Raw genomic sequence first — 124,220 nt, forward strand, 5'->3', positions numbered from 1 at the left:
ATTTTATATTTTTGAATATATTTCATGTATAGTTACTAGACCCAATAAGTGAAAGAAAAAATTATAAATAAAGACTCCTCAATATGTAAAATTGTGTTTTGGGATTCTAAATTTGAAAAATAGCAAATAAGGATCGGATTCTACTTTTGCAAATATAAAATATAGGTGAAATGTCTAAAATGCCCTTAGCGAAATTGTGATTTGGTCTACTGAAATTGTCATTCGTTAAAGTGAGCTAGTCATTTCCCATAGTTAACTTGTCATTTGGCATATCCTTAGTCAAGTAGTGATTTGGTCCACTAAAGTTGTCATTTCTTAAAGTGAATTTGTTATTTCTCATAGGCAACTTGTCATTTGGCTGAGGGGTATTTCAGACATTTCACCACGATTTCATATTTACAAAAGTGAAGTCGGATCCTTATTTGCTATTTTTCATATTGAGAGTTTCAAATCTTAATTTTATATATTAAGGGGTCTTTATTTGTAATTTTTCCTAAGTGAAATTCATATATAAACTTGCATCGTATTATCGGGCCAACGAGTCTTGCGGCAAATGTGGGGCCCAGTTGGACATCAGTGGACAGGCCCGAATCAATCTTTGAATTTCTTCTCCAGCTCAATTTAGCCGGAGTTGGATCAAGTCGAGCCAGATTCACCAGTTGCAACGACTGACTAGTCAACCAAACTTATTGTGACAATTTGAATATTGTTGGCCAAAAAAACAAGACAATTTGAATATTAGAATTTTCAACGACCCACTTCGTCAAGGTCAAAAAAAAAAAAAACGACCCACTTCTTGGGCATAGAAAATTCTTGCCGGCCTGACTTAATCTTGCTTTTTCTTACACGATCTTAATTATGGCCTCGTATTAAATATACAGTATAAAAGTATTAAGCTCTCAAGCATTCTTGTTCTCTTGGAAAGTCCAGAAGGAAGGTTCGGGAAAGAAGGCTCTCACTTGTCAGTTGGGATATTCGCAGGACGATGATTAAAAGAGTGTTTGGATAAAGCCAATTCATGATTTAGAGAATAATTTCTGAAGAATAGATTTTGAAAAAAAACAGATTTTATAAAGAAGTGATTCTGAGAAGTAAGAGTGTTTCTGAAGAATGCGAAGTGGAAGTAGAATCATGATTTTTGCTTGTTTGGTACCATGGAACCCGCTTCTTCAGGGAACCCGCTTCCATAAAAAATGATGGAACTCAGTTCCATGCCCACCTCGGGGAACTGACTACACTTCCATGGAACCTATTTTATTTTCCCTTTTTACCCTTGAAGCTTTCAGCCGAACAACCTTTGAGATTCCACTTTCAAGGTTCCCCGGCGACAACCTTCATCCGCGACGGCAATGGTGAGGTAACAACATTCACTCGCGGTGGCTACGACCTTCACCTATGACGGTAACGATGCTCATTCGCGACGGTAACGGTGCTCATTCGCGGCAACCTCCAAGCTTCCAAGTACTTTGATTTTGATTTTAAATCAGAGACGGATGCAATGAGAAGAAACTTCCAAGTACTTCGATTTCAATTTCATTCTCGGATAGGTGACGACATTCATTTGCGACGCCAACAATCGGTTGGCGGGATTTTTTTTCTTGCCTGAGTTGAAATTAGATCTAGTTGCGGAGGTCTGGAAATGGTTGTTTCCGGTTCAGGTTCAGCTTGGACCGTGGAAAAATTTTATCATTATCTTCGTTGATTGAACTGGAAAGCGCAAGGAAGAAGAAGAGTATTTTTTTTATTCTAGTATCTGATTTCCTTTTCTATTGCTTGATTTGGTTTGATTTCTTGTTTATGGGGTTCAGTTTCTTGTAATCATCCTCCATTGCCGCCGGGGGTTATGGAGGTTGGCGGCGGTTCCTGGGGCTTAGCTGTTTTGGGTGAAGGCTTTTCTTTCTTTTGACAGGGGCATATTAGTCATTTCATTTTTAGAATTAATAGATTAATTAAAAATTATATCATGCTTGGTCACACCAACCACACTTTTAATCTCACTTCCACTTCCATCAAAAACTCTTCTATTGAAGAATGGGACACTACGAATTCATTATTCTTATTTAGTAAAAATACCAACCAGAATTATCCTTAGTAAAAAGATTCAAGTTTTTGAACCAGTAATTATTTATCTGCAGAATGCACATATACCCACCACGAAACATTGTGGCCCAAAAAAGGAGAGTATATTTTCCTCTCCCATGCCCAATTTTACCCACCAGTACTATCCTTCATATTCCGCATTCGCCTGTCACTATCCAATGCCGATAGACGAGCGGCAGCTTTTGTAGAACCTCAATGGAGCTTACTCTCACAAGATATAATCCAAAGCAATTTGTAGAAAAGGGTAAAAAGAATAATAATAATAAAAAAAAAAAAATGGCCAATCAGACAGCATTCCGATTCTCATTATGAAATCAATTCATGGCTCATGTCTGGAAATAATTGTCTTAACCGCTAAGTCCTGCTAAGATAAATGGATCCATTTACCAATGCCCATAGAGCAAATTACAATGAAAAAAGTATATCCATCGAATACCCACGGATCATTCTTAAAGATATCAAGATTGATGGCTTTCAAATCTACAACCTTTTGATAATTGGTCCTTTCAAGAATTTATAACATTGGTCACTTCTCTTGGCTCCGTCCCGTTCTCCTAGAAGGCAATTTATCCATGTCGATAATGGAGCAGACGTTGGACGTGTTATTATTGTGATAGCAACTTCGAGTCACATGCCACTATTTTAACCCTTCCAATGTTCTCCTGGCATTCGTCACTCTTGAACAAAACATCTTGCAAAATGAAGGTCCAAACATTGTCGCAGAATCTGTACGTATGTAGATGTCCCTGTGATTAAAGAGAAAGTGAAAACAGTTCAATTCTGACAATGCCTACATAAGGGCAGTAATAGTATTAATGGAGGTGAGAAGGAGACGTATATTCATAACTAACATGACATACGAAGACACCAGCTGCACATGAAATTATGGAAAAATAAATAGCAGAACAAAATTATAGTAGAATTCTCTGCTGAGGCAACCAGACACAATGAATTTAGGGGGAAGGAGTGAAAAATCTGTTAAATGATTCAAATCAGAGTGGTTTAAGAATCGCTGCAGCTGAACAAACTAGAACATCAAATGTAGATAAGCAGTTTGTTCAATTAAATATTATTTTGACGTGAATTCATAGGGTCAGAAAATAGGGGGGCCAAATCATGATTGAAACCATAAATTTGCAGTGTTTTCGGTCCTAGTAAGCTACTGTAAGGCAGGCAGTCAACAATAATAGGGTCAAGAAAGAATTGGGTGGCAAATTCAAATGATAGTGTCCCAATTGCTCTAAACTGAGGATTCACATGGTCCAACCCAAAATATTAAGACTCAATGTTACTAAAAATATGCCTTGAACCAATGTAACTGAAAATCGTGAGATCAGACGAAGAAGATAAACTTTCTAATATGAATTCCATTCTCGTCTATCTAGACTGGAACGACCAGAATAATATTTAACTACAAGATAAATAATTCTTATGCAGATAGACGGCTAGATAGGTTTTTAGTAGTCACTGCTTCACATTTTGGCTATCTCTGCAACTTATCGTTCTTATTAGTGTTTTCTTTATCTATGATAACAAAGAAAAATGGAGAATAAAAGAGGTATGCAGAAGCCATTGTGAGTTGAAACAATGGATCTTCACCATTATCAAAGTTTTCCTTTCTACAGAAGTATAGATGATAAAATAAAATAGAGTTCTACTATGACTTTTTTTCCAATGTTAGGTTCAAAAGGCAAACCAAAGGAACTAAATCAACTTGAGATAGAAAAAAGAATCAGACAATCTGGGAACTATTCTAGTTTGTTTCCTTCTCTCCTATGCCTTGCTTGCAAGCTTCAATCTGAGGATTTCAATCTTGTAAGCCAAATGTCATCCCATCTACCTATGCAGCTTACTCAAGAGCACAGACACAACCTCTTCATTCAATGGGCATCTCCACAAAGGAAAAAGAGTGAAGTTATGAATGTGCTCATAACTTTACTCTTAAAAGCTTAGGCATGACAATTTCTAACTTGTCCTATGTCGGGCACATAGCTATTGATCCATTTTTAGTACTCCAAACTATGTAACTTTATTATAGTGAAATTTTAGTTTTAGATTATATTTGGTACAAGTCGGGTACCTCCAACATCTAGACAAAACCCTAGCTCTGAATTTTAGTGATTTGAAATTAAACCATACTTAACAACAATAATGTAACTCTAATATTCTATAGTATTAAACTGGCTTAATTAAATTACAGAGGCTTAAACCTTGATGGAAAACTAGATCATTATTTTGGATGATTTTTTATGTTACAATATACATTATCAATTTGTCAAAGATTAGTAACCAGCCACCGCAATACAATTGGGTGAAGCAAACAAAGAATCTCAGAAAAATACTGGAGAAGGAATCTGTGTGACCGGGGGGAAGAAAAAAAAGAATAATTTCTTTGAGGGTGCAGAAAAATATCAACAAAAACTCCCACAATATCACACTCCATCGATTGTATACTTCTAATTTCAACTGGCAATGACGGGGCTGCCTACGGCGAATCGTGCTCATATCGAGGCCTTAAAATAATTTTAATGAAGTGCATTACTCAAAGGCCACAACAGAGAATGAGAAAAAAGGCCATTACCTTAATGGAGACCTTACTCTTGACTTGCGTTTCCAGAGCTTCAGTCATAGACTAGCAAATGGTATACCGTAACATCAATAGTCATATCAGGCCAAGAAAATAAAAGTTCATGGATGGCTCGAGGATAAAAGTGAGGAAGATAGACAACCAAATCTATCCCCGTAATAAAATCACCTTATCGAACTGGACAAGAACCTGAATAGCAAGCTCAGGACTGAGAGTACCGTTCTGAACCATCTCGTCAAGAGTCTCGGTAAGAAATATACCAATCGTCGACTTTCTGTACAGTTCGAATGTTGCCATTTTTGCACGCCAAACAAGATCTGTATCGGTGACAAATACTGAATGGATCAGATTACAATTATATATAGATGTTATAACCAGAATACGAAGAAACTTGTGTCTAAAATTTTTTTGGGGGGGGGGGGGTGCTGCAGTAGAGTTCGAATAAGGGATAGACGAATAATGAATGACAGTGATCAGAAATCGTATTACGAATCGAGTGGCAGCGTATAAAGCAGCTCTCTTCCTCGCTTATGTGCCTGCTTATTCTGGTTTCAATGTTTGGTTCGATGGGCGGAGCCGAAGAGGAGCGAAGAATTTAGGGCTTTTATACCCTAGAATTTGGAGCGGGAGGCATATATAGTGGAAGGTTGCCAACATGTGTAATGACCGCTATATCCTCATGTGATGAAAACTAATAATTGTCTTGTTTCATTTTTAAGTTGGCTTTTACGATTTAAAAAGTTGTGATTAGGTTTTATAATTTAATTAATTTTATCTCCAATTTACTTATTATATTTACTCAATAATGTTCATCATATGCAAGTTAATTCTTCTTGGTAAGTTGTGCATGTTAGTTTTATTTTAATATTTACTCATTCACACTTTCATCGCCTTCTGTCATCATAAGTTTTTTGGAATGTTTGAGTGAAAACTAAACTATAGTTTTAAAATAATCTTAAGGTATACAAAATAAGTATATGAGAGTAGTTTTATCTCGACTTACATAAAAATACTTTTTAAAAATGGTTTTTGAAAAAACTAAACATTCACATATTTGAAATATAAAAGAAGTATGTAGGTATGTGTATTTACAAAATTTAATAAATAATTTTGGAATGCGGGTCAAAAAAATAAATAATTTTGGAATTTTTTAAGATTTGGTGAAGATATTTTAAACATCAACAATTCAATTCAAATTTTAAGTGATAGAAAGTAATAAGAAAACAAAAATAAAAATAAAATCAGACAATGATGAAAATATAATATGGCGCACTTTAAGATTTGTTTTAAAGTATTGATGTTTACTAAGCATATCTAATTAATTAAATTCAAAGGGTGATGAAGTTTGCTTCTTTTATCATATGCATTGAGTTTACTCAAATAAGTTTGTAAATTGGTATTTTTCGGGGAAAATGATAATTGTTGGAGACCTAAAACATAAACTGTGAATTTTTTAAATTATACCTACAAATTACTTGGAGGTAGTGAGGCGCCTCTTATTGTCGGCCAACACTCCGGCAAACTGGTCAGATAATTGGTAATAAGACCAAAAAAAAAAAAGGGCTGGATACTAATAATAATAATAATAAATTATTATTATTATTATTATTATTATTAATTAAAAAAAAGTATACCTACAAATTTGTCACGTTAGGTGATATAAGCAATTTTGACCGCTGTTGAAGAGGTTTTGAGAATTATCCTTGATTATAGATTGGGAGCTAATTGCTGCTTTTGTAATGAGCTTTTGAAACTGAATTATGTGTGTTTTGACTTCTTAGGATTGTAATTTAGATTCTATTGTCGAATCTGAACCATTAGGTGCTGTTGCACTTTCACGGAGCATCTGAAATTTGTCGAGTGTTTTTTTTTTTTTTGGGTGGAGTGGGGGATTAAGTACGAGCTTCAGCAATTATTGTAGCGTGCGATTTATTTGAAAGGATTGGTTCGAGCATTGCGAACTCGAAACTTGGGCATGGATGTCGAGGGCGCTGAAAAGCCTGGCCATAATAATGCATTGTAAAAACCCCCCACGCATGGCTCATTATAATCGGTGACCATGATGTTTAGTGTAAGCAACCATGATTCTGGTTCTTGGTTTAATTTGATTGTATTTTTTGCACTGCATATGCATTAGAATAATGGAAATGATTGTCTTCTCTGTGACGTGATGTTCAAGTCATTGATGTACTGTTGACCGAATTAATTTGTACTCGTATTTCTTGTGGTCGTGTGCTAACCCAAAATTATATTACCTCCGATTTTTAATATAAAAACTGATTAATTAATTTAAGTAAATTAAAAAAAACTAATTAAATTAGTTACTTATAATAAATAGGTACTCCTCCGGTCCTTAATATAAGACCCATTTAACTAATTTGATTAGATTAAGGAAGTTAGGTAAGTTAATTAATTATAAGAAAAGTGACACATTTTTCCTAAAATATCATAATCATCTTTTTTAATACCCCTCTCCCTCTTCTATTTGATTATGGTTGAGGGAGTATCTATAGGGGTAATTTAGAAAAAATTGATAAATATGAGAAATGGGTTTTATATTTAGGACCAAAACCAACTTAAGAATTGGGTCCTATATTAAGAACCGGAGGAGTATTATTTTTTCCCAAATGTCCTTATTAATCAAGTATACTGACTAGAATTATCATTATTATAAAAACTACCTTAGAAAAAAATAGATAAATATGAGAGACAAAATAGATTAAAGTCTTATATTTAAGATCAAAATAAAAATCAAATGAGCTCTTATATTAAAGACCGGAGATGATATAATATTACTTTTTAAGTATATTAAGAAAACTGGTTAAATTAGTTATTTATAATGAATAGATGTTGTCTTTCCTAAAATGTCTCTGCTAATCAAGTACATTCGCTAGAATTACTATTATTACAAGAACTGTCTTGGGAAAAAATAGATAAATATGAGAGATAAAATGGATTAGAATCTAATATTTAGAGCTAAAATAAAAATCAAATAAACTCTTATATTAAGAATCGGAGGCAACCGCGATATAACGGCAATGAGTTGTTCAAATAGAGCAGCAAAATATATCTCACCCAAAAAAGTAGCATAATATATCTCGTCAGCTGACTTCTGTTGCAGACGAATAAATTATAAATGTTTAAGGCCGATTTACATTTGAACCTGTGTCCTGTCTACCTCTAATTCACATCACTTTGCTCAGTCTTCTTCTGGAAGAACAGAGATCCTAACAAGACAGCAATGCTAGTGATTGCTATTGTGAAAAGAAGACGCCTTCTTGAGAAGTTGTTCCGCTGCCTTCTTCTAGCACCATCCTCTCTTTCAGCTGCCCTCGCGTCCCTAAAAATTAGAAGCACACGGTTCAATGATACAGAAAGGAGAAACCACTTCTATGAATATGAAAAAGGATAACTGCCTAAGTTAATATACCCTAACATGAAAAGACCAACGAGGGAGTAACTTTGACGGCAGTCACGTGTAATGCAAGAGATTTAAATAAACCGCAACAAGGAAAATTTTATTCGTAAAGTTAGGGCGAGAAATCACCTTCAAGAAATTTAAATGTCCTCATACCATGACTAAATTATAAAGAGGATTATATACATTATCCATCTTCAGCCAATACAAGCTCAGATTGTCAGATACCAATTAATTCGTTGGGCAAGAAGCCCAACCTCCCAATGTATAACATTTCTTCACTTCTCTACCATAAAAGCATATCTTTTTTTGATAGGCCCTAAAAGCATATCTTAGCACTCAGCCAAATTAAAAAATAACTACAGCAGCAATAGGCAATTGCACTATTAATAAGGAAATGACTCCATCCAGCTCGAAGGCAGAAAGTTTGTGAGGTGAACAGAACTCCAACAGAGTGAGCATTTTCTATATACATGCATCGGAAAACCATTGAGAAAAAGGAGGGGGTGGCTTGTAAGTCTCCAGAAAGCAAAAACCCCCACATGAGCATACTTGAGCAGACGCAAATCCAAAAACATTTTTAAAAAAAAGCATCATTTTACACACGAAAAATAGCTAAAAGAAGATAACATAAAACCAAAAAGAAGATACAAAGAAGAGGTTTCCCGTAAGTTTCAAATATAAATTGACGTGACTATGATGCAACTACAATAAATTGATTATACTTTACCTTGAAGATCCTACAGTAGCAGTATGATCTGGGATGCCATTGCAGCTAGCTTCATGGTTGTATCTTTCTCGTAGTCTGACATATTTGTTACAAAGGTGACAGAGTTCTGTTCGATTCCCACAGAATTCCTGAAGGATGAAAACACCACACTGAAATAAGAGCCATAGCGCATGCTAAAATAGGATGTTCCTGATTCAGATGTCCTTGATAAAACTACCTGATGCTCATCCAGATCAATCGCTGGTAATGGGAACTCGCAAAATTCACAAGTAACAATTCTTTGAGGGCAATTTTCACCTTTATGGACATCTAAAATATCACGGTCCATCGTCTCACTGCACATTGAACAGGTGACCTGCAAATAAAGTTCAACAAAACAACAATAAGTGAATTGACCATCTAAATTCAAGAACTGTTATATTATGCTGGGAGGCCTTAGCGAGCTCCCCAACTAGTTCTTATTTTCCTCCATTTGATAGGCATGTCCGTTCCAAGCCCTAACCATAAAAGCTTCGGTCTCAAAATGAATCCAAACATATCTACAAAATATCTGGTCTCTAGATTTCAAATTGGCCGTATAATAAAAGCTTAGATATCAAATTTTTGGATTTCTTTATCATCCCATGCCTTAGACCTTACAATAAAATCTCAGATAGACACCTCCAGTAGCCCTTAATTAAGCCCTTGACGTAAAATCTCAGATATTAAAAATTTGCTTTCTTACATGTTCCTGGCTCAGCCACTGCCACCGACTACAAGAGAATAATTTCAACTATCAACCAAATACCTTACAACCCATTTATGTTTCCCTGTTCAGCACCAGTTAAAATTAGATGCCATAAAACTGAGTACCAACACCAAAATGTGAAACCCGAACCTATGGACTAAAGCACAAATTCACTAACCAAGCTGCAAATAAACTAAAAGAAATTAAATAACTTCTCGTCCAACAAATTACTTGTTTGGTTACCACAGCGTCGTCAACCAGCATATGGAACAACCATTCTCAGAAAATTATATTTCAAATATTTGATTGGATTTGCAAAATGAAACCAAGCACTTAGCTGCACCTTAACTGGCTTGGTAGGACTGAATTTTCCAGGCCCAGAGGCCACGCAAGAAGAAGTATGGAACCAAATAAAACCTTTATCTAAACAAACAAGAGTTTTAAAATCCATCACACCTGTACCTTTTTTGAGCTTGCTCACAATCGAATATGCAATAAAATACCTAGAGGCAGAGCTAGAACTCAAGTATGAGTTGAGCCGAGATTGAAAGTTCATATAAATTTTGGGAGAGTTGGAAACGTATAACACCAATATGATATAAAGAAAAAATTGAAAAGTCGGGGGGCATGGCCCCAGCAAGTACATTCTCCATCAAGGGCCAAAACCACTTACCACATCTAGTAAAACTCAATCCAACGCCTAACTAGCAAGTCAGTGTCCCAAAAACATCATGTTTAGAATCACTAGATGTCACACCACCGAACTTTCCAATAATGATAACCTTGCCTTCCCCTATAACTCCTAAGTTTACAAGGAAGACATGCACATATTCCACTATTCCAGTTTCATAAAATCTTCTAGAGCACCGTCCGACGAGCTCTTTGCCCCTGATCATAAAAAACAATCCCCAAAAGAAAAAATGGAAAGCAAGACCAAATAGTACATACCGGAGCATGGGTGCTTATGTAGTGATCCTTAGCATTTTTTTTGGGAACCATCTCACCGCAAACCTCGCATTTTTCAAGGTTCCGGGAGCAATGAGCATAATGCAAATCAATATTTGCTGCAGGGATAGATCGGTTGCTGTAAAACATTAAAATATGAATGATTACAAGTTTCTTAAGGACCGGGCATTAAAAAAGTAGCTACATTTTAATGCAGTCGGTTCTGTTCAAGATGAACCAAATATCACACTATTTTTCAGAAATATGCACTGACCGTGCTTAATTAGACTAATAAATGCATATCAGAATATATTTTGATGGCATGAAGCTGTTTTACGAGTCATGCGGTCGCAATTGCCTAAATACTTAGTCGTTCTAAAGACCATTCTTGACTCAGACAGATTCACTGCCTCAATTATGAATGATTATCTCAATTTCCCATGAGCTTCAGGGATTTTTTAGCTTATGTAAGTCAAGAACGAAGCAAGCATGCCCGCTTCAAAAATTTCAGGAAAGCGTGAGTCTAATGGAAGGTTAACCATAATCATTCCAAAATCCATAAAGTGAAAAGCGCAGTGTTTACCAGTGACTACAAATATTAGTGGCTTCATCGGAGACAGCTGCCATGTTGGAAAAGCGAAATAAACAAGAAAAAGGTCGTTCGGCGATCAAATCTTCAGGAAGCAGGAAACAGAGGTTAGATTTGAAAAATAACGACGCACTTAGAAAATCTGAAAATTGAAAGAGATCATCAAAGATAAAGATTCAAATAATACCGGCAATCGAAGAGTTTGGATTCCTGGTGTCCGCTGAGAACTACTTATGAAACAAGTGGGAAGAGCTTTGATTCCTGCGGTTGAACGATGTTTGTTGGGGAGACTTTATTACGCTCCCGGCCATCTAAATTGATGATTGAATGTTGCTGTTTTCTCCACGGGCCTTGAAGGCGGAGGAGCCGACATAATTGGGCCTATATAAGACCGGGATGAGCTTGGATCGGACGCTATTGTAATTTGGGCCCTCATTTAACGCCAACTCACCCAGCCATTCGTTAGGTGGGGTTCTCTTATTTTCCTTTTTATGTTACTATACGGGAAAAATCCCAAAAAACATACCTCTTAAATTGTAAAACTTCAAATTAGTTTGGTTTACTGTATCTTAATAGTAATTGAATATACTTGAAAAGTAAATGATAACAAATTTTTATAGTAATGTTTAATATGAGATTTTAAAATTCAAGAGGTATTTTTTTAGATTTTTCCTATGATGATTATCATTGTCTCAATATGGAATATAAAAATTGTAACATGTCGAATCATTCATAGTCTGTAAATAACACATTCATTTTTCAGATTTCGGGTTATATATAAGGCCCACTTTCGTTTATTAGGAAAAGCTGACTCCACTCTCTCTCTTTTTTTAATTTTGCCAAAAATTATTTAGGACTTGTCTGTTTTTTTTTCTTCTCAAAAGCCGACAGCTGTAGCAAGTAGCTGCAACGTCGGACTGAGACCCCCCCAAAAAAAAACCATATATATAACTTTTAGCCTTTATGGTTTTTGTCAGTTGTTGACTTAGTTATTAAATTACTACTATAATTTAGTGAAACTCAATCTTTATAATTCATGGAGTAAGGGAGTTATAAGAATTGAATTGTATTAAGTGAAAAAATTTCAGAAACTGAGCTATTTTAAATCAAAGCTCATGAAATAAATTGATAATTAAGAAATTAGGGACCAAAAAGCTATATTTTCGACAAAATTAAGGGGCGCTAATCCATGCATTTATACATCCAATGATACATAAACTGTGAGTAGTGTTTTAAAATATTTAACCTTTTTTGGGTTGCATGTTTGATTATTTTGTGGCGTAATATTCAAATTTCTTTAATTTCAAAATTAGCAAGTCACATTAGATATTTTTGTCATTTTTCTCTTGCAATACACGTGACGGTCTAGTTAATCTTAGTAATGAAGACTAAAAATGGGACGGAACACGAATCTAACCCGATGAGCACTTAGATCATCTCGTCCCCACATACACACACGTGGCATTTCACTCTTTATTTAAAAATAAAAAATAAAAGCATCATTTTATTCCTGATCGACTTGTCTATAGGAAGATCTGTGTACTGTTGGCCAACAGAAAGGTCATCTCATTATATTATACTCCTCATGTCCTTAATATAAGATCTAATTGTTGAGCAATTTTGATCCTAAATGTAAAACCTATTTTTCATATTTATCAAATTTTTCTAAATTACCCTTATAAATACTTTATCAATCATAATCAAGTAGAAGAGAGAAAAATGATATTAAGAAATATGATTATGGTGTCTTAGAAAAAAACATATCATATTTATTATAATTAATTGACTTACCTAACTTTCTTAATCAGACTAATTAAATAGGTCTTATATTAAGGACTGAAAGAGTACTACCTCCAATACAATACTTACTACTACCTTGGATCCTAGATATGAAAAGTAGTTGTTGGAGATTTAAATTTGCTCCTAAATAAAAATTCTCAATCCATTTTATTTTCTAAATTGATAATATTTTTTTCAAAATATCTCTGTTGATTGTAAAAAGTTTTCATTAATGGATAATTCTAATATACATGATTAAATAATATAATTTAGAAAAGTCAAAACACATTTTGTTATGAATAAGAATATTAGTTAATCATGTGCATTAAAATGGAAACCATTTGATATATGTAATCATCATGGGGACTACTTTAGGAAAAATAAATAAATAAATTATAAATATAAGAGACAAAGTAGACAATGGTATGCTATTTGGGACCGAAGTAAATTTTCAACTAACTCTTATATTAAGAATTAGAGGCAATAATATATGTATGTATAGATATATGAAAAAGGTCACTGTTATTTTTTTTTTAATTTTTCCCCAATTGTCTTGATTATGTTTCTGGCCAACTGTAAAACACCAATGATGTCAATCATATATACTCCTCTGGTTCTTAATATAAGACCCAATTCTTGAGTTGGTTTTGATCCTAAATATAAGACTCATTTCTCATATTTATCAATTTTCTCTAAATTACCCCTATAAATATTTCCTCAACCATAATCAAGTAGAAGAGGGAGATGAGGTATTAAGAAGGATGATTATGGTATTTTAGAAAAAATATCTCACTTTTTTTATAATTAACTAAATTACCTAACTTTCTTAATCTAATCAAATTAGTTAAATGGGTCTTATATTAAGGACCGGAAGAGTACTATCTCTGGGTCCTTAATATAAGAGCTCATTTAAATTTTATTTTGATCCTGAATATAAGACCTTAATCCACTTTGTCTCTCATATTTATTTATTTTTTCTCAAGATAGTTCTTGTAATAATGGTAGTTGTAACTAATATACTTGATTAGCAAAGATATTTTAAGAAAGACAACGCATATTTATTACAAATAACTAACCTAACTAATTTTTTTTAATCTACTCAAATTAGTCAACTAATCTTTACATTAAGCACCAGATGAAGTATAATTGTTAACTTAAAATGGGAATTTTCTTTCTCTTGACTTTAGGATATCAATGGGGTAAACAGTATATATCTTGCTTGGAGAGATTAACGAATAAAAAAGACCGCATATATATTATCAACCCAACACGCATATATACACGTTCTTTCTTTGTGATTATTATAGGATTTAATAGGATGCTAATTTTCTGTTCATCAGATGCGGCTATTTATCATCCCCTTCTAATTATGGAAGCTGGAAGGTTTCAGTCACAACGCGATCGAGAGGGTCCTGTCCAGATGTTTGCCACTGGGATATTGGTTTCACAACTCAGCAGTCATCACGAGCAGAACAGAGAAGAATCATATCATCCTGCTCACGAAAGGGACATATCACGATTGGTTAATCTTCACGTGGGCATCACGTGGCATCAGTCAATCAACGCACAGATAAACAGATATAAACATGTATATATCTGTATGTGTATAGAGAGAGAGAGAGAGAGCGACGCATTTTTTGGAGAAATAAACATGCATGCAGGTGCAGGTGTTGGCAGCATACAGGCGTTTACTTGTTTATATTAAGCATATATATGCGATCCAACTAATATTAGATTTTTCTAAGGGCCATCAAAATTGGTGAGAAACTGCCACTGTGTAGGGCTTTGTTTTTAATTTGAATGCCTATGTTTGATGGGGAATAATTAAAGAACATAACAGAAACAAAGCCGTGAATGAGAAATTAAGAGGGAGAGATAACCTGGTTCATAGACACAGCGTCAGTGAAATTAGGGCTAAGCATAACAAGGGGTTTTGTCAAGAGGTGGCTAGGAAAAATTTATTATTTAAAAAAGGATAAATAAAAAAAAACGAACTACTTCATTTACTGGGGATCCTCTTGTTTGAGGGGATTTTGGTTTTGGCATGATCATTAGATCGGCTCAACATTTTTTTTAGGAGGACTGGGCCATATAATTTCAATCATGCTTTGATTGCATTGTAAAAAATGAATATAAGAAAAGATATATAATGTTGTGTGCGTGTGGATATATACATTGGCAAGTTGTTGGACTGGTTGAGACGGGTTACTGGCTTTTCCCTTGAAACGCTCCTCTTTTTATCTTATTTCTGCATTTAATATCTGTTATTTCTGATCCTTAATATAAAATTTCATTTAATTTTTATTTTAATCCTAAATATAATACCATAATTTATTTTATCTCTCATATTTATATATATTTTTTCAAGATAGTTCTTCTAATAAAGGTAATTCTAGTCAATATACTTAACTACTAAGGATATTTTAGGAAAGACAATACATATCTATTACAAATAACTAACTTAACTTATTTATTTAATTTTTTTAATTTAATTAACTAACTTTTATAATTAGAATCAGAGGTAGAATTATTCAATGAAGCCACTTTTTATTTGCACCCAAATTCATCGCAGCACCATTTGTTCAGCGAGATATGATGGCAATGATATCATTTTACCGGACAAACAAAAAAGGAGGTAGTAATTTATGTTTTTAAGAAAATATCATCAGATGTTTGCTTCAGGCCAAAAAAAAAAATCAGATGTTTGCGACAAACGTGAGATTCTTTCATAAATATTCAAATGGATTTACCGAATTTATATATCTTCCTGATTTGTGAAGCATTCCCACGCAACGATGATAAGACAGATATTCATGGGGTCGCGGTTTGAGAAAATATGATCCAATAATGATGTGACAGGCTCATCTTACCCAAGATTCGATATTTCTGGTGGGTTCGGGGTGATCAGAAATCAGAGTAGTTGTTTTCCTGAGCTCAGTGCCAACAGTGCAAGAACCACTTTTGTCAGCGAAAATGGACTGTGTCAGAATCAAAATTGAGATTCCTGAAATAGTTATTAATAAATTATCTAATCTTAGATATAAAACTTATTTTATAATATAAACTGAAAAGAATACTAGTTGATTTTTAGAGCTGAAAGAAGCACTAGTTAATTTTTATCAATAAAAAGAATCACGTGACCTCACAAAAGGAAGAAAAAGAAAAAAGGGCAAAAAGAGAAAGGAAAGAGGACGAATCAGATGCTCTGGCAGCCACAAAGCGGCGAAGGGCTCGGTCACCGATTTCCTGATTTGGAAACCTTAAAGAAACAGAAAAAAGGAAATCTGAAATAACTTTCTGATACCTCATTTTCAATTCCCACGTAAAATAGTGACGCGTGTCCTCATCGCTTCATCGTACTTCGGGTGGTGGAACTCGGCGAGTTTATGCCCATAGTCTCGAGTGGATGGGGCCGTGAGGCGGGGTCCATTAAGCGTGACACGCATGACTCCCCCATCCCAGATAACCTTCAGGATCCGCTAATAATTGTGTTCGTGTTAGTGCTCGGATTTAATATTAATCTCCCACACCAATAATGGTTGTTGATGGCTTTTGATAAAATAGTCTCTTAATCGCGTTCTTTTTAGTGATGATTTGACCTAAATTACGGTGCCTCTCGCATGCGGATCGGAGATGGATTTGGACATTACGAAGTAAGAAAACATGTTCAGTGAGAGATTCATAATTAAATAGACCTCCTATGTATATATACTCCTCCATCTAAATATAAAGCTTTTTTTATAATATAAATTTACACTATAAAACAGATCTTATATTTAACACCGAAGGAATATATTTTATTAATTACGTGTGCATCATTTCATTAATTTTAGCAAGTGGTAAATATAACTAAATGTATTTTTTCCACCTTGTACTAAAATTACGGGGTGAAATGGATTGTGGTGAATTGCAAAGAGCATGATGAAGTTTATTTGAAAAGCCTGTGTACAAATTAAATCTTGAGGCCTTCTATTTCATTTGAATGGCCTCACTTTATTCTGTGTATTTAAAATGATGTAAACTCGCCGTTTAGGCTATTTTGATTACCTTAATATATATCTGATTCATTTGAATTTAATTTTCTTCTAACTTCAAAACTATTTCTTTTTTCAAATGAAATTATGGTTCGTGTCATGAGTATATATCACAGGGTAAATCTCATGAAACTGTGAATAAATCATGGTCATTTGAGTCTATCTATTTGAACAGGATTGTTGTGATGGTTTTATTGTTGCGTTGGGCTTATGGCTAGACTGGTATGTTTTAGGTCTCACTGGGATCCTAGTTTATTTTATTAACATACACACATGTTATTAATTTGTTTGATTCTTTTGATTAAACATCATAGATTGTTATTTCTTTGAGTGCAAATTTGTTTTTCCTACTATAATCAGTACTTCAGATACGATTTTAAAACCTTTATGCTGCATAACCACAACTTTAATTCGTTTTTTCATTGGTTGAAAAACTACTTTAATTTTTTTTCTTGGTTCAAAACTACTTTAATTCCTTACTGATGTAATAAAATGTCTTCGATAGCGTTTATCTTAGGTTTTTGAAAAGTAGGGTGTTACATGCCTCACTCAAAAATAGCGAACAAGGTGAAGGAAGGAAGATTTACCTCGGCCGCGATTAATCGGAAACAAGGAATCGCCTTTAGTGTTAGGGTATGAATTAAAAAGTAAATAAAAAGGGCGTATCGGTTCAGAAACTGATTGGGCCACGTGGCCCCGTCCTCGTAACAATCTGGGTTTTTTTTTTAAATTCTACGCGCCGATGAGCGCGTTCACTCTCACCAGCCTAAGCGGGGTCAATTAGACACTTTCCTTATATGGCTCCTGCTGATTCAGTACGGTTTTGAAACATCGGTCTGTCTCTTATAATCGAAGCGTTCATCGCCAGTAAGCTCTTTCTTCTCACATCTTCCTTTTCTTTTTTCCGTTTCTTTGCATTTTTTCTCTCTCTAGATTCTCACTGTTCTTCTCGGAAAATAAATCTGGTTATCATTATCTTCTTTCCTTTATCTTTTTCTTTTTTCTTTTTTTAACTTTCCGTTATTTTCTCTTCCGTCCAAAGCTCGGCCAGAATTTTTTGTCATTTCTGTCGGCTGTCCATCGATTTACTTCTTTTGATTTTCACGATCTTCGTTAGACTTTTTCCATAAACTTTTTCTTGTTTGACTAATAGTAGAACAATTTTCTCTTTCCGAAGATCCAGTTAGGGCTAAAAAATATAGGCATGGGGAGAGGGAAGATCGTGATTAGGAGAATCGACAATTCGACGAGCAGGCAGGTAACGTTCTCCAAGCGAAGAAACGGTTTACTGAAGAAGGCGAAGGAGCTCGCAATCCTGTGTGACGCTGAGGTAGGAGTTATGATCTTCTCGAGCACCGGCAGGCTCTACGACTTCGCCAGCACAAGGTGCACGCTAAGTTCTCAGATCTTCCCTCTTTTCTCTTGATCTGTGATTCTGTTCCATTTCACCTTTTTTTTTTGTTCGAATATCACGTTCCATGTGTCTTTCTGTTACTATATGCGACGCTTTTTCCGTCAGTACTATATTTCTGGTTGAAATGGCGTTGATATATTCGTTGCTGAAGATGAGTCATAGTTAAATGCATTCATTTTCTAATCTTCCTATATTGGATATATGCGTGCCGAACGATAGGATAGTTGGTGTTTGATGCCAACTAGAGATAGAAAACTTTGATTCTCTTATTCAGAACCACGCCATGTTATACTGATGAGATTCAGGGTTAGTTTGAACTAAAAGACGCAGGGAGGTTTTAATTAGGATTCCTGCGTCATTTGAGAAGTTGAATAATTGAAATCGAAATCCTTAGAGTGTGGTATTCTTCGTGGAAATGGAAGGGGGTGGGATCTGAGAACCTTTGGCTAGAACAGTTGCTTGTGGCTGGAAACTAATGTAATTTACAGTCATTAATTAGAGGTCTTTGTTCGATCGAGTAGATCCATAATCACACTATATACAAACTAAATAAGGCACGAGATACGTTGTGGCAACTAATTATGTAAATTTTATTAGTACAGGCCGTCAATGGCATTTAACGTGACTAGTTAGTCCAGTTTTTGGTTTGTTGTTGCTCACAAATAGATCTAGACTTCGCGTATATGTACTGTTTTAAGTGATATGGAAGTAAATGGGATGATTTAAAAGATAAAAGCAAGCACGATGGTGTTTTACCGAAGCTTTTATTTTTAGCTTGGGTTTTATTGAAAACTTATTAAAAAGTAAATGTACTTTTAATTTTTCACCAAAGAGATATAGGCACTCATGTGCACAGAAGATAAAAAGATATATAACCGTTTACTTGTTCTAATAACATCTTAATTAAATCAAGCTAATTAACTATATGTAAAAAAAATTATTCACAAAAAATTCAAGTAATTAAAATTAAAGACCAGTGAGGTAAATTTTCTTGAGCAAAACTTAATGGATGTGATACCTTAAAAATAGTGGCCTTAAAAACGATTCACAAAAACACAAGTTAAAGAGGCCAATTCAATCAAGAAGCATATATAGATGATTTTGGCCCGGCATGGATTAGGGTTCATAATATTTCCAGCTAAAATCATTGAGCTGTTCAACATTAAAAACAAATAACGTGTATCATTGATCTGAATAAGTTAATTAATGGGGAAGCCTTTAATTGCTCTTCTTCTACCTAAGTCTATCCTCAAATATTAACCCTCATCTTTTACGTCTTGAATTCTCGCAACAAAAATTAGTCCTTTGTCTCTTGCTTTTTATATCATTATTCATAATATATAGATTTGAATTTTCTACATTCACTACTTATATCAGAGAAGGCGCGCGTATTCAATTTCATCGATCAAAATAATGTTAAGATTCTATTTTTTCTATAGCTTTGAGTGCTTGACAATTTCAAAACTTAATTCACAATGTAATTAAGTTTGGACTTGCAAAAAGACCAAGACCCCTATATTGACTGTCCTCATCAAATCCATTATAGTCTATTGCCTAAGTTATATTAAAAGGGAGTACACAAACTAAACATAATATTCAATTAAAAAAATTGATACAAAGTGTCAACTTTTGTCATTTTAAATTAAAGCGGTACTATGGTAAAATATCCTATGAAATTGATAGTTAACATCAGAAATGCAAGTTTCCTAGCTAGAAAAGGATTATACTTGCACGTTTGTTGGTCTCTCGCTGACTTGAAATTATTTGCTGGGAGCTTCATTTTATCTCGAAACTGAAGTCATAAATATACCAACTATCAGAAACGAAGTAAATATAGATAGCTTCAGGTTCCCTTTCTATAGAAAATAGGAATTCGTGCTTAGAAATTAAAACTGAAAACGAGAACCCTAGTCAATATGGGTTAGATGAGCATCTTCTTTCTTATCTTGCGGCTTTAATAGGTCAGACACTCTTGTCTTAATGTACTGTGATATATTTTGATAATAACTGCAAACGAAAACTGGAAAATTAAGGCTGGAACGAATTCTCTATCCCCATATTCAGATAACCCCAATTTTCATATGAAGTTTATGCAGTAATAACTCTTCTCACATGCCTTTATAAGGAGTATAGAACCCTTTTTTGACAAAAAGGTACAGAAATTGCCTGTTTAAGAATATAATTGGTACGCCATCTTTTACCTTTCCCTAAATGATAGACACCTAGCTACTGTTCTAAAGCACGGAGGGAGGCCATTTTCATGTTCCACCAACGGCTAGGCAATTTTTGTGCCAAACATAGTTTGCTCATATGGATTCCATATCCGAAATGCCCAAGGTTCCTGGTACACTTGGTTTAATTACTAGCGGATGATTAAACTAGTAAACCTCTTTAGTCAAGTTGAGATCATTAGGATGCTTCGATCACTGTATCACACAAATCGATCGGAACACTGGGTTTCGGGATGGACAATATCTCTTGACTCCGGCCGCCATCGATCCTATCACTCATGTCAAGTCTAGTAATAAATATTAGTAGCAAGAAGCAAATAGCTAGCTCGGAAGCCTCTTCCAATTAGGTTTACTCTACACAAAGATGCTAAGTGGTCACTTAAGTTGGGAGGAAGTTACACTTTTGGAAAAATGAATAAATTTTAGTTATTTGGTTACACTTTTGGAACAATGAATAAATTTTAGTTATTTGGTTAATTTATTAATAAAAAATATAATTTTATCAGGGCCGTAATCCTCCCACAATTAGAAAATAATTTATTGAGTAAAACCCATGTAAGTTTTATTCTCCCAATACCAGTTATATATTTTTAAACTTATTCCTAAAAATTATGAAATAAAATTTAACTTAAAAATTATTTTCCTCTTCAAATAAAATATTGGCATAGATTTCTGGAAAATTATTTTAAAAAAACGGAATAAGCATATAGTTATAAATTTTCGGAAAAAACCAACTTCTTGAAAAATATACTTTCTAGGAAGTTATTGTCTTATTGAGAAGTTTGTTAACTTGAGCCAAGCAACCCTGGGATAATAAAAACTACCAGAAAAAAATAGAGAAATTCTATTAGAATCAAGTTTAATTTCAATTAAGTCTATTTGGACTTTCGACAACCAGTCAAATCATAAATTATTTTGTTAAGCAGTCCACCTTAATTCTTTCCGCTGAGAAAGAATTCGACCTCAGGAATTCCCGGGCGAAAAGGTAGAGGAGTCCCTCTGAAGTAATATGGAGACTACGCATAAGTTCATTCTTTCTCGGATATGCCTTGTGCAATAACTCCCCTAGCTAGCTACCTTCGAATGTCTCTTTTTCTCTGCACTCATCTAATAATGAGTTAGGTTCGCTGAATTTCTCAGGTTGCTGTTTTATTGCTTCTGTTTTTCTTCAACCATCAACATCTGCTTCACTCTTGCAGTGTGCATCTCCCTTGAAACTTCTTCTTTGAAGGATATAAAAAAGCATCCTTTCTGTCGCCTTTCTCTTCCTTATAGGCTTAATTGCCAAGTAGTAAAAGATAGGCATCCTCTCCATGACGTCAAAGTACACCTCATCCCAGGATCTTTCAATGGGAAGGGGCACTTTGTATCTCTTTCTCACTGGAGTACTTTGTTATCTTAATCCAACTAAAGAGGTAAGTATCTTTGGTTCTCAATCCTTTGCTCTCCGCTGCCTCTGCCAATGATGTTTTCACAGCTACTACTGTGAATGATTATGTAAAGAACCAAATTCATGATAAGGCATATCTAGTTCATATTCAATATACATGCTAGTTTCATGTGGCTGACCGTTATCTCTCGAGTTTCGTTTATATATCTATGTAAAATTTTTTACCAGTTATTCTTTTTATGGGAAACACAATAATCTAATCTTATAATCAATTGCGATTTAAAATTTAAAATTTAAATTGGTGTAACTCAATCTTTTAAGTATTAACTATTTAATTCATCACATTATAACTCAATTATTGACAAATTAGATTTTTTTTTAAACTGTACAAACCAATGAATTAAACAATTAAAATTTCAGAAGTAGTGTTGCACAAGTTCAACTTCAAGAGCTGAATTATAACCAAATTAAAACTATAGTATTAAATTATTAATTTTTCTTAGATTATATATGATATAATTTATTTTTCAAAATTCATATGATTTCACAAATGAAACTAAAGCCGTTAGAAGATGTGATTCTAAATTAATATTGTTATCGATTTGTGCTTTCGATCACTTGCAGGAATAGAAGTCCTAGTGACAATTGCTCCTTTTTTTCCCCAAAAAACAAAATTAAGGGGTAGAATATTTCTTTTTTAGTTTTTGACTAAGGCATACACTTAATTTTTTAACTTTGTATAATATTTTAATTTTGTCTCTTAACTTTAAAAAATATATATTTAGTTTTTTAACCTTAAAATCGTTAGGTTTAATTGATGATTTTTTTAACAACAATCATGATTATTTTTAAAAATTAAATTTAATATGTTAGTATTTAAAAATATTTTATCAATATTTGATATTTCAATGTTATTATTTTTTGTTAACAATTTTAAGATTAAAGGACTAAAAGTATATTTCAACTTAAGTTTTTAGTAATGGCAATTTACCAAACTTTCCATTTTGATTTTTAAAAAAGTTCTACTGACTTAAATCATGTGTGACATGACATCCAATTTATTTATAAATTATAAAAGGATCGTCTGATTAAAGGAAAATTGTCGTTTGAGGGAATTCTTGTGTGGAACTTAATTATTAGTTACAAAAAATAACAGATTAAATTTAAAGATGGCCTGTTCTGCAGTTAAGGATTAGTTTGTTTAAAATTTTAAAAAATAATTTTAGCTGGTCGAGCAAGGGAGAGTTGGGACTTGGGAGTAGGGGGGAAGTGGGGAAACTTTTTTTAGGCAAATAATCTACTTCTAGCTTATTCCAATCGCTTTTTTCAAGAAATTTTTAAATTGGGGGGGGGGTCATTGACTTAAACTAAAGATAATCATTACCAATTATGCATGGCAGTTTAGGGTGTACTGATGATGCATGAAATCTACTGTGGATCACACCATCGTACTCCCAGACAGAACAAGAAATAGATATAGAACCAACCATAATTTTGAATTTGTTGTAACATAAAAGATGATCTTACTGCTTCTGGTGATGGGTCTAGACCAGTGGAAATGGAGAGGGAAGGTTTAATTTGAACAACTCTGACTCGTATGTCATAAAGAGGGAAGCACAATTGAGTATTTAAAACTAACCCTTGAAAATTCTGCAAGTCCTCACTATAATTCCAAGTTCTCATATCGGCGGTGGAGGAGGGATTTTCTCTCTAAGGCGAAAGGAAAACTACCGTTAAACCATCCCATCCCCTCCCATCTTCAGATTTTCTTTGTTCCCTTCCCTTCCCCTCAATTGCTTTCATAATTCAAAAATATTGGTTTATCACATTTTTACGGTTTCGACTGAAAATTCTGACATTTCGCATGATTTCTTCCAGCATGAAATCAGTAATCGAACGATACGGCAAAACTAAAGAGGAAAATCATCAACTAGGAAGTTCAACTTCTGAAGTGAAGGTATTTCAAGAGTTTGTTTTATCAGTTTTGACATGCAAGATTACTAACACAACACAAATTACACACTTGAGATAAGTTCATGTGTCTTACCTCCTATTTTAGACTCGTTCGTGTGGAATTTCACTCATTTATAACTTGTACGGAAATAGAAATAAGCAAATGCAGATAAAAGGGATCAAGACAAAATGCATATGATCAGATATACATAACTTAATGAGGCGCTTATTTATGATGACAAATAAGTAGTGATAATTTGAGTGAGGGAATAAATTCATAGAGCAGTTGAAAGGCAAGTTCTATTCCATAATAAAAAGGTACTTCCTATGCCAACACCATGTAGTGGCACGTTAGTTGCCTTGGGTGCAACAGGTCGCGGTTTTGATCCGCTCCACGAGCTGCTAATTCAAAAAAAGAAAGTTCCTTCCTATTCCTGGTGTTTCAACTCTGAAAAGAGCAGATATGGGGGGTTTATGGGAAAGCATTAATCACCGATTGCTAGCAATCCCAGAGACAACTCAAAGTTCTTCCCAAAACGCACTTTTTTTTTTTTAACCTTGTTATGTAAATATCAAAGGGGGTATGAGCTAGTTTATCAGTTACGATAGTTATGATTTAGATTTATAAAGGGGCCTAGGACTCTGATTATGTTATGTTGTTCTTTCTTATCAGATTAACCCAATTGGCCAATTCTAAATTTTCTCTGTTTCTCTCTCTCTCTCCCTTCTATCTATCTCGCTCTCCCCTTCCCTCTTCTTACCCTTCTACCTACATCATGCCTCCTCTAGAAATGGAAACAGGATTGATATCGTTGAGAATTAAGAAGGCGGGGAGAGAACAGGAACACTGTGAAACACTTCCATAACTGCTCATGGCTACCGGGTTTCACCATAAGTTTGGGAAGAAGCTATTAATCAACCAATACTCAACTACCACGGCGCATACATCCTATTTGTTGCATACATACATACATACATACATACATATATATATATATATCTGATTAACACAGTTGCTTGCACTGCTAGACATATCGAGAACCATAACATTGTTAATTCCATAGACATTCTGAATGGCTGACACCAGTTCCCTCTTCAAGAATTTCTCTTTAACTTTTCATCTAGTTTCTGGGATAATATGCGGTTTATAGCAATTACCTAGTCTCCAAAGCATCCAAAAAAATTGTCCAATAAGCATCCTCTGCAACATAGAAATCCTGCCACAACCCAGCATACTACATCTTAAGCTTTATGATCCCCAGGGAAAAATAAAAAAAACCTAGCTCAAAACTGATGCCAATGCCAATTTCTAGACATTAAAAAAAAAAAAAAACCTACATAATTTATCTGATCTAAGAAAAACCTCCAATAAAGAAATAGGCCCAATGAGACATCACATAGGGCTACAAGAATGAAGTGGCCGCCACTTTCCAAGTTTCAAACTGACATTGTTCTCCGATTTAGCAAGTTATTTATCATGAGAACCCCACAAAAAATCGTCACTTTTTCTAAAAGGTAGCTTTAAATCAAAAGGGAGAAGAGTCCAGGAAAGACAGAGGAGTATACACTGTAGCATCCCAAAAGAAAGAAAATGAGGACATTCAAATTCTGATAAATGCTGTATATCTTCTAGATTTCCATAGTAAGTAGCAAACTAGCTACAGAAGAGATTGCCTCAAGGCACAGTCATGAAAATGGTCTACCAAGCATCGGTAAAGATAGATCGCTCAGTAACAAGAATTGAATTTATAAATTTAAAAAATGCTTAAATTATGACCCACAAACATTATTCTGCAATCCAAAAAGTTTTATTCATGAAATACCATCTATTTATGAAAGAAAAAATATTTTTACATATTTATCTAGCAAAGAAGAATCATATTGAGGATTTCAAGGGAGGCATCCAAGCATGCAAACTAAACCATTAGACATATAATGTGAAATAAGGTATCTCCCAGTGCTAGTTTATGTTGGTTCATGCATAATTATGCCAAAACAATTCCCTTCTATGCATCATTCAAATCTAATTCTAATAGTTAGCCGAGCATCTGAAGGAAGATGATGCAGTTGCTTCCTCTGATTTTCAATGGGAAATCCTATGGTAAAAGCACTTATCTCTACTGTTTCATTTCCTTTAACATCTAAATGCACCATATCCCCCCCCCCCCAATTTTTTCAGTTTTGGCAAAGGGAGGCAGCAATGTTGAGGCAGCAATTGCAGAACTTGCAAGAGAATCATCGGTATCTTCTTCCCTCTACGTCATAAATATCTTTTTCCTTAAAGATAAGTTTGTAAGTGTTGATGTTAAAAAAGAACATGATAATCCATGTCTTTAAAGGCAGGTTACAATTTTGACCAAGCAAAACAAGAAAAATTAATTCAATGTCACAAGTTGTATTATTATTTGCTTATAAATGCATATGTTCTTGAGGCTGCCTTAATAGTTACAAGAGCAAAGAAGATAAGACATGTTCCACCATCCAATGGAACCAAACACAGATAAGGTTTAATGAACATTTTCTTCAAACTAGAGAGATTCAATGTACTGAATCCCGCAAGTTACATTTTCCTTCAAAAGAAATACCACTTTTCATATGAAAAATGCAATCACAGAATTCACGTCTCACAAGAATATAAAGAGAAGCATGAAATACATTATCTGGCACATGAAGGTTAATAAGACATCATCCCCTGCAGTCAAATTTTTGGAAGGGCAACAGAAAGTGAACTACTATTACTTTCATGGAGTACATAAGTGTGAGGGCATTAATGAGATATTGTTCAAGTCCTTGCTAGATTATATGTATCCCTTGTCTCTAAATTCATGAATAATTTCTCAATCGCCAAAGCAGAAAATTCAAGCATATTTCTTGTATGAATTAGCAGGCAAATAATGGGAGAAGAACTTTCAGGTTTGACTGTCAAGGAATTACAGAGTCTAGAGAGCCAGTTGGAAATTAGCCTTCGAGGTGTCCGTTTAAAAAAGGTTGAGTACTCAGCTTCTGATATTCAATATGGCAAAAATTATAACAACAACTGAAGTACTAACAACATCATTTGACTTATGCAGGATCAACTTTTAATGGAGGAAATACAGGAAATAAACCAAAAGGTCAGTTCCAAAACAAAGGATTACCAGTTCTCCAATTCTTCATTAATTCAAACGTGTTCATTTTCTGCAGGGAAACCTCTTACAGGAAGAAAATGTGGAACTTCGAAAGAAGGTAAACCTAGTTCATCAAGAAAACAAGGAATTAAAAAAGAAGGTAGTGGTTTTAAATTTAAATAGCAAGACAAACTTATAGAATATTAGAAACCTATGATCCAATTTTTAAATCATAATCACTTGTGTGATTTGTGAAGAACTTTAAAAGAGACATTTCACTGATTCAGGTCTATGGAAAAATAGATGGAAATGGAACAGACAGAAACTCAGCTCTCACGGATGGCCTAGGCATAGGAGAGAATTTGCACGTGCCAGTAAATCTCCAGCTTAGTCAACCTCATCAGCAAAACCATGAGCCACCCTCGGGAGGCACAGAGTTGGGGTAAGATCTTAATTATTTGGCTAATAGTTTCATAAAAAATCATGAAACATTATCAGAAATCTTAAAATCACATTCATTGTGATTGCTGCAGCAGATTGCAGCTGCACTGACGCATCTACAGGTGAATTCTGTACATTGATTGCTATCAAGTAAATGGGCTCAGATCTGGGATGTATGCTTTCTGATACTAAAATGCATTACATACACTATAAACCAATTTAAAATTATTTTTAACAAAGTAATTCTAGCATGCTTGTGATAAACAGTGAACAGAGCATTTAATGTAATGTTATGACTAAATAAACCAAGAAATTCTTAGACATTGCACAGATATGAATTGCATTCACGCCTTTTATTGTGTGAAAAATTATTATTGCCACTCAAATGAGGAAAGCTGGCAGAATGAAGGTAGCAGCAAAAAGGAAGCCATTGACTACTCTAGTATAAATTAGTCATTTAAGGGGCACGCCATCCTAGCTTTCTGAAACTCTAATACTATTTTACCGAAGAAAAGAAATTCACCAAGTTTCTAAATGTTCCCAGCTTAAATGTATCAAATGGCTGACAACAGAAAAATGGTATTCCAATTAGTATATCGAAGAATCAGGCTCCAATGACAGCCCAAGTGCAGACAACTTAGAATTATCTAGACCCAGATTTTCAATTGTGAATATAATATCGAGAGTGAATAAATACGTAATAGACCTATGGAAGAATTGAGAACATCTACCTTTATGTTATTAAGAACCAACCATTGGATGGTGCATGGGCTCTAACCCAATAATAATAAATAATTAAACACAGTCGGTCTAAGTCATTTAATTTTCATATCCCTCCCTCACCTCTTTAGCCTTCACCTAAAAGGTGATATGGAGAAAAAGTAGAGCGCTCGAGTGACAAGACAAGAACTAAGGAGAAGAGCATGCCAGACCCACCTACATGCACGTGGTTCAAGATGTATGAAAAGAAATGTGGAACACTTCACAAGTGGCACTATCGTCTGCAATATTAAGGAAGCGAAAACATTTTTCGTATTGTAAGGAAGTGAACGCTTCACAAATAAAACCTGGTTGACAATCTTACAAGCCATGCTGGAGCACAAAATTTTGAGCCTGCCTGAACCGGAAAAACATTTTATCAATAGATTCCTGAGATTAACTATAAACTCGTAGACTAACATTTTGAAAATGGCTAAGCACACCATTTTTCTCATAACCCATTAGGCTTGCTCCTCCCGTTAATCTCCAAATTTGCTCTTCGTAGACATAGTTTGTTAACAGCGCATACCAATCCCAAATGAGTAAATCACGGCATAGGATGAGGATTCATGCAATTTTGATTAAATTAATTGTTTTTTATCTAGCAACTGAATATGCCTTGCAGGTTTAACTATTCACTGTTCAGTCTCGGACTGATGCTAAATACTGCTAGATGAGGAAATAAAAGGCTATAGTTAACAACTAAAATCAAAATTTATAAAAACGGAGGATAATTGAAGTTGGAATCATGATAGAAGGCACACTTTATGAATAATTCTCTTTTAAACCCAACTTTCCAAAAAGGCTCACCTGCATTTTCCAACTCCGAATACCCTACCAATACGTTCCCCACGCTGTCAAGAAGAGACTAAAATTATATCAAAATATATATAACTCCACCATTGCATTTTTTTCCTCATCAAATGAAAAAGGCAATGAACATCGCTTACTTGAAGGCAACTAAAAATAAGCGAGAATGCTATCGCTCACTATGCAAGGTACAAGAGATAAAATATCTAACTAGTCTGTGGATTTTGTACTGAGCCTCCATAAATAGAGATTATTGTGTCAGCTCGTGTAAAACCACAATTCACCGACACAATTCACATCTCAGTGGAAAACAGAAATGGCATCAAGAGATCAGAAAACGTAAGTCCAATTCGGAAGAATAAAGTTTATGTCTACCTAAAAAATTATTCCAACGAACTAAAAGCGTACTTCAGACGGCAATAAACTGGCAAGAGAAAATAGAATGGAAAAACGTAACTAACAAAATAAATAAATAAATAGAATTATACTAAGTTTTTACCTGAGGCCCGAACGACCATGTCTGTCCATGGTGAGTCACTAGTCCTGTGAAGACGATCTCAGGTTAACCTAGACGATATGGAAATATGAACATACAAATGGACGACCCGACAAAGAAAGCATATGAGAATACTCCGACGATTTAGCACCGCAGAAGAAAAATCTTGTATCTTCAAGAAAGCATCTAAATGCAGTACAAATAAAAATCCTACTAAAGCCAGGGGAGTGAAGTCTTCGCAATAAGGTTAATAGTTTTCCCTAGCTTTTTCCTTCTCAGCAACCAAACAGATAAAAAGATGAAAAACGTCTGGCCTTCAAGCTGAAAACCTCCAGTCATACGCATTCCTCAAGAAAATACAGCCATGGAAGATATGAGTAGCTAAGCAGCCATGATTATAGCATAAATGCAGCTTAGAAAAAACCTTGACAGAATATCGAAGCTCTCGCCGAGAAGCAGAGAATAGAAGAAAGATTGAATGAGATCTACTTCCGAGAATTAAAAACAACAGAGCCAGCACCTAGCAAGCATCAAGGTAGAGAAAGCAAGGGGGGAAACGAGGAGTTGAACCGGTGAGAGAAAATATCTGAGCCAACTAGGGATTATTAAAATAAGTACTTGTTGTCCGTTACAAAAATGATGCTTATAGCTTGGAGGTAGTGGCATTCCCCTGAGTCCTCACATCACTTTGGCGCCTTTTTGGTCTATGACTTCTCGTACAGTTAGTTAGTTAATTGAGTATCGGATTCTCCTCGAACTCTTCTTGCTTCTCCAGTCATAATAGTTTTCTCCGTATTGGAATTAGATATTTTCAACTTTTTTAGGAAAGAGATATAGATATGAAGTTGAAAGAAAGTACGCGTTTGGTTATTAATGAGTAACTTAATTAATTAATTTAAGTAGATAGCTGTTAGTTAAATTAGTTAATATGTTATATTTTTTAAAAAAATATTATAGATATTTTTTTTAATTCTCTCCCTTCTTATCCTATTTGATTATTATTAGGTATTCAATAAAATTAATTTGAAAAAAATCAATAAACATATGAAATAGGTATGGTATATAAGATCAATATTGATTCTTTAATTAGGTTTTATATTAAAGATCTAAGGAATAATTTAAAATTTTGGTTGTAAGATGAATTAATGAAAAAAAAATAAAACTAGAAATAATAGAATAAAAATATGAAACCCAACATAACTCATGTTCTTCATTTGACTCGTGATGATTAAATTATAAAAAAAAATACTAATTTTACTTGTAAATATAATAGGACATTTTATATATGCGTAAGGCTTAATACTATTTTTGGCCCTCATACTTTACTCTCATCTGGGTATGAATCATTGAAGTTTTCGGGTGTGGTTTTCGATTCCTTAAGTTTTATCTGTTTGCATCGTTAGTCCTTAAACTATGAAAAGGAGTTGGAGCAGGGTAACGCCGTTTAAGTTGCTAAGGTGTGCTGATGTTAAAAAAATAATAAATTGATATCTTTTAAAAATATTATACAATAAAAGAGGGAATAGAGTAAATAAACATAAAACCATCGAAAAAGAGCCATATTTCCGAGACTGAGCTCACTCGGTGAAGCAGCTGACCTTAACGGGCCTGATGTCGTAGAGGTTGCCCACCACGAGCCAGGGGTGTGGGCTGACGGCAGCCTGAAGCGCAAAAGCTATCAATAATTTGTGGACTCACTTTCAATATCCCGACAGTGTTCATTGGCACGATCGTTTCTCCATGAGCTGCCTCTGTTTTTTTGTTCCAAAAGCAAAGATAGCCATAACTGAATACTCCAACTCTTGCACATTTAAGTGGGAGAAAGCCATTAATCTTTCGTGGTCATTCCTTCATACAGGTAATGGGTGAGTTCTAAGGAAATACAACGAGAATTGATGAATTTATGCCCGTTGGGTCTGGGTTATATATCTCATATAAGAACAAGTGGAGGTGGATGGGAACTGTGTGGGGACTGGAATATATTATCTCTTTGTTAGTCCCTTGTTGGTGGTCCTCCACTTTAGGATCGTATAAATATTAGCACTATTATGTTGCTTATGGTGTTCGAATTTATGGAGAAGAAGTGATTAAAGAGAATGAGAAAATACGTTTGAGTCAGGTTGGGAGGCGCTCATAGGAACTTGCAGCAAGTGCAGGAATAACCGCATTAACATTAGAGGAAGAGTGGCGTTGATGAAGAAGAAATATCTGTTTATTATTTTTTGGCCATGTCAGCTTCCTCCCCAAGCAACCTCGACGGCGTTAAAGCCATTTCGTTAAACTTAAAACAGTGCTCCAAGTCCTTTTTAAAGTCTAGGGATTAAAGTTCCAAACAGACAAAACTTAAAGGACCGAAACTCACCCTTCAAAACTTCAAGGACTAATATCAAATATCAAAATGAGAGTAAAGTTTAAGGCTAAAAATTAATATTAATCCTATGTGTAAATAGAAAGATATAAATACGATTGATTTTTTTGGTCAGAAATGTCAGATCCAAGGCTAGCCGCCTTTTGAATAATAGGATTACCTTCGTATGCTTTTCTCTTCTTATTTATAAAATAAAAAGAGGGGATTTTTACCCCTTAAGGACTATGCCGTGAAAAACCTCCACCTTTTAGATAATGAAGCACCAGTGGCTCATTTTTATACTAGCAGTGGAGCTTGGGACATGAGAAAATGGAACCAGTTTCTTCCAAATTGGGTCCTTGAGAAGATCAAAATGATTCATCCGAGGCAGAACAGAGAAGACAGATTCTTTTGGAGACATTCGGCTGATGGGAACTTTAGTGTAGGATCTGCCTACTGACAAATTTACAGCCAAGTTAACCAAGCTCAGAATGTCGAGTGGCACCACATCTGGAAATGGGAGCTACCTGAGAAAGTAAAATTCTTTATGTGGCAGGCGTATCAAGAGAGATTGCCTACGAACTCCATCAGAGCAATACGTACAAATTCTCCTCTGAATCAATGTCCCTTTGAGTGCAATAGAGTGGAATCTATTATACACACTTTGAGAGATTGTGAGCTTGCTAGAAAAGTTTGGAAGATTTTAATTAACCCTTTATATATATATATATATATATATATATGCTTTCTTTAGTGGTAACATGCAGGATTGGCTGAGGAGAAACGATAGATTTGACATGGGAAACGCAAAGTTTGCAAGGTGACCTTGGAGGAAGGTGTTTGGAACTACATGCTGGCTCATATGGAAAAACCGATGTAAGCAAGCCTTTGAAGGAGCTGCAGAACACCCAAAGGTTATTGCCCAAAGATGCGTACTCCTCTTGCTAGAGGGAGTGGAAAACGGACAGTACCTACACCAAGTGCTGCAAATCTCTGATAGAGCAATCTGTCATTGGGAACTACCACTTACTGGTTACGTAAGAGTTGATGTAGATGGTTCAGTTAAAGAGCAAAACCAGGCAGCATGTGGGGGTGTCCTAAGAGATGACGAAGGGAAATGGATAGTGGGTTTTCAGAAGAACTTGGGATATGCCTCAACGACTGAAGCAAAAGTCATGGCAATATGCAATGGACTACAACTCTGCAAGAGTCTCAAATATGAAAAAGTGAAATTATTCACAGACTCGATTGAAGCTTTTCAATTGGTACTATATGGCTGTGAAGGGACGCATTCGTTGAGAATGGAAATCATGGATATCAAATCCCTTATTTCAAATGGTTGGGACATAGAAATTACGCATGTTTATCGTGAAGCTTTGAAGTGCGTGGATCATCTAGCTAAGAAAGCTCATGGGAACTCTACTGATATGAGACTGTTAACAGGTCCTTCTGACTTTTGTCTGACCCAACTCCATCTTGATTTGGAGAGTGCTATTCGGGAGGCTAACTCCATTAGGTAGATAGTTACCTTTGTACCCTGCTCCAAGCTTATGCTTGCCTTGCTAGTCAAAAAAAAAAAAAGGATTTTTCTTGCTCCTATTTATAAATTATTTTATTATATTTTTAAGATGAATGTACTATTTTGTTATTAATTAATTATAATACAAATAATTATTTTATTTGAAAGATGTATATATTAAATAGAAATAAATTTAAATAATTTTTCTTAATTTATGTGAAATATGTTAAAATTGTCTTATAAATAGGATTAGAAAAATATCGCACAAGGTTTTGTGCTGGAAATCATAAAAATGATGACGTGGATGGACACCTGTCGTCTAGGTAAGTTTCGGCGGGAGACACGTTCATTATTCTCGCAATTTTTTAGTAATCATTAAACGCATGAAAGACCTGTCTCTTTGGCATTGACGGAGGCATGAAGTGCCCGCTCCACCATAATTTTGCAGCCCCCGTGAGCGAAATTGACAGTGAAGGCGGAGAAGCCGAAAGCTGTGACTTCATGAGAGGGTAAAATTTAACAGGAAAAAATGGTGAAATTTCAGGGAGCCAGTCCCTACTTCGTTGCCTTGATGCATTGGCGCTAAAATGATTTTTTTCCCCTTTTAAGGGAAAATGGTCGAAGTGGAAATCGATAGTGTAATGTCATAAAGCGCCCCATTATCTTTGTTATGAATAGATTCGATGACAATAATTCATTAACAGAGGAGGGAAAAAAAAAAAGAAATAGCGGAGCTTAATATAATAAATCGTATATGTGTTTGGCGTCTAAAAAGTTGAAAGTTATAGAATGTCAAAAACGTCTTTGAAATAATTACTTGTTGGAATAATACTGAAATCTGATTACTAGTATTGCGCATATATGAGGGTCCGGAGGCGTTCGCATATCATTATGCTAAACTTTGCCTCAGCAAACGAACGGCGTGGCCTTTTTAATTGACTTATACACAGACACACGGACGGAAAGAATGACCTTTTTAACTTTACGCAAGATGAAGACGATTGAATTCGTGACTCTCTTGTCGAAACTCACGTTGGAATTACTCTCATAAAGTCAATGATTTTCTTGTCTTGCCTGTAATCAAGTTTGATTGCATTTATAATCTTATGTCTTACTACATTCACTTTTAAATATACGAGCTAGTTCATTAATTTAAGCAAATTATGAAAATATGTTAAATTAGTTGTTTGCAATAAATAGATATTATTTTTCTTCAAATATTTTTACCAATTAAGAGTTATTATAATCATAATTATGTAACACATAATCTGTATATTATATTTTTTAGAAAAATAATATCAGGTTACTAAATACATAAAAAAATAAAATTAGAATGTTGGATATATCTAAAAAATTAGGATACAAAATGCGCTTTTACCTTTTTAAATCAATTAAAATAATTGTCCGTAATTGTTTCCATGGGTGGCTATAATATTTTCTTAATATTTATATTTTTCTCGGCCCATTTTGATAATGATTAGTCCTCAAACACTGGACAAGGTTCCAAACTCACGCTTGCCGTCCAAATGATGAGAGATTCACACGCGTTTCGACGGAAAAGATAGAGGCGTCAAAATCGAATTTCCTCTGTGGGGAAGGGAATAACGGGATGACGCGAGAATACTATATATTCCATACTACTTCCTCCAATCATAAATAGAGGAGATAATTAAAAATTATTTAAATTCTAAACATATTACCTCAATTCATTATATCACTTGAAATTATAATTTCTCCTCTAAATTATTTTTAATTCCATATGTTAAAAGATACTCATAACAATGAGAGCAGTGACTAAATAAGATATTTTGAAAAAAATAATATATATTTACCATAAATAATTAAATTAATAATTTTTTTAAGATTTATAAATTAGTTTCCAACTCTAATAATATGATATTTTCCTCTTTTTTTTCCCAATGCTTACAATACTATTAGTTTGTTTTTCTGCACAGGATACAAATAGTTTAGTTCTTTTCAGTGACTGGAAATAGAATACATGGAATATAAAAATAATGCAAGAACACCGAGATCCTGGGATGATTAAATTAATAAATTTCTCCATTTTTTGGGGAATAAATTCTCAATAAAAGATTATAAAAAACTAGATACTATAAAATGTAAATAAATCACAATATAGAACCGTGTCGTGTGTAGTAAAACATCCTCGTGGTCCGTCCTTGGGCATACTACTTTCCGAAGGCTCCAAGAGCTGTGGACTGGTCCCCACAAGAAATAATTTTGAAAGATACAATTCTAACAATCATTCCCCGTCAATAGTGCCTAACTTTTAACACCACAAATATCACTATTCTCTGTAAGAGTCTAATTGGAAGGTAAGTCATATGATCTGTAATTGGAGTTACTAGAAATCATCACACGTGAATCATTTTATTACTGCTTTTGGTCCTAATTATAAAATCTCGTTTGCAATCTACAAATAAGATCTTATAATTAAGACGAAAGATAGTACTTCTCCGGTCCTTATTATAAGACCCAATTTGACTTTTTATTTGGTCCTAATTATAAGACCCAATCCATTTTCTCTCTTATATTTATGCATTTTTTTCCAAGATAAACCTTCTAATAATGATAGTTTTAGCCAATATACTTAATTAGCAAGGATATTTTAGGAATGACAACACTTATTTATTATAAATAACCAACTTAACTTACTTCCTTAATCTCCTCAAATAAGTCAATTGGGTCTTATAATTAGGACCGGAGGAGTATTAAACAGTTGTGCCACGTACGGGGCAAAAAAAAAATCGAATCGGAGTTAGTTACCCTCATATTTATTGGATTAATAAGGCCGCACTGAGTCACCAGACAGTGCCAAATTAAAAGAGCAATATAACACACTTTTTATGGCCCTCTATAATTTTCCCCATACTTTAAACCGTATTTGATTTGTGTATATATACTGAGAATCAACTCCCAGTAATTTGTTTAAGAAAACGAGATTTTTTAGTTTTTTGCTGTTCGTTAATCCAAATTGGTCGGTCATTATATTGTACATAACTAACCTTTTTAACAATTCCAATGGTATTGGTTGCGACTTACGATCAAGAGTTTAAAATTTTAAAAACGAAAGATGAGCTTTTTTTAACCTCAGAAGGAGCTCTGCAACACTTCGGAAATATTCTCTCCTATCTTTTCATAACATAGACTTCATCAGAAGAAAAGGAAAATCACTTTCTATACAAAATCAATTCGGCACGACAAATCAAAGGTCTTTTGACCCTTGTATCATTCTTGAACTTATTTACTGGTCTTTTTCCTCTTCAAACCAAAAAGGCTTTCCTTTTCCTGCATCATCAACACATCACATTTGGCAGCAATGTCTACCACACACTCTAACACCCTCAACAAGAGAGACACGTAGTAATGTGAATAAGAAACACCCCCGACCGCTTTGATACCCAACTTAATTTCGTTCCATGAAGTTCTTCTCAAAGTCATGGAGAAGAGTTCATCTCCTAGAAGCTCAGCTGATGGAGGGTTGCTTTCATGCTGGGGTTGTCTCAAATTTAAGCTTCGGTGGCCAAAACGACATAGTTACAGACCACTTGGCGGGTTTAGGTATGACCCTTTAAGCTATGCTCAGAACTTTGACGAGGGTTGCGTCGACAAGGATGAAGAAACGACACGTCGTGGGTTCTCTGCTAGATTTGCTGACTCCTCAACTAAATCATCTGGGTACAAGTAACTGTGATAAAGCCGATCGAAGTTGAAGGTGAGCTATATATGTAGTCGTCGCTTCATACAACCACGTGATGCATATATGCACGAAGCCCCTGTTTCTAAATGATTTGTATAGACTCAAGCTAATTATATTATTGGTGGTTCTGCAAAAAACAAATTTGAGTTGCAGAACAACAATTATGGTTGATGAGTTAAAATTTGGGGCTTTGGATGTTTGAAACCCACAGACTTTTATCTCGTGTGATTCTCAACCTTCCCTTCAATTTCGTACACAAATCATTACTACGTTTGTTAAAAGGCTGTCGGAAAAGATAGAATTGGATGGTTGCTTGTTTTTCTTTCTGTTCTTCAGACTTCGTAAGCTCTTGGTTTTGTCGAAGAGGAGTCTTTTTGAATGACTTCAATACTACAGTTAACGAGTAGAGGACTTGCTAGAAATTTTGTGCCCTATGAAGAATTAGCAACATAATTACATTTTATTAGCGCCTTCGAATCAATAATTAACTCATAAATCCCAATTCGCGATGTGTACTTCTGATTAGGAGTATTTATATTTGTATGAATATCATTCAATCATCAACTATCAACTATATTCTTAAAAACTTATAATATTCGATTTATTTGAAAATGGGTTTAATGTGATATTATTGGATTTGAATATATTCAATTAATGAGATTTAAATAACATATTGATTGAAATTTGATTATGTATATTGAATTAAATAGTAAACATTATAAATAAATAAAATTTTAATTGGAGGCTCAAATGAAGAAATTATTAATTAATTTTGAATCTGAATAATATCTTAATTGAGATTTAAATATATTGCATTAAATGTGGAGCATCATAATTAAATAGTATATGAATCGGAAGTTTAAATGGAGAAATAAATAAATAATTTTAAATTTTTATCTATTCCTCCTGAATTCTGTACCTCTAATTCAGGTTCTATTTGAAATAATAAAAAAATGATAGAGCTATAATAAATAATACAATTTATTAAAATTTTAAATTTAATTAAATATGCTAATGCACGGAAAAAAAATTTCTAGTTGTAATCTAAACATCTACGTGCTGATTGCCAAGGAAGTATTGTACAGTTCTAATAATCTAATTGCTGCTGCAAACTCATTTAAGTGATGACTTCCAATATCGAGATTGAAGTTGCAGCCAGAAAAATAACAACAGCCAAAAAAAGCTAGTAAAGAAATCCTCAGATTACGCGGGTTAATGCATAGATGAATCAACGTTGATATCCAGAAAGCAGCAAGCACATTAGAAAGCACCCACTCTAGGGGGGAAAGAAATATCTTTTACCTGTATACTACCTCTGGTCCTAATTATAAGAGCCAGTTGACTAATTTGAAGAGATTAAGAAAGTAAATTGAATTAGTTATTTGTTCTAAATAGGTGTTGTCTTTCCTAAAATATCCTTGCTAATCAAGTGTATTGACTAGAACTATAATTATTAGAAGGACTATCTTGAAAAAAATTGAGTAAATATAAAAGACAAGGTAGATTGGGGTCTTATATTTAGGACCAAAATAAATTTAAATAGGATTTTATATTAAGGACCAGAGGTAGTATTTAATAAAATCATAGGAAGTTAGATGATGTGCAATTAGTGAAAAATTTGGCTTCCATATAATTCTATGCTTTTGTTTTTTTTTTTAATAATTCTTTCTCTTACCTTTCACGCGATACATTAGTCACGCTTCGTTTTAGCATTTTTATAATATTGTTCTTTTTTCTGTTATTTATTTTTCAATTCCTTTTTAAATGACTACTCATATTGTATACGGGAACAAATCTAATTAAAAAAAATGAAAGACCGAGGAGTAAGAATTTCATTTGATATGCAGAATTAGTACTTTTAGATTTCAACATATCAAATCTTCTTGATGTGAAAAATTGAAATTAAACATTATATTGAGGAATGAAAACGAGCCAAACCCAGGGAAGTGTCCTATTTAGAAAACTTGCTGCCTATTTTTTCTAGTTTGGGAACCTGGATCTGGTAATTTATCAACGTGTTTGCGTCATTTATTTTATTTTTGTTCAATCGAAGCAAGATGTTCTAAAATATATTCCTCTTAGCCATATAAAAGGTTATTTTGGTTTTATTTATAAATTTTCTATATGAATATACAATTTTATTCTCCATTTATTATTATGTGGAATTATCATATTGTATATTAAATAAAAAAAACTAACTACAAGAAATCTTTGTTCGAATGTACCATTGCTTATAATGAAATTTTTATTTTTGATGACTCGTACATATAAAACCACCTTTCATCGTTGCTTAAAACCGATTAAGATGAGCACCTGCAGTTCATTCCTTTTGGACTGTCTAGATAAAATTTAAATTGTTCAGATTTAATATTTTTAATTAATTATTTTTAAATAACAAAAATCAATTTTTAAAAAATGGTAATTAAAATATTATTTTTATTTTAGATTTTATGCCCATTAAAATGATTATTCAAAAAAAAATTTGGACCACCTAAATCAAATCTGGATGGTTCAGATATTAGTTCCTCCTTTCTCTTGATATTTTCAATGATTTGTTTCACACCTTTTATCAATTAAATGAATGCACTGTTTTTTTCAGAGGCTGTTTGGTATGAGGGATTTGCAAGAAAAGGGAAAAGAGAAAAAAATTAAAAAAAATCAAATTAAAAAAGTGAGGTTTAAAGTTTTTAATTAATGTTTGACCAAAAAAAAAAAGTTTTTAATTAATGGTACCTAGCCAATGGTAACTACCTTTGACATTGTTTTATTTATAATAAAATGACCATCCAAATTGATATGCTTGGTTTCAGCATAAAACACTCGATTGCGTGTTAAAACTCGGACGTTTGCATCATGGACTTTGACACCAAGTGAAAGTTTAGGTGTAATAAACTTTGATACCATTATTTCATTTTAATTCTTTTTACCATCAAATAGAGCTCTCACACCCTTCTACGACTACGACTCCATTTTGCTACGTCGCAGCATATGAATTTAAAAGAAAATATTTCATGCCAATTCAATTTTAACCATTCAATATTCCAATATTTAAATAAAAAATTAAAATAAAATAATATAAATGATAAATATTGTCAATAAAAAATTTGAACGGCCAAACGAAGGAAACAAGATACGTTATAAATTTCAGAGGGAAAAAAAGGACAAGACAGGCTAGTTCAAGCAGAAAACCAACGAAATGGCCTGGTTCAGTTTAATTTAGTGTGTAAACTGGCCTTTCAATCAGCTCGTAATAACTTGAGATAAACCAGTTATAATAATAATAATAAAAAATCAGGCAACTTGCTAGATTAGGCGGGTTGACGGTTGTTTTCTTAACTTCTTTCTTGCCCTTATTGTTGGCTGGAGAAGCCTGTGCTCTGCCTCTGCTCATGGAAGACTAAAGACGGAAGGAAAGGAGGAAGATAATAGAGAGAAAGAAAGAAGGATGAAGCGTGGAGGGAGGACAATGAGAAGGAAAGAGAAATGGGAAGGAGAAAATGAGGTCTTGTGAATTATGACGTGTGTTCAGGGAAAAAATTAAATGAGAAGAGATCAATTGTGTTAGTGTTAAAAGAGGAAAGAGGAAAAAAAACTGATGGAAATGATGGAATGGGAGTGCTCACGTAGGAGAAAGAAGAAAGAGGAAGAGAGCAGAAAGAGGAAAACAATAAAAAAAAAAGGAAAATTTTATTGGATAAAAAAAATTCATATGCATAAATATTTTCTAGGTGAGTGTTCATTAAAAACTATGTATTCTTTTGATAATTAAAATATGAATGTTTTTATACATTTTAATTATTACCAGTTTGATCCTAAGTTGAATTCAATCTAACCCATTAACTCTTAAACTAGTATTTCATCTAGTTCACTAACCGGTCCCCTTTTTTGAGCTTTGATAAATTCAAGATATAAATAAAATAAAAAATATTTAAAATAAAGGAAATGCTGGCATAAAATCACTAAACTCTTCTTATTACTTCCAGACTTTGTAGGATAGCATCTTTAAGCCTAGCAACTTGATAACCACCCCAAATGGCACAAAGCACGTCCCTGCAGTGGAACTGGTGGCTTTGAAGGTGGGAAGGATTTCTAAGAAAAAAAGGTTAATATAAATTTTAGCTCCTTAAATCTGAGTCGATTTTGATATTAGTCCATAAAATTTTAAATGCAAGGTCTTGGTCTTTAGAATTGTGTTCGTTTCAAACTGTTGGTCCTTAGGAGCTTCACATTGTTAATTTTATCTGAGATGGTTTAACACTGTTAAATTAATGATGTTATGCGTACACAGAAGTTGGCACATATGTTGATCTTAGCTAGAAGAAAGCAAAAATGGATTTTTTTAAAAGGCAACAAAGATCCGCCATGAAGCACGCACGAGTTGATTGATAATCCTAGTTCATTATATACATAAGTTACAAATTGATCTAATAGACCGCTTTTATGTATAAAAATTGTAAAGGCATCCAAACACACCATCCTATTGCAACGCATCAAAAGACCTCACTTCCTCAAAAGCTATCGTCTCTACAACCGTCGTTTAGCCGCCGATCGAGATGTCTACCTGTACAGGTATATAGATCGATCCATATACGAGTGTCTTCTTTAATTTCTTTTCTGTTTCATTTCTGTAATGATATAAAAATTATTATAGAGGGGACATAACGTTCTGCAATTTAGAGTAGAAGGAGGAGCAAATAAAGCAAGACGAGAGAAAAGATAAGTGGAATGAGAACAAGGTCACCTCCAAGAAACAGCGAGACCCTCTTCTCTTCCATTATCTTCCCATCCATTTAAATGGCTACTTAATTTTAAAGATATCCATCCACCATTATATATCTGCCTCTGATTTGTGTAATTATTTCACTTAATATGAAGTTAGTACCCTCCAAATTACCATAACAATTGGGTTATCTTTCTCTCAATCCTCACTATCATCGTCTCTACTGAGGCAATCGACTATGTGTTTCTTCTCTTTTGATTCGTGTTAAGCAAACCAAATTACTTCATTATGCCAAAAAACAGAGCAAAAGAGTAAACAAAGCAATTTGAAACAAACATAATTCTAGGACCAAAACTTTGCAGTTGAAATTTGAGGGATCAGTACTAAAGTGGACTCAAATTTAAAGGACAAAAATTTGCATTGACTAAAAAATAATTATAGGCGATTTTAAAACCAAATAAATTCAATATTTTCTGAGCTTCTCCTCGAGATACTAGATTAGAGAAGGGAAATGAGAGGTCATGGATGCCTAACCAAGCATTCAACAATCAAAGAATGAAAAAAGAATGACAAAGCATTCAATTTCAAAAAAAAAGAAAAAAAAAAGAAAAAGACGGGATAAAAAAAAAGGAGAAAACATAAATTATTTATTTTTTAAGATACTAGTATATGGTACTCCTCCGTCTTTGATATAAAACCTATTTAACTAATTTGATTAGATTAAAAAGGTTAGGTAAATTAGTTAATGATAAGAAATATGACATATTTTTCCTAAAACACCAAAATCATTTTTCTTAATACCTTCCCTACCTCTTCTACTTGATTATGGTTGAGAGAGTATCTATAAAAATAATTTAGAAAAAAGTGATAAATATGATAAATAAGTCTTATATTTAAGACTAAAATCAATTGAAAAATTAGATGCTATATTAAAGACTAGAAGAGTATTATATAGAGTATTTATTAACCAAAGACAGACTGTAATAGGTTAGTAGTGAGAAGAAAAAGACGTCATAATAAACAAACAACCACATACGAGATGAACCTCGTGGCCCGATAACAACACGGTGTCGTAATTGTGAGCCCGCAAGTCCACCGTTGATGGTGCTCCATCCGCTTTTCTGTTTGCTGGACCCCGCATCGCCCAAATCAGAGTCACCACCAACCCCTTCCCAACGGTGAGTGGTGACCACCTTAACCAATATACCGCTCTTTTGAGGCCAAGGGTATTGGGGTAGCGAGTGGAAGAAGGAATGACCATGGCGCTTCGCAGACTATCCTCCACCATCAAGAGACCAAGTCTAGCTTTTACTAATGGCGGTTCTGTTTATTACATGGTGACGTGAAATTTTCAATCCCTTTAGATCTACTCCCCACTCGTGATCATCTCCATCACTGAATTCGTTTCCTTTGCTTCCCTTTCATATCCCAATAATCTCTTATGTATTGTTTGGTTACAGTCTTCTTTCCAAAATGCAGCAGCACAAGAAAAAGAAAAAGCTCGTGCAGCCGTAAGCCATTTGTCTCATTTCGTGTGTTCCCGCTCCAGGGAATGATTTTTTTTTTTTTATGTGTATTTCATCTTGATCTTGGGTAACCGAGGGAACGTACCGCAGTGGATAAAGCAGCTCAATGATCCTATTGAAGTTGTGGATCCGGAAGTCACAGACGTAATTGAACTCGAAAAAGCTCGCCAATGGAAGGCATGTAAAACTTAACTTTCTCCCTTTTCTATCCATGTGATGTAACTGAGTGATGATGGATCGGAGCTTGGTTTACAATGGTTTTGTAATTTTTGAGTTAAGGCTCTATGAAATAATCAAACGAAAAACTATATTTTCCTATACTGTCGAATTGGAAAGCTTAGTTCCTTTGAATTTATGTTTGTTTATGGCTTTGAGTATATAGGGATTCGAACTCATACCTTCAGAAAACTTCACGTCATTGTCGGTGATGCAAGCTGTTGGATCGGTCATGACTAATAAATACAGCGAAGGGTATCCCGGTGCCAGATACTATGGAGGAAATGAGTGCGTGCTTCTGCTTATCGATGATCTTCCAAAACATGCGATTTGTAATTTTAAGAAATTCATAGATTGGTATATTGACTTCTAACATATACATTCAGGTATATTGACATGGCAGAATCCTTGTGTCAGAAGCGTGCATTAGGAGCTTTTGGGCTAGATCCCGCGAAATGGGGAGGTACATTCGTCCATGCACATTTAGGGTGCAGTTTGGGTTCTTGCTATTCAGCAGAATGCTATTCTATGTGACAAGGCGTTATCCCAAAGAAATATGACCTATCAATAGATTAATTGCTAGTTTTTTATTCAGAGTCGCATGCAAGTATTATTATTTATTTTAACTACTTGCCTGCGAAAGAGTTTCTCAGTACTTATTGGAGATGAAGGTGTTTAGTGCTTTTATTTTGCTCCTGTCATCCTGGTACCTGAGTCACAAGCACTTATAAAATTATCTCAGTCAAAGGGTATTTCTCGATCAAGCAAGCCATGTACTACATGGTGGTGATTTCTTGAGTATTTCTTTTTCTGGTCAAAAGAAAGTAATTATTCTGCTGTTAACCACGCAAGCTGCAAATGATATTACCTTTTGTATATAGTTTGAACATCTGAAGTACACAACTCATTAGTTTATCTTCGAAGGCTGGAAAGGCTGAATTCTTTTCTTCTTTTCTCTACTCATGAAAAAAAGTAGTATATTCATTCTTCTCCTGATGAACATAGAATTTTGGTCTTTGGGACTAACGTTTATGTCCTTCTCTTCCTAGTAAAATGGTTGTGGAGAAGAATATGTTTTCAAATTCCACCTGCTGATTGTTAGTTTTGAATTGTTGCAGTTGGTCTTTACTAATTTTGCTTTTTCAAATTTGTGTCCGGTATCATGTGAGAATCCTTGTGAAGTTTGTAATTTATGGGATTTTCTCAAGACATTTCTGATTCTATGCAGACACATTTCATGTACGTTACATTACTAGGTCAGTCTTACGTTTTCTTGGAGGTCTTATGTACTTTGTTAACAGTCAATGTGCAGTCATTGTCCGGATCCCCTGCTAATTTCCAAGTTTACACTGCATTATTGAAACCTCACGAGAGAATCATGGCTCTTGATCTTCCCCATGGTGGACATCTGTCTCATGGCTATCAGGTAATAATACTGATTTTCATTATCAGTTATTTTATTGCACCAATTTATGAGCAACTTAGCAACAAGTTTTGAAAGAACAGTGTAGACCTTTACATGCAAAGCTTGAGAAAGAAAATCATGTGCTTATATTTGGCATATGGATTCACCTCAATTAGAAGTAACTTTCTGAAATTTTTCTTCGCTCCTTATATTAGGCACAGGCAAGGAAGAACTTGTATTTTCAGTCTTCTCCAAATTACCCTTTCATGAGAGAACATTTTATGATCTCTGTATAACCAAATCATTCCACCATTCAATCTGAGCCTTGCTAAAATTTTCCTCACTGATTATCTGAATGCTGAACTATCACATTTGGTATTGCCTGTTCTCCAGAGCACAGTGCAACTATCCTACAGTATAATGGCATTCCTAATGCTTTGATAGAATACTTGTGTTTGTATGTGCTGCGTTGATGTCCAGATTCCTCTGTTTCTTTCTGCTTCTGATGTTTGTGTTTTGAAATTTTAGCGATGTATTATACTTATATATGCCTAATGATTTATTTCTGCCTTGCAGACTGACACCAAGAAGATATCAGCTGTATCAGTATTCTTTGAAACAATGCCATACAGATTAGATGAGAGCACTGGCTATATTGATTATGACCAGGTTTAATGGCTCTCGTTTACTGTGGATATTATCATTTAATTAAGAGAGAACTTTCTCCACACTGCGGCTATCTAGTTACTGTTACTGCTATCTTTGCCACTGAGCTGCCCTTTCTGATTTGATATTTAATAATTAATCATTGAACTGTAGGTTGTATAGTTGGTCTAGTTTAATTTCTTTTTATGGTATAAAATTCACGAGGCTTCAATTTCAACTTTTCTCTTTTAATGAATTTTAAATGTTAATTCTTATCAGATGAAAATAGTTTCAATGTGTTGTAATGAACCTCATTATGTATCCCCATGCCAATGTATACTTGCTCAGATCTTTGATGAAACACCTACTTGCTCAGCTATGACTCTGACTCAAATTATTTTGACCTCTCAGTGGCTCAGTGCCCATGGCAATGCATCCATTATTCTTTCTATTCTAAATCATTGCATTAAATTGGGAAAAGAGTTTTGTTTTACAGAGGTTCTACTCTTCCATGCATACTGTTCTCTTATTCTTGTAAGTAATGATTTGAAATGTTTACTACCTTCAGATGGAGAAAAGTGCTGCACTTTTTAGGCCAAAACTAATAGTTGCTGGTGCTAGTGCTTATGCTCGCCTTTATGACTATGCACGTGTACGCAAGGTAATTATATATCTGTAGCACTTTTGCTCTTCAGGAAAGATCTTTAGATATTTTCATGCTTAACAAAGATTAAATGATGGTTTCATGCTTGAGTTTATATAGGTCTGCGACAAGCAGAAGGCTGTTATGTTGGCTGATATTGCACACATCAGCGGATTGGTTGCTGCTGGTGTTATTCCTTCTCCTTTTGATTACGCAGATGTTGTGACAACCACAACACACAAATCACTTCGTGGACCACGTGGAGCTATGATCTTCTTCAGGAAAGGTGTGAAGGAGATAAACAAGCAAGGACAAGAAGTGAGTCTCAAAAGCTAAATTTAATGTTAAAATTAGATCAAAGGGAATTAAACAGAATATATGAGGGCTACTCTGTTTGCAGTAGCTGCTAACCCTCTCAGGCTATGTTCGTTTTAAATGCTGTTTGCAAGTCATTTCTCCGTCTCTTTAGATTATTTCGAAGTTGCATGACGTAGCAAATTCTTAACTGATCGATTTCCTTTCTCTTCAGGTGTTATATGACTTCGAAGACAGGATAAATCAGGCTGTTTTTCCTGGACTTCAGGGTGGTCCACATAATCACACAATTACAGCCTTGGCAGTTGCACTGAAGCAGGTTTTTTAATTGCTAGCCAAGGAAACACTAGTATCATTATGTAGTCGTCCCTTATATTTTGCATGGAAGCATAACGATCATTTTTGCCCCATTTTTATTTTTTTTTATACCTATGGATACGATTTGTAGTGTTTTGTTTTGTTTTTGTTTTTGAATTGCCAGGCTCACTGCGAAATTCTTTTTCTTTAAATTTAGGCTATGACACCAGAATTCAAGGATTACCAAAAGCAAGTTCTTAGTAATTGCTCAAAATTTGCACAGGTAAAGCGAGCACCATTTTTAATATGCTGGCCAGTGCTTCATAAAGCCATCACAATGAGTCAATACCCATTAGCTGTCTATTCTAATTTGTATGGTCTGACATTTAACTGTTATGGTCGCCTCTCTGGTGTTGATTGAACCCCAGACTTTGACGGAGAAAGGATATGATCTAGTATCTGGCGGAACGGATAATCATTTAGTGTTGGTTAACTTGAGAAACAAGGTAAATGGGGTGATTCCTTCCTCTGGCAATTTCTTGCTCATATTTCCATCTGAAAGGATTCGTGATAAAGTACTCATTTGTAAATTCATGTGAACAAACCAGTCCAGAACAGCCTGCCTACCGCTGGTTTCAAATTATATTGATTACTGATCACATGCAGTGATTGGTGACTGGTTACTATGGCCAAATGCTACAGATGAATTCTGCTGAGTAGAGCGTATCCCTGAGACTTAAAGGAACTGTGTGAGATACACATAATTTTACCTTCAAACAAAGGAAGACTTCCCTAATGTTTGTGAACTTGACATGATCCTACTATTGATTATTTTGCGTGGTCAGATAAGGTTGCTACACGCATGCAATAAACCTATGCTGGAATTTATTAACAAGTTAACTATAAAAATATGCCAACATATTTATAATGTTTGGTAGGTATTATTTATGTTTTGGTTAAATTACTCTTTTAGTCAACGAAATTTAATGGAACACTGGTAGATTAAATTTTTAGAAGTGTAAGAGCTTAATTAAAAATTTTAAATTGTAAGGACTAAATTAAAACTTGAGGGGAGTTACATTGATCAGATGAATTTGTTTAACCTTGTAACTTTATATTGTATTGTTTGACAGGGCATTGATGGCTCAAGGGTTGAGAAGGTGCTAGAATCAGTTCATATCGCAGCTAATAAAAATACCGTTCCAGGGGATGTGTCTGCCATGGTTCCTGGGGGCATTCGTATGGGTACAGTCTCTCTCCCTCCCCGTCATCTTTTTTTGTTTTTCCCCTTGTCATTGTTACTGTTGGTTCTTTAATTACATGTTGAAAATGTCGTCATCTGGTGATGCTCCAGGTACCCCAGCTCTCACATCCAGGGGGTTTGTTGAGGAAGATTTTGTAAAAGTAGCCGAATATTTTGATGCCGCAGTCAAGTTGGCCTTGAAGGTCAAGGCTAATGTAAAAGGTTCCGTTACCTTCTACCTCGCCTTCTTTCACTTTGGTTGTATTATTGTTAGCTCATTCGTTATTGGTTTCTGTAAGTTCAGGAACAAAGTTGAAGGATTTCGTGGCAACGATGCAATCAGATGCTCAAATTCAATCTGAGATTGCTGATCTCCGCCGTCAAGTAGAGGACTACGCCAAACAGTTCCCGACAATTGGTTTCGAGAAAGAGACGATGAAGTACGGCGAGTGAAAATGGCACATCACATGGGTTGGCGTGTGCTTTCATTCTCCTGGGTTACTTGCCCGGCCAAATGTTGGGCATTTTTTGTGATTTATGATGAAATAATGTCTAATTTTGATTTGTTGATTCTGTTTTTTTCCCCTCAAACCTTTACAAGAATGGGATAAAAGGATCATTTCACACGACAATGAATCCGTTGAAATTATTGATCATTCCTCCCATTTCAAAATGATTGTCTATTTACACGTTAAGAAGTTTATTAGATAAATATTATAGTTCTATCGGAGATCACTGAAGACTCCCATTTTCAGTTACGTTTGATGTGAGTCATTAATGTAGAATGAGAAATATTTATGCCATAAAAATATGTGAAGAATTTATTCTCCTTGAATTTCACAGGTACCTATTTGGTAAGCAATATTAATTTCATATGAATTTATAAATTTAATGCCCCCGGCAGAGTAAGGATCAATCAATCAATGAAACAATATTTCTATCTGAGAACTTGATATAATACTCGCATTGTAAGATGGAAGTAGAACTATTAAACTGTATGATGGAAGTAGAACTACTAAACTGATGTTACAGGTAAAAAGAGAAAGCCAACTGCACAAACATATATACTGACAAATCATATATATTCTTCGTCGTGATATGTAATTCCTTTTTCTATCTTTCGAAGATGTTCCCCGAAGAGATTTTCCTTCTTTCCTTTTTTCAACAAGAGCAGACGTAAGAGGTGAAGAAACTAACGTTTCTTGCTTTTAGTCTTGGACATCTTTGATTTGCATGCTTCAAGAGGCGGTTTCCATATTATATCCTCAAGATTGCTGCAAAATGTCTTGTAAAACTGCTAAATAGAGAAAGGAAAACTATCATCAATTATGAACCAAAAACAAAAATGGTGGGGCCAATCTAACAACAAAAGGATTTCTTAGAAACTGACCTTGAGGTATTCACTCCCATCTCCAGAGGTTCTTTGAATGTCCACCATTAGAAAAGTGGGAGCAACTTCAAAAATCTTTATTATCGCCAAGAAGGGGGCCATGTGAAGAAATAAATTGTCATTTAAATGTGAAGAGGCAGTTGAAAGTCAAAAAGAGGCCTGGGAACTTACTTCCAGTATCACCGAAAAATAAGAAGTCCTGTCTGCTGAAATACCCTCCACTCTCATCTGAAAATTTATACCAACAGTTTAAATGGGGAGAACTTTAGGTAGAGTTAACCTCTACTGAATATTAAGATCAGATTCCGCTGATTTACGTTGACCATCAATGGAAATAACTAAAAGTGAATTAGTCACATCAAAGAATCCAAAGCAACAGAAGCGGAGGTATTATGTAAATTACGGCATCCTAACCTTATAGTTGCGAATATGAGTCTTAAATCCCATTGATTGTGCCACAACTTCCATACTCGATAAAACCACCTTTGCTGGCTTTTGAGTGATAAAGCGTGCTTGGTAGTACATAGAGTCCTGTAAGGATGTTACAGAATAAAAGCGGTGTTACGACCGTGCTTGAGAAAAAAATCAAAACTCAATACCCGAACTTAAAACCACAGTAAGTAGGGGCTAAAATTATACTCCTTCGGTCCTTATTATAGGACCCAATTTGACTTTTTATTTGGTCCTAATTATAAGACCCAATCCATTTTCTCTCTTATATTTATGCATTTTTTTCCAAGATAATCCTTCTAATAATGATAGTTTTAGCCAATATACTTAATTAGTAAGGATATTTTAGGAATAACAACACTTATTATTATAAATAACCAACTTAACTTACTTCCTTAATCTCCTCAAATAAGTCAATTGGGTCTTATAATTAGGACCGGAGGAGTATTTATACATATCAGCATGCACACATCTTGTTAAATATTACAAGCTAAAATCCTGCCTGCAAAGTTCCCTTAGGACATCGTATGACTGTTTTCTCAATACTTGTGCGTATAATTATTGAGCCAGTACATGGCAAATATAAAGAAAATGTCAAAATTAAATACCTCTCGACGATCGAATAGTGATGCCAGGTTTAAGCCTTGAGACAGGATTATCAAGTCAAATGCATTGAGCATCAAAGGACCCGTGTCTTCGTTTTCACTCTGTTGATTAGCCGCCTGATCCTTCGACGACAAAATAACCATTGTCAGATATGAGTAAATAAGAATGCGTGCATTCGTGTTATGATCCAAAATACGTTACATTTTGTAAATATAAAGCTGCGTGGATAAGTTCAGTCTAGGAGGATTAGCTTTGAGAAGACAAGGGGGAAGGGGGAGGGGAGAAACAATTTTGAAATGGACAAAATGCAGAATTAACGCATTATACAAACCTCAGCATCGTCAAAAGCTGCATTTACGTCATCCAAATTTACTTCTTCATGCTCAAGTAGACTTACAGGAACGTAGCCTTTTTTAAACCACTCATCATTTCGTATCTGCTCAATAGTTATGCGCTGTGTATATACACATGCACGCGCAGATGAAGCAATAGAGAAGAGAATTGTCAGAGACAACCAGAACCAAGATGGATGGAATAAGGATATATCTATAATTTACTAATACGTTATTTGGAAGCTAGAACATTCTATACAGAAGTTACCGTAAAAAATACAACTACGAGAATAATAGAACATTATAAGACTTAATATGCTCATCCGATACTTACAGTCTGAGGATTGGGGTCCAAAATTCTATGTATTAAAGATTTTGCTCCCACTGAAAACCAGGCTGGGTATGAAAACTCTGCTCTACCAATCTGCACAAAAGGATCAGGTAAAAAGTCAACAGCATCATAAGCAGAATCCAAAATTCTCCTTGAAAAATGCAGGAGGCGACTGACATTTTTTATTTCCCCTTTCACACCCGAAATCTGAGTGACTCAATACTGTTTCGCAGAAGTAAATAGACAGACAGGATCCGCAACACCAACATTTATCAAATATCATTTTGCTGATAATTGGTCTATGTTCCTGAGATTGAAGTATAAATTTGAATCACCAAAGAAAAATCCTTGACATCTTTACAAACAGGCACTCCACTGACCTACAAAGAAAAATGTATACTGGAAATGTTTGAATCCATGCCTTACTGTATAACATAGTAAGATCAAGTTCATCAAAGGGAAGATATCCAGCCAACAGAACATAAAGGATAACCCCACAGGACCAAACGTCTGCCATAGCCCCATTGTAACCCTTGTGACTCAGTACCTGAGGCCAAAAATGTAATGCCAAGTGGAGAAGCCAGCATCCAAATAATTAGTTTCTTCAGTAGACATAAAAGTCAAATCTAATTCATTAGTTTCCTGCCCTTATATTTACCTCAGGAGCTACGTAGTTTGGTGTCCCACAAGTTGTCCGAAGGATACTAACCCCCTGTGAATTTTTACCAGGCGTCAAGTCATCCAATATAATTTTGTCCGCATAAGTTAAAGTCAAATTTAAATCCACTGGGTAACAATCTCACCTGTTCTGGTAATGCACTCAAACCAAAATCTGAAATCTTTATATTTCCTTGGGAATCAAGTAAGAGATTTTCGGGCTACAGAAGGGAATTACATCAAACAATTAAAATACTATCATGAATAAGGAAAACGACAAACTTCCAGATCCGAATGCTTGCAAACCTTTAAATCTCTATGGTAAACTCCCTTGCTGTGGCAGAAGTCTACACCATCAATAAGCTGTTGGAAGAATCTTCTTGATTCAGCTTCACTAATACGCCTATGGTGTACCTGCACATAAATTTTATTTTAATAATCATTATTTCCAATATCTTGAACAAGTCAGAAGAAAGTTAGAGTAGAGGGCCAGGGGCTACATAAAACAGGATTGTCTGAGCTACTCACTATTTTATCAAATAATTCGCCACCTGTAATGAACTCCAATATGATATAGATCTTAGTGCGGCTTGCTAGAACCTGAAAATAACATTTCACGAGAAAAGGATATATTGGACCTGTTAGGTCATGAAAATAGCCAGACGAACCTTTTATGACCTTGATGAATAAAGAAAAAGGGGAAAGGAAGAAAGGCGGGTCTGAGATCCAGAAAATATCACGTGCCTCGTGGAGACGGACGACATACGGATGTCTAACTAGCTTCATAATAGAAATCTCCCTCTTGATCTGTATTATATAGGAGTGTTACACATAATTTTGAGGGCAGAAACTATAACGATCACCACAAAATCGTGAATTCATCATGAAATTTCAAGTAGCTTGAAGTGAATTGGAACGTCAATGCAGTAAAAAGTGTTAACCATGGTCAAAATAACAGAGATTAAGAAGTCAATTTTCTTATTTTATCGGATTGCAATAGACCTTTGGATACATCACATAACTGATAACTTCCATATGCCCCAATCATTTCAGTTCAAGTAGTCATTTTACCGCCAGAGCACTATGTCCTTAGATTAGAACTAATTTTTCACCTAATTATCAAGAAACTTGCAAGACAAGTGCAAGCTATGGCAGCTGACGAATTCGACCCAGAAGATTTAGCAAATGACAATAATAATAAAATAATTGAAAATTGAAAGGCAATTCCGAGTATTATTGGAACTTGAAAACCGTCTTCTCGAATACTTCGAGTAAACTCTCGGTTTTGAGGTAATCAAGGAATGGACAGCCCTTTCCTTCAGATAACATTGTTTGTTCCGCCCATAGTTTATACATTTCTTCTACCAGAACAATGAATTGAACAAGTCTATGCACATATAGAGAGATCTAATCATCCAAGGAAAACAGATTGTCAAAAGTAGCTGAAACTGGAGAATTCACACTACGTACCTGGTCCACCATTTTGTGCTTGATGATGGTGCTGCGATCGAGCACTTTCATGGCGACACTCTCCCCGGTCTCTGTGTTCTGCGCAAACTTTACTTTGGCAAAGGTGCCCTCCCCAATCGTCCTCCCAATCTCATACTTCCCCACTTTCCTCACCACCATGGCTCTCTCTCTCTCTCTCTCCGCGTTTCTCTCACCGCAGAAATCTCAGTTCAGGCATTGCAACAGCTCGCAACGGCCAGAGCTCCTGAGATGATATCACTAGTGTTGTTGATGAGTTTCTCGGCCAGAACCTCAAACTTTACCAAACCAACAAACTTCTCGCTTTTCAAACTATTTAATTAATTTAAGTTGAGTGTTGGTGAGGAATACAGATGGGAGCATTTGGAGGGCCAAAAAAAAGAACGGAGGCCACGTTGACAGACGAAATCGCCAAAGATGTTTGGTAGCTCATAGGATCAACGATAAAGAAAAATATATTCTTAGAAAATATCAAAAAGATGCCCCGGAAAAGGATTCCTAGCAGAAGATTTTCCCGGTCAGGAATCTAAGAAAGCCAATAGAGGGGAAAAAAATGAAAACAAAAAAGCTTGGGAAATGCAAGGAACAATGTCTGAAAATTGACAATTCGGAACCTTCGAGTGGAGAATCATTTGCTTGAAGTTGAAGTGGGAAAGGCAGTAAAGTTGCGGGGGTGGGTGAGAAAGGAATATAGAGAAGAAGTCGGTAAAAGCGAGGCCTTCACTGCTTGTGTATATATCATATCTTTCGGCATTTTATGTACACTCAACCGTGATGGAGACAGGAAGGTCCGACGAAGCAGAGGAATGCGACAGTGCTGACATGGATGCAACTGATTGGTGAGGCGGCAGGGCGTTCCTGCCTTTGGGAATCATCTGCGCTGCCGTACGAACAGCTAGCCTCATTCTTTTGACGTGTTCAGCCAGCTTCCCCAATCAAGGACGAAAGCACCCCAAGAAAGTATATAACTGCTCCGGTGCAGTAAATATATATATATATATATATATAATTATAAATATAATATATTTTTTTAAAACATTTTAATAATCTTTCTTAAATAATATGCTAGTAGATTAATGATATTAGTTAAATTATTAAATATAATATTTTTTAAATATAATAGGATTAATTTTAAAAAACTGATAAACATGTGAAATGTGTCTTGTATATAAGATTAACATCAATTCTCAAGTTAGGTCCTATTTTAAAAACAGAAAAAAGTAATGTAGAATAATTCCAGAACATAAAATATTTGGCATAACACCAACTTTTTTTTATAAAAAATTGAAAGCACACTGATAAAACAAACTAAAGAATAACTCCCAATGGATAAGATGGTTCTAAAAGCTTTTCAATTCCATGACATAATTAAAAATTAAAAAACAACTCATGAGTCTCAACTAAAAACAATTAAATTTAATATAAATAAATTCCTTGAATTTTATTTGATACTAATAGGTCCCAAAATATTTCATATTTTATAAGTCAGATTTGTAAAATTTAAATCCCTTGACACCTAGAAGAACTAAATATAATTCGGAGAACTTATTTGTATTTAATTTTGTTATCTGTAACTTATGAGTAATTTTTGCTAAAGAATGTTTTAATGGGTAGTTACAAGCTAATCCTCAATAAATTTTAATGCATTGACAGCTGATTTGGCTTCTTTTTATATCAATGTCTATAAATTATTTGCAAATCAAACTAAAATAATATTCTTTAATTTAAACTTATATTTAAAAATAAAATATCACTTGTTCTTGTAAAAGAAAAAACAAGCACATATAGATATGCCAAAAATCAGTTATTTGAGAGTAAAATTTGAACGCAGGCAGATATTGTGATTTTTTTTTTTTGTGGTCACATGATACATGCCCACTGCTCGTACCGACTCGACGAAATTTGCTGATGTTATCACTAGAGCGTTGTTGATGAGTTTCTCGTGTTTCCTTAACACGAGCACAACCTGCGTTTCTTTTTCTTGTTTTTTTTCCCCCCCAAAAAAAAAGGTGACACTCGCATGTTGCGTCTCTGTTGAGGGTTGACCCCGGGGGTGGGGCTCAATGATGACGGTTAGTTGTGTCGGGCGGGAGGTCCGCTCCCCAGTCACTTTTTCTTTTTCGGGTAATTATAGTTCTCGCCCACTTTATTTTTAGGGGAAATTTCATTTAAAGACCGCAGAAGGGAATTTATATCAGTCAACCCCAAAACATTATAAAATATCACTACAGGACCAAGGGAACAAATTGAAATTAAAAATAAGAGTAAGATTATAATAATACTCCTCACTTTTATTTTTTTAAAAAATAAATATTAATGGACGTAACTGTTCCGGCTACTAGAGCTACAGTAATTGCCACCAAAGGTCTAACCTCTGGCAGTAGCTGAACCTCCGGTAGCCGTTGATGTAGCTCTGGTGGCTGAAATTTTTTTTTTAAATAAGGTGGCCAAAGGAAGGTTTGAACCCATGACCCATTGGCTCACCAAAAGTATGTAACCACCAAGCTAAGCAAACCATTCAATTATCTAATACAAATAAAAATATATATAACAAACAAAAACAACTGTTCAAGTATAAATAACAAGTGAAATTCAGCAATTTACAATAAAAATTAGACAATTTACAAATAATATAATAAAATTCACAACTCCAAATGCAAATGTTTAAGTATATATGAGCAAATGAAATTTAAAGATTTACAACAAAATTTTATGGGTTTACAACCCAAATTTGGCTATTCACAAGAAATACAAGAGAATTAACAACCTGCAATGTAAGTGTTTGAGTGTAAGTGAACAATTGAAATTAAACAATTTACAAGTGAAATTCAGCAATTTACAACAAAAATTAGGTAATTTACAAATAACATAATAAAATTTACAACCCCAAATGCAAGTGTTTAAGTGTAAATGAGCAAGTAAAATTTGAAAATTTACAACAAAATTTTATGAATTTACAACCCAAATTTGGCTATTCACAAGAAACACAAGAAAATTCACAACAAAAATGTAAGTGTTTGAGTGTAAACGAACAAGTGAAATTCAGTGATTTACAACAAAAATTTGATAATTTACAAATAACATAATGGAATTCACAATCCCAAATGCAAGTATTTTAGTGTAAATGAGCAAGTGAAATTTGAAGATTTACAACAAAAGTTTATGAATTTACAAGTGAAATTCAACGATTTATAAGTAAAATTCAGCAATCTACAACAAAAATTAAGCAATTTACAAATAACATAATGGAATTCACAACCCCAAATGCAAGTGTTTAAGTATAAATGAGCAAGTGAAATTGTCAAATTTTACTTGTAAATCTATAAATTTTTGTTGTAAATTTTCAAATTTCACTTGCTCGTTTACACTCAAACACTTACATTTTTTGTTGTGAATTTTCCTGTGTTTCTTGTGAATAGCCAAATTTGGGTTGTAAATCCATAAACTTTTGTTGTAAATTTTCAAATTTCACTTGTTCGTTTACACTTAAACACTTGCATTTGGGGTTGTGAATTTTATTATATTATTTGTAAATTGTCTAATTTTTGTTGTAAATTGCTGAATTTCATTTGTAAATTGTCTGATTTCAATTGTTCACTTACACTCAAATACTTACATTTTGGGCTATGAATTCTCTTGTATTTCTTGTGAATAGCCAAATTTAAGTTGTAAATTCATAAACTTGTATTATAAATCTTCAAATTTCACTTGTTCGTTTACACTTAAACACTTGCATTTGGGGTTGTAAATTTTATTATGTTATTTGTAAATTGCCTAATTTTAAATTGCTGAATTTTACTGTAAACTTTCACCGCTGTCTCCGGTGGCCGTTACTGTAGCTTCGGTTGCCGTTCAATTAATATTTATTTTTTTGAAAAATAAAAGTAGGGGTAATTGTAATCTTATTCCCCTTTTGCGATCCTTGAATGAATTTTTTCCTTATTTTTGCATATCAATGATCGATTGACTGGGGGAATTAATATCTATGGTGCCATTCAATATAATTAAGGTTTAGGTGCATTGGACTTCCATGCATCACTCTTGCACTTTCGAAGGAGTGGATGTGGATATAGAACAGGGGTAATATATTAACTTTGGAATAATTAAGTTTGAAACATGATAAACTTGCGAGACAATAATTAAAAGGGAAAACCATATTGGAGGTACCTATACTTTTTTTTAATTTTCAATTTGGTACCTATGTGTTTTTTGTTCTTAACTAAATCTTTATTTTTCCTCTATTAACATCATTAATCCTTATGTAAAGACTAAAATCAATAGAACAAAGTTATAAGTACTAATGTTGCTAAAAAATAAAATTAAATGTTTAATTAAAGGGAAAAAACACATAGGTACCAAATTAAAATTGAGAGAAGTATAGGTACCTTCAATATGGTTTTCCCTAATTAAAATACGTGCCCCGGCCAAATTGTTAACGTTTTTGCTTGAAGGTCTTATTATTCTCGGCCCCAGTACACATGCTACTTCAAAAAGATAAATTTTACAAGTGCTATAGGCCAACAACTTGATTTCAAGCAAGCTTGGGAATGGGCCGTCGGCTCCTCTTGTTCATTAGCAATAGTTAGCTGGTGTGTGAGCGCGCGTGCGTGCGTGTCTCTATGCATAGCCGGGTGACGGGGGTACAGTGGGGAGCGTGATAGAACATAAACAGAGGAGGAGCTGCGATGTATCGCCTCTCAGATTAATGGAGTATTCGATAGCAATCTACATTTACTTCTACGCCGAGCCACTTAGCTTGTAGTGCTTCAAAATGACAACTCCGATACTATTATATTTTTAGTAGGAAACTTTTAACTGAAAAGAAACATTCAGGCCCCTTTAAAAATGAAACAAGATTAAAGAGTGTTTGAATGGAAACAAAACTGTGATTTTAAAAGTAATTTTATAATTAATAAAGTAAATATATAAATGAGTTTATTTGGATTATGAAAAAAAAATATTTTAAAAAGTACTTATGGAAATATTCAAATACTCTCTAATTTTTTAACTGAACAACCATGCACAATACGGCTATTTAATCCTAAAAAAAATCAAAATAAGTGTGCATTCCTCGTAATTATGATTCCCCACCACCGCTCCCCGCCCCCCCCCCCCAACCACAAAAAAAAAAGGGGAAAAAAAATTGCGGCTGGATGCAGCCCCGTTTAACTGTATGTTCGACGTTTTGGAGGCAACGCATAACTATTTCAGAAAGACAGGCCGAATATTGCTTCAATATGTTGGGCTTTAATCAGCTGCTTAGGGGAAGCCGAAAGGGAGAAGAAATTAAACCAAGTCACGTTATTTCGTATAATTATGAAATTAAGTCACGGTATTGCGCAATGTTCTTTTCTACCTGATAACAGATGTTAAAATATATTGATGACATCTGGTTAACCTGTTGGTTATAGTATCTTATAGAATTATTATGATGATCCTAAACAGTTAATTGCATATTATATAAGACGTGTAATATCCATAATCTTCATCATGAAATTTGACGTTCAGTAATCAACGAACTCCAATCATGGAAGCACGCCGGAGATAAATGGCAGGGGAAGAAAATGTACTATATAGAAGGGTCATCCACTCCTTCGAGTTAACTATGCACTGTAAACACGAGCAAAATCAAAACTGACCTCCAAAAAGGGAACACCCGGATGATTTCAAGTGCTTACATATCGGGGGTATCGCCATCATACAGCCGAAGCCGCTTTAGAAACCTTCCCTTCTGGATTCAGAGTTCCACCACCGCCTTGTGTCCCGTCACTTCCGGCTGCCACCTCTCTGTTTGGAGGCACCAGCCCGCCCCAAGTTGTCGGAGCCGCAATGAAAACCTGCCTTCCAGCGTCCTCGTATAACACCTGTGGGTATCCAGCAGGCTCTGCCACCTCAACCTTTGGCTGTACTATTGCATTAGTTTCACGCCGTTCGCCCCAATTCTGGACTGTGAATGTGAAAGTGAAAGTGAAAGTGATTCTAGTGGTGACCCATTGTAGAACTCACTTGTCTGGACCATTCTCGGGACTCGATAATACGGCTGGCCTACAGCTCCAGTCACGGCTCGCAAAGTAGTAGCAGGGTACATTACGGCTGGGGCTGCAATGAGATACACTGGCTGCTCAGGAACAGTTGTAGAAGCCGGTAACGAATAACTAGCACTTGTCACGAGTCTTTCAGGCGAATAAATTGCCGCTGATCCTGGGATTGATACCGGAGCTGGAACAATGTACACAGGCATCTCCTCTTTCGCGGGATTTTTCTGAGAGTAACGGTCCGTGGTTTTATTAACCGTGCCATTGTCTACTTGATCGCCTTTTTGTAGGATCTGGTCATTCTTTTCCAGATGCAATCTCTGTGACTCCTCGATCTGTATCTGAATCTCAGTTGGTGGTCCCACCAGTTCTCCAACAATGTGCCGATCTTCCGATCCACCATCCGTTCCCGTAGGCGAACCATTTGCCTCCACATGCGGAATGGCAGACCCGGCGGGAGGAACAGAATCGGGCAATTTCGTTGCTGAAACAACTGAATATCTGTAATCCAATCCAGACAGAAAATCAGGATTCGCAGCCGATATAGGTGCCGCCGTTGAAGAGCCCTTAACATGTGGAATGTACACGGAATTGAGAGCATCCACAAACCACTGATGCTCCGGTTTCAAATCGTTCGACTCGAAACTCGTCGGAGCCGACGATTTTGGTGGAAACAGGAACAGCCTCAATCTAGCAGGCTTCAACGACGCACGTTGAGACAGATCATACTCGACCATCATATGCTCTAGATCCTCATCGTTAGTGACCGAAATCAGAGCGTCAAGATCTTCACCGGGAAGTTGGTACTTGACGAAAACATCAGCATTGCAGAGAGAAAAGAGCTTCGTCATCATAGCCGAGAACTTAATGCTGCGATCAACGGTTATGATCTTGGTATCACCACCGACGTAAGCAAGCTGATTATCATGAATCCTAAATTGAATATTCCCGCCATAGCTGCACATGAACTTAACTTTGTGGTTGTTGGTGGTGGTAGAGATGGAAAGAAGATCGTCCATCGATGGATTCTCGTTGTCAAAGTCTTGAGAATGAGGCGAGGAATGGCGGGAATCGGGGTGGGAAGCGAGGGAATGATTTTCCATTGCTAGGGTTTTACGGAATGAATCAGATTTCAGGAATACAGGTCGGGGCTGGGGTTTGAGGAAACTGAACGTAATAAAAGGCCTTGAAGCGGTGTGAGGATATCGGGGATATGATGCTAGGGAGGAAAATTAAAGAAAGTTGTGAAAAAGCGTCCTCCGCCATATTCATGAATCGCGGATACTGTGTATTTATGGACTGAAATTTTGCGTCAATTTGCTTTTACTGAATTTAATTTTTGCATTGGTTATTTCTGTAAGCAGTTATAAACAAGTTAAAAAACACTTAAATAATAACGAAAATCTTTTGAAGTTTTACCAAATTGTAAAATTATTAAAGGTATCTGTATCTCTATCATTAATCCATTATATTTTGGTTTGTTATAAAAAGCACAATTTTCCTAATAGAAATGCAGCATTTATAACACCGTTGCATTAAATATAATTAGGTATAACGAGAATAAAATGGAGCCGATGACATTCTTTGATGAGATCTCTTTCGTCATCGCCAGCCCGGGAATTATTATAGTAATCAAGTAGTATTTGATTTGTCAACCCAAAAAACAAAGTAGTATTTGATTTCTTTCGTCAACCGGATTCATTTGTGCATATATAGATATTTTTGTATGTGCATGCGTATTAGTCCGTGAAGTCTCTGGATGAATAATTAATTATATCATTTAAGCAAAAAAAAAAATTTTGTTTGCAAATAACAGGCTAGAAAAAATCACGGAGATGATAATGTTCTCCTCTGACTTTGGTTGATTTTTCATTTTTCGACAAGAGGGAAGATCCGCGTCTCGGCAAAGCTGAACCTTTTTGTTTGGAAGCCCTTGAATTTGAATGTACGTGGGGAATGGGGTGTGTCTTGGCCTCTTGGGCGTTTGGTGGAAAGCACACGGACACGGGTCAAAACGCGAGTTTGTGATGAAGAAACAGGATTGGAGAGGAGGAGAAAAGCTTCAAACCAAACACGGCAGATCTACCCAGCGCTTTTCCATGAGCAGCTACTGGTAACACGTCCATGCATGCAATAAACTCATCAATATCGAATCCTTTTATTTAACTACTTATCGTTACTAACGGCATCGAGTATCTTGCCTTCGGTGACGGCCTAATTAGCCACGTAAAATTAGTTAATTACTGTAACAGCCTCCAAAACAAACAAAAAAAAGCAGGTTTATTTTTTTTTCTGAAAAAGGTCAATTAACAGTACTATTTAACAAAATCCAGTTTCTAAATATTTGTTTAAGAAAAATATTTTAATTTTATTATTAATTATTAATTAAAAATAAAAATATTTTGAAATGGTCATAGTTCAGAGCAATATTTCAAATAAAGTCATAGATATATTGTTGCTGAATGTTTTATAAAATTATTAAATTCCAAAGATTTAAGATACGATTTTGTCAACGATTTTCACAGTTTGTTCTATTTTTTTCAACGTCAATTTAATTAATTATCAATAATTGAAATTCTAGTCAAAGGTGAAATTATATGAAAAAAATTTAAAAAAATGGACAATTTAAGGGAACACATAGCCATCCAAATTACTTTTAGATGTCTCACATTCAATTTAATTTTTTTTCAAGATGCAGAATCTGAAATAAAGATAATCTCATAACTAACTATTTTTTCAAAAAAAAATTTATCAATCAAAAAATGTAGATATGAAATTTTAAATTTAAATTGTTCAGATTAAATTTTAAATGGTTCATATTTCACCACAGAAAATTCTCATTGTTGTAAGAAACATTAAATAAGAAGCCGAATTTTAACACAGGGATACAAGCATGAATAGTTCAGCTACTTGTAAGTAAAAAACCATGCTGATATTAAATAGTATCACATAAAATCCATCATGCATATTATTTATTTAATATTTATTAATCATCAATGTGTCATTAAATATAAGATCAAATCATATGTTACCTCATATATTTAATTTAATGTTTATTGGAACGTGATTTTTTATATGAATAAACGTCATATTATTTTTTTAAACCATGGATTTTTTGTGTAACATATTGATATTGATGATGATTTAATGCCATTTATAAGACTCATCTTCTGGCTGATGGGTAAAAAAATCAGATCCATAATCCACAAGATCGGCAAGCCCCCTCTGGAAAGACAAAGTGCTATCTGGGCAGGAAAGCCGTTAAGGCCCATCATAAACACGACGTCGTTGCATTTCAACTGTCAACTATCCAGCATAGATTTGGAACCGGAGCTTAGTCCAAGCGAAGCGACGGAGCTTTGCCACCAAAACGTAGTGAATCAGCAATGGTGAAAACCGTTGTCGGAGAAGAGGCTCAACTGAAATTGGCTGAGGATCGTCTCAGCCAATCTGCACTTCCTGCTGAGGTACTCACCGCCTTTTCACATGCACTTCTTTGGTCTGTTAAATGTTTACATCACGTATTCTATTTCAGTTTCCTTCCTTGCCTCTTTCATTTGCAGGTGGGCCTAGCAATAGGTAAGCTGAGTTCTACTTTGGACCGAGGATTTGTGTTGGATTTGATTCCGACACCGCGAAATGATTCTAATGAACCTGCTTGCGCCATCATCGATACCTCCAAGGACGACAAGAGAAAGGGCTCCAAATCTAAATCTCAGGCCACTGATTCTTCCTCACTGTTCATCGATATGGATTGGGTCGCTGAACACGCCCGCCAGGTTCGTTAATATAGTTTGGTTAATTACGAAGTGCGTCAACAATAGCTTACGCTGTGATCTCTTTATTATGTTGCTCGCGTAAGTAATGAGGGTGGGATTTCAGGTGTCTAGAATGCTTGTTGGCGGCATAAAGGTTGTTGGCATATACATTTGGGTTAGTGAGAATGCATTCAAGAATTCAACCGGGGTGCTTTTCCAGGTATCATACATTATTCGTTCGAGTGTAATTTAGTTCGACAGGGAAGTTTCTGAAGAGAGGTATTCGCGGTCATATATGTGGTGTTCTGTAGAATTGTAACGAATACCGATGGAACTTGTATAATAAAAAGGAAAAAGAAAAGAAAAAGAAAAGAAAACTAATATCGATGGAACACATTCCTTTCCTCTCTTTCAGACAGTGAGGGGAGTTGCTGAAGCGGCGTCTAGTTTGGAGACTGACTTCGATGAAAGACTGCTTGTTCACATTTGTTATAGCCCGAGGAGGTAATCCAAACTTTAATAGCTTGTTGTGTCCTAAATGGTATCCTTTAGCTGATCTGCCTTTCTTTTGACATAATTCTCATGGTATTCGAGTGCAGATGGAATTGTCGAAGCTGTTCACTATCTTCAAATATTACATCAAGTAGTTTACCGCCTTGTGATTTTAAAATGGGGAAAGTCTTGAATTCCCTTCAAACGTTTCGGTGTATGTACAACTTCAACCTCAGGTACAATTTTACTTTTGCAATATTTATTCATTCGTTATAATTTTGGTGATTTTTGACTATCTTCTTATCTACTAGTTCATTATGCCATTCGAAGATTGGCCAGGTATGAATGGTAATAATAAGAAATCTAAAGTTTCATCCGGAAAAAAGAAAAGAAAAGAATAGAAAAGAAACCCCAAGTGCGTGAAACACAATAGCAGTGCCTAGTTTGTGCTCTTGATTGAGTGTCAACGTATGCCCGCACTCAAGTTTTGAATTTAAATTTAAGCCTAAATACACCACTATAGATTTACTTTCACCACACTGGATCGGTTTATGACATCTCTTAATCTTTTTGAAATAATTCTAGGATCAAATGATTTTTCACCCGCGTCTTCATTGCTTGGGCTCTCATAACCCCCTTGTCATCACTACCTCTCTCCTCCACTACTCCCCTCCGACCTTCACCAATGTCAGACTTAGTTGCTTCTTTTACCATTACCTTCCCTCTTCTGGAGTAAGGTTTTTGAGCTGGATTAATACTTGGGCCAACTGGCCCATCTGGTACATGACCTGAAAGAGAAACCATATCCTTCATAATTGTAAATAGCATATATAAAATAATGTCCTTTAAGGCTTTGGAAGGTGAACATAATCAACAAACCAAAAAGAAAAGAGAGAGGGGAGCATGAGTATTGAAGCTAAGCGGGCTCAGTGTACTCCGGCCATGACACAGATCTGGTTGCTGTCTCGGCTGGTCGTTTTGTGATCATGCGCTGTCTCTTTACCTGACCTAAAACTCCAGGAACTTATTATCATGACCACTGCTGTCGTTGAGGTGGTTGGTTATTAGTAGTGAGTTCAATTTTTTCAAGAAATTGTAAGTCTGAAGTATGATGTATGTTTTGCTAGATTACCCATATTTCATGAAAATGCCTCAAAGTTTCACACAGTGAGTGATGTCCTTCGTCATGCTATATCTATTCATGCCAAAGAGCTTAAAGGTGCAGAAGCCTTGATTGATGGTAAATTGGTAATTACACAACTCTTCCTCACCCCCCCTCCATTATTCCTAGCTCTTTCAATTGTAATCGTTGTATACTGAGCATCATTTGTATGTAATTTTCCTTTCTGTCAGTGCTCTTTTAATAAGATTTTATTTCTCCCTTTCTTTAAAAATAGGTTGATGATAATAAGCACTGCTCATCTGATGGCGTGCATGAAGTTGAACTGCTTCTACCATTTATGAGCAGTTCACCAGTTGAAGGTAAGTATATCTACAATCATCTGCTAAACTAATCCATTTCTATGTTTCTGGCGCTTTATTAATTTGCATCACTAACATTAATGATTGATATGTTATAAAGCATGCAGCCAAAGAGATGTTCTTGGTATTCTTTACTTAAGTGGCTCAATATGTTCTTTTGCATACCTGAATTCAAAAGAGCCAATTTCACAAGCCATCACTGATGTAAAGGTAATTAATGGCTGCCCATATTTGTTCTATTCATCCTTTTATGATAAAAGAATGGCAATTATCAAAGACAAAATGGCGAGAGAAAAAACAATTGAGGTGGTTTAGACATGTGCATAGAAGGCTACTAGAGGCATCAGTTGAGTTGAGTGGATGGTTTTTGACTATATGAAAAGATCTATAGACCAAGAAAGATACTTAAAAGGAAGTTATAAAATAGGATTTTATGGTGAATGATATATTTGAATAGTTAATTATTTATAAAGCCCAATGGTGTTATATGATCCATCAACCGACATTATGTAGTAGGATAAGGCTTGTTGTTATTGTTAGTTAAAGTTAGTTGATGCTGCATGTTTTTCTTATGAAACTGTAGTATATTACAAACCCTACATTTAATATTATTTGACATATTAATAGTTTTTAGTCTTGTAACATATTTTGGAAGCAACAAAAGGACCTTATAAAACTGCTGACTTACCTATTTTAATGATGAGGCTTTTGAGCAATGGATTGCATAATCTCCTTCAGACTGCACTAACTTGAGTCCCCTGTTTTTGTCCTCTTATATCTTGGATCATGGTTCTTTGCTGCACAGGGAGATATCATTATGAGTCTGCAAAGTAGATTGGATATCATCTGTGACGAGGCAGAGGGTGATTCAGCTTCTAATCTTGATGATAGCAGAGAAGCAAGTGATGAGATATCAACTGAAAAGCCTGTTGCCAAACTAGTTTTGCAATTATTGAGGTCTGTGACTTATAATATTGATATATTTGACCCTTGGATCTATTAGAGTGTTGCTTGATGAGAAAGCTTTGCCAACTATGCATGCATGTTCTCAATGTAATGCTACAAATGATGCCTTTTCAATTCTACAATCAACTACTGTGATGTGTGGTTAGGCTTTGCCAGTTTGCAGTGGCTGGCATGGATCCTCTATCTCGTTTGTTTTTATAAAGTTATTGCATTTTGATGACCTGATAAAATTTGCTTACTGAGTAATGTATTTCAATTGCAGGAAGGTGCATTCCATATTTGTTTTCCATTGCTAACCCATTATATAGATAAACACTACTCCATACATAGTGTGTTGCAATGTCGTTCAATCTTAGGGTTGTTTTAAAGACATGCTCTATGCAAGAAAAATTTTATGCGTTTATTTTGAATACCAATGGAGCGCTAATGACAGTTGATTCTTGGCATCTTGTAGCTGAAACCTTTGTTTACTTGGAATTATTATGTGATTCAGTCATTTATGAAAAGCTTTAACCATATTCAATAAACTGTGCTTCCTGACAGTACATGTTAGACGCTGGCAACCTCGAAGTATTCTTGATTATTCATTAGTTATTACAGAAAAAGGATATATGATGGTTTTAAGTGTGTGCAGATTAGGGTCATGTTAATATATTTTTCCAGTGCTGTACATAGTCGCAGGGTAGGCTAGTCTGCCCACAGGAAAATGATAGTATTGCACTGGTTTCGTTGCTTAGCTGCTGAGTTGGGTTCATTCCTTGGTTTGCACATTTGGCAAGGATACTGTCTCCTTAAAACAAGAGCCAAAAGAAAGGAAAATCCATCTCAGTGAATGAGTTGTTTAGTGCTGTTACATATCAGTTTTAAGACAATCTTAAATTAACTGGTATTTATATTTAAATTATCTTTATCCTGTGACCTGTTTGCGCCATCTGCTGTCAATGTAATGTAGAAGATATCTTTTTTCTTTTTTCGGTTTTCTATTTTCGCCCAAAGTTTCTTCTAAGAAAATTTGTATATGTGATCTTCTGACTTGTGGTTTTCATGCTTCCTAAGGTGCTAAGAGATCATTGTGCAGAGTTATTATCTGCGAAATCTCTGGCTGCTAACTCGACGATTTTGGAGCCAGAAAAAGAAGCCTTAGCCCTCGTAAGTAAATCTTTCTGGAACGTGGCTGTGCCGTTTGGTTTAGCTATTCAACACTTGGAAAAGAAGGGCAGAGTTGAAGACACAGGAGAGCATTCGAGTAAATCTTCAAAGCCAGTTAACATTAATGTTTTGGCTGCTGGTCTTGTCCTTGTCCTTGCAATTATGCTTGGTTTTGCCCTCCTGGTTCTGAATGGCTGACACATCGATAAACATGGAATATCTCTCGATTAATTTCTATACTTGTGATGGGAGAATATGTTTGAAGGATCCAAGCCATAGACATTTTCTCAAGTTAAGAGCCAGTTGATGTTATATTTGTATATATGGTGATCCTTCAAAATGAAAATCTGTGCTGCGGGAAAAATTAAAAACGAAACTAGAATCGACAAAATACAAAAGGGGAGGTCCGTATTTGGATTAAGCAAGTGTTATTTTCAATTTTTTTATATATTTGAATAATTGTCATGTCTGTCGATCGCAGCCAATGTCATTCTGATTCAGAATAGTATTTTAAAATCCTGAGTTTATAAACAACAATAATAAACATAAACGTAAATGAAAGTCATGCATATTCGCCACACATAAAGATTAAGACTATTTTACAGAAAGTTAATCCTGCAGAAAATATGGTCTGCATGCATCCCCGTGATCTTTAAATGTCGGCACCTAGATTTCCAATTTTCTAGGTGGCCCAAAAGAGATTTCCAATTTGCTAAATCCTGTGAAAAAACGACGACATAGTTTCTTCCTATAACTGCAATTAATACATTATGCATCAGAATTAACCTGCACTATGCATGCATCACGTTGTCACTCAGAACAATTACTGGCTCGGTCCATTCCCTGTATTTTTCTCGTCAGCAGTATCACTAGGAAGGCCAAGACCATGAGGAATCTTGCCAGGATAGTTTGTAGTTGACTTATCTGATCCAATCAAACTGCAGAAGTAAAACTCAAAAATGAATTTTGTGCGTTAAAGCATGGATAACTAGGTGTGTTCTAGGTGTAAAATGCTCACCCTCTGTCAACGATAACCAGTGAACGCAGCTCACAATTAGCAAAGCTGCAAAACAAATCGGGAAAGTTTTTATTTAATCCTAAAAGAATGATAACTTAAAAGATGTAGTATTGAAAATATGACACCGGGTAAACAATTCCATCATGTTACAGATTAGGCTTTTCCTCATGTGAAATGATTAATGTTTAACAGCGACGTAAAGAACTTTATAAAATGAACTCTCTTATATTTAAACAAGTCAATTCAATTAAGAAATGCCAAAGTTACAGATATAGATACCAGAGACTTGTCTAAGCACATCTGCTTGAACAAATAATCATATCCGGAAAATATCAGAAAGTGCCAGGTTAAGATTCTTCCCTTTTCTTTTACATTTCCTTTCTTTTCATAAAGCATCGGAATTGTATCTTCAGTGCAAATTAGACACTCAAGGTAAAGCGTATTTATCGAACGCACATGTTGTAACCCGTACAATCAAGTTTAGCGATTATTTCCAAAGGAATGCTTACTGTGTGCATATTTCACTCTTCACAGTCGGACGGCAGTCATTTCCGAAAGCGCTTAGGGCCTGCAATAGAAAAGCACTGTGACAAACAATCGCTATCTCCTTCTCTTTACGTGTCCATAACCTGTACCAAATAAGGAAATCAGGGGGAGCAAAAAGGCCAGACCCTTGGTTTATGGCCATTCCCGGCCTTTGATGGGTAACACGCACATAATTTACTCGAATATTGGAGATGAAAAGATGAAAAATGCGAGATCTATCCAAACCGTGGATTTTCCAGGATTGTACTTAAGCGTGAATTGCAGAAATATAGGACCGCTATAATCATAACAATACGGTGAAGCCTCTTTGGTTCCATGCTATGGCTTAATGAAGATTTTCATGTTCTTAACTATGCATGAATAGACAAGAAACGCGAATTGGACTATGAAAGCATTCGCTCACCATTTCAAAAACTTCAGCCCCCTACCAGCAACTTGTTCATCCTTCTCTCTAATGCCAGGTGTCCACAAAATGTCCTCGTCACTTTCTATCTAAAATGAATTTAAATGAGGTATGAATACATCCAACAAAATTTGGATTACCTACTACCAATTTAAGCATCAGAAAAAACGTAGTTATAGTAGCTCTCGTTCACATCATGAGAAATCAATCAAGATACATCACGTACCAGCGAAAAGTCAATTGCAGGGAACATATCCCGGTACTCATGAATGCTTCTTCTCTTATCACAAGGATTAAGTCCCTGAGTTACAAAAGTAAAGTACGACACAAATGTAAAGGATGTTTAACCCAAATGATATTCCAAACAGCGGATTATGAATAAATTTATACGGTAAACTTTTATCTTCTTTCTCTCCATCATAGTTATTAGTTGGCAAATGAGCTGAAGTTAACAGGAAACCGCATGATCAGTGAGGCAGTCAGCCCCGGAATATGAGAACTAGAGATGAGAAGTCAATTTCATGCAGGACCAAACAGTACCTGGGCCAAAGTTGGCACTAGCATGCATGAGCTCATATTACTCTCCTTAAGAAGCCGAGAATTCTAGATGAGCAGGTAGAAGATATACAACTTATGGATTAAATTTAGGTAGTTCATCTAGTATATTTCCCAATCACTAATGCAGTTTTCTCCTGAATTTTTCCAGAAGCAAAAAGAAGCAAAGCAGACAGATAGGAACAAAAAGAATCCATGAAAGCAAAGAAAAGGTCGGTGCTAATTACTAGTAGTTAACTAAATATACAGAGCCACACAATTTTCATCAAGCCGAATTTAGATTACCAATATTACATACCAAACGCTCCCGGCAAAGCTCAATCGCTATAAATGGAGGGGAATTCAGACTAGAAATTGCAGCGTGTTCACTATGTCCCACATTTTCCTTCATCAGAGGAGGTGCATCAATCCCATCAGTGTGTGCTTCACCACCAAAGACTCCAGCTGCTGTTTGCATGGTCCTGAAATGCAGTAATTACCAAGTCAGCTTACAAGGTCTTCCAGCTATGGAAGACGTCTTGTTTATTCACTGATGCGCAAAACTTTTATAAACACACGTCTGCGCAATACCAGCACAAGACAGCAGAGTACTCATAATGGTTATCATTTATCAACTGCTCAAAGGACAAATCCCCACCAAGACTCTTATAAATAACCTTCAAGTTAATTATTATGGTGCATGACAGAATGAGTTGTTCACAAAAATATCATTTCCAGATTTTCTTCCTCTTTCAAGAAAGAAAAAGGAATCAGAAAACACCACTCACGCATAGTAAACAGATGTTCAGAACTAAAAAGTAATTGGAAGATCTCATATTGATAGATATCGGACAAATACTAGATATATACATACATATGCCAGATCAATAGACAAAATTAAAGGTATCAGACTTTTCACTCCTTTCCTCAGTTTTCTTCTAGAGTCCCTACCAAACAAAAAGAGAATGAGAAAATTCTCTCCAGTAAACATGAGAAGCTCTCTTTCTAAGAAAGTCACTTTCCCATCCATCAAACATAACTAAAAACACTATCCTTAACATTTTCCCTTTTCCCAAATCTTTTTTTCAAACTTAATTCCAATCTCATATTTCTGTGATCTTATGGTTATCTGTTGCAGTCTATCTTCCATGGTTCCTAATTACCGGTATATCCACTCAGATCAATTTTAGGCTTTTATGGTGAATGACACCAATATTCCATTTTTCCAACTAACATTGCTGAAGAGTATCATTATAAAAATAAAGGCAGTGGTTACAGTAATAAAGCACCAGATCTCTACAAAGTGAGCACTATACAATTCGTAACAGGATTACCAATTAATAAAGTCATACCTTAACAAGGGGGAAGAAATCACTAATTCAATTTTCTTGGAAAGACCACATGCTTGAACATGCGCCCGCAGATGATCAACCTGTTATAATGCGCATATAACAAATATTTGACTAGGAATGTCTCAGCAAAAGAACAAACTGAAATTTTATTCTAAGACACATCCTGGTCGACATTTCCCTCCTGAAAATAAAGTTATGGCAACATATGGCTATGATACCTATTTTCTACTGAAAGCATGAAACGACTTTCTTCTTTATAGTCGAAAACACATCCTTAAGAAATTCCATACAACACAAAATCACAGCTGAAATGCTTTGCTTAATAAGATAACAATAAAATGTTCTAACTCAAGATCACCTGCTTCCAGCCAAGAGGGCTTAGTTGTGCATCAAAATAGTCACAAGACTTGTATGCTTCATGGTTTTTTTCTCCTGCTACGTTGTGAACCCCTTGTGCATGTCTAACCTGTATAGTAGATTAAATGAGACATTACTGGTCTTAAAAAAATGGTGGCACTAAGAAACAAAACATTTTTTTTATAAAAAATTTCCAAACACAGGCATCAGCTATGGAACTCTGTATCTGTACTATAGATAGCCAATATGACAACAACCAATTTCAAATTTTAAAGTTAATGGAATTTTGTCTCTATCAAACTACGTTAATGCAATTCCAAATTTGATGAAAGAAGTATATTTAGCTTGAAGTACCATCTTATATTTCGTTCGAAAGGCCATCTCATATTTTCAGTCAAAATTATATTTTACCACATTGATGTTTGAACGTGATATTATATCAATGCTTTAAAGAAAGGAATAGTAAGCTTCAACATAGAAGTTCTGTAGCTAGAATTAGTCGTCGCAGAAAATCACAGGTCAATGAAGGTTCTGGTTTTCAAACCATATGTTCCGAATAGGATCATAAGCAACGGCCCAGGAAACAAAAATTCAAACATAGAGGTGGCCACGAACCAGGTGAAGAGTTTTACAACGGTGCAATGGATAGATACTTAGGCCTTCGTTGGTATCCATATCTGCAGTGACATCAAATGACATCCAATAGTCAAGGGTTACTATATAAATAATGTCAAAGCAAAACTTCACATCAACGTCAATATACCTTAAACGTTAGGATGTGTTTGGATGAAACCAAACCATAGTTTGGAGAATAGATTTTGGGGAGAATAATTTTGTGAAGAATAGATTTTGTCAAAAAGTGATTCTGAAAAGTGAGAGTGTTTGGATAGTTGTTATCAGAAGTGCTTTTTATATATACAAATTACTAAAAAAGACATAAGTTAATATGATAATTACATAAAAGATAGATTTTATGATATATTTTAATTTGAAGGAATAAAATTGTTAATAATATATTTTTTACCAACATAATTAATAATACATAAGATAATATAATTAATGAATAATTAATATGTATATATATATTTACAAGATATAAGATTAATATGTTTATAAAAAATTAATTGAGGGATGTTAAAGTCATATTATTATTGAGATCTACTCTGATAGGTACAATCATACTCTCCAATTTGAGCCAGAAGCAGAATGGATTCACTTCTCCTGAAACCATGGTTTCAGGTTCTAAAACCATGGTTTTGGCCCAAACCATGGTTTCAGATTATGGCATCAAAATTGATGCTGTTTGGGTGACATTACACCCAAACCATGGCTTTGGGAGTCACCCAAACAGACCCTAGGACACCTATATACGCAAGAAGCTACTTGATGCACTAGTCGGCAAGCACAGACGTGTGATAAAATAGTGTGTACAACCAAGCAATGAGGAATTGCTATTCAGCATGCTCGGGCACATGCTACAAACACAGAGGACAGCACCGATGTTGTATATTGCACATAAGAATTACGCTCCAAGCCTCGTAGAACGTAATAATTTATGACCACGTAATTTCAGCAGAAAAGGCTTAGAAACAACATTTTATAAAGGAAAATGTGTCTGTTTAATTGTTCATCCATCAAAACTGAAAACTAAAACGGCGGTTCTCCTAAATTCATGCGTCAGCGCTCTATACACTCCAAAACGACGGAAGGTACGAAATCCGGAAGTCTCCATTTTTTGCAAACAGAACATTCAAAATCAAAGAACGTGAGGGAAAACTGTTTAAGAATAACCGGTCGACAATCCATTGTTCATGTACTCCTTCCACATTAAGAAAAAGCGGATCAATAGCACCAGCGCCCCTCACCAGCGCATTCATACGGAATCGAAAATGAACAATTCCTCAAATACTCATTCAGCATCATAAACACTAATCCTTGCACCAAAAACCATCAAATCACCGGATCAACTTTAAACGAGTCCAAATTTAATCCGAAACTGAGTTATCATGAACCACCAATAGAAAACAATCACACGAAGTCACGGCTCGAAGTGACCAACAAGATCAACAGTATAAAAAGGAAAAAATGCGAGGTCGATGAGAATTCGCATGGAAGAAAATAACAACAGCAGAGAAGTGGAAGCAATGGAGAAAGGAGAAGGAAGAAGAGAGAAGTACCTGAGCGAGAAAAGAAACAAAGAATGGAAGAAGAACGCGAGGAACGAAGCTTTGAAATGGGAGTGGGGATGATAGGATACCCAACAAGTTCAGGTTGATTTACTCACGAAGTAAACGCCCAACAAGTTCAGGTTGACTCACGAAGGGGTAAACGCGGCAGAGAAGAGTCAGTTACGCAGTAGCTATTTTTTTCCCCTCTATTTTATTTTTGCATTCTAAATATAAAATTTATTTTATAGTACTATCTCTAATTATAAAGCCAATTGACTAATTTGAAGAGATTAAATAAGTAAATTGAGTTAGTTATTTGTCCTAAATAAGTGTTGTCCTTCCTAAAATATCCTTACTAATCATTAGAAGAACTATCATTATTAGAAAGGTACTTTGAAAAAAAATGTATAAATATAAGAGACAAGTGAATTAGGGTCTTATATTTAGATTAAAATAAAAGTCAAACAGGGTCTTATATTAAGAACCGGAGATAGTATAATTTATACTATGAAAAATTTTATAATATAAATTATATATAAAATAAATTTTATATTTAAAACGAGAGGGGTAATATTTTCTTGTTGAGCTGTTGGCATATTTTTAGTTGAGAAGTAAGAGGGTAGCCCTCCCCAACGTTAGGATTAGTGTTTGATCTTTGAATTTTCAACCCATTTTCTCTCTGTAATTCACTATAAAAAGGCTATCTGGTCTTTGGAGTAGCACGACCATTTTTCAGGGAATACATCTATCTTGGAGATTCTCCATTGGTCCTTTAGATAGAGTTGTGAGATACTTGTGATCCTTTATATCGGAATTCTGTTCTGCTGCTTCCTTATTCTTATATTTTTTTATATTTTGGTCCCTACCGGGGGACAAAAGTGGAATCAATAAAATGCAGTGAGATCTGGCCCAAAAAAAATATGGTGAGAATTAAATGTAGTGGACACGGCGTGTACGGTGAGATGCGGTACGAGAGACAGTAAGAAAGAAGGGAATAAGTATAATGAATGACCAATATATCTCTCTTGCCGACGCTTTGGGGCTTTGCTGTTCCGATCTAATGCGCTCTTGAGAACGAGAAAGGAGCCGCTCGCAGGCTGAGGCCCCAGAAGCCAGAATTAACCTTTTTCTCTTTCTTTTTCCTTTTTAATTTGGATAAAGAGCCAAAAGTAACCAACCTTTCCTTCGCGCCCCGCAGCTCCCAACTTGAAGGAGTCTTTGCCGTGGACCAATCATTTTTCGCTTCGTGCTGTCTCAAGCAGCACACGTGACGTCCTTTTGCATCTGCGACCCAATATTACGTGAATGGCTTGACTAAATTATGTTTTTTTATTGTCCAAACAAATATTTTATTTTAGCCCAAGAAGTTTACTTTAAATATATTCAGATATAAAGTTTGATAAAAGACTATGTCACGTAAATACGAAATTACCTCTTTCTTCAAGGTTCCCCCCCCTGATGCGACTTTGTTCAGGTTTTGATTAGTTGTTGCCTGGACGGCACCGGACTGGAGAAATAGGGTCATGTAACCTGCTGAGTTTTAGATAGGAACAGAAGTTATCTGATTCCATGTGCCTTTACGCTCCGTCGGTGTTTGTTCTCTCCGTGATACTATTTTCAATATTAATTATAAGATCTTGTCTGTAGTCTACAAACGAGATTTTATAATTAAAACAGGAGATGGTAGTAAATTTTAATATTTTATTCTATTTTATAGTACAATTATACCATAAAATAGATTTTCAATCGGAATAATATTTTAGGCGTTGCTTGGCACAGGAGAAGGATGGCTTTTTTAATTTGAACTAAAAGCAGGTGGGCGGGGACACTAATTTTGTCATCATGGGATCAGGATTCTTAGGAATATGCTAATATGTTATAGTGCGTGTAGGAAATCGCCTGGCTCTTGAACACGGCTCCCTATGTAGGATTAGGGGCTGCATGACGAACAAACAGGATCAGACTAGAGCCTAATCTAAAGTCTGGTCTTATCTTTGGTCAGGTTAGGTTTGACAGTTTATAATCTAATACAATCTAGTGGTAACCAGAGATCGGGTTAGACTGAATTTGATCCACCACACTGGTAGACTGTTCTAGGCAGTCCATGTTCTTTTTTTAAAAAAAAAAATTTCCTTTATAGGAAGTAAGATTTCAACATGATAAATATAATTTAAGATAGTAAAAAATACCTATAATCATATAAAACTCATCTTAAAATATTAAAACTTCATCATAAATATATAAAAATCTCTAAAAACGTTTTAAAAAAATTAAAGGTGACATCTAAATTACAAATTATTGAAAAATAAAAAATTCATCTAAACTGGACCGGAGCAATCCCTGTGGTATGATCATTTGGTCCAAAAACCACTCCAACTCAACCAACTAGTCTGGTTCAGTCTAATCTGATTTCATTTATATAATTTATCTGGACTGGAATGGACCAAACCGAACCACTTCGAGTTGGATTGAACTGGATCAAGTCATTGGGTTTTTGCACATCCTTATGTACAATCATCCCTATGTATGATCATGAAAAGAAGAGTTTAGTTTACGCAGACATCTATTACTTTCAAGGTTCAAAACAAGATTGAAGCCTCTTTTTTGGGGAAAATAGAAAATATTTTCTTGACGATTTTTTTAAAAAAGGAAACAAAAAGAAAAAAACAAGCAAAATTAGGAACAGATTATCCATGTGATCCATTTATTTGAATAAAGGCTGCACTTCGGGGGTGTTAACTAAAACAAACCAAGTTAATATAGTATGATATCCAAAGTTTTAGTCCAGGTAAGACCACTCATTCTCAACTCATCAACGGGTCACGTTATGATTTCCATATTTGAATACCAGATCCAGGATAATTGGAAAAGTCGTTACTAAGCACATCTTAAAGGATCATAATCAGATTCTATTTCTGATGCACAAGATTCTCTTAGATAAGCAAGTGCAGAGCATATTCAGAATCTCTGAAGATAGAAGAAAGGAATTATAAGTGAGGCTTTTAAAAAAAAAATAGAGAGAAGTCATGACAAAAGCACACCAATATTATACAAGAAAGTTATTATAACTACCCCTGCCCATAACTAATGGCAGAACGTGGTTTATATAAAGGTTCTGGGGCATAACATAACAAAACTTAATAGTAAAAATTTTCGACACCATCATTACAACATGACATAAAGGCAAAGATACATTTAATGATTACAACAAGACAAATAACTTTAATTACTATAACAGACAGACTATTTTAATAAAGATAAAGTTAAAGTAGATGCATGACATAAAACAGATTTCTAGCGGGTCCTGCTTATCTTTGGATATGACCCAAAGTAAATTCTTTGATGATTATGTTCCAGTAGTCTTTGCATATGGGTTAATGACTCAGGGACAAGTTCATGACATATTCTAGGTTAAAGTTGTCAATATCAAAGTAAATTTCTATAGGTCCAGTTTGGTACAAAGCATTGAAAATGAGAGATTGAGATTGGAATTACAATTAAAAAAATCATTAAAATAGTACTTAGTATGAATAATTGTTTGTTATATGGATTAGGCATACCCATAAAGGTGGGATTGGGGAATACCACTTCCCCCTATGGTATTCTCCAATCCCACATACATAGCTTTGGCTAATCCCATATATCAAACAATCTCTTATACTAAACACTCTCTTAATAGATTTTTTTAATTGTAATCCCAATCTCAATCCCTTATTTTTAATGCTTTCTACCAAACGTAACCATAGTGTAATGTGAAAGGCGTCTTCTTCAAACCTTGTGAGCAGGGTCTCATAATCATCATCTAGAAGAGCAGGAGTGATACAAAGCGAAATTATGAACAGACCAGAGCGGGCAAGATTATTTGCACGCGTGTTTGTTTATTCTATCGTTGTCGGGCTTTAACCTCGATCATTGTTTCACCCAACCTTTTTACTTGAATAGCAAAAGATCAGGCAATCGAATATTAAATATTAAATAGCCATTCGCTATATAATCGAGTCTTTAACAGCGAAGAGATGTACCTATCCATTTTTCTCTTATGGCCATTAGAAGCCATAGATATCCCTAAGAAGAACGATTTTTTTTAAAAATGGATAATAAGAGAAGGAATTAATTTTGACTGACGTACACATAATGTTTATTTGAAAAACTCTTATAAGTTGTTACGATATACGGAGTAAATATGTAAAAAAATTTATCTCTATTTGCAAAAAAATATTTTTCAAAAATACTTTTGTACACATACAAATACCCCCTTAATGAATACTTATTCTCTATTTTCGTAAGTATATTTTTATAATCCACAAACTACCAACCATTGCTATATACCATCATGACTGCATGAACTAAATAATGGAACCAAGCCTGAGAAAATCTTACTAATGATATTTTCCATGATCAAGAATCCAAGAAACAACCAATTATATATGCGTACCACCTCTCATTCTCCTTAAACAGCAACTAGAATTCTATTACTCCTCTTATCCTTAATATGGGACCTAATTGTTGAGTTAGTTTTGATCCTAAATATAAGATCTATTTCTCATATTTATCAGTTTTTTCTAAATTACCCTTAGGGATACTCCCTCAACCATGATTAAGTAGAAGAGGAAGAGGAAGTATTAAGAAAGATGGTTATGATATTTTAGAAAAAATGTGTCATATTTTTTATAATTAACTAACTTATCTGACCTCTTTAATTTAATCAACTTAGTTAAATGTGTCTTATAGTAAGGATTGGAGGAGTATAATATATATCTCCTCAACAACAAAATCGATGAAACAGGCTTCCAAGTGGATTCTGTTGAAGATTGTATTTGCCACGTAGTCTACTTCTAATCGATCAAGCTTTGTCTTTTTCCGATCGTAAGTTTGAAAACCCTGAAGATGGCTGATCTCTCTTCTTTTTTCTATGGTCTAAATGAGTTGTACAAGAAGACAACCTGATTCCTTTTATATCTTTTCATGTTCTTCATCACTGCTCATGACCACAGTCACACACCAGATTTTGGTCAATGAACTATATTTTCACATGCAAAAGGGCTGACACATCGATAAACATGGAATATCTCTCGATTAATTTCTATACTTGTGATGGGAGAATATGCTTGAAGAATCCAAGCCATAGACATTTTCTCAAGTTAAGAGTCAGTTGATGTTATATTTGTATATATGGTGATCCTTCAAAATGAAAATCTATGCTGCGGGAAAGATTAAAAAGGAAACTAGAATCGACAAAATACAAAAGGGAAGGTCCGTATTTGGATTAAGCGTTATTTTCAATTTTTTTTATATTTGAATAATTGTCATGTCTATCGATCGCAGCCAATGTCATTCTGATTCAGAATAGTATTTTAAAATCCTGAGTTTATAAACAACAATAATAAATATAAACCTAAATGAAATTCATGCATATTCGCCACACATAAAAATTTAAGAGTATTTTATTGAAAGTTAATCATGCAGAAAATATGGTCTACATGCATCCCTGTTATGTTCAAATTTCGGCACCTAGATTTCCAATACTCTAGATGGCCCAAAAGAGATTTCCAATTTTCTAAATCCTGTGAAAAAATGACGACATAGTTTCTTCCTATAAATGCAATTAATACATTATGCATCAGAATTAACTTGCATTATGCATGCATGACGTTGTCACTCAGAACAATTACTGGCTCGGTCCATTCCCTGTATTTTTGTCGTCAGCAATATCACTAGGAATGTCAAGGCCATGAGGAATCTTGCCAGGATAGTTTGTAGTTGACTTATCTGATCCAATCAAACTGCAGAAGTAAAACTCAAAAATGAATTTTCTGCATTAAAGCATGGATAACTAGGTGTGTTCTGGGTGTAAAATGCTCACCCTCTGTCAACGATAACCATTGAACGCAGCTCACAATTAGCAAAGCTGCAAAGCAAATCGGGAAAGTTTTTATTTAATCCTGAAAGAATGATAATTTAAAAGATGTAGTATTGAAAATATGACACCGGGTAAACAATTCCATCATGTTACAGATTAGGATTTTCCTCATGTGAAATGATTAATGTTTAACAGCACCGTAAAGAACTTCATAAAATAAACTCTCCTATATTTAAACAAGTCGATTCAATTAAGAAATGCCAAAGTTACAGATATAGATACCAGAGACTTGTCTCAGCACATCCGCTTGCACAAATAATCATATCCGGAAAATATCAGCAAGTGCCAGGTTAAGATTCTTCCCTTTTCTTTTACATTTCCTTTCTTTTCATAAAGCATAGGAATTGTATCTTCAGTGCAAATTAGAAACTCAAGGTAAAGCGTATTTATCGAACGCACATGTTGTAACCCGTACAATCAAGTTTAGCGATTATTTCAAAGGAATGCTTACTGTGTGCATATTTCACTCTTCACAGTCGGATGGCAGTCATTTCCGAAAGCGCTCAGTGCATGGAATAGAAAACCACTGTGAGAAACAATCGCTATCTCCTTCTCTTTACGTGTCCATAACCTGTGCCAAATAAGGAAATCAGGGGGAGAAAAAAGGCCAGACCCCTGGTTTATGGCCATTCCCGGCCTTTGATGGGTAACACGCACATAATTTACTCGAATATTGGAGATGAAAAGATGAAAAATGCGAGATCTATCCAAACCGTGGATTTGGTGCCATCCTCCACATACTTAAAATCTAACACCGCTAATGATCATTGATCAACTACATGCATTCCAGGATTGTACTTAAGCGTGAATTGCAGAAATATAGGACCGCTATAATCATAACAATACGGTGAAGCCTCTTTGGTTCCATGCTATGGCTTAATGAAGATTTTCATGTTCTTAACTATGCATAAATAGACAAGAAAGGCGAATTGGAATATGAAAGCATTCGCTCACCATTTCAAAAACTTCAGCCCCCTACCAGCAACTTCTTCATCCTTCTCTCTAATGTCAGGTGTCCACAAAATGTCCTCGTCGCTTTCTATCTAAAATGAATTTAAATGAGGTATGAATACATCCAACAAAATTTGGATTACCTACTACCAATTTAAGCATCAGAAAAAACATAGTTATAGTAGCTCTCGTTCACATCATGAGAAATCAATCAAGATACATCACTTACCAGCGAAAAGTCAATTGCAGGGAACATATCCCGGTACTCATGAATGCTTCTTCTCTTATCACAAGGATGAAGTCCCTGAGTTACAAAAGTAAAGCACGACGCAAATGTAAAGGATGTTTAACCCAAATGATATTCCAAACAGCGGATTATGAATAAATTTATACAGTAAACTTTTATCTTCTCTCTCTCCATCATAGTTATTAGTTGGCAAATGAGCTGAAGTTAACAGGGAACCGCATGATCAGTGAGGCAGTCAGCCCCAGAATACGAGAACTAGAGATGAGAAGTCAATTTCATGAAGGACCAAACAGTACCTGGGCCAAAGTTGGAACTAGCATGCATGAGCTCATATTATTCTCCTTAAGAAGCCAAAAATTCACGATGAGCAGGTAGAAGATATACAACTTATGGATTAAATTTAGGTAGATCATCTAGTACATTTCCCAATCACTAATGCTGTTTTCTCCTGAAGTTTTCCAGATGCAAAAAGAATCAAAGCAGACAGATAGCAACAAAAAGAATCCATGAAAGCAAAGAAAAGGTCGGTGTTAATTACTAGTAGTTACCTAAATATACAGAGCCACACAATTTTCATCAAGCCAAATTTAGATTACCAATATTACATACCAAATGCTCCCGACAAAGCTCAATCACTATAAATGGAGGGGAATTCAGACTAGAAATAGCAGCATGTTCACTATGTCCCACATTTTCCTTCATCAGAGGAGGTGCATCAATCCCATCAGTGTATGCTTCACCACCAAAGACTCCAGCTGCTGTTTGCATGGTCCTGAAATGCAGTAATTACCAATTCAGCTTACAGTGTCTTCCAGCTATGGAAGACGTCTTGTTTATTCACTGATGCGCAAAACATTTAAACACATGTCTGCGGAATACCAGCATAACACAGCAGAGTACACATAATGGTTATCATTTATCAACTGCTCAAAGGATAAATCCCCACCAAGACTCTTATAAATAACCTTCAAGTTAATTATTATAGTGCATGACAGAATGAGTTGTTCACAAAACTATCATTTCCAGATTTTCTTCCTCTTTCAAGAAAGAAAAAGGAATCAGAAAACAACACTCACGCAGAGTACACAGATGTTCAGAACTAAAAAGTAATTGGAAGATGTCATATCGATAGATATCAGACAAATACTACATATATACACATACATATGCCAGATCAATAGACAAAAATTAAAAGTATCAGACTTGTCACTCCTTTCCTCAGTTTTCTTCTAGAGTCCCTACCAAACAAAGAGAGAATGAGAAAATTCTCTCCAGTAAACATGAGAAGCTCTCTTTCTAAGAAAGTCACTTTCCCATCTGTCAAACATAACTAAAAACACTATCCTTCACATTTTCCCTTTTCTCAAATCTTTTTTTCCATCCACCAAATGCAAACTTAATTCCAATCTCATATTTCTGTCATCTTATGGTTATCTGTTGCAGTCTACCTTCCATGGTTTCTAATTACCGGTATATCCACTCAGATCAATTTTAGGCCTTTATGGTGAATGGCACGAAGAATCCATTTTTCCAACTAACATTGCTGAAGAGTATCATTATAAAAATAAAGGCAGCGGTACAGTAATAGAAGCAAGTCAGCAACAGATCTCTACAAAGTGAGCACTATACAATTCGCAACAGGATTACCAATTAATAAAGTTATACCTTAACAAGGGGGAAGAAATCACTAATTCGATTTTCTTGGAAAGACCACATGCTTGAACATGCGCCCGCAGATGATCAACCTGTTATAATGCGCATATAACAAATATTTGACTAGGAATATCTCAGCAAGAGAACAAACTGGAATTTTATTCTAGGACACATCCTGGTCGACATTTCCCTCCTGAAAATAAAATTATGGCAACATATGGCTATGATACCCATTTTCTACTGAAAGCATGAAACGACTTTCTTGTTTATACTCAAAAATACTTCCTTAAGAAATTCCATACAACACAAAATCACAGCTGAAATGCTTTGCTTGATAAGATGACAATAAAATGTTCTAACTCAAGATCACCTGCTTCCAGCCAAGAGGGGTTAGTTGTGCATCAAAATAGTCATACGACATGTATGCTTCATGGTTTTTTTCGCCTGCTACGTTGTGAACCCCTTGTGCATGTCTAACCTGTGTAGTAGCTTAAATAAGACATTACTGGTCTTTAAAACAAAAGGTGGCACTAAGAAACAAAACATTTTTTAATAAAAAATTTCCAAACACAGGCATCAGCTATGGAACTCTGTATCTGTACTATAGATAGCCAATATGACAACAACCAATTTCAAATTTTAAAGTTAATGGAATTTTGTCTCCATCAAACTACTTTAATACAATTCCAAATTTGATGAAAGAAGTATATTTAGCTTGAAGTACCATCTTATATTTCGTTCGAAAGGCCATCTCATATTTTCAGTCAAAATTATATTTTACCACATTGATGTTGGAACGTGATATTATATCAATGCTTTAAAGAAATGAATAGTAAGCTTCAACATAGAAGTTCTGTAGCTAGAATTAGTCGTCGCAGAAAATCACAGGTCAATGAAGGTTCTCGTTTTCAAACCATATGTTCCGAATAGGATCATAAGCAACGGCCCAGGAAACAAAAATTCAAACATAAAGGTGGCCACGAACCAGGTGAAGAGTTTTACAACGGTGCAATGGATAGACACTTAGGCCTTCGTTGGTATCCATATCTGCAGTGACATGAAATGACATCCAGTAGTCAAGGGTTACGATATCAATAATGTCAAAGCAAAACTTCACGTCGACGTCAATATACTTTGAACGTTACTAGGACACCTGTCTATGCAAGAAGCTACTTGACGCACTAGTCGGCAAGCACATGCGTGTGATAAAATAGTGTGTGCACAACCAAGCAAATGAGGAATTGCTATTCAGCATACTCGGCCACATGCTACAACCACAGAGGACAGCACCGATGTTGTATATTGCATATAAGAACTACGCTCCAAGCCTCGTAGAACGTAATAATTTATGACCACGTAATTTCAGCAGAAAAGGCTTAGAAACAACATTTTATAAGGGAAAATGCGTCTGTTTAATTGTTCATCCATCAAAACTGAAAACTAAAACGGCGGTTCTCCTAAATTCATGCGTCAGCGCTCTATACACTCCAAAACGACGAAAGGTGTACGAAATCCGGCAGTCTCCCTTTTTTGCAAACAGAACATTCAAAATCAAAGAACGTGAGGGAAACTGTTTAAGAATAACCGGTCGACAATCCATTGTTCATGCACTCCTTCCACATTAAGAAAAAGCGGGATCAATAGCACCAGCGCCCCTCACCAGCGCATTCATACGGAATCGAAAATGAACAATTCCTCAAATACTCATTCAGCATCATAAAGACATAAACACTAATCCTTGCACCAAAAACCATCAAATCACCGGATCAACTTTAAACGAGTCCAAATTTAATCCGAAACTGAGTTATCATGAACCACCAATAGAAAACAATCACACGAAGTCACGGCTCGAAGCAAGCATCTTCTGGCTAAGTGACCAACAAGACCAAGGGCATAAAAAGGAAAAAAAATTCGAGGTGGATGAGCTTTCGTATAGAAGAAAATAACAACAGCAGAGAAGTGGAAGCAATGGAGAAAGGAGAAGAGGAGAGGAGTACCTGAGCGAGACGAGAAACAAAGAATGGAAGAAGAACGCGAGGAACGAAGCTTTGAAACGGGAGTGGGGACAAAGGTGGGATTCAATAAAATGCGGTAAGAAGTAAATGCAGCGGACATGGCGTGTACGGTGAGATGCGGTGCGAGAGACGATGAGAGAGAATATAATAGTATAATGAAAAATCAATTTTGACCAATAATCTCTCTTGCCCCCGTTTTGCTGTTCGATCTAAATGCGCTCTTGAGAGCGGGAAAGCAGCCGCCCGCAGGCCGAGGCCAGAGAAGCCACAATCAACCTTTTTTCCTTTTTTTTTTAATCTGGATAAAGAGCCGGAAGTAACCAACCTTTCCTTCGCGCCCCGCAGTTCCCAACTTGAAGGAGTCTCTGCCGTGGACCAATCATTTTTCGCTTCGTGTTCTCTCAAGCAGCGCACGTGACGTCCTTTTGCAACAGCCACCCAATATTACGTGAATGGCTTGACTAAGTTATGTCTTTTCATTGTCCAGACAATTTTATTTTAGCCCAAGAAATTTACTTTGAATATATTCAGATTTAAAGTTTGATAAAAGACTATTCACATAAATACGAAATTACCTCTTTCTTCAAGGTTTTCTTTTCCTGATGCAACTTTGTTCAAGGTTTTGATTAGCTGTTACCTTGACGGCGCCGGATTGGAGAAACAGTAATATAACCCGCTGAGTTTAGATGGGAACACCAGTTGTCTGATTGGACATGCCTTTACGCTGCGTCGGTGTAATACTACCCTCACTCTTACTTATAAATTATAAATGATATCTTATAATTAAAACAGGAGATAATATAAATATTTTAATCTATTTTGTAGTATATCAAATTGAATAATATTTTAGGCGTGGCTCCGCATGGGAGAAGGATAGCTTTTTTAATTTGAACCAAAAGCGGGTGGGCAAGAACACTAATTTTGTCATCATGGGATCAAAGATTCTTCGGAATATGCTAATATGCTATGGTGCGTGCAGGAAACCTTCTGGCCCTTGAACATGATTCTGTATATACGATCATGAACAGAAGAGCTTAGTTTACGCAGACATCTATTATTTTGAAGGTTCACAACAAGATTGACGCCTCTTTTTTGGAAAAATAGAAAATATTTTCCCGACGATTTTTAAAAAAAGAAGAATACAAGCAAAATTAGGAACAGAGTAACCATGTGCTCTATTTATTTGAATAAAGGTGGCATTGAATCACACTTGATATACTGCTCGTTTTAAAAATTCCCCCAACTCCTTTTTTTTTTTCTTGTTCCTTTTTTTTTTTCCTGTCAATGGTGATTATCTAATTATGGGCCCTGCTTTGCAACAGCTATTTTATGTGGGCTTAATGAATGAGTCCAAGAAGATTAGGTCTGTTTTTAACGCTAAGAAACGTTTTTCCTTTGGGATTGAAAAGCCATGACGTGTTGAAAATCCAAAAGCCTACCGCTCCTCTGTAGCAAAAAAAAAAAAAAAAAAACCCAACCTAACCGCTCCCCCAATGGCGTCCACCTAGGTTTTACTTTACGAGTCCTCGTTATATTTTTCTTTTTTAAAAAAAAAAAAACTCACTAACTCTAATGGAGAGGCTAGGTGCAAAATAATTCTGGGGACAAGTTTTGGAAAATTAATATGCTTAATTAGGCTACTTATTTATGCAAATAAAGGAACAAATCTTGCTATTTGCAAATTGTAACTTGATAATATAAGTTTTTTATTTTATATTTGGATAGATTACATAAAACTTCACTGAACTTATAATCATATCCAAATAATTTTTTTAGCTTTTAAAATTTAATAGTAAGTCCTCTAAACTTTCAAATTTGCAGAGATAGCGCCCCAAACTATCATGATAATTTTATACCTTCTCATACTTTATTTCGCGCGTGTGTGTGTAACAGTACCCCTTTAAACATCAAGTTATTTTGCAGGTAAATAATGAACAAAACTAGCATGATGAGAGTTATATGTATAAATGTAAAAATCAGCGAGAGATTTATTATAGGCTTCGAAAGTTATGAAGGTTATTTGCATACAACATAAAATATTTTTAAAAAATTGCATAATATAATTTAGTCTTTACATTAATATATTAATTCGTGTTGATATTGGTAAGCTATAAATACAAAGGACATTGGAGTCAGCTAGAAGAGCAGGAGTGATACAAAGCGAAATTATAAGCAGACCAAAGCTGGCAACATTATTTGCACGCATGTTTGTTTATTCTATCGTTGTCGGGCTTTAACCTCAGTCATTGTTTCACTCTACCTTTTTATTTGAATATGAGCACGTGAACAAAAGATCAGGCAATCGAATATTAAATAGCCATTCCCTTGTGTAATCGACTCTTTAACAGCGAAGAAATGTACGTATCGATTTTTTTTCTTATGGCCATTAGTTAGAAGATATACATACCCCTAAGAAGAAGGAATTTCTTTCTTTCTTTTTAACGGATACTAAGAAGAAAGAATTAATTTCGACTGACGTGCACAGTGTTTATTTGAAAACCTCTTACAAGTTATTTGTCCAAAATGAACACTTAGGACTTGTTTGGTATGAAAGAAATGGAAGTGAGAAGAGGAGAAAAAATTTTAATGAACTCGATTTAAAAAATTAAAGAAGTGGAGTTTTAAAATTTTAATAAAGAAAGATATAATATAAAAGAATAATAAGAATAATTAAAAACTTTTAACACTACCATTTTTTTAAAAAAATAAACTCATTAAAATTTTTTCTCTCCTCCCCTCCGTTTTACTCATACCAAATGGACCTTTATTCTCCATTTTCGTAAGTATATTTTTATAATCCACAAACTACCAACCATTGTTATATATCATCGTGACTGCATGAATTAAATAATGGAGCTAAGCATGAGAAAATCTTACTAATGATATTTTCCATGATCAAGAATCCAAGAAACAACCAATTATATATGAGTACCAACTGTCATTCTCCTTAAACAGCAACTAGAATTCTATTATAATATATATCTCCTCAACAACAAAATCGATGAAACAGGCTTACAAGTAGATTCTGTTGAAGACTGTATTTGCCACGTAGTCACTTCTAATCGATCAAGCTTTGTCTTTTTCCGATCGTAAGTTTGAAAACCCTGAAGATGGCTGATCTCTCTTCTTTTTTCTATGGTCTAAATGAGTTGTACAAGAAGACAACCTGATTCCTTTTATATCTTTTCATGTTCTTCATCACTGCCCACGACTCTAGCCATATAACAGATTTTGGTCAATGAACTATATTTTCACATGCAAAAGGTTCGATGAACCCCCCATACACACACACACACACGGGGTAATTAATTAATAGTTAACAATGTTTATATAATTAACAACTCACCAGACAGCCAATCACTTTAAACTAGCAAGCTACAGTGCTCCTTAATTAAGCACCCACTTAACGTGAAAACAAAAGTGACCTGTATATATTAGAGTAGCTAGCTATTAGACTAAAATGTTCCAATTTCTGGCCAAAAAAAAAAACATGTTTCAATTTACACGCTCTGTGAAGTATATTTACAGCGGGTTTATCGGCTAGCCATCGCACGGAAACAAGCTGGATTTCACATGTGTGTGTTTGTGCGTGTGTAATCTGACAATGCTCACCCACAGAGATTGCATCTCTAATATATCTTCATTAATTATATTAATTCTTGACTGATTCTTCTGGATGGCTTTGATTTTCCTGGATTTATCGAAAAAGACAAATTAATGAATCAGTTGCGAGAAAAAGCCTTTAAAGCTCTTTTAATTTCCTAGCGCTGTCTGAGCCAGTTGTATTTTTCCTGGCACCTTAAAGATCGGACGTACGTGATGGATTGTAGCTTTATCTCTTCTATGTTCGTTAATAAAATAAAAGAAAAAACAAGAACGTTCGATAGAGCGAAAGAGATCTGATTTCTTTAAAACAAGATTAAAGTTTTGAACGTGAATTAAAATAATTATCATCAACTGATGCGTCTAACAATATTTTTTTTGGATTAAGGCGTAAACTTGCGCTGAAAAAGCTTTCACTCAAGAGCTCTCAGCACCCAATAGTTTTTTTTTTTATTTATACTAATACGATTTTAAGCTTCTGAAATAAATTTCCACCTTCATCATTTTTTTTAAAATTTAGACCTTAACCCTTTTTTTTTTTAAATTACCACCAGCGATGGCGAAATTCCGTTGATGAGAGATCTGACGATTCTTAAATTATATGTTGGGAAAAAAAAAGTAATAAATATAAGACCCAATTGACTTATTTGAGGAGATTAAGGAAGTAAGTTAAGCATTTATAATAAATAAGTGTTGTCATTCCTAAAATATCCTTACTATTAAGTATAGGTTAAAACTATCATGAAGGATTATCTAAAAAAATGCATAAATATAAGTGGATTGATAATTAGGACCAAATAAAAAGTCAACTTATAATAAGCCGGAGAGTAATACATTTTCGTCCGCGCGCGCGCACATAAATAACGCATACACGATGAAGTTACCCACCTACGTACTTGACCCAACTAGCTACATCAGCAAGATACAGACTAACGTTAATATCTAAACTGGGCTCGTGAGTACTTCGATTTGTTTCATGATCTTATTTGAATCAGTTAAATGTTTATAAGTTAAGACAGCTTGTGCTATAAAATATTGATCCTTGGATCGATTTTAAACGTATATATCCATGCAAGCATATTATATTGTCATTGACGAGAGTTTGGACTGGGAATTCAAAAAACAATTTATTGTAAAATAAGTTTTTTTCATATGTTTCAAGACGGAAGATATATTGGAAAAGGTGGAGACAAATAAGTATTGAAAAACTTTATTGCCTTATTATTTATCTGAACGTACGAGTTACTCACTGAGAAGTTTATTTTAATCTTAGACATAAAACTTTAATATTCTTTATTTCTTGCATTTATTATTAGTTTTCCGAACTATATATACTTGTTGGATTGCACACATTAGAATAATTCCCAATGTAAATGATTAAAATTATGGTCTTACAGATATGTTAAAAAATTAAAATCAACACATATTTTTAATAAATTAATAACAAATTTTATTACTGTATATGAATTAATTATCTAGCTTATATATTTGGAACTGCAAGGAGTATATATACATGACATTTTTGCTTTTCTGTTCAAAGTGGGGGAATAAAAAAGAAGAAGAAGAAGAAAGTGGCTTTGAATGATGAAGGTGGGTGAGACGAGATATCTAATATGCTAAGCACCCCATATATATTTAATTTCTATTAAAAAGCAGCAAATTTTCCTGATCTCCAAAAAGGACAAAGCTTAGATTACATTGCTGTGTGACCACCCTACAAAGAGCCGCTCGACTGAACCGATGAACTCATGAAACAGTTCACAACTCACAGGAATCAAGATCAACGTATCTTGGGAAAAAACCAGTAGGTACAACAGAAACTAATAGCGAGCCATTGATCTTTATTAATTAGTGAGAATCCCATAAGATTGGTCTTCTCTAGAATCTCACAGTTAAATCAAAACACGTTACTTGAGTTAAAACAAATGTGTTTTTCCCCCTTTAATTTTTTTAATATAATGTTGCACTGGCCACTAAGTCATTATATATAAGTAGTATTAATTGGCATTGGTCCGTGAAAAACTAGTATTTCTTTTTCTTCAAGTGGTTCAGAAGACTACAAAGTGTTATCTGTTGGTGAAGGTGGGGGAGACAGCTATTCCAATTATATGTGAGACGTAAAAGCGTGTTGTTGTATACTGTATAATTTAAACTAGTTCGACCAGAAATAATGCTCCCAATTTGAGGCATAAATTATCGGGAGGGACGACTTTATAATTCTCACGCACTCAATTTTATAATTGATTTTAATTTTATCGGCAAGTTAATTCGGGCACCAAAATTTATTCGACCCGTGCAAGTTTATAGGAGTTTATAGATTTTTTGTTTTGGAATGCAAGATTATTTATGGACTTGAAACTGTCTATAAAACATCATCAACATCGAAGGAATCACACACACACACGCATGTCCATATATAATTAGAATTTAAATCATTCTAAATCTTATTATTCGAAATTTATAAAATAGATGGTCATTTACATCTAAGATTCTGAGTAACACGTACCATTTAGATGATCCGAAATGTTGATATATAATGTATCACGGCCTATACTTGGAAAATTTCCATAATTACGTATCATCTGTGTAAGTTATTTGGTTTGTATGGAGACTACTTATTATTTATCCATATAATGTGATAGGATGATAGTGATTGATAGTTATGATCATCTGAAGATCTGTAAACAATATTTCGTCCCAGACTGTGCAAAAGTGGAAGGAAAATTTTATAATAGAAAGGGCAGCAAAATTTGTTACGTTAATGATGATGAGAATAGAATTTAGATAGGAAACATATATAAATATATTGGGTTTATTAATTTTGTGTATATATGTTGTTATATTTGTAGCCATGCGTGATATTACTATTATAGTATTTTTGTGTTTGGGCGAAATGTTATTATTAAAGCATTCAATCACTTGATAATGTCTCTGAAAGGACAACATCCGTTGACATTTTATACAAATAATAACAGAATTATCAATATATGATTGCAAACCTATCATTATTATGGCCCAATTTTTTTTTATATATGACTCGTTTTATTATTGCAGAAATTAGTGAGAAGAATTGGATTTTGATTTAAACTAAATCCATTATCTAGAGACACAAAAACTTGAAGATTTGGATCAAATTCAATAATTTTTTTAATCACAAATCATTTAGAATTTCAAGTGTTTAAATCTACCTGAGTTATATATTTTGAATTTTAACCGTCCACTTTCTCGTTTCAACCCTCGTGCCTCCTCTTCCCGTTTCGCCTTCGTCCTTTCGATGTCTCGCCCTCGTATCTTTTTTTGTGCTAAACCGTTCTCTTCCATGCACCAAAGATTCGAATCGAAAGAAAGGAATGGAATTTAAAATTATTATGGTGCAGTTTTACATCTAATATTATTTCTCATGCACATTCAATACCCTGATATTTAGTGGTGCAACTCTACTTATAATTTTTTTGTGCAATTCTACCCATGATATTTTTATTCTAGTACATGAAAAATAAAAACGGGAAAAAATTGCACCTAAAACAAATTATCGATAAAATTGCACCAAAAAGTTATTAATAAAATTATACCACTAAAAAAATTGAGAAGGTAATATGCATCTGAACACTGATATTAGGGATAAAATTGCCTGTCTAACTTAAAATTATTTATACAATGTAACCAAACAAAACATTTTAAATGTAGGATTTTAAATCATCCCAGTGCAGCAATGCAAAGGTGTTCTACTTTCTAGTTAAATTTATAAAAGAATGGAGAGAATGCGAAGAAGAAGCAGACGACGACGAAAGTTTCCTTCGTTTAATTTGACAATTGACCGTTTCATGGCAAAAGGCAACCACTGAATCCATTTGAATTGCACGGACACATGTATTGACGAAATTCCAACACATATGTGCCTGTTTCTAAGACTATTTTGTTCTCTTACAACAAGTTGGGAATTCACGTGTGGCGTCATGTTCCATTGACTGCACGAAATTCCAACACCTGTATCCCTGTTTCTTATATCGTTTTCAAACTCAATATTTCTTCAAATTGTGAGTTGGGTGGGCTATGGGTGTATAAATGTGTTATTATTTCTTAATATAAGTACTACTAAGCTAATTTGGATAGACTGAGATAAAGTTAGATAAATCAATTAATTAATTATAACTTGTATGACCTAATCTTTTTAAAATATTTATGTGTAACATTACAATGTACATTAGTTGATAAGTTAGATGAATTAGTTAAGAAAAATAATAAATATAAAAGATAAAATTGATTGACATTGGTTAAGAAAAAATGATAAATATAAAAGATAAAATAATTAATATTTTATATTTATGATTAAATTAAATTCTTAACCAGCTTCTATATTAAGGAGCATAGGGAGCGTTAAGTTATTTGATATTGTGTTTTATTTAACAGTTATGCAAATTGTGAGAGGCTCTTAATTAAAATTTTGTGTCGATGAATTAATAAGCAATTAAAATGAACATCTGAATTCTTGTTAGCTAAAATTTCTTAATAAAATTTTAAGCGCAATTGAGGTATTTGCATTCGTTATTAATTTAATTTAATTACCCTATAGACTAAAACTCTACTAGCTCCATTCTGATAAGCTGGGTTACGAAACGACGCATATATTTCATGCAGTTTATTATTTTTTTTTAGCAAAAATTTCATGCAGTTTAATTGCCCCCACTTTCATGAGTGAAATTCCCTATAAATAAAGTGATGAGAAGCCAGAAACCATGCATGGTACAATGCATCGATCTGTCAACATTACATTAGTTGGCCCCCATTGACGGTGATTGCCTATCTTTGGACACCCCCCCCCCCCCAAAAAAAACACTGTATCAGCAAATCCCCAAATGCCTAAACGACAAAACATTTTAGTCTTGTCTGATATGACAACCGTGAAGTTTCAAAAAACCAAGTTTCTTTTAATGATTTGGTGTTATTGACCGAGTCCACACATCGCCCCGTTCATTATATTCATGCAACACCTCTAATTCTAATTATAAAAACTAATTAATTAATTTGATAAAATTAAAAAAATAAATTGAGTTAGTTATTTATTCTAAATAGGTGTTATTTTTTTTAAAATATTCTTACTAATTAAGTGTATTGGTTAGAACTATCATTATCAGAAACACTACTTAAAAAAAAAATATAAATATGAGAGATAAAGTCGATTAAAATCTTATATTTAGGATCAAAATAAAAGTAAATAAAATTTATAATTTATCTTCACTTATAACGTATATCAATGTGTGTGTATGCAGCAAGTCCCTGATTATTAATGGTAAAGTTCGGTCTAGGCATCACAGACTTAAAACCTGTTTATAAGCAGCTTTTCATATAAAATTTTTTTGTCTCGACGGCTTGCATATACACATTTATTGATCATAAATCCAAACAAGTTTTCAGAGGAACTTATGTTATAACCTGTCTCGGAATATAAAACGACACAGCCAAATGGATTATTTCAATTGAATATACCATCATTTTCTTTTAAATGAAGGCAAGCATGTAAATATAAAAAGAGAAAGGACATTCACCGGGGGAAAAAAAACAGAGAAAGAAGGGTGGATTTGATTGAGATATTGTGGGCTGTGAAAGGTGGTTTCAATAATACCACCAGGAAACTGCCCATGCTCTCTCTCTCTCTCTCTACGTACGGACCATTTTCAGCCACGTAATGTCCCAGCCATAGTTTTTCCCACTGTGCTCCTCGTGCTCTCTTCGATCTTGTCTTCTCTTCATTTTTTTCCCCTACTTGATCATTCTTATTTCCTCATGTGTCCGTCAACCCTTCCAACTTTTTCTCTCTGATCAATGTACCTGCACTTTGTTTCATCTTTCAAGCAATTCAAATTGATGTTTGTACTTCATTTCGTGTCTTAATAATTGAACACAATACAATATGATTTAAACTCTATAACTAAATGACTAAATGTCATAACGGCAAAGAAAAAGACACGTACGTCCAAGATACTCTTATATGTACTATATATATATTTAATATAATGCATATTTGAAAATTAACACGTAAAAGAAAAACAGGGGGAACCACATTGGATTTGGCAGATGGTTTTCTGTGTGCGGCTTCTTGAGAGAGTACATGCACATAAATAGTGTATGCATGTGTGGGCATTAAGTTATATATAAATAGACTAATATTAAATCTCGAAAAGCCTCCATTTTGTAGGGTCTCTCTATATATATTATTGATATGAACAGGCGACAGAGATGAGAGAGGAAAGCAGTATAATGGCTGTTTATGGGTTTGAGCGATGAGTCATTTGTTGTCGGCTTAATGAAAATCTGCAATGAAACTTTTGGTGGTTTTTGAAGGATATAATGTCATCAATCTTCTCTTAATTAAATATCACTAACATGACAAAACGGAATTATATTCCTCGCAGCAATTTATAAGGAGATTCCCTGAAAAACACACCCTGCATTCTCTTTCTCTCGTTCCTTATTTTCTGCGTTATTCTTCTGAAACAAAACAGCCCATCCAAACTGGCAAATTATAATTTGTTTTTCAATAAAGCTGCTGTTATTTTATTTGTCCACGTCTGTGAGAATCTGTCTGTTCACTGAGTTATTATTAGGAGATCGGCTTGTTCTTATTTGTAAAATTTTGTCACTTACAGGGGATTACTATACGATACGTAATTTATTTTTATTTTTATTTCCAGAGAATGAATGTTGCCGAGAACTATCAGCCCGGCCTACCGTTGATTAGTTAAATATTTGCATTGGTCTGTTGAGTTAAATGATTGACTTGAAGACTCCCATTAATTACAATCATTATAACAAATAATGGAGCTGGCTGCTGAGGAAAATTCACAGGAAGCTACGGGAAAGTCACGAACTAGACAAAACACAATGACCATTTAAATTCCAAACTATTACTAATTAATTAACAAAAGTCGAAACATGAAATGCATGGTAAAATCGAGAGGCATCACATAACTCCCCACTTTCCTTACTTAATTTTTTTGAAGCGCTGAAATTAATTCCAGAAAAGCAAGTTCGCATCTAATCATTTCATACTCTTTTTCAACAAAGTTTTCGTGAAATCCGTTGTGTGTCCTGGTTATTTATTGCTACAGCAGGTTCCCTTAGCTTGCTTTTCATCATTTCGTTTAGTCTTATATTTTATGCATAAATAAACAACCACCACTCATATTGGACTTTTCATGTGCTCGTCATTTTCTCGTACGATGTTCATTATTTAAGTAGCAGGCAAGGGACGTTCCGAGGTGGAATATGAATTCTTTTCCTATTTATCGACTATGCACAACTGTGTGCGTTAGAATATGTTTCATTTACTATGTGTCATTTTACTGAATAAAAATACGATTATCTATATATATATATATGAGGAAAGATGAATATATAACAAAATTCATGGCTAATTGTTTATATATGCATGGCTAGCTAGTGTGATTCCTGTAGGCACAGATTCTACCTAAACAATTCTTGTATGCCCGGTATTTATGAAGCCATTTTCACATGCCAGCTAGGTGAGTACATAGACTTAACCCCACGCACGTGATAGAAAATGTTAACTATTCGCAGGAAAATTACCCAGTTTTACACACCAAGTACGGTTGGGATGAGCCTAAAGAAACTATGAAAAACGAAACCAAATAAAAAATAAAAAAAGAACAAACGGGGCTTTTATTTTTATTTTTTTGGTTGTAAAATGTGGTTGGCATTATACTAACTCAAATCATTTGCTGGTTAAAAAAACTCAAATCAGTATTATAAGAGCTAATTCAGAGTTGAATTTAGTTATAGACATATGATCTCAATTTACTCTATTCTGTCTTCCGTATTTAAAATATTCTTATAGATTATTTATGTTAAGAGAACTTTTATCTAAGTATCGTAATGATTAAAAACTGTATTTTATGAAAATTAACTTATATATTTATTGTAAATAACTTAAATTAATTTATTTCCTGATTAAGTATTCAGGAGTAGTGGAGATAGTATTAATTTGCGAAATGATTTTTTGTTAGGGAAGTCTACAGATCAATAGCACGTGGCTCAGATTCCTCCAGGTTGAAATTATTCCCAGAAAACAAGAGAATTTGGGCTTTATCTTTTCCTGAGAATGGCATTTTCAGAAACATCAGAACCTTGAATCGTTTTCGTCACCGAGAAACCCGAGAATTCTATCCTCTTCTCCAATAATAAAGCTACAACCATAGCCCCATTAAGAAATATCAATGACATCTCAGAAATTACAATGCTTATCCAATAGTCAGAAATATTCATGTTGCAAATCAGGGATCCTAGCATGGTATAGGATGATAGACTTCTCCGTATATGTTATTAAAAAAATCTAACGCCAAAACGCCTGTGAAATCACTTGGATTTTAATTTTGTGAATAATGCTACCTCCAATCTTTAATATAAGCGTAAGTTTGACATTTAATTTGATTTTGAATATAAGATCTCAATCCACTTTATCTTTTATATTTATCTATTTTTTTCTTCTAAGGTAGCCAATGTTTTATCAAACGGTAGATTTAACTAATACACATGACCAGTAATAGTATTTTAAGAAAAACAACACCTATTTATTACAAATAGCTAACTTAACTAATTTTTTTAATCTACTCAAATTAATGAATTAGTTTTTATTTTATATTAATGATATGAGATAGTATGGTCTAGAATAAGAATCGATTCCGTCAGTCCATAATTTACGTGCAAATCAAGAGGCTTGTGCTTCAAAGTGAGCGATGTGGAGGAGTCAAATTTGTAAGGATGTGAAAGAGGTTTATGTCTAGACGTGGTAGTTAGTTTTAGAAACCCTAACAACCGAGAAAAACCGCTATCATTACAACGGCGATAATAACAACAACGACGATAATTAGTGTTTTTTGTCTTCTACTAGGTGGGAGCGACAGGAGCTGAAGAGACGCAGAAAAGCTACCTACAGAGCAGAGAGCCCTACAAGAAGACAACTTGTCGATCCCCATTGGTTTCACAACACGAGCCAAAAGGCAAATCTATAGAATTGACTTGTGCGCTACTGTTTGCTTATTCGTTATACGAAAAATCCACATACATAAGCCAGACCTTGTACATTTATATATGAATTTACTTTATTATTAGTATATTGCTGTGTGTATGTATATATATAATCTTATTATACGCTGAGAATGAAGGATATATAAATAGATTGTTGTGTAGATTTTTTCTTTCTTGTATAGGGGATAGCATGAACAAGTTGCTAAAGTATAATGGATAGGAAAGGTGGGAGTGCAGAAGGAACAAAAATAGATCACCAACTCATTTGAATTTGTGAGCTAAGCCAAAGTTTTGTGGCAATGAAGGGTGGGACCCAACTCAGAAAAACTTCTTCCTTTCCTGACTATTTATATCTGAGAGCTTTTAACATACAAAGAACCTGCCAAGGCGAGGGTAATAACTCCATGCTTTTGGGTTCCACACAGATGCGAGGGTCAAAGTTGTCTTTGAAAGTTTGTCAATTAAATATTTGGTTTAATTTTTTCATGATCGCTCAGATTTCGGTGAAAAAGACACAATGAACGACCCTTCCCGAAGAGAGAGAGAGAGAGAGATGATAGAAAGCAGATTCCATTTCAGACATAGGCAAGTAGGTGCTAATAGATACAAAATAATACGTAATACATAATGCATACAATATTAATCAATTTGGCAGAAGCGCTACCCTGAGCCACTATAAATCTCCAACTTGGCCCTGCGTGTTCTCATAGTGTTCCCTAGACAAATCAGCAATTTCAATAGCCAGAGAAACACAGACCGCGAGAGAGAGAGAGAGAGGAGGAGGAGGAGGAGGAGGAGAAGGACAAGAGGAGAAATGGAGGTGTCTGGATATGATTTCTTGGAGGAATTACTAGCTCTAAGAAGAGAAGCATGGGACACAATTCCAAGTCCAAATGAAGAAAACCGGTTCTTCTTCCCCAGTGCTTATAATAGTTTGGACTGCTTTGATCCAAACTCTTTTGCTTTTCTCCCAAATTCTTTCTCTGATCAACAGCTACCTCAAAACTACAACAACCATAGTACCTTCAACGAAATCTACAGCTCATTACTTGATGAGTTCTCTGCACCCCAGATCATCGATTCGTCACCGCCCTACACCACTCTCGATACTACTACTTCACTTAGCCCCCCTTCTTTTCCGGTTCAAGAAGAGAATAACCCCTTCTCGTCCATGATGGAGGAAGAGGGTTTGTTTGGAGAAGAGTTTCAGAGTTTGGATCTTAAAAGGACATGTAAGAGAGAGCCTATCAGCCACTCTCCTGAAATGCCAGTTTTCAACATGGGCACCTGTAATTTGGAAGGAAAGAATCGACCCGCCAAGAAACTGCTGCGACAGCCTTCCAAGAATCTAATGGCTGAGAGGAGGAGAAGAAAGAGGCTAAATGATCGTCTCTCCATGCTAAGATCTATTGTCCCCAAGATTAGTAAGGTGAGGGAGCAGTAAGTTAGCTAATGTTCAAAATTTTTCGTTAAACGCATTATCCCACTGGTGTCGTTTTGCAGAACTAATAATCATTGCTTTTGCTCGATGTTCTTTACAGATGGATAGAACATCTATACTTGGGGACACGATAGACTACATGAAAGAACTTCTGGAGAAGATTAAAGATTTGCAGCAAGAAATAGACTTGGATTCAAACATGGTGGGCGTTTTGAAGGATGCGAGACCAAATGAAATCACAGCAAGAAATTCACCCAAGGTACGGACTTTTAGTTCCAGTATTCACCGCCAACATCCTTGTTTAGTTTTAACGCAGTCAAAATCTGCATTGAAAGATCCCAACTTATTTATTTCACTTATCACAGTTTGATGTGGAGAGAAGGAATGTGGACACGAGGGTTGAAATATGCTGTGCAGGGAAGCCAGGCTTGTTGCTATCTGCAGTGAACACCTTGGAAGCCTTCGGGCTTGAGATTCAGCAATGTGTTATCAGCTGCTTCAATGATTTCACGATGCAGGCTTCTTGCTCAGAGGTACATTACTTGCTTATTTATTTACGTGTGTTACTTTAATTTAACATCCTTTAGTATTCCAGTAACACATTTAAATATGGAACAGGAACTGGAGCACAGGACGATACTGGGTTCGGGAGATATAAAGCAAGCGTTATTTAGAAGCGCGGGATATGGAGGAAGATGTTTGTGAGGACAAGAAGTATATGAAGAAAGGAAAGACAGAAACTACTGGACTTCATAGCTTTTATGCATTAGGAGAAGGGACTTTTGACTATTTGATTCCGAAGAGGTTTATGAGTGAAAGGTATAGCTAATTGAATTCTTTTCTTTCTTTGATCCATAAAAATGGTAGATCATCATTTCTTCATCAGAAGCAACATAATGCCTTCTGTTTTAGTCGGCTTTTCTCTCTCATACGTCCGTTTTTGGTCAACTGGGCAGTGGTTTTGAAGGACTCATGCCAATGATTTCAATCTAAGACTGTGGGGGGAATTCGAATTGTATCTGTTTATGTGAATGTGATGAAATTTATGAATGATAAAAAAATAGTTATTGCCCGTGAATTCCGTTATGTTTAGCACTATGAGATTTATATGCGAAGGGACGGGCCACGATGATCTGCATATACTGTAACAAGAGTAAAGTTCCATTTTTTTTCTTCTCCCCTTTTACATGTGGCTCTTCGTCCTTTTTTTTCTTTCACCCTTATTATTTAGTGCAAGGACATTCTTGAACAGTATGTTGCCATCAAAATTATTCAGTGAGCTTCAAGACCCAACTAGCTAGAATCTGAGTTATATATGACGAGACCTGACTCAAGAAATGCGGGAGCTGTATACACGTGAGCTCAACTCCAAAGATACAGCCAATACAATTGACCGGGCATAATGGAAGTTACTTATAACTGAACTTCAAAACTTATTGTAACTCATCCATAAACAATGGCATTATCAACATCAGAACACATATGTGCCGTAATTACCCATGTTCATTTACTCGATATGGTATCAAGTTTAATTAGCCAGCACTGTCATTTCTTAGAGATGTATGGCCTTCGTTTGGCTGAACGTCAGCCAGTTCCATCTTAATTATTGGAGGCTGGTGTTATGATTATTCATGGTCTCAAGTTAAAAGTTATAAGATGAACTGCAGCTATATTGTTGGGTTGCTCAATCAAGTTCTTACATATCTTCAAACCCGCAAGAAATGAACAGAAAAATTTAGTAAAATGGGATTCGAAAACCATAAGTTTTTCCAAAGTAATTAGCGACGACCATCCAGCATATCTGAGAAAGGTTTTCTTCCCCCCCCCCCCCATACAAAGGAAAGTCTCCATGCCATACCATTTGGAGCAAATCTCACAAATTTAGTTGTAAACACAGAAAAAAATAATTGTAAATATATTATGAATTATGAAAATTTTATAAATTATACATATCCGAAACTCGGTTATAAATACCAAAAACTTAGTTACATATGAATTCGTAGGATCTTGCACTTAAGTTTTAAGCATTTACAATTGAGTTGCCAAATTTATAATTAATTTTTTAAAATTTGAAAAACTTCCATAGATCATGAAACATTCGCAATTAATTAATCTTTTAAATTTTGTAATTAAGCTATTTGTTCTAATCACGGGAGGGTATTTTATTCATTAACCTTATCCTTCACTGTCATTTTATAAATTCATGGTCTTCAATATTATTTTTCTCTTCCATTGGTCCCTACATATCCTTCTCTTCTCTCCCCACGCATTTTGCCTGATTGAAGCGAAAGAGGGTGGGTCTCTGTGCAGAAATGAAAAGCCCATGGGATTCTGACGATGGAAAGGAGCACTACCAAAAAGCTTTATTTAGCAAAGAGGGCATCCTGATTATAATGCTTTCCACCTCAGAGTCCCAAACTTGATCGATATAGACCATGACGACCTAATTTCAATGTACACTCAGCGCATGAAAAAATTGCTGGTTTATTTAATTTATTAAATATTAGAAGCTCAGGTCAACAAAATGCAATATATGGGATGAGTGATATTTGCAATAAAAAATGGTATGATTTGGGGAAGTAAAGGATACGTTGGCGCAAAATGAAGGGGCGAGGAAGGAGAGGCTTTTTTATAAGTGGCCGTGCTTAACACTTGTACACCCCTCCACTTCCCCGAAAGCTATGCGCTTGTCAAAAGTCTCACCTCTCACGCATCCACCCACCACTTTGTGACTACCACCATACCCAACATCACATTTACACATGTTGCCATTTTCACAAGGCCAAAACGCAGGTCCTACTCCTACATCGTTCGTTCCGCTTTCCAATTCCATTCTCCCAATATGCTTCCTTCTTATGCAGACTTGAGTTTAAAGTTGGAAAACTTTGATCCAAACACAGTGTATGAGACTTGTATTGAGAATATTCACAAGTGTGGCGTGGTTTATAAATCAATAGTTATATCTCATAATATGCTAGTCTTTTGGGATATATTCTCTTTCTGAACTTATGTTCATGATAAAAAAATTTTATCAACAGAAGGTCGAGTTAAGTGCCCTGATATGGAGCTGTTAGGAATATTGACTCTCGGTAAAGATTTTTCTTTTTAATAAGTTGGTTTTCTGAGATTTAAGTTTATGACAATTTAATTCACCTCTCATCTTCCTCTTATAGCTTAATGACAGGGAAGGTGATTTTAGAGTTGACGAGAATGTTTTGTTGCAAATTCTGAAGGCTTTAATTAGCTTTGTTTTCTTAGCTTATCATTATGTACTTTCTGTTCCATTATTAGCTAATTAGTAATCAATTAATTAGGCTCAGGTGGATATCTGCCTCCTATACATTAAAAGAGACAGCTCTAATCAATTCCCCAAGGCTCTTCCCCTCCAACTCATTAGGCCATGAAAATCTTAACAAGCAAGACAAGCCAGCCTTAGAGAGAAGGCAAAATTTTCCCCTTAACTAAACACATAAAACTGTCGTACATAGGCAGGACTACGAAGACTCTTTTCTCCTCCGTACGAAACGGAAATTGTACCATTCATATTGCCATGCCTGATCACCACACGCGCTCATCAAAACACACGCACATTCAATAATAAATAAACATGTCACACTCAAACCTCCACTAAACCACATAGTGCCCCATCATCGTCATCACATCAGGCAACAGCGCCATCAATGTAAAGCAACTCCCTTGCTCTCTTTTCTCTTTTACTTTGGTCTCGTTGGCCAGAGCAGTAGAAATCTCTTATAAGTACATTTTATATAAATTGAGATAAAATTCATCTCACATACTTACCTCATATTTTGTAAATCACTATTGAAAGGCAGCTTATAAACTATTTATAAGCTGTTTCAAATGGGTCCTTTATGAATCTTCCTCTTTTATTTAACGCCTTGTTGTCAAGCATTTGACATGAGGAGGATGGAGATTGACGACACATCATCGGCCAGAGTCTCCATAGGCTTCCCTCTGGGTTTGGCTCTTCTCTTCACCTTGTTCTTCTTCATTTGCTGCTTCTTCTGCTGCTGCCTGCACTGGGATAAAATTCAAGCTCTGCTTCGTTCTTACGGCCTTATTTACACCACTCATCACTCTCACTCATCTCCAGATTTACCTTCCTCTCACCACAAACCTGCGCCTCCTCTTGTGGTATATACGTGGTCCTTTTGGTATCATCATTGGTTATTACTTGATAATCTCTTGTTCATGCCCAGAAAAAGAAACAAAAACGTTGTTGATTTTTGTGGCAGGTGATGAAACAGAGCGAGGTTCAAAGCTTGCCTGTATTGATGCCAGGAGATGAGGTTCCAAGGTTCATAGCCATGGCGTGTCCTTGTAATCCTCCCAAACACGAAAAGATTACAATTCAAGTTCACAAACATGATCCTACTGATCTTTGCAGTGGCGCTTGAATCCAGACTCGCTATTTTATTGAAGATGATATAGGTCAGGGAAGTTTAAAGATTAAGCCCAATAAACGCCAAGAGTTCTTCTACACACGTTTTACCGAAAGATCGCTCTGGATCACTGTGACCAAGGCAGGGAGGTTAATGCAGGAAATGAAAAAAAAAAAAAAATTCTGAAGGGAAAAATTGTCATGCGGTGGATGAAACAATATGATGTTGCCCCAAATCTACCTCGATTTCTTTTCCTTTTTCCAAGCTTTACAGCACTTTTATGTAAATAAAAACTATTGCTGTTTGTTTTGTAGTTCTGGGTTGATTGCCCAGAATTATAGATATTTATACACAATATAATTCTTTGATGCGAGACTTAAACGTCGCCTTTCTGAGAGAGTTGAGCGCAAATACGCAATTGAAATACTAATGGCGGCAAAGCCAGAAAAAGAGCTTTCAGTGGTGTTATCAGATTGGAGACTAATTTGATGAAGATTAGGATCTGTGCGGTAGAATTTTTATGAGTCTGATTATTTATCTGTGAAGTTCGCACGAATCATTTTCCATAATCACTTGTTTGAATTCCAGAATCCAAGTTTTAGGCTAGACAAAAAAAAAAAAAAAACAAAGTCGACTGTACTGGAGTTGGTGCAAGAGAAACAATCACCCTGTTTTCTCTGTACAGAACAACGCGTTATGTTTTTATGGTTAACCACGGCCACTGCTCCATCCAGTGAAATATGAAATTCATTTAGAACTGACAATATAATTTTTTTCTACTCTAATTTTATTCTTGCTGGCCAATAAGACATTGTCATCATTAAAACTTGAAATTGATTTGGAATCTTCAGCAACTATAATGCAGGGTGCTTGGTAAAACGTTGATTCTGGTCAAAATCACATCTTGACCAGATGATGTACCGGCGAATTCACCACAATTTCAAATGCTTCATGATAAGTTTACTCCGCAGAAACCATAAAGTGGTCAAAATCTGTCAATTTGAGACTTGTGATTGCCATACCTTTCAAATTCAAGACTAAACACACCTGGTTAATTTTGAAGAGAAGGGGGATTAAAATCAATATAGCAAATATGAATAATGAATGATGTAAAACTTGAATAGTATTATGGTCTTAGCTGCAACTATGTTCCTCACTTCTGGTCTCTTTAGGCTAGTTAATTTCGCTTGAGTAACTAATAGGAGTTGGATCTAACGGACAGAGTTAATTCCTTATAATATGACAAATTAGGGTTTGAATTCATGTTGGGAAAGGTGATACCACACAATGTTTCAAATAAAATTGATTTTAACATGGATATATTTGTCCCCAACAAGAGCAAGTAAAAGCAAAATTCATCAAGCTCTTCTATCAAGAGAAGAAGAAAAAAAAAAAGAATGAAATTCAATTTTGACATTATTAAAATCAAAATAGTCCTAAGTCCCACAACAAGTTCACTCAAACATCAACAATTCGTATCACAATTCACAAATACGAGCAATCATGGTGAGGTAGTTTAGTCGTTGATGATTTCCCGCTTTGGTGAAGAACAAATTAAACAAGGACAAGCCTTGTATACAATTTATTCCCATATTTATTATCAGACCAATTCACCAAGATATGACAAATGTTTGATCTCTTCCATTAACACAGCGGGTGTATGATCCGAATAGAGACAATTTAATTTATAAATGGAAAAAAATATGTATTCCTCACATCTTAGCCTTTTATTTCACTAGGCATATGTATTCTTTTATCGGAGGCGCCTCTAAAGAGAATTCGAATAGCTCCTTCCACTAAATAGTTGATGAATATAAAGGTCCCTTTTTCGGTGTATTTGGATATTCCCGGAAGTGCTTTTTAAAAGTACTTCTTTGATCAAGACAAATTTGCTCACATATTTACTTCTTTGAATTATAAAGTGGTCATAAATAAAATTAAAAAGAAAAACTTGCATTAAAGATAGAATGTAATATTATTGAACTATATTTGAAGAGGGCATATGGAGAATATGAGTTTTCTTCTCATTTTCTCTCCATATGTAAAGAGAAAAGTTGGAGAGAAAATAAAATGGGTCCTACATTCTGTTTTCTCTCCTACTTTTCTTTCCTCTCACTTTTATCCCCTCATCCAAACAGAGAAAAACTCATTTCTTCTCCTATTTTTCCCTTTCATTTTCTTTCCTCCCCTATTTTCTCTCCATCCAAACATGGTTAATGAAAATATGGCGAGTTCTATGCACACACACACACACACACACATATATATATATATATATTTGCTAAAGCATATGTATCTTCCTATTGGAGGCAATCCTATTCGAGACACTGTCGAGCACTAAATGTGGGTACCTCTATCAGGGGGGATTCGAATCTTGGTTCGTCACGTTGTGAGGGACTAGCTCCTTCCGCTAGACCCAACCCCCATTGGTAGTTCTATGCATATATTTTAAATCAAGGTATAGGCTTATGGCTGAGTTCAGGCCTATTGGGCATTTTCTGACTCTGGGCTTTTGGGCTTGTTAGGCTCATCGTTGTCTGGCCCATAAAAGTGGACCCTTGCACGCTCAACCTACCTGGCCACCTCACTTTTCATGCCGGCCTCAGGGATCAAGGTCCAGGGGGATGCTTGATTTGTGTGTCTAATGATCCCGCATCAAGCTGAAATAGCATTGTAATTTGATACATTTGTTTTGTGTCAAACTCCATTTTTCTTATTTTCCTTGTTTCACACTGTGTTCTTGTTAAATTTAATAAAGAGGCCTGTTCCTCCATCTTGCAGAGGAGCACCTCACTTTCGTTGAGAAAGTTTAGTCCATGCACTTTCTTTTACGTCAATGTGCTTTTGATTGAAATCTTCATCAGAAAAGTTAATTAATTGAAAATAAAGATTTTCATTCTCTTCTCTTATGCCTAATCATTATAATTATGTTTGGCGCTGGCAAAAACAAATTATAATTATATTTGGCCAATCCCAAAAAGGAAAAAAGGAGGAAAGCTATGATTACTACTTAGTATTCTTACCTGCCATATGTATCATTTTATAAACAACCAAAGTAGGTCCTGATCATAACCTATGTGTTTTTAATACTTGATGAAGATGTTGATTTGATTGCGTCTCTTACATACTGGGGCCAACTATGTCCATAATTTGGCTAAATAATTTTTTTTTTTGTACTGTGTTTTTCACAACAAACAATATAATATCCGATAATAACAACGAATCAGAATTCACGGGGTAAGTCCTCCAAAGTGTGTAGCTAGGGATAATAAGTAAGCTGGGGCTATTGCAATGGCAGTATCCCGCAAGATCTGCTTCATAAATAGTGGTGGCTGTTCATCGAACAAAATCGTTTTAAAATGCAACGGTGAGGTTTGGAAGCAGCTTTTGAACAAATGGAATCATCACAGAAGTGATTATTATTTATTGTGTTTGTTTTCAACGTTAAAGTTGAAGCCGCACGAGTTCTTTCGCTTTGATATTGTCCAGCCTTTTAAAAATACTTTTGCTAGAATTGCTTCCCATGCTCTTTTTCACTTTATTACAGCGTTATTATTAAACATGCCAAATTCTGGTATTATTAACACGCATAATCAGTATTTCTTAAGTGACATCTTTAAAACGTTTTAAATTAATGTAATATTTTTTATATTTTTGTTATCTTAACACGTTCCGATGAAGCAGGAAGCAAGATAAAAGCGGTTTTTAACATTCTTAATATGGCAGGGAAAACAAAAGTCGTCTTAAAATCTATATTATTTACATAATGGATGATAAAAATTGTGAGTTCTTGTTAAGCAGAAGCGGTGGTTAAATCTATAGAGGAGAACATAACATGAGAAAGAGACAATTATTGGAGCTTAGTGCATGAGACACAACATAAATCTCATCTGTCTCGTATATCTGTCTCATAAATTCAGCTTGCGAAGAATCTCTGTCATTTTGCTTGCTGCTTAGCAAAGTTTTCTCTCTCATGGTAATCCATTGGACTTAAATCATTTTGTCAACAATTATTATATGTTATTATTATAGTTATAACGTGTAGGTGTAGAGTGCATTATGTTTGCTCTTTGCTGCTCCGAATAATTTATTTATGCAGTACATACATTTTTTTTTTTTTAAAGGGAGCTTCTGTCTTAAAATTTCGAGCTTTGACAATATGTTTTAACTAGGGCTGCAGATGGGCAGGGCTGGACAGGACAAGACCCTTGCCCGATACCCAGCCCGAAAAATGAACGGGCTTGAAAATGCAGCCCATTGCCCGGCCCTGCCCATGAAAAGCCCTAGTAAATTCGGGTTGGGCAAATGCGGACTGGGCAGGGCGGGCTTCTATGCCCAGCAAATCAATATACTATATTACTTAACTAGTTATTTATGTTCCTCTAGATAATCTAATGTAACTTTATATTAAAATGGCAACTTGACCTTAATTTAGTTATTTCTATTTAATATATTATGAAACAACATTTTATAGTAGCTAAGAGGAGTAAATTATGACAAACAAAAATGTTGCTAGTATACTTTATTAAACTTAATTGCTTTTCTAGTTTCTAAAATTTCTCAACCAAATGTAAATATTTTTTTTCCATAACTCCCAAATACTCATAAGAGCATGGATCAATTATATAAATTGCTAATGGTCATAATGTTTGTACTAAAAAAGAAAATGGTTATACAAATTGCAGTAAATGATAACACGTTTACTCTCAAAATCATTTGAAAATAAATAAGTATAATGAATATTGAATATTGATGCAACAATGTGTTTTATTCAGGAGATAAATATGAGACAAATAAAATATATATAAATAAAATAATATATATTTTTGCGGGCAGGGCCAAATGGGCAAGGCAGCATACCGTGCCCGATGCCCAGCCCGAACATGCCCAATATATCTTTTGGGCCATTTTTTTTAGGACGGGCTGGGTATTTTCTTGCGGGCTTGGGCCGTTGGGCGGGCGTAGCGGGCTACTGGGCTCCATGAACACCTCTAGTTTTAACTATACATCACTCCTCATCTTTATTGCAAAAACAATCACTTTATGCTGGAATATTTTTTTATATTTTATTTTTGTGGCATATTAGGCCCAACGGGAATGGATTTTTATATGAGTTTAATTATTTGATTATAGTTGGTTGTCTTAATTTACTGTCAAAAAAAAAAAAGGGAACAACTTACAATCAAAGGCTTAAAATCAAGCCTAAAGTTGCGGTTAAGGAACTATTTATAAACCTTTTGGTTCGGTCACGAGCCACTATCTCGATTATATATCATTATTTTATCAGAAAAAGAGAAACATTATCATTATTCTCGAGCTAATGGGATGATAAAGCGGGGACAAACATCAAGTGAAAGGCAAAATAATATAATGACAAACGATTACTTTGGCTGACTGTATAGTTTATTTTGAAGGCCACATTGATCATGAAAAAAAAGTTTAATGCAGTAAAAAAAAATCGCATGTAGATATGGGGAGATAAAGCAAAGACAAACATCAAATAATGCTACACCTATCTTTAATATAATAGTTAATGATAACTAATTGATTAATCTGAACAAATTAAAAAAATTAGTTAAGCTAATTATTTGTAATAAATAGATATTGTCTTTTTAAAATACTATTACTAATCATGTGTATTAGTTAGAATTACTGTGCGATAAAATCTTTAAAATGTACAACTACTATAAGTACTAACTTACATATAAGACCAAATTAAAAATAAATTGGACTCTTATATTTAAAATTAAATTAAAAGTCAAAGTAAATCTTATATTAAAAACTGAAGATAGTAATATATTATATATATAATGACAAAGCGCAAACAAATATTAAAGGAATGATGGAACCAAAATCGTACATTGTTTAGTGTTTAAACTCTCTTGGAATTTTTGTCAGAAGAATATTGAAGAAATAAAAACCAAAGAACGGGCAATAAAAAGACGCAGAGCAAACCAAAATAAATATTTAAAAAATTGCATAGGAACCGATAAAAATCAAATATTTATTGCACGACAACCCCGCGTCATTAATATTGATACCATTCATAAACTTTAAATTTACAGGGGATATCGTTTACTATATAAATTTTAATTTAGATTTTTTAAATATTTAATGTATTTTTTATACTTTTGTCCTTAATTATTTATTCTCTCTTTTTTTTATACTTTCTCTTATCACACTTCTAACACATTCTTTCATTCTTTTTTATTTATTATAAGAATATATTTATAAACAAAAATATATTTTTAATCTATCTATTAATTTAACTAATTATTCATTATTAGTAAATTAGTTATTTAAAATTTATAATAATTATAATAATAACAGTAAAGGGTTAGACCAAGCACGTGCCTGGCAGGAGTCAAAATTGACGAGACAGCCGAATGATGAGTATACCCAGACAGAGTAAAGTAGCAACGGACATAGCTTTCCTCTTCCACCCTTATAATTTCATACCTGACCCGCCATGAAACCTCTTTAAGAAGCGTGAACGCATTAAGGAAACGTTTAATTAAAACCACTCATGAATTGACTGAGATGAATAACTATAACAGAATAATTTATATAATTATTTAATGGGATCATGTAATGTTTTTTCCTTTAAAATACTAGCTAGGCTAAAAGCCTAATAATAATTAAGCATTAGAGTCTATTTCCTGATGGATTAAGATTTAGCATTCGTTTGGTGGTTCTGATAAGATGATGCGTCGCTCATTTTCCTTGACACGAGCTTAGTCGCTGGCGAATTAGCAAATTATGGAGGTTAAAAAATTGATTAAATCCGATAAATATATAAAAAAATATATATTTAATATTCATAGAAAGGATTATTAAGGGAGGAAATGAATGAAAAACTAATGCAGACACATATAATTAACCAAGGATCATCAGCTGCTCGATATACGCTAGTTTCTTTTAACGAATCCGAAGACAGTAGTACTACCTCCTCCGGTCCTAATTATAAAAACTAGTTGATTAATTTGAGGAGATTAAAAAAAGAAATTAAGTTAGTTATTTATAATAAATAGGTATTGTTTTTTTTAAATATTCTTGTTAATCAAGTGTATTAGTTAAAACTATTATTGTTAAAATGACTATATTAGGAAAAAATACATAAATATAAGAGATAAAGTGGATTAGGGTCTTATATTTAAGACCAAAACAAAAGTCAAACAAAGTCTTATATTAGGGACTGGAGGTAGTATTATTTTAATATATTTTTTACTCTTTTTTTAGGAAAAATTACACGCAGGTCCCATAGAAAACAAATAATTCTGAAAAAATCTTTGAAAATCTCCAAATGCTTCCTAAATTTCCAGGGACCTCAGAGTAAAAAATTAAAATTGTAAAATTACCTACTTGCTCTCACTGAATGACAACATGCACAGTTACAGTTACAACCTACACAGCAGTCAATTACAACATTTTCCATCAATGAGGGCAAGTAGGTAATTTCACAATTTTAATTTTTTTTCTCTGAAGTCCTTGGAGACTTAGGAAGTATTTTGGGATTTTGAGAGACTTTTTCAAAATTAATTACTTTTTGTGGAACCTGTGTGTAATTTTCTTCTTTTTTTTATCTCTCTTTTTCAGTTTATACAAAATTATGTAAAAAGCACACAAAAAATTGCGGAGCTGATTCGGTCTCAAGGGGATGGGCACGCTGGGAAAAAGAGAAGTAGTTTCGGTGTTCATCATTTTGATGAGTACTCTAAACTTATCAAATCTGGATCGTCTATATATGATTTGAGCGGTGCATATTTGAAATCTTTAATTAATTATTTTAAATAGAAAAAACTATTTTTTGAAAAAAATGATAGTTAAGAGATTATCTTTATTTTAGATTTTATCCATATTAAAAATTATTTTTAATAAATAAAAAAAATCAAATCTTGACTATTTAAATAAGATATGGACTATTCAGATCTAATAAGTTTAAAGTGCCCATGAAAGCGATAAAGACTTAACTGGTTCCGGGGAAAAGAGCTAAAGAGGGCGCGAAGCTGGCGTGCGCGTGGCGTCACAGAGAAATTAGAAAATGGGGGGAGATGATGAGGATGTTGAAGATCCAACGGCTCAGAAGCCGAAACATCATAATTAACATGCAGAATAGTAAGTTTACATGATGCCCCGGTGCGTCTCCCGTGCTTAACAGCAAAGCGTGCCCAGGTGCCCATCAATTATGCTTCCCAAAATCAGCAGAACAAAAGAATTTCACCACAGAAAAGACGGCAAACTAATATCGAGATTATTGTTTCTTCCAAAAATAACGATCTTTTTTTTTTCTAAACGCTTTGCTTATTTCTTTGAATGTAATTATTTATTTCTTGAATTTAATTCACTTTATTTTTTAATTAACATAAGTTTTATGAAGCTTAATATAATTATATGCGTGTGTGAAAAGATAATAAATTTAATTTTTTGGCCATCACAAATTTATTGGTTAACCTGTGCAGATAAAAAATGGATGAGATCATTTAAAAGCATATGTATACATAAAATTTTACATAGCAAAAAAATATGTGAATTGATTAGATGGAAGGTGTTGACTTAAAAGCTAGATTTAAATAAAATATAAAATTTTTTAAAAAGCATACTATATTTTTTATAAGTAGAACGAGCAAACGTAACCCTATTGAGGATAAATGTGAACTCTTCCAAGATATTGAAGAGAAAGAGTGTACCTATCCTAACTAAGATGCCGTGTGTACAAGAATAAGGATTCTAATCCCATACTCTTTCTTAGGCAACAATAACCCATGCCACTTAAATCAACCTGAGTTATATTATTTCCTCCGTCCTTAAATAGAAGTAATTGGAAAACACGCAAATTAAGAAGATCACAGCAACATCTATATATTAATACCTCCGGTCCTAATTATAAGAGCCAGTTGACTAATTTAAGGAGATTAAGGATGTAAGTTGAGTTAGTTATTTGTCTTAAATAAGTGTTATTTTTTCTAAAATATCCTTACTAATCAAGTGTACTAACTAGAATTATCATTGTTAGAAGGGCTGTTTTGAAAAAAAAAAAGTATAAATATAGCAGACAAAGTAGATCGGAGTCTTATATTAAGAATTGGATGTAGTATTATGTAAAAATATTTTAAAAGCATTTATCCTCCATTTAAAGTCATAATATCCTAAACTCGAGTCATTTACCCTATTTAAAAGGGATATTTTTAGAACTACGTATTAGTTGTCACTTAAAACATTTTATCAGACTTATATTTGCTAGGTGGGGAAGTATAATTTTAATGAAATGGAGAGAAAAAAATCACATATTTAATTTAAAATAATGGAAAGAAAAAGAAAATATGTTACTAAATCCAGGCTATGGAAATGGAAGCCATGCACACGCGTGCAGTCACATATTGACATGAAAAAGCGACGGCATGATGGGGTTTCGACCGGGGCCCGCCGTCCTAACCGCAGAGGAGAAAAGGCAGTTGGGAGAGAGGTGATTGAGCGGTGAGAGTGACGCGCGAGGAGGAGAGCGTGGAGGGGATGTGTGAGAGTAAGTGAAGGATGTCAGGTGTCGCGTTCTGAACCCGGCAAGTCAAAATTAAAAGCCGCTTTCTTGTCCCCCAACGCGTCGTCTCTCTTTCCCTTGTTTTTCTCTGCCCCCCTCTACCCACTTCCCCCCACCCTTATTTTGCACTCCTTTAACCAAATATTCCTCTTCTGATTTACTCAAAAAAACATTATTCTTCTTATTTTTAATATAGAATTTAATTATTAAGTTAATTTAAGTTTTAAATATAAATTTTATTGTATATATTTATTTTTTTAAAAAATTATCCCTATAGATACTTTCTTAATCATAATTAAGTAGAAGAGAGAGAGAGGATATTAAGAAAAATGATTATAATGTTTTAGGAAAAACATGTCATATTTCTTATGATTAACTAACTTACCTAACTTCTTTAATCTAATCAAATCAGTTAAATAGATCTTATATTAAGGACTAAATAGTATTATATAATTAAAAAAATAAATACATCCCTCGCCCCCGCTTATTCCTTTTATATTTATGAAAAAATGATCCCTAAATATTTTTAAGATTCAACGGTACTAAAAAGTTGAAAACATCAGAATGACTTGTTTTTTTATTAATTTTCCCCTCGAAATATAAGATAATTTTCTTAACATCCCACGAGTTTTTTATTACTAATTTTTAAAAGCATTGATGATGTGTGTGTTTTTTTGGGGCCAATTTGGATGGGTCATCCTCAGCTTTGCTACGCTGTGCTGGGCAAAGGATCGAGAATAAAAAGGTGTTTGGCTAATCCTATAAATGTTTCTTAAAAGTATTTTTTTACAAATCGAAAGAAACTCTTTCATATATTTACTTCGTATATTGTAAAAATATTTCTGAAATTATAGTTTTATTCTTGTCCAAACACCTCCAAAAGGGGTTGGAGAAGTTGTGGATGGATGGAATATATGGATTTCCTTATTTGTCCCGGGAGGGGGAAAATGACGCGGGGTCTAATGACGTGAAAGTATAAGAGGGGGGAGCCATGCATGTGAAGGGGTGGGGGCATTTGCGGAATTAAATAAGGGTTGTGTGTATAATGTTGAAGAAGGAATCTTGCCACTTTTGAAAAAAAGATAAACAGATAAAAGGTGCAGTAATGAGTGTGGTGGTTGAAATTACTGTCATATTTCCATATGTGGCTAAGCACGGTATATTTTTCTTTCATCCCACTCTTTTGTTTTTTACCTTCCCCTGCGATCAAATAAAAAGTCACACTATAATTAAAGCTAATCGCAAATAAAACAATAAAATGCAATAAATAAATCATAAATGAACAAACATCATATAATAAATTGACAGCGCATCATGACATTCACTGGGCATGTTTTACAGAACTCAAAGCCCAGCTTGACTGGGACATTGGATTAGCTTTTTAAAAGTAATTTTGTGTTGTGTGATGTAAGTACATGAACTTATATAAAAGCATTTTTCTTAAATACTTTTTAAGGGGGTTCTGGGATTTAAAAAGTATTTTTACGTAAATCAATATAAAATATTTCTTGTATATTTATTTCCTGTAAAATTATTTTTATTCGGATTCCACTCAAACGTTCCAAATCTAATTTCCCAGTTATGTAAGCAGAGAATGAGTATCAGTGTGTCAGTGTGTGTATACACACCAATGCACACGTATGCATCCTAAGCATATACTCTGCTTAAAAATGAGAATTTAAAAAGTAAAGGGTCATGTTTGGAATAAGCTAATTAATGTGTTTGCATGCGAAATTATAACCGTTGCTGTTGTTGTCATGATGATATGCTCCATTGAAGGCCGCATGGTGAAACAGGCCGTGAGGAGGTGATGCTAGGGGTAAAAGTGCCAATTAATTTACACAATCCTCAATTGGCTCCTCTTACTTTTTTTTTTTTTGGGGGTCAAAGGCTCCTCTTCGAAATTTACCGTAATGCATCACATATTTAAATCTAACCTCATCTTAATATATTTGTAGAAGAATTAGGGAAACAATTCCTTATTAGGAATTTTATTAACGAGGATAGTCCAAATCAGATTATTAATTCCAAGTGTATATAAAATTTGCAACATATATATTAATATTCTTTTGTATATAAAAGTCTATCATGTTCTTCTAGTCGATAAAAACTTTCAAGGGGAATTTTCTTCCAGTTTTCTCAATAACTTTCATGCCCGCTTATCGGCTTGCCTTCTATGGATAAATACTACTTCTTATTTTTAATAATAGAACTATTTTAATTTTTAGTTTAGTCTTAAATATAATATTTTAATTCACTTTGTTTCTAATATTTTTTATTTTTAAAAACTAATTTTTATAGTAGTTACATATATTTAAATGTTTTATCAAATATTGAAGCCAATACACTTGATTATCAATAGTATTTAAGAAAAAAGTATCTGTTTATTATAAATAATCAACTCAACAAATTTTCTTAATGTATTCAAATTAATTAATTAGTTTTTATATTAAGGATAAGGGATAATATATTTTTTTAAGCAAACTACTACCTCGGGTCTTTAATATAAGACATTGTTTGACTTTTATTTTGGTCCTAATTACAAGACCACAATCCATTTTATCTCTCATATTTATATATTCTTTCCCAAGATAGTTCCTCTAATAATGGTAGTTCTAGCCAATAAACTTGATTAGCAGGGATATTTTAGAAAAGACAATACATATTTATTACAAATAACTAACTTAATTTATTTATTTAATATTTTTAAATTAGTCAACTAATTCTTATAATTAGTAGCGGAGGAAGTATTAATAAGTATAATTGATTCTCCGACTTCTTGTATAAATTCACTCGCCACGTGTATAGAAACAGAAATAGTGGGGGCCTTGTTGTAGTTGCCAGATCATCCCACACTAATAATGGAGGAATATGAGAGGAACAAAGCATGCAAAAATATATCCTATGCCCATGGCCATATTTCCACTTTAGGGTGTAATCACTTTGCACTTCCCATTTCTTGTCAAAAGATTCTCCAGTACCCCTCAATATGGTTCTGTCAAATAAGAAAATAAATACACTAATTTTTTAACCCAAAAAAAAAAAAGACTTTCCCAGCAGTAAAACATACCACACATATTTTAGAAGGGCAGATCCTCTAACAGTAACATTCCACCACAATTACAAATTATTCCCGGAAAACCATATTATTTGATACTCCCCCCGTTCTTAATATAAGATTTTGTTTAACTTTTATTTTAATTTTAAATATAAGACATCAATCTATTTTGTCTATCATATTTATACATTTTTTTCAAGATAGTCCTTCTAACAATAATAATTCTAACCAATATACTTAATTAGCAAGAATATTTTAGAAAAGACAACATCTATTTATTACAAATAACTAACTTAATTTTTATTAATTTTTTTAAACTAATTAATTAGTTCTTGTAATTAGAACTTGAATTGCCTGAGAAAAACCTCTTGCCCTGGAAATTCAACCAACACACGAAATATCCCGAGACGTCGTGCGATGAGTCGAAACCCACTGTTTGTTTGTCTGTACTGGCTTCTTAAAATTTTAATTTGAAAAATAAATAAAATAACGAGGCTAAATCGTTATCGCTATTTGCTTAAAACCATTTGGTTTTCAAACAGGCTTCGCTCATTTTTGTTTTCATGAAAAGGACATTTATGGGGTTTTCTGTTTTTAGGCAATATATTTATCAGGGTTGAAAACATCGTCATTAAAATTGTGAAAACTCATTAGTAATATTTAATATGAGGAAATTGGTTACGACTCATAAATAAGTGAACCCATATAGGTGGGATCAAAGAATACCATTTTCTCATGGTATTTTTTAATCCTAAGTGACAACTAGTCCGATATACCAAATACTCTTAATGGATTTTTTTTTAAATTTTAATTTTAATTTTTATCTTTTATTTTTAATGCTTCATACTAAATGTTACATTTGTTTCACTGCAATATATTTTTCTAGTTTTTAATATAAGACCTAACTAACTAATTTGAGTAGATTAAGAATATTAGTTAAAATAGTTAATATGAGATTTTTTTTTAAAACATCTTAAATATCTTCTTTAATTTCCTCCCTCTCCTATTTTATTATTATTGGGAGAATATTAATAAGAATATCAGTAGGACTGATTTAAAAAAATGATGAATATATAAAATATGTATTATATATAAGATTAATATTAACTTTCTAAAATAACTCCTATATCAAACACAGGAGCAAAGTGTGTATATATACTACTTCTGGTTTTAGTTATAAAAGTTTGGTTGTAGTCTATAAATATAAATAAATACGGGATGGGTGGTTGTATATATGTAATGTGTGGCGTCATTCCTAAAACAGGATTAGACTTTGATGCGCGAGTTCCCTCAATTGTTCGGCGGTTATTATTAAAGCTTAAAGCAACGCAATAAATTTGGAATTAATACATCAATTTATATACCTTTTAGCCCAAACATCAATAAATGTAATTGACGTAATTAGACGAGCTTTCCGTTGTCACGCTCAGATAAATGGATCACGGTACTCTTAATTTAGGATTGATTTACTATAAATCTCACTATATGCTCATAATAATGTACTAATTTATGAGTACTAATCATATTATTCATAAATTATGAGTAGGATTACTTATTTCTCAAAATTTATATAATATGCTAGAAAATATTTCCTATTTAACAGAGTACGAAAAAATAAACAAATAAAAGGAACAAAATGGTTCATTTCTAACTTGGTACAAATTCACAGGAAATGCCGCAATTGAAAATTAAAAAGGAGAGCAATATAAGGGGAGGTGTATTTTTTTCAAGACACTTTTTCTTTTTTATTAAAGCCCTTATTTTAATGCATTGAGCTTCACATCGGACAGCAAATAAGCTTTTGTTACGTTGTGACAAATGGAGGGTCCTTAGCTCCGTCTTCTCTCTCTCTCTCTCTCACAGCTACTCTCTGTGTATGCTCACTCAATCGCTCATCTCTTCTTCCGTTTCTTCTTCATCTTTCTGATCTGCTAATTGTACAGGTAAAGCGTTGCAATCTTTCATTTTACAAGTCTTGCTTCCAAGTTTTGTTTTCTTTTCCTGGTCAAACCAAGCAATTGCCCGCCGATTTTCTTGCTATTTCCTGCAAACCTTACTGTTCCTCGCTCCTGCTTTTGCTTTCCAGGCCACTTGGTGTGATTTCATTTTTCATTTCCTCATATTTTACTCTCAACAAATGATTAACATTCCAAACTAAGTTTTTCATTATCTGCAAAATTCTTTTTGGAGATTTGGTCCCTTTTCTTTTCTTTTTGGGATGAGGGGTATTGCTCTTCATCTTAGCTTTTTGTTTTCTGATCGACCAAACTAAGAATAGTGGTTGCCTGGAGGGGTTGGTGCTTCTTCTTCACTGGATTTCTGTATCTCTTACTATCATTCTGGGTTTGCTAGTTTCTACTATTTAACTCCGTTGTCAGCATATGTGCGAATCTTCTACCTGTAAGGTCTTTTGCTGCTCCAGGACGATTTAACAAAGAGTGGGATCATAAATCATAATTTCCTCTCTTTATCTTTAATGGAACTTATCCTACGGGTCATTCTCCTTTAGTTGTTTTCCTGTAACTCCTGATAAATTCACTCTACCAAAAAAAAAAAAAAAAAACCTAACATGTATACTCTGGGTATTCATATGGATTTTATATCGGTGACTGTTGCTTGTTTCCAAAAGAAAATATTTTGCGCACAAAGGTGGTGCTTCTATAGGTCATGGAAATTTTGAGAATCAAGCTACTGAGACTGATTATAAGAAAAATTGAGGAGCAGCCGGCTGTTATTTTAATTCTTTTTGTTCCATGTATTCTTTTCTTTAAACTTGGAAGTTTCTGGTTGCGGGATACCATTAAATTACTGAAACATTCGTTGCTTTTTCTGAACAATGCCAAATGTTTGGTGTTTGGTAGGCCATACAAAATTGGGTGACTACCGCTTGAATTGTGATGTCTGCGCCGCTGCTCGGCATAGGCGAGGAAGAAGGTAAAACCAATGCTACTTTGCTGGTTTCCTCAACTGCGGCTGAAAATGGACTCCTCAATGCCACAGAGTTAAAAGAACGCAACTATGGGATTATCTGATTCTTCTTCTGTGGACAGCTCAGTCCTGTCCTTCTCAGATGAGACTAAAAGTAACCTAAACCTAAAAGCCACAGAGCTGAGGCTTGGCCTTCCAGGATCTCAGTCTCCTGACCGGGACTCAGATCTCTGCTTGAGAAGCTCAGCTCAGCTGAATGAGAAACCCTTGTTTCCATTGCGCCCATTGACTGATGATCACCACTCTTCAACAAAGACTGCTGTTTTGGGCAGCAAGAGAGGGTTCTCAGATGCCATGAATGGTTTCTCAGAGGTAAATACTGGTTTAATTTAAGGATGCGTGTTTGTTAAATGCTGGGCCTCGCACTAAAAGCCCCGGTGAATCTATATGCAGGCAAAATTTCTTGCTGATTCAGAGGCCAATAATGTACTGTCCCCCAGGCCTTCTCATAACATGGGATTGAAAACTAGTGGTGTGCTTGAGAATCTCGGGGCTCAAGCCAAAGCCAAAGAAGTAACACCAACAAAGGCAAAACTTGAGAGGCCTCATTCTGTCAAGGAAACTAGAGCAAACCTCGAAGGTTCTGCCAATAACAATAGCAATGCACCAGCTACCAAGTAAGCAGAAAGTAGGAACAAAAATTAATTTTGGGCCATGAGGCACCAATACTAACAGTCTTTGTAGCTCGTGCTGTATCATGTATCTGTCATCATGGATCCCTCTCCGGGGCTAAGCTATGGAAGTGATCTATAATCATCCTTGTGTGTTGTGGCACAGGGCCCAAGTTGTGGGTTGGCCTCCTATAAGATCATTCAGGAAGAATTCACTGGCTACTACTTCAGAAGAATACTGAAGAAGGAGATGGAAAAGCAGGATCTGGTGCGCTGTTCATCAAAAGTCAGTAGGGATGGTGCTCCATATTTAAGGAAGGTAGATATTGAAGAACTACTCCGCATATCCAGAACTTTCATCTGCACTGGAGAAGATGTTCAGCTGTTTTACCATAGGTAAGAAATTAATTAATTATACATGACCTCATCTAGCACTTAAAGAAAAATTCTTGATCTGTTGGCATGGATCAGTTACTGCGTATTTTCATTGTGTTTTCAGGTCAATTGGCTCTAATGGAACTCTAGGCAGGGAGATTTTAAATGAAAGCAAGCTGAAGGATCGCTTCATGGGTCTGAATATGTTCTAACCTATGAGACAAAGAGGGGACTGGATGCTTGTGGGTGATGTTCCGTGGGAGTAAGTTCCGACATGTCAATGCAGTTGTTTTCTTTAGCTGGTATTTCTTATAGAAAGAAACAAACTTTTTAGACATAAGAAGTTTTAAAATAAAAGCATGTTGGGTGTAACATTGTCGATATTTTCATATTATTATGTGGTGAAAATTTAGTGTTCTAAGGCTGGTTCCATCTATAGATCTTCGTGATTCTAAGCTGACATTTGGCGTGAAAAGTTGGTATTTATGCCATACTTGCAACTTATAACTGCTCATCTAAAGTAGAGATGAATTCAAAGTATCATGCATATCATGCATGCGCTGATCAAAGCAAAGTAATCTCACGAGCTCTAGCCTTTTATATCAAGCTTGTTCCATAACATTGTTGTCTGTGGATGTTTATGCCTGATGGCTGAAGACGAATTTAATGTGTAAATAATGACCTGTTGATCGAGGGAAATGGGTTCCCCTTTGAGGATTAGCAGGATTAGCAAATTTAATAGCGTGCGATGGCTGATGTTTTTGCTTGCCACAAATTATCTTTTGTAAGAGAAAGTCAAAACAGAGTTGCACCACATTAGCGTTATTGTAATACTTGTTATCAATTATGAATCTCATATTTCAACAATTTGCAGGATGTTCATTGATACATGCAGGAGGCTGAGGATCATGAAAAGTTCCGATGCCATTGGTCTTGGTTAGTATTTCGTTCACATCCATCTATGATTTAAGCTGGACCTATCTGAGTCTGAATAAGGTGCTAGTGAATTATATCAGAAGAGTCGAAAGGATCTTGCATGTAACCAATTTGCACAGTTAAATAATTAAACATTCAAAAAGGAGTTGAAAGAAAACCTTTCCGTCATAGATCAAAGTAAAAAGAAAGTTACTCCAGTGTGTGGCAGACTTGTAAGGCCGTCCAAGGGTCACCTGTCACTAAAGGATATAATTTCTAAATCCTGCATTGAAAAATCAACTGTGTCCATATGCTTCAGTTTGTTTTCTGCCACGATATGAGCTACATTGAACACCACCAGTTTTTTCCGCCCCTTTCAAAATCACCACATTTGATTCGAATTCGTTATATTTGAGCCGCTTGCAGCTCCAAGGGCTGTGGAAAAAAGCAAGAGTAGGAGCTAGGCAGCCTCACTCATCACGTTCTATCCAACTGTCTTCTGATTGAAAGCTTCAAACTAGGCGGTAAAGCGAACAAGGACATGAATCGGATTTGCATCAAGCTGCCTTACTTATTCCTATTTACTGTTTGTGTGTTTCCTATTGTCATGCCATTTATGTTCAGTAACTTTTTGATTCAAGACTGTCCGACACGTTATGAAACCCCCCGCAAGACATTTATTATGGGAGTGCTTATGTTGTTATATCCTACGTGCCTAAGTTCCTGATGTGAGATGCAGGAATCTCTAGTGTAAATTGCATTGTTGCTTCGACACGTCTTGTATGTTTGTGTGATGAAAATTCACACCCAGTTATGTGTGTCTGTCATTTAACTGTTTTACCGTTTCACGATTATTTATTATAACATTTTTATTACCTATCAATGTCACATGTTTGGTAGCGTTTTGAATCTAAGAACTGACACAACCAAAGGGTAGAAATTCCGAAGCCTGAGCTTTACTGTTCCTTTTTTTTTTTTTTACGGTGTTAATTTTTTTTTTCACAATATAAAAAACGTTGTGTTTGGTGATGCTTTTGAGTAAGGCCATAAAATTTTGAGATATTGTCACGATTTTAGATATTTTTGTCGGGGGTTTCCCAAGCCACGCATGTGATTTGCAAATTCCGTTTCATTAAACAATGTCGAGATATGGATGATTCTGAAGTCCACCGTGGAGGAATCCGAATTCTTGGAATGCCCAGTTTCTACGTTGAGACTGGGTATTGAATGTGAATCATGTGAGATCTGATGAAACTTGCCATTTGTGACGTTATAATCCTTAATTTCAACAGTTCGGAGCAAGAATTGTGTGGAATTAAAGCGCGCGAGTATGCACTTGGCTTGGCTCTCGTCTTCTGGTCCTTTTTTTTTTTTTTTTTTAAGACGACAGCGTATCATTTTCTAACCGTCAATATTGATCTCTCTCAAGATGACCAAAGTAAAATCTGAACCGCTCCCAAACTGAATTTATTTCATACACAAAGCTTCACCGAATCTTTATTAACATTTTCTTAAATTTCAATCTGGCTCCTTAAATTTACTAATTTCACTTTGTCCATAAATACGGTAGCATCTATTATCTTAATTTTATTTATGATGCATCTAGTATTTTGATATTATTTTTTTAGTGCTTTCAGCACTCTAAATCATAAATAAGATTATGATTTTAGATGCAATTAAAAGATAACACCAAGTTGTTTATCCATCAATCGTTTTCTTTCAACTCCGTGTCCTTGTTTATTCTTGTATTCCACTTTTATTTTTCTTCAATTTGATACTTTAATTTATAAAAATTTTGGAACCATTCTAATGTTTCTACTTTCTTTCCACAGCTCACAAGTTGAATGGGCTTATCGTATCCGTTGGGTAGCCCAGACAGGTCCTAGTTCCGATATCAGAACACCACCACTCATTATCCCGATGTCTCAACTTGATCCTGCTCTAAACTAGGGGATCGACGCATATGTTTTCAAATATTAAGAATGACGTAGATAACTCTCTCTCTATATATATATATACTTCTCCGGTCCTTAATATAAGACTCAATTGTTGAGTTAGTTTTCGTCTTAAATACAAGACCCATTTCTCATATTTATCAATTTTCTTTAAATTACCCTATAGATACTCCTCAACCATAATCAAGTAGAAGAGGGAGAGGGAGTATTAAGAAAAATGATTATGGTGTTTTAGAAAAATGTGTCACTTTTCTTATAATTAACTAACTTACCTAATTTTCTTAGTCTAATCAAATTAGTTAAACAGGTCTTATATTAAGGACCAGAAGTAGTATATATATATTACCCTCCGGTCCTTAATATAAGACCTGTTTGACTCTTATTTTGGTTCTAAATATAAGACTCTAATCCACTTTATCTCTCATATTTATACATTTTTTTCAGAGTAGCCCTTCTAATAATGATAGTTTTAGTCAATACACTTGATTAGCAAGGATATTTTAGAAAAGACAACACTTACTTAGGACAAATAACTAACTCAACTTACTTCATTAATCTCTTCAAATCAGTCAATTGGCTCTTATAATTAGAACCGGAGGTAGTATATATGAACTTCTATTCATTATAACACTCTAAAAGTTTACTGTTGAAACTTCTCCCTCAAAGATTAGTGGGGCAGCCTGTTTGATTTATTTATTTTAAAAAACTGCATGCAAAATGATGAAATACCCAATGCCCAAACAATTATATAACGACTAAATTAAAGAGAGTCAAGATAAGCACTTGATCCATAATATTATGCATTTGTTTAAAATGTCAGAACGAATCAAGTTCTGCTATATTAATATGCATATTGTTCATTCCCATGTGGATTGCCAATATTTTTTTCTTCCCATAAGTCAACTTGCTAATACATGCCACCCTCATTATACATCTTCCCGCATTTTTAATTATATTTAAAAAAACTTCGTATAAACTAAATGCACATTAAATAACTGAGTTCCCCATCGCCTTATTAATCAAATTCGATCAGAGCGGGTTGATGTTTCTTTACAACTTAAAATATAGTTGTAAAAACAGGGAGAGAGAACAATGTTATCCCCAGAAAATCGTCCAGGAACCCATCTAGAAAGGTTTGTCAATTATATTATGTACTCCTCCGGTCGTTATTATAAGACCCCATTTGATTTTTTATTTGGTCCTAATTATAAGGCCCCAATTCATTTTATCTCTTATATTTATGCATTTTTTTCCAAGATAATCCTTCTAATAATGATAGTTTTAGCTAATATACTTAATTAGCAATGATGTTTTAGGAATGACAACACTTATTTATTATAAATAACCAACTTAACTTACTTCCTTAATCTCCTCAAATAAGTCAATTGGGTCTTATAATTAGAACCGGAGGAGTATTATAGAGCTAGATTGGCGGTTGACCATATCAATCATATAATTAATGTAAAGGCCACACACATGGTGATGAGATTGGGGGGGTCTGGGAATATCTCAGAAAATATAATAAATAAAATAAATTTGTAGTGGATTGAAGAAATTGGGCGCAAAATAATGATATGCAGGTTCATGAGCAGAGGGAAATAAGAATTTTACAAGAAAGCTCTTACGAAACTGAAAATTAAAAATTTAGGAGAAAGAATATTTAGTAGTAATGAGAAGAGGCAAGACAAGGGGCCTTAATAATCAACCCTCCTCTGTTTTGGGCGGGCTTTAATTCCCTTGCTTTGCTTGTTTCCGTTAATTAAGTGGTTAATTGCATATCATCTAAATGTGCGTGGACGCGCTAGTGGGTATTAATAATAATATTAATCAAATTCCCTCATTTAATTGCTACCACCATTATCAAGTTGACTTTTATAAGTCATT

At 34.6% G+C, this 124,220-nt stretch overlaps 10 protein-coding genes and 1 pseudogene across 28 annotated transcripts; 6 read left to right on the top strand and 5 right to left on the bottom strand.

Annotated features, from left to right (window-relative positions):
• Positions 1-2,368: 2,368 nt before the first annotated feature.
• On the bottom strand, positions 2,369-5,290 carry LOC114734278 (transcription initiation factor IIA subunit 2). Of its 2 annotated transcripts, none has more exons than XM_028921867.1 (4): positions 5,177-5,290; positions 4,856-5,004; positions 4,682-4,732; positions 2,369-2,846 (listed from the first exon to the last, which is right to left on the bottom strand). In XM_028921867.1, the coding sequence occupies exons 2-4, from the start codon at positions 4,982-4,984 to the stop codon at positions 2,706-2,708; spliced, it is 321 nt and encodes a 106-aa protein (XP_028777700.1). In that variant the 5' UTR covers positions 4,985-5,004; positions 5,177-5,290; the 3' UTR covers positions 2,369-2,705. The 2 variants fall into 2 exon arrangements, with proteins under 2 accessions (XP_028777700.1, XP_028777701.1); XM_028921868.1 differs by having other exon boundaries at positions 5,142-5,245.
• Positions 5,291-7,663: 2,373 nt separating this feature from the next.
• Positions 7,664-11,405, bottom strand: LOC114734294 (XIAP-associated factor 1). Its single transcript, XM_028921897.1, has 6 exons — positions 11,284-11,405; positions 11,091-11,181; positions 10,511-10,646; positions 9,053-9,190; positions 8,836-8,963; positions 7,664-8,027 (listed from the first exon to the last, which is right to left on the bottom strand). The coding sequence occupies exons 2-6, from the start codon at positions 11,132-11,134 to the stop codon at positions 7,868-7,870; spliced, it is 606 nt and encodes a 201-aa protein (XP_028777730.1). The 5' UTR covers positions 11,135-11,181; positions 11,284-11,405; the 3' UTR covers positions 7,664-7,867.
• Positions 11,406-17,742: 6,337 nt separating this feature from the next.
• LOC114734293 (MADS-box transcription factor 23-like) lies at positions 17,743-27,766 on the top strand. 6 transcript variants are annotated; one of them, XM_028921892.1, is made up of 9 exons: positions 17,743-17,776; positions 18,087-18,295; positions 23,823-23,901; positions 26,077-26,138; positions 26,785-26,884; positions 26,969-27,010; positions 27,081-27,164; positions 27,292-27,446; positions 27,538-27,766. In XM_028921892.1, exons 2-9 carry the CDS (start codon positions 18,114-18,116, stop codon positions 27,554-27,556), a joined length of 723 nt encoding a protein of 240 aa, XP_028777725.1. In that variant the 5' UTR covers positions 17,743-17,776; positions 18,087-18,113; the 3' UTR covers positions 27,557-27,766. The 6 variants fall into 6 exon arrangements, 4 of the variants coding, with proteins under 4 accessions (XP_028777725.1, XP_028777728.1, XP_028777729.1 ...); XM_028921895.1 differs by having other exon boundaries at positions 27,541-27,766; XM_028921896.1 differs by having other exon boundaries at positions 27,081-27,122.
• A 15,238-nt stretch (positions 27,767-43,004) lies between these two features.
• On the top strand, positions 43,005-48,780 carry LOC114734287 (serine hydroxymethyltransferase 2, mitochondrial). 2 transcript variants are annotated; one of them, XM_028921880.1, is made up of 15 exons: positions 43,005-43,154; positions 43,278-43,349; positions 43,434-43,520; positions 43,726-43,847; positions 43,946-44,022; positions 44,861-44,985; positions 45,541-45,633; positions 46,178-46,270; positions 46,373-46,570; positions 46,782-46,886; positions 47,082-47,147; positions 47,293-47,370; positions 47,998-48,109; positions 48,219-48,329; positions 48,412-48,780. In XM_028921880.1, the coding sequence occupies exons 1-15, from the start codon at positions 43,071-43,073 to the stop codon at positions 48,558-48,560; spliced, it is 1,572 nt and encodes a 523-aa protein (XP_028777713.1). In that variant the 5' UTR covers positions 43,005-43,070; the 3' UTR covers positions 48,561-48,780. The 2 variants fall into 2 exon arrangements, with proteins under 2 accessions (XP_028777713.1, XP_028777714.1); XM_028921881.1 differs by having other exon boundaries at positions 43,278-43,328.
• A 177-nt stretch (positions 48,781-48,957) lies between these two features.
• On the bottom strand, positions 48,958-53,641 carry LOC114734288 (CBL-interacting serine/threonine-protein kinase 8). Of its 6 annotated transcripts, none has more exons than XM_028921887.1 (14): positions 53,344-53,641; positions 52,618-52,680; positions 52,402-52,473; positions 52,180-52,287; positions 52,020-52,094; positions 51,875-51,928; positions 51,638-51,763; positions 51,220-51,309; positions 50,885-51,007; positions 50,556-50,675; positions 49,912-50,028; positions 49,669-49,725; positions 49,498-49,572; positions 48,958-49,401 (listed from the first exon to the last, which is right to left on the bottom strand). In XM_028921887.1, exons 1-14 carry the CDS (start codon positions 53,500-53,502, stop codon positions 49,300-49,302), a joined length of 1,341 nt encoding a protein of 446 aa, XP_028777720.1. In that variant the 5' UTR covers positions 53,503-53,641; the 3' UTR covers positions 48,958-49,299. The 6 variants fall into 6 exon arrangements, with proteins under 6 accessions (XP_028777720.1, XP_028777719.1, XP_028777718.1 ...); XM_028921886.1 differs by having other exon boundaries at positions 48,958-49,404; XM_028921885.1 differs by having other exon boundaries at positions 48,958-49,404; positions 50,556-50,669; positions 51,863-51,928.
• A 5,231-nt stretch (positions 53,642-58,872) lies between these two features.
• LOC114734281 (uncharacterized) lies at positions 58,873-60,499 on the bottom strand. Its single transcript, XM_028921872.1, has 3 exons — positions 59,411-60,499; positions 59,064-59,303; positions 58,873-58,971 (listed from the first exon to the last, which is right to left on the bottom strand). Exons 1-3 carry the CDS (start codon positions 60,497-60,499, stop codon positions 58,873-58,875), a joined length of 1,428 nt encoding a protein of 475 aa, XP_028777705.1.
• Positions 60,500-62,717: 2,218 nt separating this feature from the next.
• On the top strand, positions 62,718-67,668 carry LOC114734282 (protein odr-4 homolog). Its single transcript, XM_028921873.1, has 12 exons — positions 62,718-62,863; positions 62,960-63,175; positions 63,279-63,374; positions 63,570-63,658; positions 63,754-63,882; positions 64,774-64,894; positions 65,044-65,128; positions 65,229-65,338; positions 65,934-66,122; positions 66,241-66,281; positions 66,357-66,360; positions 67,151-67,668. Exons 1-12 carry the CDS (start codon positions 62,783-62,785, stop codon positions 67,439-67,441), a joined length of 1,452 nt encoding a protein of 483 aa, XP_028777706.1. The 5' UTR covers positions 62,718-62,782; the 3' UTR covers positions 67,442-67,668.
• Positions 67,669-67,943: 275 nt separating this feature from the next.
• LOC114734270 (phosphoglycerate mutase-like protein 1) lies at positions 67,944-110,289 on the bottom strand. 7 transcript variants are annotated; one of them, XM_028921859.1, is made up of 11 exons: positions 84,390-84,456; positions 83,526-83,660; positions 83,378-83,439; positions 82,763-82,870; positions 82,405-82,484; positions 81,349-81,511; positions 80,722-80,796; positions 80,496-80,584; positions 79,993-80,112; positions 79,485-79,529; positions 79,035-79,404 (listed from the first exon to the last, which is right to left on the bottom strand). In XM_028921859.1, exons 3-11 carry the CDS (start codon positions 83,435-83,437, stop codon positions 79,290-79,292), a joined length of 855 nt encoding a protein of 284 aa, XP_028777692.1. In that variant the 5' UTR covers positions 83,438-83,439; positions 83,526-83,660; positions 84,390-84,456; the 3' UTR covers positions 79,035-79,289. The 7 variants fall into 7 exon arrangements, with proteins under 7 accessions (XP_028777688.1, XP_028777694.1, XP_028777692.1 ...); XM_028921855.1 differs by lacking the exons at positions 79,035-79,404; positions 79,485-79,529; positions 79,993-80,112; ... (5 more) ...; positions 83,378-83,439; positions 83,526-83,660 and adding exons at positions 67,944-68,181; positions 68,262-68,306; positions 68,771-68,890; ... (4 more) ...; positions 71,455-71,562; positions 72,069-72,130 and having other exon boundaries at positions 84,390-84,674; XM_028921861.1 differs by lacking the exons at positions 79,035-79,404; positions 79,485-79,529; positions 79,993-80,112; ... (6 more) ...; positions 83,526-83,660; positions 84,390-84,456 and adding exons at positions 67,944-68,181; positions 68,262-68,306; positions 68,771-68,890; ... (5 more) ...; positions 72,069-72,130; positions 73,631-73,723.
• LOC114734268 (transcription factor bHLH93-like) lies at positions 97,801-99,682 on the top strand. The gene is made up of 4 exons (XM_028921853.1): positions 97,801-98,484; positions 98,597-98,755; positions 98,862-99,029; positions 99,115-99,682. Exons 1-4 carry the CDS (start codon positions 97,870-97,872, stop codon positions 99,199-99,201), a joined length of 1,029 nt encoding a protein of 342 aa, XP_028777686.1. The 5' UTR covers positions 97,801-97,869; the 3' UTR covers positions 99,202-99,682.
• LOC114734271 (uncharacterized protein At5g65660-like) lies at positions 102,396-103,274 on the top strand. Its single transcript, XM_028921862.1, has 2 exons — positions 102,396-102,651; positions 102,753-103,274. Exons 1-2 carry the CDS (start codon positions 102,415-102,417, stop codon positions 102,912-102,914), a joined length of 399 nt encoding a protein of 132 aa, XP_028777695.1. The 5' UTR covers positions 102,396-102,414; the 3' UTR covers positions 102,915-103,274.
• Positions 110,290-117,304: 7,015 nt separating the features above from the next.
• Positions 117,305-121,113, top strand: LOC114734317 (auxin-responsive protein IAA8-like; annotated as a pseudogene).
• The last annotated feature ends 3,107 nt before the right edge of the window (positions 121,114-124,220 follow it).

The sequence above is a fragment of the Neltuma alba genome, unplaced genomic scaffold (genome assembly GCF_004799145.2).
Source record: "Neltuma alba isolate B1F8T4 unplaced genomic scaffold, ASM479914v2 tig00013084_pilon, whole genome shotgun sequence".
Taxonomy (NCBI): Eukaryota; Viridiplantae; Streptophyta; class Magnoliopsida; order Fabales; family Fabaceae; genus Neltuma; species Neltuma alba.

What these genes read in the sequence shown, in the direction of transcription:
- LOC114734294 (XM_028921897.1), bottom strand. Translation starts at nt 11,134, where the DNA reads ATGGCAGCTGTCTCCGATGAAGCCACTAATATTTGTAGTCACTG. An exon ending in ACTAATATTTGTAGTCACTG is followed by an intron (nt 10,647 to 11,090) that starts GTAAACACTGCG and finishes AATGTTTTACAG; the next exon opens with CAACCGATCTATCCCTGCAG. An exon ending in TTGATCTGGATGAGCATCAG is followed by an intron (nt 8,964 to 9,052) that starts GTAGTTTTATCA and finishes TTCATCCTTCAG; the next exon opens with GAATTCTGTGGGAATCGAAC.
- LOC114734268 (XM_028921853.1), top strand. Translation starts at nt 97,870, where the DNA reads ATGGAGGTGTCTGGATATGATTTCTTGGAGGAATTACTAGCTCTAAGA. An exon ending in CAGCAAGAAATTCACCCAAG is followed by an intron (nt 98,756 to 98,861) that starts GTACGGACTTTT and finishes CACTTATCACAG; the next exon opens with TTTGATGTGGAGAGAAGGAA. An exon ending in TGCAGGCTTCTTGCTCAGAG is followed by an intron (nt 99,030 to 99,114) that starts GTACATTACTTG and finishes AATATGGAACAG; the next exon opens with GAACTGGAGCACAGGACGAT.
- LOC114734293 (XM_028921892.1), top strand. Translation starts at nt 18,114, where the DNA reads ATGGGGAGAGGGAAGATCGTGATTAGGAGAATCGACAATTCGACGAGC. An exon ending in TACGACTTCGCCAGCACAAG is followed by an intron (nt 18,296 to 23,822) that starts GTGCACGCTAAG and finishes GATTTCTTCCAG; the next exon opens with CATGAAATCAGTAATCGAAC. An exon ending in TACAGGAAATAAACCAAAAG is followed by an intron (nt 27,011 to 27,080) that starts GTCAGTTCCAAA and finishes CATTTTCTGCAG; the next exon opens with GGAAACCTCTTACAGGAAGA.
- LOC114734278 (XM_028921867.1), bottom strand. Translation starts at nt 4,984, where the DNA reads ATGGCAACATTCGAACTGTACAGAAAGTCGACGATTGGTATATTTCTT. An exon ending in TTCTTGTCCAGTTCGATAAG is followed by an intron (nt 4,733 to 4,855) that starts GTGATTTTATTA and finishes ACCATTTGCTAG; the next exon opens with TCTATGACTGAAGCTCTGGA. An exon ending in AGAGTAAGGTCTCCATTAAG is followed by an intron (nt 2,847 to 4,681) that starts GTAATGGCCTTT and finishes CTTTAATCACAG; the next exon opens with GGACATCTACATACGTACAG.
- LOC114734287 (XM_028921880.1), top strand. Translation starts at nt 43,071, where the DNA reads ATGACCATGGCGCTTCGCAGACTATCCTCCACCATCAAGAGACCAAGT. An exon ending in AAAAAGCTCGCCAATGGAAG is followed by an intron (nt 43,521 to 43,725) that starts GCATGTAAAACT and finishes TTGAGTATATAG; the next exon opens with GGATTCGAACTCATACCTTC. An exon ending in TAAACAAGCAAGGACAAGAA is followed by an intron (nt 46,571 to 46,781) that starts GTGAGTCTCAAA and finishes CTTTCTCTTCAG; the next exon opens with GTGTTATATGACTTCGAAGA.
- LOC114734270 (XM_028921855.1), bottom strand. Translation starts at nt 84,507, where the DNA reads ATGTCCGCTGCATTTACTTCTTACCGCATTTTATTGAATCCCACCTTT. An exon ending in GTTGTAAAACTCTTCACCTG is followed by an intron (nt 71,563 to 72,068) that starts GTTCGTGGCCAC and finishes TCTACTATACAG; the next exon opens with GTTAGACATGCACAAGGGGT. An exon ending in AAGAGTGAAATATGCACACA is followed by an intron (nt 68,307 to 68,770) that starts GTAAGCATTCCT and finishes TTTGTTTTGCAG; the next exon opens with CTTTGCTAATTGTGAGCTGC.
- LOC114734288 (XM_028921883.1), bottom strand. Translation starts at nt 53,502, where the DNA reads ATGGTGGTGAGGAAAGTGGGGAAGTATGAGATTGGGAGGACGATTGGG. An exon ending in TGAGTGCATTACCAGAACAG is followed by an intron (nt 51,929 to 52,019) that starts GTGAGATTGTTA and finishes AAAAATTCACAG; the next exon opens with GGGGTTAGTATCCTTCGGAC. An exon ending in CTCATATTCGCAACTATAAG is followed by an intron (nt 49,726 to 49,911) that starts GTTAGGATGCCG and finishes ATAAATTTTCAG; the next exon opens with ATGAGAGTGGAGGGTATTTC.
- LOC114734281 (XM_028921872.1), bottom strand. Translation starts at nt 60,499, where the DNA reads ATGGAAAATCATTCCCTCGCTTCCCACCCCGATTCCCGCCATTCCTCG. An exon ending in TGCGAGCCGTGACTGGAGCT is followed by an intron (nt 59,304 to 59,410) that starts GTAGGCCAGCCG and finishes TTCACAGTCCAG; the next exon opens with AATTGGGGCGAACGGCGTGA. An exon ending in TTTCTAAAGCGGCTTCGGCT is followed by an intron (nt 58,972 to 59,063) that starts GTATGATGGCGA and finishes TCGTGTTTACAG; the next exon opens with TGCATAGTTAACTCGAAGGA.
- LOC114734282 (XM_028921873.1), top strand. Translation starts at nt 62,783, where the DNA reads ATGGTGAAAACCGTTGTCGGAGAAGAGGCTCAACTGAAATTGGCTGAG. An exon ending in TCGCTGAACACGCCCGCCAG is followed by an intron (nt 63,176 to 63,278) that starts GTTCGTTAATAT and finishes GTGGGATTTCAG; the next exon opens with GTGTCTAGAATGCTTGTTGG. An exon ending in GAGCAGTTCACCAGTTGAAG is followed by an intron (nt 65,129 to 65,228) that starts GTAAGTATATCT and finishes TATGTTATAAAG; the next exon opens with CATGCAGCCAAAGAGATGTT.
- LOC114734271 (XM_028921862.1), top strand. Translation starts at nt 102,415, where the DNA reads ATGAGGAGGATGGAGATTGACGACACATCATCGGCCAGAGTCTCCATA. An exon ending in AACCTGCGCCTCCTCTTGTG is followed by an intron (nt 102,652 to 102,752) that starts GTATATACGTGG and finishes TTTTTGTGGCAG; the next exon opens with GTGATGAAACAGAGCGAGGT.